General features: G+C 41.8%; 1 long non-coding RNA gene across 3 annotated transcripts; it reads right to left on the reverse strand.

The window, feature by feature from the left end:
- Positions 1 to 8,902: 8,902 nt before the first annotated feature.
- On the reverse strand, positions 8,903 to 57,826 carry LOC129560305 (uncharacterized). Of its 3 annotated transcripts, XR_016039367.1 has the most exons (5): positions 52,959 to 54,163; positions 48,289 to 48,410; positions 20,630 to 20,788; positions 20,321 to 20,410; positions 8,903 to 16,888 (listed from the first exon to the last, which is right to left on the reverse strand). It is a non-coding gene; the product is annotated as an uncharacterized LOC129560305 (long non-coding RNA). The 3 variants fall into 3 exon arrangements; XR_008686734.2 differs by lacking the exons at positions 20,321 to 20,410; positions 52,959 to 54,163 and adding an exon at positions 57,618 to 57,826; XR_016039366.1 differs by lacking the exon at positions 20,321 to 20,410.
- Between the last annotated feature and the right edge of the window lie 86,353 nt (positions 57,827 to 144,179).

Here is a 144,179-nt window from a genome sequence, read left to right on the forward strand (position 1 = left end):
TTTAGATCATTGGGGCTTAATTTTGCAGAGGAAGTCTAGGATCCTCAGAATTATCTAACCTAAGGGGAAAGGTTTCTGGGGTATTTATTCATCAGATTGCACAACTGCTGGTTATATTAATATCTGCTATGGAGAGGAGTTAATTCCCAAAGTGTAAGTGAGAGGTCAGAATTGCAGAACAATCTTTAGTCTTTAGCAAAGGAGCAGAGGAGCAGCAATTGGCTGGGCTGGTATGTACAGACATTGTAAGAGCCAGGGAGATACGAACAGGTCTCCAGCGAAGTATATTATGAGATGTCAAAATCTATTCTTCACTGTAGATGGCCTCTGACATTTTTGTCTTCTGAGGATCTCTCACTCTCTGTTGATCTCTCATTTGGAAAATCTTCCCTCCCCTTGTCTCAGCCCACATACTTTGGAAGGAGTTTCCAGCGCCTCCGAGCTGACCTCCTAGATCCAAAGTCAACATGTTACCCAGTCTTGGACCATAACTGTAAGCCATCTCGAAGTGATCAGTTCTGAGGAGTGTATCTGATGAAAGTCAGCTTATTCAGAACCAATCTCAGGATCTTTATAGCACAATTAGGAAAGGCAAACATTCTTTCTGGTAGAGCTGCTAAAGTGAGAGTCTGTGAGCCTCAATGCTCTGTGGCCGTCTGTGTCTAACCCTGAGAATGAAGCCAATAGAGGAAACCTGTTCTTGCCCAAGAGTTGTTTGAGTGTCTATATTCAGCTGTGTCTGACTGTCCCCTAGAGTTTGGACTTTGATCTGTTTGAAAGGGAAAGATTGAAGACAAAAGGAGAAGAGGGCAACAGAGGATGAAATGGTTGGAGGGCATCATTGATTCGATGGACATGAACTTGGGCAAACTCCAGGAGATAGTGAGGGATAGGAAGGCATGGCATGCTGCAGTCCTTGGGGTTGCAAAGAGTCGGACATGAATTAGTGACTGAACAACAGTTTGAACTGTGTCATCTGATACACTTATTTTAAGTCTCTGTCTGCTTTGTAATTTCTTCTAATTTGTCTTACTACTACTCAATAGGACCATATGGATTGACTACTCTCTCTTCCAAATGCCATTCCATCAGAGAGATTCGTTATTTAGGCAGAATGTACATGTGCGTTGCATTGATTAAAACCAAGGGTTTGGATTCTGCAGACCTGGATTTGAAACTTGGCTTAGGCCCACAGTAAGATATTTAAACATTGTAAGCTTTATTGTTATCACCCATAAAATGGAAGAGGGAGGGGGTGCCTATTCTGCAGAGCTTTTGAGAGATAAAGCATGGGATCTGTTTAGCGATATGATTCCAGAGTAGTAAACACCCAATGAATTAGGTTGTATTTGAAGAAAAAAAAAATTGCTGAATGATAACAGTAGTTGTTTTATAACAATAGCAATCTAACAGTATACGTATTTGTCTGGGCTAGAGTAAGAATGCCATAAAGGTAGCTATGATGATCGTATGTCACATAGAGCCTTCTCTAGGGTGAAACTCTCTGCCATTTCTAGGCATATACTGTTCATATTTTCCCAATATAATCTCATGAAAGCTATGACAATGAGGCAAGATGTTTTAAACTGTGAGTGTTGATTCTAACTAACAAGTAATGTGTGATGGCTGAATGGGTATATAGCATGATTTTGGGCTCCCAGTTACATCATTTACTACTTTTATCTGAGCACTATCCAAGTTAAAAATACATCTACGTAAAACCTTGCCTGGCAAGCATAGCAGTGACTGGCTGCACTGAAAAAGTGGTCCTCATTTTTCTGAAAGCAGAAATTGCCACTACCATCTCAGTGACAGGACTAGTTTGATTGTGTTGAGCTGCTGGTGCTCATGGGCTCTGTCTCCCTAACCACAGGGCACACCAGAAAGGCAAGCCTAATGCTATGGTGGTAGAGAGGCATGCAAAAGAGACTTGGGAATTTTACAACATCTGGATCAAGTGATAACATTCAGGGGATATGTTTTACCCCAAAATAGTGAATGGGGTGCTTTTCCAATTTTATGCTCTATGAGCCAGAGACTCTGCTCTGAAAGACTTGCACCCTTTCTGAACGGTGCATTGTGTCCCTAAATCACTGCTAGAAGGTTGTTTGAAAGTCTTACCCTGATTAGTAATTTGTAATCAGGGACTTTCTATCATCTCCTCTGTGGTTGAGTTTCCTAAGAGACAGAGATGGGGGTGGAGATGTGTCTGCAGGAAGTTTACTAGGTAGTGTCCTCTGGAGCAACATTTGTAAGAGACTGAGGGAAGCAGGAAGGGGCAGAGGGAGAGACTGAACTGCAACACAAGTGCAGCTGAAGCCTCAGCAAATCCCAGGGGCTCTGGAGCTGGCACGACCCTGCAGTTTTCCTGAATTGAAACAGAGACCTTGCCTACGATACAGACCATACCTCTGTATTGTCCAGTCACTGGATTAGGTTGAACCCAGGAGGGAGCATTAAAAAAGTTGTCAGGGACTTCCCTGGTGGTCCAGTGGTTAAGAATCTGCCTGCCAATGGAGGAGACATGGGTTCGATCCCTGGTATGGGAAGATGCCCCACGCCACAGGGCAACAAAACCTGTGTGCTGCAACTACTAAACCCACATGCTGCAACTACTGATGGCTGTTCTCCTAGAGCCTGTGCTCCACAAGAGAAGCCAGTGCAATGAGAAGCCTGTTCACTGGGACTAGGCAAGGTCTATGGGCAGCAATGAAGATCCAGTGCAGCCGTAAATAAATAAATAAATAAAATAAATCATCAAAGGAGGAAAGGAGCTGCCTTCAGAAAGGGCAGTCCCCATCAGCAACCAGCATTCCCAGAAGCTGGAGAAACGAGCACCTTGATTCTAGGTGATACAACATAGTACCCACAGATCACCATATGAGGAAATTTGAAAGTACATTTGGCATTTGGCTAGATTCAAACCAAAAATATAAATCCTGAGGAGTAAAGGGAGCAGCACAGTGACACAGAACTGGTTTGAGGTCTGGATACAGCCAGCTCTGAATAGCCTGCTCTTGGTGTGACCTTGGGACAGTTTCTCTAAAATTACATAGCTTCTCTGAGAGGAAGCTTTTTTACTTGTAAAATGATGAGATTGGTAATAATATCAGTTTCAGGGTATATTTGGGGTGATATGATGAGATAAGTCACCTGGAGTACCAAACAAGGCTTATTGAAAGTGTGCAATAATCAGCAGTTTTCTTCCACCTTAAAGATGCCATGATTTGTCTGCATGTCATCCTTTTATATTTTTTAAAAATAAAGGTTTAGTATGTATTTATTTATTTATTTTTGGCTGCACTGGGTGTTCATTGCTATGTGTGGCCTTTCTCTACTTGTGCTGAGTAGGGGCTATTCTCTAGTTGTAAGCCCTTGGGCTTCTCCTTGCAGTGGCTTCTCCTGTCATGAAGCACAGGCTCTAGGGCACATGGGCTCAGTAGTTGTGGCTCATAAGCTTAGTTGCTCATGTGCAACTGTGGTGTGTGGAATCTTCCTGGACCAGGGATTGAATCCATGCCCTCTGCATTGGCGGGTAGATTTTTAACACACAATGGAAGTCCTGCATGTCATTCTTTATCCCAAGTTTGTGGAGAAGAATATATTAAAATGTTAGAAGCTTTCACAGTGGGTTGAGTACAAGGGAACCAAGGCAAGAAATGGAAAGATAAAACACTTAGATGGAAACGAACACAGAGAACACTGGGAGTAGAGGCCAGGAGCCCCCACGTACTGTCTGAGGAATCAAGGAGAACTTTCTGGAAGAAGAAAAATCTGACCCACATTCAGAATCATAAAGAGGGGTGAAGGCAGTGATGAAGCCTTGGGGATGAGAATTCAGGTAGCAGCTATCAGGTCCAAAAGCATGGAAGCAACCAGACCAGGGTCCTCTTGGACACGTGCAGGTGTCACAGTATGGCTTCCCAGGTGGCTCAATGGTAAAGAATCTGCCTGCCAATGCAGGAGATGCAGGTTCGATCCCTGGGTTGGGAAGACCTCCTTGGAGGAGGAAATGACAACCCACTCCAGTATCCTTGCCTGGGACAACCCATGGACAGAGAAGCTTGGTGAGCTACAGTTCATGGGGTTGCAAAGAGTCAGATGTCACTGAGCATGAGCAGGTTTCACAGTATATTTGACCTTTGGGCATAATCTGGGATGGGATGGGCAACAGAAAGGGAAGGCTTCATTTCTCTTATTTCACCTTAATACGTATTTTATTTCATCCAAATCATCATTCTTCAGCTCTGAAGACCCTGGTGTCCTGTGTGATGTGGGGCCCAGCTTGCATAACAATGGGGCACAGTAACTTTAGAAAGTTCTTACTAAAGCAGGTGAGAACTGGGTGCAGGTGACCCAGGGCTGAGGCCTCCATTCTTGCATCTCGAGGCTCTGCCCTTCTCCATGTGTATCATCTGGTTTTAGGGACAGCAAGCTCACCCGAAGACTGGGTGGGGGATGGTGATCCTCTTACACTCCTGACCCTCTTCCATCCTTTGTCCATCCTCGGTGCATCACCACTGGGTTATAGCTGTCGTGTGGCTGGATAACCTTCTCTAGCCCATCTCAGGGGAAGGCTTTATTTCTGTAAGCTCGGTAATAGCAGCTCTTAATTCATCACTTGTTTCAAATTCACTATGAAGCATTAAAGAAAGGAGGTAGCTGAAAGAGTTCGTGGCCTTGTTTAAGTAAAGTCTACCCGAGGCTGAAAACCCATTGGCATGGGGCCCACTTGCCCTACCTCGTTAACAGCCTTGGATTTCAGGTTTAATGATCCAGCCGGTTTAGACCAATCCTGATCCGTAGCCTGTGTTTCTTTTGGATGATTGGAGAAGTTACTCTCCCAAACTATACGGTTCGTGGAAGCAAGCTCCAGCATCGTTAAGTTCATTGCAAGCCCAGGACATTCACAAAGTTCTTCACAGGAGGAGCTGGGTGAAATGACGTTGAATCTGACCACTGAAGCCAGACTCCCTCCTCCACTCACTCAGCTCTGGATGACTGGCTGGGCCTGTCGACAACATCATTTCCACTGTAAACCTTATTTTTATTCTCTGTGAAAGAGGACTTTATACTCTGAACTGTATTGAAGTTGAAAAAATTTTTTTTCAGATGAAATTGTTTCAAGTTTGGACTCAGCCCAAGTGGGATTAACAAAAATTGGCAAGTGAAAGTAAAATATTCCAGGAGGCTTTTAGAAATGCAGAGTGTTAACTAAAAAATAATGAAAACTTCAGGGTGCCTCATTCATAGACTTCAGTGAGGGTGGTGGGTTTATTGACACACTTTCCTTGTTCTGGTTCACTTCCACACTTCTTGAACCATCCTAATAATATTCTAGGCTTGTACAGGGCTTTGTACTTTCAAAGCTCTTTTCCATCATTAACTCATATTTTTATCATGTTATCACTGTGAAGTAAGTAGGGCCAAGATATGAAGAAATTGAGGCACAGACAGTAAAGTAACTGCCTGATATTGATTATGGCTGACTTTTAGTGGGAAGAGTAAAGTCTTTGGAAATGAGATGCAGCTGGGGTGCATAGTTGGTGCCACTGTGGACTAGCCTAGTATCTAAGACTTGACCACTTATAAACCCCAAGCCTCGACTTCCTCATTTGTGAAATAGGGATAGTTATATTACAAAGAAGGGTATAAGGATCAAATGAGATGGTAGTGGGATTCATTGTAAATTACAGTGTCACTTAAATGTTGAGTGATATTTAACACATCTAGTTAGGGATGTGAGTGGGACTTCAACCCATCTCTCCTAAGTCCTAGGTCAGCAAGTCTATTTCCAATGGATCATCATTATCAACCTCAAATCACCATCACCAGTTTATCTGGGAAATATCAGGTTTAAGACTTCATCCAAGTCCTAATTACAGGATTCATTTCGAATTTCTCTATTAACTCACTTATCACGTTGGCCCCTTGTCAAGCTGAACAAGATTCATGTGGAATGTGCTGGTTTTCTTTAGTTTTCTCACACTAAGTCACTCTGCTTCCTGAAGAATAGCCTGTTATGTAATCTGGAGAAGCATTTTTTAATGCTCAGGAACTACCTCACTGTTTGTTAGAAAATACAATCTATAGAAAGACATTGCTCCAGTCCTCAAGGACTCTGTGTTCTCAAAGACATCAAAAGTAAGGCACACCTATTACTCTAAACATCTGCCAAATCATGTCTGCTTTCAAAACTATAGTAAAATGAAACCAACCAAACGCCATGAACCAAAAACCAAAACAGTGACCAACCACAGAAACATCTGAAGCTCCCCAGATGTACCCTGTCAAGCAACAGAGCACATAAACATGATGAGCTTCCTATAAATAGATGCTGGCTTTTTCTCATTGTGTGTCTCTAATACACTGATTACAAGGAAGAAACAATAGTCACATGTATGTCTCTGTTTGCTGTCTTCTCAGGTAGACTGAAAACTGGGATGTGTATCTTATTAATTCTTGTACCCCCAAACCAATCAGGTGGCAAGGGGAAATATCACTTATTAAGCTCCTATTCAGCGCAAGGTGCAGTGCCAGATTCTTCACATCAATTAGTTCAGTTCAGTCATTCAGTCATGTCTGACTCTTTGCAACCCCATGAACTGCAGCACACCAGGCTTCCCTGTCTATCACCAACTCCCAGAATTTACTCAAACTCATGTCCATCGAGTCTGTGATGCCATCCAACCATCTCATCCTCTGTTGTCCCCTTCTCCTCCCACCTTCAATCTTTCCCAGTGTCAGGGTCTTTTCCAATGAGTCAGTTCTTTGCATCAGGTGGCCAAAATGTTGGAATTTCATCTTCAGCATCAGTCCTTCCAATGAATAATCAGGACTAATTCCCTTTAGGATTGACTGTTTGGATCTCCTTGCAATCTAAGGGACTCTCAAAAATCTTCTCCAACACCACAGTTCAAAAACATCAATTCTTCAGTGCTCAGCTTTCTTTACAGTCCAACTCTCAGATCCATACATGACTACTGGAAAAACCATAGCTTTGACTAGACAGATCTTTGTTGGCAAATTAATGTCTCTGCTTTTTAATATGCTGTCTGGGTTGGTCATAACTTTTCTTTCAAGGAGCAAGCATCTTTTAATTTCATGGCTGCAGTCACCATCTGTAGTGATTTTGGAACCAAAAAAAAAAATAAAGTCTTTTCACTGTTTTCATTGTTTCTCCCCATCTATTTGCCATGAAGTGATGGGACCACGATCTTAGTTTTCTGAATGTTGAGTTTTAAACCAACTTTTTCACTCTCCTCTTCCACTTTCATTAAGAGGCGCTTTAGCTCTTCTTTCTTTCTGCCATAAGGGAGGTGTCATCTGTGTATCTGAGGTTATTGATTTTTCTCCCAGCAATCTTGACTCCAGCTTGTGTTTCATGCAGCCTGGCATTTCGCATGATGTACTTTGCATATAAGTTAAATAAGCAGGGTGACAATATACAGCCTTGACGTATTCCTTTCCAGATTTGGAACCAGTCTGCTATTCCATGTCCGGTTCTAATTGTTGCTTCTTGACTTTCACATTGATAATCTCATTCATTCTTTGAAATAATCCTTAAGTGGGAGGTATTAGCATCATATCTTTGGACAGATAGGGAAATAAGCTAGAGATGGGTAAAGTAAGTTGCTAAAGGTCTTCATAGTCAAAGTCATGGTTTTTCCAGTAGTCATGTGCAGATGTGAGAGTTGGACCATAAAGAAGGCTGAGTGCCAAAGAACTGATGCTTTCAAATTGTTTCTGGAGAAGATTCTTGAGAGTTTCCTGGACTGCAAGGAGTTCACATCAATCAATCCTGAAGGAAATCAACCCTGAATATTCATTGGAAGGGCTGATGCTGAAGCTGAAGCTCCAGTACTTTGGTGACCTGAGGCAAAGAGCCAACTCATTGGAAAAGACCCTTTCCAATCCCCTTCTACCAAATAAAAATTTGCATTTCACAAGACCTCAAGGTGATTCCAGTTTGAGAAGCTCTGGTCTAGAGCCACGTCTTGAGCAAATTCCGTGTTATAATTGAACCAGGGATAAACAAGAAGGAGTCTTTGATAAAAATGCTGTGTCTTCCTGGGCAGAAGATGGATTGGTGCCATGTGAATCAGTCTTTGATATTTAAGCTTCACAAACCTACACAGAGAACACTAGAGAGACTATGTGATGGGTTTGTAGTTTAATTACTGGTTCCTTGCTCAAGAATTAATGATGGGTTTAAACAGCATTAGCTAAGAGGACCATCTCATTTTGGTCCTGGGAGCTTCTTTTGATTTACAGCATCTATAAGGGCTTCAAGCTTCCATCTCTCAAGTGTTGTGTCACTGATGATGAGACCCTCTGTCTTTGCTTGTTATAGGATCGCTGCAAGGTGCTGCAGTTGGGGAAGCCAGCCATCCTGGAAATGTTGGACTTTCAGTGTTAAAGCCTGTATAGTCCTGGGGAAGTGGAACAGTTGGTCATCTTAGCTTTAACTCTGTCTCTCTCATGCTCGTAGAGTCCGTGTTTTCTGTTTGGTGCAGGCATGCTAATTCTTCTGTTAGAGCCATCCTCTATTCTCTCCAGCAGCAGGCTATTATTTTCAGCTTGTTTTTCTTACTGAGAAACATTACTTTAAATGTATAGTCTATGCTAAAAATAAATACTCTGCATCTTAGAAAAATGAATGAACATTTCTGCACAGTACCACTAAATGTCCCTTCCACTCATCCCACTTCCCTCAACAATAAGCACACAGGAGTATTTGTTAATTGCTTCATTCCTAACATTATGTGGTTGAAGACTGCTTGTATAAGAACCTTATAATTCCACCTTGGTTTTTTTTTTTTTAATCTTTTTATGATCAGTATTAAGATCAAGCGCTTATTTTTTAGGCTGTATCCCATGGTCACCCAGTCTTCAAGTCCAAGTAATAAGATTTGGAATATCAGAAATTTATTTCTCTTTTTATATTATTTGATTTCCTTTGATTCTTTACTGTGGAGGCTTAGGATTACCTTTTGACATCTTTGTAACTGCCTGATCTTTATAAGAGGAAGTAGCAGATTAGAATTTCAGCCACAAAGGTAAAAGAATTGCCTTTAAAAAAGGTCTAAGGTTTTTTAAAATCAAATGATTTAAATTGTACATTCTAGATTACTGCCTTGGGCATTTTCATATTAACCCACCAAGCTTTTGGGATACTTGATTAAATAGATCATATTGAAAATAAGAAGACAGATTCTAAAAACATGTATATCTGACTTTCCTGTGTCTGGGAGAAATTGACAATGGCCAATTATAGATGTATTAATGTGTTGATTTAATTACACTAAATTATATGGAATGTGGTTCAGTAATGTTCAAGATGGAAAATAAACATGTTTTCTGTCCATTCTCTCACTCTGAGGGAACATTAAGATAACAATCTAATAGCTTGGGGGTGTGTGTGTCAGAAAAACTTTATTTATTATTTATCATTAACTGATGCTACTTATATTGGCCATTTGTCATATCTGCTATGGATATGGGAAGAATGAATGATAATTAAACTACACTTTCTAATAAACTCACACTGTACGGGGAGTTGACAGGGATATGAGTTGGATTCTAGAACTGCATGTAAGATGCTAGCATCTTCAAGATGAAAGGACCTCAGACACAATTTGCAGCCACTTCTCCTAGTTTCCAGATTAGGAAACTGACACGTACCAAGTCAAAGTGACTTGACCAGGCTCACACAAGATCAGCAGGTGACAGGACAATGTCTGCTGGCTCCTAATCCTGTGGATTCTCCCTGGCCACCATTTTGCATTGAACTTCAATACCTCCCACCTCTTTCTTTACACCGGGTTCTTACTGATGATCTCTCACCTCCAGTAACAAGAAAGTTTCAAGCAAGCACAAGCTGTGAAACTTTGCTTTGCTGCGTTTTCTACAACTGAACAGAAGCTTGTATGATTCTTGATTATCTTTACTTCTACCTCTGTCTGAAAAGCTAGAGACAGGGAACTCTCTCCAACTATTTGCCATTGTTTTATAACAAACTCACCTAAATGTGTGTGTGTGTACACACTTCACTTTTTTGTTATCACAAATGGTCATGTAATGATATGTTGTGGTGGTTTAGTTGCTAAGTCGTGTCTGACTCTGAGACCCCATGGACTGTAGACCACCAGGCTCCTCTGTCCATGGGATTCTCCAGGCAAGAATACTGGGTGGGTTGCCATTTCCTTCTCCAGGGGATCTTCCCTACCCAGGGATCAAACCCAGGTCTCCTGCATTGCAGGCGGATTCTTTACTAACTGAGCTAAGAGGGAAGCCCCAGTGATATGCTACTATTGTATAACTTCAACAGTTCCCAACTGCCAGGCATCCATGTTACCCAATCTTCTTTCCTTAGATTTTAATAAACTTGGATAACTATTTTACAGTGTTTTGAGCTTATGTTGATACATATAGGACTAACTCATTGTGGGAGATCTAGTTCGCAGCTCTCCACCTTTCAGTGAAAAAATATTTCTAATTTGGATTTATCTCCTCAGTACAAAGGATTCTAACCACTAATTGTATGCTGTCTATCACATATGATGGGTTTCCCTTGTGTCTCAGCTGGTAAAGAATCTGTCTGCAATGCGAGAGACCTGGGTTCAATCCCTGGGTTGGGAAGATCCCCTGGAGAAGGGAAAGGCTACCCACTCCAGTGTTCTGGCCTGGAGAATTCCATGGACTTTTTAGTCCACGGGGTCACAAAGAATCAGACACGACTGAGCGACTTTCACTTCATTTCACTATCACATATGATATCAAAGCAGGGAACAGGCATCTTAGGAATGTGGTGACTTTAACATTTCTAAAATTCTATGGATTCCATGAGGTCTGAATTGTTCTTTCTTCTCCTGATGCCTCAATTTATATATATATATATATATATAAACATATCACAACAGAAAGCATACGAAATTATCTCTGGGTTCAATAAATTTATTGAAAATTATTCAGAACTTCTGGTTAAATGAGGGATTTATACTTTGATACTATTTGTTCTTATTTAATCACTCAGTCATGTCTGATTCTTTTGCTACTGCCATGGACTGTAGCCTGCTAGGCTCCTCTGTCCCTGGGATTTCCCAGGCAAGAATACCGGAGTGGGTAGCCATTTCCTTCTCTAGGGTGTCTTCTCTACCCAGAGATCAAAACCACATCTCCTCCACTGGCAGGTGGATTCTTTATCAGCTGAGCCACCTGGGAAGCCCTTTGATAGTATAAAAGATCCTAAATATTTTTAATGATAGTTCTAATTATAATGCTGGACTCCTTGTAGGCAATGAATATTTGCCTATTTACTGAAGAATATCAACATGTTAATTTTCTGTAGACGTAAGTTTAGTGCTAAGTATATTGTATTCTATTACATAAAACCATATCTCTTTTAGGCAGACTCAGTTGTGCTAGGTATCCGATGTTGAGTTTCTTTGCTCTTGGTAGCCATGATCCTTGGTGACTCAGATGGTAGAGCATCTGCCTGCTATGTGGGAGACCTGGGGTCGATCCCTGAGTCAGGAAGATCCCCTGGAAAAGTAAATGGCAACCCACTCCAGTATGCTTGTCTGGAAAATTCCATGGACAGAGGAGCCTGGTAGGCCACAGTCCATGGGATAGCAAATAGTCAGACACGACTAAGCGACTTGCTCTTTGTGCTCCCTTCCATGGGGGATAAGTTGTCCTATACTAATATACCAGCTCTACCTCTCTCAGAGGGGCAACTGTCACTCCCCAGAGGAGGAATGCTCTGTATAATTCGTGCTTTGGGAGGAGAACCCAGGCACGTGTAATCCAGTTCCTTGAGTCCTACCCCCCACTGCCCAGAAAGCACTACTCAGAAAGCACACATATTTGCTATTGTTCTTGTCCATGCAAGGAATTTTATGAAACAGTTATTGTTGAAATCTGAGCTATTCCAGCATTCCCTATGCCTTGTAGGTAGGTCTGTCTCAGATGTATCAGGTAGGTACACCTATGCCTAGAAGCCAGATGCTTCTGGGGTTTAGATGAGGAAGTCCACTTGCCTGCAGGTATAAGACCATTTTCCAAAGTGACATTTTGTATAATAAAGGTAATATTTTCATGCTACATTCATTCAGAGGCAGAAAGACCTTGTGGGTGAGGGCATCGGTGATGGCCTTGAAGAGCTGAGGTTTAAATTCCTACTCTGTTACCTGCTCAGAGTTGTAAGGATTTAATGAGTTAAGATGCATTAAGCATTTAGAACAGTGTCTGGCACAAGGTCCGTCTCTACAGCTGTTTGATATGGATATTACCTTTTCCTTCATTGTTGATTTGGTTCAGAGAACAGACCTGGCAAAAGGGGTGATGTGTCGGTTCCCTGTTCCCACCACAGTAACAGAGTTTTAGAATAACTTGGAAACCCATTCCAGTGTCAAATCACTCAGTGATGAAGCTAATCCTACACCATCATGGATCTCATCCCTGGAATTATCTTTCCAATCTTAGAGCTAATATTGTCACTCTAAAATTCTTAATGAATGCAGACACCTCCAGTAGAGTTTCAAACCCTCCAAAATCCAACCTTAAGTCTACATTTCCAGCCTCATCTTTCTAATGCACTCACTGAATTGTTGTTTAGTCAATAAATTGTGTCGGGCCCTTTCCCAACCCCATGCACTGTAGCCTGCCAGGCTCCTCTGTCCATGGGATTTCCCAGGCAAGAATATTGGATTGCCATTTCCTTATCCAGGGGTTGTTCTTGACCTAGGGATAGAACCTAGGTCCCCTACACTGGCAAGCGGATTCTTTACCACTGAGCCACCAGGCCAACTTACTCCTAGAATTGGCCCCAGTCTAACACCACGCACTGTTCCTGTGTTTTCACGCCACACTGGCTCTGCTCTTGTGCTTTCTAGTGCTTTTTTCCTCCCTTCTCTGCTTGATAGACCAGAGCCTGTCATTCATGGCCCAGCTCACAGGCCTACTCCTTTCTGAAACCTCTTCTTCCTCCTCTGTTACGGATGAACATGTTGATTGAAACTCTACTGTACAACATATTGCTATGGAAACTATTGTAACTCACCTGCTTCTGTGAGAGCTGCATGAACTGTGAGCTCCTAAAGGTCTGGACATAAGACCACATCCTCTTCATCTTGTATACTCACGGCACCTAGCCCTAATTCAGTGGCACTTCCATCCTGCAAATGATTATCCAAATACTAGTCCATCAAGAGGTCCTGTATTGACCATATACAAGAAGTCCCAATAAATATTCATCAAACTCATCTACCTCTCTCCACCTGAAGGTGGCCATGGTCATTCCTTCCCAGGCCTCCTTCAACGGCCTCCTGAGATAGCTCTCAGTTCCTGTATTGGCTCCAATTCAGGTTATTCCCCCAACAGCCATCAGAGTCAGAATGTAAACCAAGCTGTGCTGCCTTCTCGCTTAATGAACCCCCTCGCTGTGATACTGAAACCAATATTTTGACCTTTCCATGCCTGCCTCCCCTTCTCACTTCATTCTGTACAACCCCCTTCCGTTCCCTACTTCATGTCCAAAAGTCACAAGTGTCTTCTTTCAATTTCTCCAACAGGCCAAACTTTCTCCCCTCTTAGCCTCTTGTATATTCTGTTCTCTCTGCCTCGAAAGTTCCAGACTTAATTTTTTTTAATTGCTAGCTTTTTTTATTTTTGTCCTTTAAGTCTCAGCTTAGAAACCCCCTCCGAAGAGAAGACATTCCTGACGTAATCTAAATTAGATCATTAGACCTGACCCGATCTAAAATGAGTGCCACTGCCACCCCCATGTGATTCCTTATGTTCTGGAATTGAATACCTCAGGTCCTCACTATTTCTTTCATAATGATTGGTAACAACCTTTAATGCGTGTTTTCCAGTGCTTTATTGCCTGTCTCCACCTGGAGTTCCATGATGGCAGGAATGATTGGGTCTTGGTGTCATTCCCTTCTCAGGGCCAACCACAGAGCCCAACACACAAGAGGCAAGAGAGATGTGTTAAGTGAATGACCATTCATGAGTGGCCTCAGAGACCTGAAGGATTCCCAGAGCAGGTCAAAGCCCTTTGTTTCACAAGTTAGGAAATCAGGATCCAGGATTTGTCATGAGTTCTCCTGAGGCCCCCGCTTAGCACCTGTTGGACCTTTCCTGGTGTTTGGAAAGGTCCTGGTGTTCCCTTCATTCTCAGGTTCTCTTGCCCTAGGCTTCTGGAAGCTATGCAACAACTATGGATCATTCATGAAATAATCTGAAAAGAGGACCAAGTCCTTCATGCATTCCAACCTTTCTCTGAGAAATGAAAGCAAAGCCTAAGGAAATGCCATCTGACTAATTTCTAACCAAGGCAAATCATCTGTCTTAGTCACCCTCAACAAAAATGTCAGTGTTCCACAATCACAGTGAGAGGTGCCAAGGTCTATGTCGGTCTCCCAGGTTTGCTCTGCTTTACACGGGGATCTGGGATCCAGTGCAGAGCCGGGTGGCTCAGAGCTGTGCCTGAGTGTTTCTTAGGCAAGCACAGAAAAGCTAACTCTTTAAATAGACACCCCCTTTCATCTATTAGAGAATGTTTTCCACTGTAGTCCAGGGCACACTTGTGAATTTATTGTTTATATTCATGTTCCTATTTCTTTCCCTCTCTGGGTCTCATGAGTGTTCTCATCTCTACAAAAAAAGTGGTTGATATCAAGGTCTCTTCGGCCTTGGCATTCTATCATTTTGCTTTATGGCGTTAGTGCTCAAGCTTTAACAAGTACATGCAATTTGCAGAGCATTTTATTCAGCCTTATCATGTTCAGGAAAGTAGATGATGATTGCAGCACCTCTTAGCATCCCGTTAGCATCCTCTACTGTTCCGAGCAGGTGCGAGGTACTAGTGAAACCTGAAGCTGGTTCCTTCTGTTTCCTGCTCCCTGGGACTTTGCCATCTTTGCTAGACCAAGATATTCAGAGGCAGAGGAAGATGTTCTCAAAGTTGATGATAAGGCTTGTGGCAATGCAGGGGAGCCTGACTATTTGATCACATGGGGAGTTTTCGGGAATGCCAACATCATTATCATATGCCAAGTCACCCAAAGCACTTATCATTTATTCTACAAATAGCTACTAAGCAACTTTTACATGATATGCATTGTGCTAGGTGCTGTGGAATCTAAGAAATAGAAAGTGATCCTGCCTTCTAGAAATACACAGATTAATGGGGAGATAGGGAGACAGGCAGGTAAGCTACTTTAGAGGAATAGTGAGACATGTGGAGGAAGAACGCTGCTTTTTCGTGCTGTACTCACAGGGAAGGATATAACTGTCTCCATCTGGGGCTTCTCAGAGGGGGCTACAAGAACTAGCTCATGAAGAGTGAGAAGTTTTCTCAGTAGAGATAGAAGAGATGGCAACACCAGGTGGAGGAGCAGAAGTGCACAAAGCTATTGAATTTGGGATTGGTATCCTCTGGAAATGGTGAGAAATGAAAGATGATTTTTGTGGCAACATCAGGGAAGGGAGAGGAAGAAGAAGAGGATAGTGGAGATGAAGCTGGAGGAGCAGATTGGAGTTGGACTGAGAAGGGTCTTTTATTCCTTTTTAAAGAGCATGGACTCCATTCTAGGTGCAAAGGTGGAGATCCCGATTAAAGTAGAGTGGGTGCAGGTGTGCACGCAATATAATCGGATTTAATTTTTTAGGAAGATAATGGTATCCAGGGAAGGGCAGAGAAGGTAAATGAGGCAAGCCCGAGAGGATACAGCTTCTGGGGAACTGTGAACATTCTGACAGCTACTCTGCCAATGAGTAAAGGTGAAGCGACCTTTAGAAAAGTATTTTTGAGCCGATCAGTGGAAGGTCATATATTTATACTAAGTAGTTTGTGTCATTAGATACAAGCTTGGGAATAAAGTAACCAGATTTTTTTTTAACTTAATGTTCATGTTAATCCACTTTAAAGTGGGTGTTAATGGAACACCCACTGGGAACCTTGCTTGGCACTGAGTAGTAAGGATTGAAGTTGTCTATGCTGAAGATGTGACTTTTCTGGAAGAGGCAAATTTCCCACCTCCTGCACATGCTCATTTCATGTCTCATGTGCTGTTGGTTTTCTCAGATTCTGTGACTTGGACAAACTTCTGGCCTCTAGCTACAGAGAACAGGAGACCTGGCCTCATGTCTGGCTCCATCACTGCTGGAGACAAATTCAAGGCCATTTTCAAACTGCAGGCTCAATACAACTGTGCTCTTGAATGTAATAAGGATGAGAGGACCAAAATAAATCCAGATCTTCAGAGGGAAGAAGACATACATGAATAAATAAAGAAACAGAATTTTTCTATCTTCTTCCCACTGGCAATGTATTGGAAGGCCTTGACTCAGCATTAGTTGGTCTTAATACTCATGCTTATCTGTCCTTCTTGGCGATCTCATTGCTGGCTTGTTTTCAGGACATGAATGTAGAATCTTTGCAGTGCCTAATTCCTTGCAAGTTCCATTTGAGGGTGGAAGAGTTAGAACAAGCTCTAACCAGTAGACGGCCCAGTGACTCAGGAGCTTAAGCATTTAACTAACTAGTAAAGAAAAATGTGGCAAAGATTTGCAGTTAATAAGAGTGAATGAAGAATCACTGGAGCCTGAATTATGCAAGTTTCTATTTCCTTTTGGGACCATATCAGAACTTTGGGAGAAGAAAGGCTACCTTTTACCTTTGAGGAATTTTCAGAGCTTTTTTTTTTCATTGCTGACTAACAGAATACTTTCAGCATCTCAGAAAAATGCCTCATCATTTCCTCTTGTGAAATCTAGGTGCTTTTGAATAAATCCATGATAGGAATGTGGATCTCCGTCTGTGATGGTCCATGTCCATTCTCATTTTTGAACAAAAGGTGGTACCAGGTGGTAGTCCGGGCTAGAAATAACAAGGAAAAAAAAAGAATGAAGAAAATAAAAAAGAAAAGCAATAACAGAGCCCTTGCTTACCCCAGGCATCCTGGAACCTATATTTATCTTTGTAAATCAGGAAAATGTAATAATTGAGAGCCCATTCTTTTGTCAGAGGAGTTCAGATCCCAGCTTGATCTCTTTCTGGTCACAGGACTGTCCTCTCTGAGTCCCAGTTTTCTCATCTCTAAAATGGGGTCAGCTATATCCACTTTCCAGGGGATTCTTGGAATTGAACAGCAAAACATGAAAAATATTTAACTTAGTGTCAGGCACACAATAATCATTCCATGTCATGTCAATTGCTATTAACAAAAATAAAAGAAAGTTATAGAAAGTGCACATTTATGTTGTTTGTTAACATTTACAGCAGGGTCTACTTAGTCTGTAAATGGGACTTCTCTAAGTAAAGAGAAAAATGTGATTTCTATGTGTAGTAGGTGACAATGGGAGGTTAAAAAGGTTACCTTTAAGAATGATGTTTTCTAATTTTGTAGAAAGATGGTATTTCAACACTTGATTTTTAAACTTGTTTTATTTAGCTTGTTTATTTTTTCATTCCTTATTTCAGAAAAGAATTTCAAAATAACTTATAAGCGTATAAACAATATAAACTAAATTACAATTATTTTTTCACCTATAATCTTTTTTTCCTCATACAATCTTAGGAACATTTTAAAAAGCTGTATAATTCCCAGATTGATGTGTAGGAGTTGCTCAATAAGTGTTTATCGACTTTAATTGACATGACAGGGAGAGAGGGAAGAAAATTCAATATATGTTTCTCCTTAAGGCTTTTTTTCTTTGTCATCATCTATTTCTTAAATTTGACGATTATATGGATTTAAACCATAAGTAACCAGATTTTTTTTTAACTTAATGTTCATGTTAATCCACTTTAAAGTTAACTTTGACAATTTGTTTTGAATAGGTACTAAATTCATGTTTCAAAATTGGAAAGATACAAAAACATTGATGGAAACTCTCCCATTCCTGTTCTTAATTCTTCTACCAGAAGACAATCTGTGTTAATAATTTTTGTTAATAATTTTTAACCCACAGTTGAAGTTTGTAAAAGAAAATCAGGTCAAGATCAGCATGTAGAACAGGGACCACTGCTTGGCCTTTGAGGTTAGAGATGCATGAGTTCCATCATAAATTCTTCTCAGTAGCTCAACAGTTTTGGGGCAAGTTGCTTAGTTTATCAAAAATCCAGTTGCTAACTCTATGCTGCTGCTGATAAGTTGTTTCAGTCGTGTCCTACTCTGTGCAACGCCATAGACAGCGGCCCACCAAGCTCCCCCGTCCCTGGGATTCTCCAGGCAAGAACACTGGAGTGAGTTGCCATTTCCTTCTCCAGTGCGTGAAAGTGAAAAGTGAAAGTGAAGATGCTCAGTCGTGTCCGACTCTTAGCGACCCCATGGACTGCAGCCCACCAGGCTCCTCCCATGGGATTTTCCAGGCACGAGTACTGGAGAGGGTTGCCATTGCCTTCTCCATCTAACTCTATAAATGGATAGAATTCTTTGCAGACAGGCTTATGAGGTTTTTTGTTGCTGTTGTTTTAGTTGCTAAGTTGTATCTGACTCTTCTGCAACCTCATCAGCTGTATCCCAGGGTTTCCCAGGTGGCACAGTGGTAAAGAATCCACTTGCCAATGCAGAAGACGCAGGAAACATGGGTTCGATCCCTGGGTTGGGAAGACCTCCTGGAGTAGGAAATGGTAACCCACTCCAGTATTCTTGCCTGGGTAATCCTGTGGACAGAGGAGACTGGTGGGTTACAGTCCATGGGATTGCAAAGGGCTGGACATGACTGAGTGACTGCGCATGGACTATGGCCCACCAGTCTCCTCTGCCCATGGGATTTCCCAGGCAAGAATACTGGAGAAGGTTGCCATTTCTTTCTCCGGGGGATCTTTTCAATCCAGCGATCGAACCTGTGTCTTCTGCATTGCAGGCAGATTCTTCACTGCAGGAAGCAGGGAAACAGGTTCTGAGGTTTAGATGAGATGATGTGTGCCTCAATGTGGTACTAGCAGGTGTTCAGTAAGCACTGCCTTCTGTCATCTTATGCATATTTTGGGTCAAAATCTTTGATTTTTATGTGTATTACTGACTAGAATGAAGGTGTAAAATTTCAGACTGTTCATTTGAAAAACGAAGGACGATACTGAAACAGTTCTTCCTCCTCCATCTCCATGGCTGTTTCATGGATGCCGATGCAGCCATTCATGTAGGAACCAAGGACTGGGGGTCTTCTATGTGTTCCTCACTGCCGTGGCTTTCTTCCCCATCCCGTCATCCCACACTGCCTATACTCCCACACCATGTCTTTCTTATTCTTATCCAATGCTATTGACCTCAAAAAATAATTCACTTATCAAATGGAGCAGAGATTGTTCAAGCCCACCTTTTTCCTACAAATGTGATGGACTCCACAGTGTGGTGGAGTGTGTAAATGAGTGTTAGCTGTGCAGGTACATAGACCTCATTTGCAATCTGGATTTTGTCACTTCCTAAACTAACTAATCTCAGGCACCTAACTTATATTTCTCAACCTTAATATTCTCACCTGGAAACTTACACTAGAAATACCTCTATCACCGAGATGTTTTAGGATGAAAAAAATGTAATAAAAATACCTGATATGTGCCAAGTGACCAATAAACTATGACTTCTGTAATCAATATTTTGAGACAAGGAGGAGGCCTAGATAGTTTCCAAATGTTCTGCTTTCTCTACCCAGGAAAATGCAACCAGACTTATAGATAAGCAAATCAGCCAGCATATCATATTGGTGTTTGATCATCAATGGTATGTGTGTGTGTGCGTGCGTGTGTGTTCAATCGCTTAGTTGTGTCTGACTCTGTGACCCCATAGACTGTAGCCCGCCAGGCTCCTCTGTGCATCGGACTTCCCAGGCAAGAATGCTGGAGTAGGTTGCCATTCCCTTCTTCAGGGAGTCTTCCCAACTCAGGTCTCCTGCACTACAGGCAGATCCTTTACCATCTGAGCCATAAGGGAAGCCCAATAAATGGTGTATCTACTTGTTATCTGTATTCTATTTTACTTGATATTAAATGCATCATTGGGTAAGTGTTGACTATTTCCCTTCATGATGATTGGACTGGAAACTAGACATCGTGGACCTGTTCCTATGTTAAAGAAGAGTGGATCAAATCTACCTGCAAACTTAGTTTCTTGATCAGGCTATGCTTTTCTCTTCTTTTTTCAAATTTCCCTATCTCACTCCCTCTCTCTGTTTCTTTCATAATTTTGTGTCATTGTAAAGAATAAACAATAGACTGGGTCTGCTCTCAAGGAAGACACAAGGAAAAAAAAAATTCCTCATTCATCAGATGGCATCCACACCCCAGGGCCAGCTCTAGACTACATACTCTTGTTTAGTCTTCACAGCAGCTCCGGAGCTAGTAGTTGTCCAGACAGGGTGACCAAGTTGAACAAAGTCACACAGCTAACATGCAAACCTGGGAATCAAACATAAGACTGTGAGATTTCACATGTGCTTGGTAGGGGCAAGGGTAGCCTGTAAGTGTACGTGTCTGTGTGTATGGAAGCTTTCAAATGTCACACCTTTCCTTAGACACTAGACTCGCTCTGATTGTGGCTGTGTCCTTCATCCCAGCCGCCACTGTGCTGTCAGGTGTTGTGTCTAGAAAGGGAAGAAGCTTTGGGGGTCCGCTCACCTTCATTGCTCCTCCCTTCGTTCTGAGGGCTGGGAGATAATCTTCCAGTCCTTCCCACAGGACTTCTGATCTTGCCATCTGCTCAGACTCCTCATGTGTGCTCACCTCATCACCAGACATGGGGCTTGACAGCATCACCGATGTTCAGCAAATGTCTGTCTGATAAATAAATGGATGAGTGAATGAAGGTGAAAGAGCATAACTGGCATCAGGTCATCTATATCTCGGTCTTTGTTTCATCCTTCTGGATTTGTGATATTCCTTTCTAGCTGAAGCCCCGGACCTCCCTTTTGTTTTACTAATTTCCAAGCCCTCCTACCTCCCAGAACCAACCCTACTTCCACACACATCAGTTCAGTTCAGTCGCTCAGTTGTGTCTGACTCTTTGTGACCCCATGGACTGCAGCATGCCAGGCTTCCCTGTCCTTCACCAACTCCCAGAGCTTGCTCAAACTCATGTCCATCGAGTCGGTTATGCCATCCAACCGTCTCATCCTCTGTCATCCCCTTCTCCTCCTGCTTTCAATCTTTTCCAGCATCAGGGTCTTTTCCAATCAATCAGTTCTACGCATCAGGTGGCCAAAGTACTGGAGTTTCAGCTTCAGCATTAGTCCTTCCAATAAACATTCAGGACTGATTTCCCTTAGGATTTGACTGGTTTGACCTTCTTGCAGTCCAAGGGACTCTCAAGAGTCTTCTCCACTATCACAATTCACCCAGACGCATACACATACACAAAGATGTGGAGGAAGGCTGATCTGAGCACTCAGGTTTCAGGATGTTCATTGGGCAGTTTTTTGAGAAACAGAACTATAGATCTTTCTCGGTAGGTGTGGATATGACCTTTAAATGGAAAAGTTCAAAGTACAGGGGAATAGAGGAGTAGGACGTTGAGGGTAGTTGGCAATACTTTGTCCAGAAATGAAAGCAATTTTCCAGTAGTCCTATATATGTTTTATTGGAGTTTGTGGCTAACAATCCAGCTAATAAACACCACTTTTCTTTGCTCTCAGAGATATAATGGTCAGGGAGAGGGTAGGATTCAGACATTTACATGCTCCTGGCTGAATATCATGTCTACACTAGCATCCCAGTCTCACCAAGACCCTCAAAATAGATTTGTCTAATGGCATTTCTCAAGGTTCTATTTGATGGTTCAGAAGTCATGAGACAATCATATTCTCTGTATCTAGGTCTTCATCTCACTTCTCATGAGATGGTGTTAGCACAACCTGCAGGAATTTGGGAGAGGAAAGGAGGAGTTAAGGCATTCACCCCACTGACCAGATGAGTTGGGTAGCAAAGTGATTTACTAATAAATGGTACTCATTTTGACCACTTTCTTGGAAGGCCACTTCTTGGGCTTGGCCCCATCTCCCCAGAGATATCCAGGCTTGAGAAACTGTACTAATAAGGAAGTCAATCAGTCCTCTTATGACGCTCATGATGTGTTCCTGATTCACAAAATTCATCTTGGTCAGGTATATACTTAGCACTTAATGTGTCAATTCTCCTAAAACTCCCTGGGCTTCAGAATCATTAGTACCAACACATACACTAAGGTAAAGCCTGTGCCCCTGCAGAGATGCTGTGGACCTGCTCTAGGGAACACAGAAAAGCCCTTAATTGCAGCCCACATCTACCACTTACATAGTAGCTTCTCTACAAACATTGTCTTGCTCAGGTCAATGATTTTAGTCCCTCATCTCTGAATGATTGAACATGTCTAATCCCCACTTTAATCATATTACCTGGATGAGCAAAAGTAGCTCTAGACTGTTTTACACATTCTAGCTGCCAAGGGAAGAAACCAGTGAACGTGGTGCTTAACTTATTTTGAGGGTAGCTACAAGCCATAGGCATTGGTGTTATTGCAGACTATGAGATATTTTATGTTCTGATAAGGGGTAAAAATTCCTATCTCAAATGGCTCCCCATCACCACTGAGATCCTGCAACAATAACACTGCTGATTCAGACATTAATCTTAAGTATCCAGGGAGCCCTAAAACATTGTAACCCACCAGCAAGGACCATGGTAATTGCTGTGTAAATCCCCTCCATAACATGGCTCTTATTATGACCAGCCAGCTAAAGCTTGCCCTTAAATCATCTCTATTGAACAAAGCCTTGTAGAAACACCATAATCTACACATTACTCTGCTTCTTTTCACTAATCTGTTACCCTTTTTGCAAATCAGGTTCTTTACCTACTCCCTCACTCCAGATTAATAATGCCCTGTTTAGTAAAGGAACATGGAATTTCAAAGGGAAACAGAAGCAACAATCATTACCAGTTGCTGTGCTAAGCATTGCAAAAACGCTCACACTTCCGTAGAGAAACATCCATGCTGCTCTTTGCAGGCATTCAGGTCTTTAGGGCCAGATACATGTATAACTTCTAGGCCAGACTCCATTCTGTTCCAACAGTAAGCTCTGCACTTTGGAAAAGGTACTGAGAAATGAACTTTAGTCCTAATGATCCATTGGGAACATTCAGGGATGACAGTGACTTTGAAGTTACACTGACATGGCCACCCCTGCCACTTACTGGCTTGGGTAAGTTATTCTTTTTTTTTTTTTTTAATCCATTCATTCAGACCACCAATACTTTGTGTCATATACTTGCTAGGCACTACCTATTATCCACCCTCTCCCCAGGCCCTCCCACACCAAAAACAAAAAAGATCAGAAAGACAATGGAAATTCAGAGAAAGAATGATTTAATTAGACTTCGAAGGTCAAGGAGGGCTTCTTAGAATAATAGCTAAGATTAGATATGGAGAATGAAGAGTGTCAGGCCTAGTTTTCTCATCTGTGAAATGGGCATGATGGTACCCTTAAAAATAGTTGCAACATTAAATAAGATTATATTCCTTAAATTCATAACTGCATTGGACTCAGATTTGGCATTTTCTAAATCTTACCAGTGTTTTTATATGATTTTAACAATTACATTTCCCATATAACATAATTTGAAAAAGGCAAAAACATATTAAAAAAGAACAAAATAAAAGCCACTCATATCTCATACCCCAAAAATGTTTATCTTCTGTTAACATTTTAAGATACTTTCTGCCAAACATTTTTGGGCCTTTGTATACTTGTATATTCGGCTGGCCCCAAAATTCATTCGGTTTTAAGTAAAAATAGAAGACATTTTTCATTTTCATGAAGAACTTTATTGAATAACATATTCACTAACCAAATGAACTTTTTGGCAAACCCAACATTTGGGGTTACCATTTTTATGTATTTTGGACCCTTATTATTTCCAATGATTATGTAATACATCATATGGTTTTATTATAATTTAGCTAGGCATTCACCTATTTCTGTTCTTTTAAGCTGTTTTCAATTTGTAGCCATTATAAATTGAATTTCTGACTAGTGTAAATTGTGCTTAAATGAACATCTTTGTGGATAAATCTTTGTGACTATTTTTGATTATTTCCTTAGGCTAGCTTCCCAGGGTTAGAATGACTGGGTCATAGGCTACAAATATTTTTAAGGCTATGCAATCATATTGCCAGATTGTCTTCCAAAGGGGTTATAACAGTTTACATTCTAACGGAGAGTGAATGAGCTGGCCTGTCTCCACATAAGCTTGCCTCTAATTTGAAGTTACTATTACTGTTACTCTTATTACCATGTGCTGTTAGATCCTTGGGGCTGTATCAGGTTTTCAAAGTTCAACCTAGATTTTTTTCTCTTTTTTTGTGTCTAAATTTAAAAGCGGTAGCTGTACTTTATAATTACTGGTAAACAGAGAAAAACAACTAAACAAACAAAAGAGAACAAAAGCATGAATAATCCCACTAATCAGAGACAACTACTCTCAAGGCAATACCTTCTTTTTTTATTTCCAGTGTAGAAATGTGTTCTTTTCATTAATTTAGTGCTGGATGTTCCTTTTTTTCACTTACATTTCTGCATGTTTAAGCATTCTTTTTAAAAAATGGGGATATTAGGAAGCAAATATCTTTATCAACCTGGTGGGTCAGATGGTAAAGAATCTTCCTGCAATGCAGGAGACCTGGGTTTGATCACTGGGTCAAGAAGAGCCTCTGGAGAAGGGAATGCCTACCCACTCCAGTGTTCTTGTTTGGAGAACTCCACGGACAGAGGAGCCTAGTGGGCTGCAGTCCATGGTGTCCCAAAGAATCGGACACAACTGAGGGACTAACTCTTTTGCTTTTTATTATCTTTATTAAAATCTTTACCCTAGGGATTCTCAATCTTTGCACATTTTGGACCAGATAGGTCTTTCCTGGTGGAGGGCTGTCCTGTGGATTATAGGAGGTTTAATAGCATGCCCACTAGTTTATATCCACTAGAGGCCATCAGTACCCTCCTACCCATCCTCAGACTTGTGACAAACAAAAGTATCTCCCAATCTTGTCAAATGTTTCCTGGATGGCAAACTTACCCCAGATGAGAGCCACTGAACTGTATCCACTATTCTGTGCCCCTAAAATCCCCAAGGATAACCTGGACTTAAATATTCCTGGCAAAGGCACATTCACAAGAAACTGACATGTGCATTCAAACTCTGGACAGCTCTGTCCCCAAAGTTCTTCCTTACAGGAGTCTAAGTTTTTCCAAACTACATAGTCACGACCTCAACTTTTCCTTCAGAAAAAATGTTTGCAGACATATTTTGTCTTTTGCACTTATCTTTCAAGTATTAGAAGACTTACATCTCTAAGGAATGCATTTGTTTTCTTCTCTATTAACTGAATATCCTTTTAGTCCCCTCCCAATATCACCGCCGTTCACTGAATGTGTTTCCATATTTGCCCATTACTCTCTTTTTTGTATGGCATCAAATATGAGCTATGAACTTTAGGAAACTGCCTTTATTCAACCATTTTTTGCTCTACCAAAATGGAAGCTTAATATTCTAAAACTTAATATATCTCTGTGTATTCAAACATCAAATTTACCTTTTTTGGAGAATGTATCACATCAATGACTCATATTTCACTTACTGTCATCTAAAGACTAAAACTTGGTTCACAAATCCCTCAACTTGGCTTGTCTGATGAAGCTGAAGAGAGTCACCTGGTATATTACTAATGGCCATGTGCCTCACAGAAACTAGATACAAAATTATAGAAATACAGAGTGATAGAGTATGAAAGGACCAAAGAAACCATTTAATTTCACATCCTCTTTTCACAGACGAGGGAACTGAGACTCAGAGACATAATGCTTGCCTGGGTTTCACAGCTACTAACTCCTAGCAGGACTTCCCTGGTGGCTCAATGGTAAAGACTTCACTGCCAATGCAGGAGATGCCCGTTCGATCCCCAGGTTGGGAAGATCCCCTGGAGAAGGAAATGGCAACCCACTCCAGTATTCTCGCCTGGGAAATACCATGGACAGAGGAGCCTAGCGGGCTACAGTCCATGGGGTCCCAAAAGAGTTGGACATGACTTAACGAATAAATAGCTCCTAGTCAGATTTCATCAAGGAGCCAATTCCCAGAATGCTGATCTGTCCGAGGACACCAAGGAGAACAATGCAATGGCTTAAGAAAAACTATCTATGCATATAATCTGCTAGTGTAGATGGAGAAGTAGACCAGGCAAATAAAAATGGAATGACAGGCACAACCTATAACAGTGATGTCTGCAAGGACAAGGACTTGATGAAAAGTTCAGGAAGTAAGTTATATTTGACTGGGGAAGGGAAAGGGTCAATTGCATACTGCAGCTTCTAAGTGTGAATTCTCCCTTTCAATATGGCCACTTCAAATTAATCTTATTAATTGACCACATGGGTTTTACACAGACAACAGTTATTGCTACCCTAGATCTCTGAGTAAATTATTCCCAGTTACATGAGCCTCCTTTATTGTTCCATCTTTTTCCTATGTCTCTCTTCATCTTTAACTAGTCAAGCCTCTGTTCCATTAGAAAGAGAAAATTTCTAAAATGGGTACTTGATGAATTTCATCAAAAAGTTACCACCACCACCAAGTTGAAAGCAATAATAATAATAACCCCCTCACTAATTTGTTTGTTACTAGTTTCAGTTTCCCAAGTGCCTTTTGAGTTCAATAAATGAACAGTATAAATAAACAATGCGGATATTTCGTAAGACACTTGTGATCAGTCGAGCCGCTTATCTCCCTGCCTCCCTGCAGGCTTTTCCCTGTCAACTCATAAACTTCATATGTGTTGTGTGACTCAGCGTACCCGCGGCAATAACTGAACGGCTCCTTACGATATCAACAGGATGTTTGATTTAGGCTAGCCATGAACAAATACTGATATTCCTAATCCTGAGAATCGCAAGTACGATGAAAATAAATATGCCGATCTTGTGGCAAGTGAGTAATTGGATGTGAATTACATTAGTCTTTTTGATAATGATGCAAAGCAGAGTGGCCAAGTGAGGGGACCTCCTGTATTTATGTGCTTCCACCACAATGGGTAATTAAGTGAAGTTGAATAGTTTAAGGTCAAACTGTGGTCCTGCCCTTGATTTGCTGCTTTCAATAGCACAGCTGAAACCAAAGGGTAAAGAGCCATGCCCTCCAATGGTGAGGATGTTTAGGTTCATGTGTTTTAGAGCCAGTGGAGAAAAGTCTTTGCTCTGTCTGCCTAGCCCAGTGGGTTGTCCAGGGCTTGTGTGTGTGCCAAGTTGCTTCAGTCGTGCCTGACTCTTTGCAACACTATGGACTGTATCCCACCAGGGTTATCTGTCCATGGGATTCTCCAGGTAAAAACACTGGAATGGGTTGCCATGCCCTCCTCCAGGGGATCTTCTTGATCCAGGGATCGAATCCACATCTCTTATGTCTCCTGTAATGTCAGGTGGGCTCTTTACCACTAATGCCACCTGGAAAGCTCTGTCCAGTTCTTAAATGAGGTGAAATATGAACATGTCATACCGTGAGAAAGATGCACACATTGCAGATCTTAATATTATTGCTTCCTTATAAGTAGGTGAAATCTCTGAGTCCATTTCTTTGAGTAAAGAAGGCGATGGCACCCCACTCCAGTACTCTTGCCTGGAAAATCCCATGGGCAGAGGAGCCTGGTAGGCTGCAGTCCATGGGGTCGCTAAGAGTCGGACACAGCTGAGCTACTTCACTTTCACGCATCGGAGAAGGAATGGCAACCCACTCCAGTGTTCTTGCCTGGAGAATCCCAGGGAGGGGGGAGCCTGGTGGGTCTGGGGTTGCACAGAGTCGGACACGACTGAAGTGACTTAGCAGCAGCAACACTTTTAAGGGGACATGCACCTCTTTGACAATATGGTGAGGATGATGTGCCTGCTTATCAACAGACACACACATACAACCCCCCTCTCATATATACATCACTTGTGTGCATGCTAAGTCACTTCAGTTGTGTCTGACTCTTTGCAATCCTACAGGCTGTAGCCCACCAGGCTCCTCTGACTAGAGGATTCTCCAGGCAAGAATACTGGAGTGGGTTGCCATGCCCTTCTCCAGGGGGATCTTCCTGGCCGACCCAGGCATCGAACCCACGTCTCTTACATCGCCCGCATTGGAAGCAGGTTCTTTACCAACTGAGCTATCAGGGAAGCCCAACAAAATAAAGTCTGTTACTCTTTCCACTGTTTCCCCATCTATTTGCCATGAAGTGATGGGACTGGATGTCATGATCTTAGTTTTTTGAACGTTGAGTTCTAAGCCAGCTTTTTCAATCTCCTCTTTTACTTTCACAAATATGTAAATAATATTTGAAATGGAGGAAGAATAAAGTATAACAGCTTTCCCAAAGGTCAGGGCCAGCTTGTGGGTATGTGACTTGTATAATTGCTAGGGCCCCACACTTAGAAGGACGTACACTTAGTTTAACACTCTACTTGAAATTTTGCACTGACTTGAAATTTTGAGCAGCAGGCCCTGCATGTTCAGTATGTACTGGGCCTCACAATTGTGAGGTTGCTCCTGTCCTGGTGACCACCACTCATTGAGTGGGAAGCAAAGCAGAGAATCAATCTCTCCTGGCCTCCCCCTCCGCTCCCCACCAGCCTTCTCCAGTGCAGACTTTCCTGTTATCTTCTGTATTTCTCCATCACACTCACCCTCATTTCTCACAAACATTTCATAGATTTATTATTTGATTCTCTGTCTTCCCCCTTGGTAGAATGTCCACTCCCTGAGGGCAGAGATTTCGTCTCTGCTGTACCCCATGCCTCGCACAGCACCTGGCACTTGGCCAGAACATCATAACTATGCGTTGAATGAACTCAACCCAGGTGCTCTAAGAGCAGAACACACCTCACACTCACCCAGAGAGCACCCTTAGCTACCATCCTCTAGTTCCTTACAATGGCTCCACCCTGTATACTGAGCAACGTTATAGCTTTCTTGGGATCAACCAATAGCCAGGACTTTCTTGAAATCAGAATCCGTGTGTTTAACTGGAGGAAAAATAAGGAAGCATTTTTATTTTTTTAAAAAGGCTTAAATTTTGCTGTCACACTAGATTATTGGAATGATAAGGAGGAAAAAAAAAATTCCTAACACTTCTTGAAGCCTACTCTGTGCTAGGAGATAGATACTAAAATATATTTTCCTTTATTTAATTGAATTATCCCTCCACACACGTGGGTTTGCTTTATTATCCCCACCTTACATAATTGAGGCTCAGAGGCAATCACTTTCTCATCCCAGCTTCCTCAGCCAACCATCAGCAATGATGATTATTGGGCTTCCCAGGTGGCTTTAAGGGTAAAGAACCTGCCTGACAATGAAGGAGACATAAGAGATGTGGATTCAATCCCTGGGTCAGGAAGACCCCCCTGGAAGAGGAAATGGCAACCTACTCCAGTATTCCTGCCTGGAAAATTCATGGACAGAGGAGCCTGGCAGGTTACAGTCCATAGGGTAGCAGAGTTGGATACGACTGAAGAGACCTAGCATTCAATGATGATTATTATTGTTAAAATAGATCAGTTTTTATAATTTGTGAAGCATACATCTTCCAGGAAATAAAATAGAGAACTCCTTATTCATGAGGATATTCAGGCTTGGGAGCCAGTTTTCCTCCCATCTGCTTGTTGCTCTTTTGCTGGGTTTTGTTTTCTTTGGTGAGAGTTGAGGAAAGGGGGTCAGGAGGCAGTATGCCTTCGCTTATTCATTTCCTCCCATATTCATTTACTTAGGATTTATGGTGCCAGTCTCTGTGCTTGCTGCTTGTGGGGGCTGCAGAGGTGAATCAGACACTCTCCTGTTCCCAAGGAGGCCACTGCTTCCTGTTGGCAACAAAACATCAGTCATTCCATAAATATCCCCTTAGCGCCTGCCCTGTGCCTGGAGCAAGGCTAAGTGACACATGGACCATCACCCTTTTCCTCAGGAGCTTCCAGTGTGGGAGGAGGGCCCCTGGCTTCTAATTAATGTAATGGTCAAAATGCAAAAGGTATTATAAGTGTTGTGAGAAGCAGGACAGGTCTATCTTGTCCTGGCTGTGTTCCCAGTGCCTCAAAGAGTTCTGGGCCCACATTTGTCAACTAAAAAAAAAAAAAAAAAAAGCACAACCTAGAAGAGTTGACTCACTGGAAAAGACTCTGATGCTGGGAGGGATTGGGGGCAGGAGGAGAAGGGGACGACAGAGAATGAGATGGCTGGATGGCATCACCGACTCGATGGACATGAGTTTGAGTGAACTCCGGGAGTTGGTTATGGACAGGGAGGCCTGGCGTGCTGTGATTCATGGAGTTGCAGAGTCGGACACGACTGAGCGACTGAACTGAACTGAAAAATTAAGAACTATCTCCTATTTGGTGGATTTTCTGAGGACTCAAGCCCAGAAGAAAGTTTCTCAGATCTCTCAGTGGGACTCCTCAAAGAGGTAAGGAAGACAGTAGAATATCTAGGAGCTTTGCAACAACCAGGTAGTCAGAACAATGTTAATTAGAGATAATGGATGTGAATGTAGTGCTTTTGTATGTCTGGGCAGATGCACGAGTCTGGGCTCTGTGGAGTCATTCCTTTGACATGCATTGGCACTATCTAGGGCCAGGATCCTGCTCTTCTCTATCCTGCTCTTCTCTAGTCCTCTCAGGTGCCCAGCTGGGGGTGGCTGCAGCAGCTGCTGGCTGGCTGGTCACATCTTTTGTTCACTCGTATAACAGGAGACATTTTTCATCCACACACTAGATGTTCAATGTGTGAGAAGATTGAAATGCTGCAGTGCAGTCCTATTACAGTCAGTCAGCTATGGGAGGAGGTGTGATATCAAGGAGAGAGATATGATATCAGAAAGGTGATATACAAGCTTTCCTTTAAAAAAAAAAAGCTAACAAGGAAAGAACATTAAACAAAGAAAAAAGTGTCATCATAAGCAAAAGATTAGTGGTGTGGAGACAGTTGAGATTAGCAGCACTATGGGATCATGGATTGAAGGCAGGGGGAGGAGGGGATAACAGAGCATGAGATGGTTAGATGGCATCACTGACTCAATGGACATGAGTTTGAGCAAGCTCTGGGAGTTGGTGATGGATAGACAGACTCTTGGAGGGCACAAACAAAACCTTGTGTGCACCAGAACCCAGGAGAAATAAGCAGTGACCCCACAAGAGACTGACCCAGATTTGCCTGTGAGGGTCCAGGAGTCTCTGGCAGAGGTATGGGTTAGTGGTGGCCCGCTGCAGATTTGGGGGCACTGCATGCAACAGTGCCTTCTTGGGACCTTTGGAAGGAGATCGGCATTATCTTCATTACCTCTACCATAGTTTGGCCTCACATCAAATAACAGGAAAGGAACACAACCCTGCCCATCAACAGAAAGCTGGATTAAAGATTTACCGAGCATGGCCCATCAGAACAAGACCCAGTTTCCCCCATAGTCAGTCTCTCCCATCAGGAAGCTTCCATAAGCCTCTTATCCTTCTCCATGAGAGGGCAGACAGAATGAAAACCACAATTACAGAAAACTAACCAATCTGATCACATGGACCACAGCCTTGTCTACCTCAATGAAACTATGAGCCATGTTGTAGGGCCACCCAAGATGGACAGGTCATGATGGAGAGGTCTGACAGAATGTGGTCCACTGGAGAAGGGAATGGCAAACCACTTCAGTATTCTTGCCTTGAGAACCCCATGAACAGTATGAAAAGGCAAAAAGACAGGACACTGAAAGATGAACTCCCCAGGTCGGTAGGTGCCCAATATGCTACTGGAGATCAATGGAGAAATAACTCCAGAAAGAATGAAGGGATGGAGCCAAAGCAAAAACAACGTTCAGTTGTGGCTGTGACTGATGATGGAAGTAAAGTCGAATGTTATAAAGAGCAATATTGCATAGAAACCTGGAATGTTAGGTCCAGGCAGTTAGGTTAGGTTAGAATCAAGGCAAACTGGAAGTGGCCACACAGAAGACGGCAAGAGTGAACATCATCATTTTAGGAATCAGCAAACTAAAATGGACTGGAATGGGTGAATATAACTCAGATGACCATTAGATCTACTACTATGGGCAAGAAATCCTTAGAAGAAATGGAGTAGCCATCATAGTCAACAAAAGAGGCCAAAATGCAGTACTTGGATGCAATCTCCAAAATGACAGAATGATCTCTATTAATTTCCAAGGCAAACCATTCAATATCGCAGTAATCTAAGTCTATGCCCAAGTAACACTGAAGAAATTGAATGGTTTTATGAAGACCTACAAGACCTTCTAGAACTAACACCCAAAAAAGGTGTTTTTTTCATTATAGGGGACTGGAATGCAAAAGTAGGAAATCAAGGAAAACCGGGAGTAATAGGCAAATTTGGCCTTGGGGCACAGAATGAAGCAGCTCAAAGGCTAATAGAGTTTTGCCAAGAGAACACACAGGTCATAGCAAACACCCTCTTCCAACAACACAAGAGAAGACTCTACACGTGGACATCACCAGATGATCAATACCCAAATCATATTGATTATATTCTTTTCAGCCAAAGATAGAGAAACTCTATATGGTCAGCAAAGACCAGGTGCTGACTGTGGCTCAGATCATGAACTCCTTATTGCCAAATTCAGACTTAAATTGAAGAAAGTGGGGAAAACCACTAGACGATTCAGGTATGACCTAAATCAAATCCTTTATGATTATACAGTGGAAGTGAGAAACAGATTCAAGGGATTAGATCTGATAGACAGAGTGCCTGAAGAATTATGGACAGAGGTTTGTGACATTGTACAGGAGGCAGTGATCAAAACCATTCCCAATAAAAAGAAATGCAAAAAGGCAAAATGGTTGTCTGAGGAGGTCTTACAAACAGCTATGAAAAGAAGAGAAGTGAAAGGCAAAGGAGAAAAGGAAAGATGTACCCAACTGAATGCAGAATTCCAAAGAATAGCAAGGAGAGATTAAGAGCCTTCCTCAATGATTAATACAAAGAAATAGAGGAAAACAAAAGAATGGGAAAGACTGGAGATCTCTACAAGAAAATTAGAGATACCAAGGGAATATTTCATGCAAAGATGGGCACAATAAAGGACAGAAATGGTTTGAACCTAACAGAAGCAGAAGATATTAAGAAGAGGTGGCAAGAATACACAGAAGAACTATACAAAAATCTTCATGACCCAGATAACCACGATGGAGTGTTCACTCATCTAGAGCCTGACATCCTGGAATGTGAAATCAAGTGGGCCTTAGAAGCATCACTACAAACAAAGCTAGTGGAGGTGATGGAATTCCTGTTGAGCTATTTCAAATCCTAAAAGATGATGCTGTGAAAGTGTTGTAGTCAGTATGCCAGCAAATTTGGAGAACTCATCAGTGGCCACAGGACTGGAAAAGGTCAGTTTTCATTCCAATCCCAAAGAAAGACAATGCAAAAGAATGCTCAAACTACTGCACAATTGCACTCATCTCACACACTAGCAAAGTAATGCTCAAAATTCTCCAAGCCATACTTCAACAGTACGTGAACCATGAACTTCCAGATGCTCAAGCTGGATTTAGAAAAGGCAGAGGAGCCAGAGATCAAATTGCCAACATCATATGGATCATCAAAAAAGCAAGAGAGTTTCAAAGAAAATCTACTTCCCCTTTATAGACAATGCCAAAGCCTTTCACCATGTGGATCACAACAAACTATGGATAATTCTTCAAGAGTTGGGCATACCAGACCACCTGACCTGCCTCTTGAGAAATCTGTATGCAAGTCAAGAGGCAACAGTTAGAACTGGACATCAGAAAAAGAGTACATCAAGGCTGTATTTTGTCACCCTACTTATTTAACTTATATGCAGAGTACATTATGAAAAATGCTGAACTGGATGAAATACAACCTGGAATCAAGATTCCTGGGAGAAATATCAACAACCTCAGATTGAAGAAGTACTAAAGAGCCTCTTGATGAAAGTGAAAGAGTAGAGTTAAAAAGTTGGCTTAAAATTCAGCATTCAGAAAACTTAGATCATGGCATCTGGTCCCATCACTTTATGGCAAATGAACAGGGAAAGAATGGGAACAGTGACAGACTTTATTTTTTGGGTTGCTCCAAAATCATTGCAGATGTGACTGCAGCCATGAAATTAAAAGATGCTTGCTCGTGAAAAGTCGTGACAAACCTAGACAGCATATTAAAAAGCAGAGACATTATTTTGCCACCAAAGGTCCGTCTAGTCAAAGCTTTGGTTTTTCCAGTAGTCACGTATGGATGTGAGAGTTGGACTATAAAGAAGGCTGAGCACCAAAGAACTGATGCTTTTGAACTGTGGTGTTGGAGAAGACTCTTGAGAGTCTCTAGGACTGCAATGAGATCCAACCAATCCATCCTAAAGGAAATCAGTCCTGAATATTCATTGGAAGGACTGATGTTGAAGCTGAAACTCCAATACTTTGGCCACCTGATGAGAAAAACTGGCTCATTTGAAAAGACCCTGGTGCTGGGGAAGATTGAGAGCGGGAGGAAAAGGGTATGACAGAGGATGAGATGGTTAGATGGCATCACCGACTCAAAGGACACGAGTTTGAGTAAGCTCTGGTAGTTGGTGATTGACAGGAAGCCTGGCGTGCTGCAGTCCACGGGGTCACAAAGAGCTGGACATGACTGAGTCACTGAACTGACTGACTGACTGATGGGATGCTGCGACAGCTGGAGGCAGAAGGAAGCGGTGAAAGGCTGGTGGGGCAGCTGTGAAGACCTGTGTCCCTGGCTAACATGGAAAGGCACTGTCAGACTTGTGCTGCAATAGTTCTGACCCAAACTGAGGCCGTGGCAGTGAGGATAAAGGAGAGTGAACAGGCACAGTTATAAGAACATGGGATTATCTTTACTTCTCACAGTAAGTGACTATGGTATTATTACATTACTTGTACTCAAGCATGGGCTCAGTTGTGCCTGATTCCTTGTAACCCCTTGGACTGTAGCCTGCCAGGCTCCTCTGTCCATGGGATTTTCCAGGCAAAAGTAGTGGAGAGGGTTGCCATTTCCTACTTCAGGGGATCTTCCCAACTCAGGGATAGAACCCATGTCTCTTGCATCTCCTGTACTGGCAGGTGGATTTTTTTTTTACCACTGTATCACCTGGGTTAAGATATTAATATTTCAACTCCAGGAGAAAGGTGTTATCACCGCCCCCCCCCACCCCCACTTTACACAGTTGAAGGAGAGGCTTAGGGAGGTTAAATCTTTTCCCTAGGTCACAGACCTAATTGGTTTCATAGTCAAAACTTGAGTTTATCTAATCCTAGCTCAGTATCTGGGAAAATGCAAAAGGTATAATAGGTAGAAGAAGCTAATGGGTAGAAACAGGATTGCACATGTGAGACCCTATGGATTTGATCTAGTCAATACACAGGATTTCTTGGCCTGGTACTGCTTGACAGGTTTTGAATTCAAAGAAACCGTGCTACAGACCCCACTAATCCCTACTGTCCACAAAGCGTCTTCATACATCCCAGTGAACCTGTAAATGGTCTGTCCCCTTGAAGGCAGACAAGAGCAGCCAAACAGTCTTAAAGATGCACAACTCATTCAAACCCATTTGATGCAAAAAGAATGTCAATAAAGAGCTTGGAATTGAAGTGAGATAGAGAAGCAAAAAAAAAAAAAGGTTAATTTGGAATTGACGTTGGGAGCTTTTGCGAGGAGAGAAACAGGAACCCAGGGAATTTGTATTCAGTCCAGATGTGAAATGGGCAGGCAGAGGGAAGGGTCATTCGGAAAGACAATGGGCTTGCCCATTCTGTGCCCGGTGCCTGGAGCAGGGGCAGGGTGGTTTCGGAGGGTGCTGCAGAGGAGGAAGTGCGAGGCCAGCATTCCCCTCTGCTGAAGTCATCCGTGTTAATGAGGGATGAGAAGGCTTAGGGACCGAGTGTCATGTTTCCGTAAGTAAACAGAAGCCTAAGATGTTGCGTTTCTTATCAAATGAACAATGGTTCATAGAGTGGTAATAGTCAGTGTTGGTGTGGTGATGGATAAAAGAGCAATTTAATTCTGAGTTCTGGAGTAAACTGGAGAAACTATACGAGACAAAAAAAAATGATAACAATTTTTTCCAAAGGAATGAAAAGAATTCCACTTTCAGAAATCTACCTTATGGAAATAATGTGAAATGTGGATAGAAAACCAATGTATGGAGATGTTCATCATACTGTGTAAAATTGTAAGAAAACTGCAAAACATGTAAATGTTCAATGGTCATACAAATTTTGGTATATTCATAAAATGAATAACAAGCAAGAGTTTAATGCAGAATACTGTATAGAGAAAGTTCATTAACTTGAGGAAGTATTTATAGTATTACATACAGTGAAAAGAGCAGGACATACACCTGTGTGCATGTGTGTGTGAGTGCTCAGTCGTGTCTGACTCCTTGCGATCCCATGGACTGCAGCCTGCCACGCTCTCTGTCCATGGAATTTCCCAGGCAATAATACTGGAGTGGGTTGCAACTTCCCTCCCCAGGGAGTCTTACTGGCCCAGGGATCAGAGCCCTGGGCCTCCTGCGTCTCCTGCACCAGCAGGCGGACTCTACCGGTAGTGCCATCTGGAAAGCCCCGCCCATTTGCATACATGATGTGACAGGCATCATAAAATTCTAAAGTCTGTATGCCAACGGGTGGCAAACTATGGCTCCTGTACCAAACCTGTCCTCCCCGTTCTCTTTGGAAATAATTGATACACAGCCACACTGGCTTTTATGGATCTTCTATGGCTGCTTCCACGATACAATGGCTTGTGCTTGTGCTTGAGTTCTTGTGCTTGAGCTCATAGATCCTCAAAGCCTAAAATATTTCCAATCTGTTTCTTTAGAGAAAAAGTTTGCTGAGTCTTGCTGCTTGATAAAACATTAATGGTGATTTTTGTAATTGCAGAATTATATTTTTGAAAAAAGCATTGTTATATTTATCTCTTATTTTCACAATAGGCCTGCATTATTTTTATAATGTGTAAAAAAAGAATACTTAAAAATATCTGGCTACAAGTGAGAACAGAGCAAGCACCCAGAAAGATTCTGCTCAGTTTTGTGTTTAGGTATGCAAAGTGAAGCAGTTTTGCTTACATTGCTCTGAGTATTCCGTTCCGTCGCTCAGTTGTGTCTGACTCTTTGTGACCCCGTGGACTGTAGCCTACCAGGCTTCTCCGTTCATGGGATTCTCCAGGCAAGAATACTGGAGTGGGTTACCATTTCCTTCTCCAGGGGATCTTCCCGACCCAGGGATCGAACCCGGGTCTCCCGCTTTGGAGGCAAATGCTTTAACCTCTGAGCCACCAGGGAAGCCCATCCCAAAGCTAACCCCCAGGGGCGACCTATTCCACATTTGTATTACACACTTCAAAGGTGCTGTGTGTGCAGAGGAGGAACCTTGTGTTTTCCATAGCTCTGGAAATGACCACAATGCACATTTTATGTCTTTTGATAATTAGTTGAGGAGGTGCATATGATAACGGAAAGATGATCATACTGCATTGTTACAGGCTGCAGTCTGGTCCCTGGATCTGCCCTCTGAAGCAGAGGGGAAATCCTGAATACCTATGGGTCTGGTTGTGTGGTCTCAAAACCAGTATAGTAACTCATCACCTGCCACTCACCACATAGTAACCCATCATCTGACTGGCTCAGATGTCCCCTTGATCTTCTGTCCAGCACTTAGTGCTATGATTTCAGGGTTCATCAGAAATATCTGATCACCATTTACCACTGAGGATCTTGCTTCTTGACCTTCTGAATAAGTGGGATGCAAAGATGGCAGTTAACATGCAGGAGAGAAAAGCCTTTCCCTCCTCCATGAAACTCTCACACATCACTTGACACTACCTGGTGACCTCCGGGAAATAGATTCCCTAAGGGGAACGGCACCTGCTGCCTCCTCCCCCTCCCCCAAACTGTGGTCCCTCTAGTGATAAACCATAATGGTAAAAAAGATTCTTTAAACAAGTAATGTGTATATTTATATATATATACACATGTATATGTATAACTGAATCACTTTGCTGTACAGGAGAAATTAACACCCTACTGTAAATCAACCACACTCTAATAAATAAAGAAATAAATGCCTTGTCATATGTGCCATTCCATGCACGGTTCAAAGAAATAGCACGTTTGTGAGAAAGAAACACACGTCTCTTTGCTATGCTTCAGCCACCAAGAAAAAATATACTAAAATAGCTTAAAAGGCAGTTCACCGGAAGAAAAATTCAAATAGATATTTTTCTTTGGGTTCATAGTTCTGGTTTCTGTTTGCAATGGGGATTTCATGGGGGAAAATATTTAACCCCAGAGCTGGACATTTTGAGATGGCAGAGGTGAGGACACCCACATAGCTCTTCATTGTTATTACAGTCTCCCAGCCCAGTTCAGGCACCATGCCTTGTATGCAGAGAGTCTTTCCTACAAGTCATATGGCACCCCACATGATATAGGACAAAAGGCACACATTCTCACTGACAGGAAGAAGAAGTTCTGAGGATATGGTATTGTGTACTTGGAAGCTGATTAGAATAGATCTTGAGCATTCTCACCGCAAAAGAGAGAGCACTGTCTCTGTCAACTAGTGAAGTGGTGGATTTGTATTTATCTTGAGTTTGGTCATTACTCTACAAAGCATATGCATATCAAATCATCATATCATATACTTTATTTCATGCAAAGTGTCATATGCGGATTATTCCTTTGTAAGTACAGAATGTACCAATAAGAAAGCTAATGATTGCATAACCTTCATGGTGAAAAGGAAAAAGAAAGATATCATGAATATCCCTCCTGTTGGATCATTTAAGTCTTCCTCCAAAAATACGTTCTATGGGGACTTTTTGGTTCAAAGCTCTGAAAGCCTGGAATGTGACTTCTGATATCCCTGGGACGCTGGAATAGGAAAACCATATCTCCAACCCCATTTCACAGCTCATGACAAGCTGGTGAAGGCAATCACATTTCTAGATAAATGTAGATAGTTGGAAAGACCCCTGTATTACCCTACCCTCTAACTATTATCCTGGAATTTACATATTCTTATCCATGGTTCCATGGGCTTCCCAGGTGGCACAGTGGTAAAGAATCTGCCTGCCAATTCAGGAGACACAGAAGATGTAGGTTTGATCCCTGGGTTGGGAAGATCCCCTGGGTAGGAAATGGTAATGCACTTCAGGATTCTTGCCTGGAGAACCCCATGGACAGAGGAGCCTGGCAGGCTACAGTCTGTAGGGTTGTACAGAGTCAGACACAATTGAGTGCAAACAAAATATCCATGGTTCCACAAGGAAAACCTGATGCTTTCGCTGAAACACATTGGACTGGCTTTTGACACCATTTTCTAAGGTCACACCTGAGCCACATAGGAAAAATCTGCCTTATAACTATGGAGGCATTGCTCTGATAATGATCCAACTCAATCACATTTTTAACTCTCAGTAACTGAATTGTCTCAAATCCAGAGCACACAAACATTGAGGTGCTCATGGCATTGAAAAGATGGCCATTCGAGTCTTGATTTAAAAATTTTAGACCCTTTCCAGTCTCATTTCCACTCACACTCCTGACTACCATCCAACCCCGCTGGAAGGAGGGTGGATGTTTGCCAATGAACTTGGCATCACACTCAGGATATCATAGAAGCTTTTATAATTCTGAGCTGGTTTGTAAATGCTGTCTCAACTGCAACGTACTTTCACTTCTCTTTAATTGCATGCTTCTATATGTCATTCAAGACCCAGCTAAAATTCTACTGCACCAGAGAATTTTCCCTAAACTTTTGTAGTCATTGAGGTAGTTCTATGAAATTTCATCTGTTTCTCTTTCCTAGTACAGAAATGACTTGCAATTTGGGAGTCGGGCTGTTTACATTTGAATTTTTAACCTCTCAGCAGTAACTTGAATGTTTTAGGCAAGTTATATAACTTTCTTACCTTAGTTCCTCATCTTTAAAATGAGTCTGATGAAAATACGTACCGTACTGAGCTGTGGTGGGAACTCAGTGAGAAAAAGAACCTTAAAGCCTTTGCCTGGTGTTTGGAAGAAACACTGGGAACAGAGGAAGAAAGTGATGAAGCTGGTTCTTACAGTTAATAAATCACTGCATCGATGAGCTTCATAAGTAAAAGAGTTCAGTCCCATTTATCCCTGAGCCTAGAGCTCCTGACCAAGCCTGACATACACTTATGTGGAAAGACCGTTCAAAGCATAACTGAAATTAGGTCACTTAAGGAAATTATAAGCTGACCGTTAAGCAAGGAGAACACTGTACTGTGATGCTTGCAAATTGTTGGGCAGGACACAGATGGCTGTTGGAATCCAAGAGGTGTAGGACCTGGCATGGGAGAAAAGATGTATTTGTGGCTTGTTCTCCTACATTTGGCTCGTTGCCTGGAAGAGTGCTGAGTATTTGGGCGCTCACTTGGGTAGTGGCCGCACTTGCGGCCTTCCACAGAAAGCCTCGCTGGAGCGCTTGTGATGCCGGGTCACTAACTCTGGGCTCCACTCTGGTTGCTCTCACTGAAATTGTGTCTCACGCTGTGCTTTTTTCTGCATAAATACAGTCCTGTCAACACCAGGGCCTGGCTGTGTATACACTGCAGTGGGAACACAAGCCTGGGAGCGCCTGATCAGCATGCTTGCCCCCCTGCTGGGCAGGCGGCATCAGTGTCAGCGTCAAGCTCAGAAGAGCAGCAGCTCCTGTTGGTCAAGTGAATGATATGTGTTTATGAGTGATGCAAAGGCACAGATGGGTGAGGGCCTCAGGGCAGGGAAGGCAGAGATGAAGGAGGAGGCAGGCTTTCCAAGCATGAAAGAAGGAAAGTGAAAGTGAAGTCGCTCAGTCGTGTCCAACTCTGCATCCCCATGGACCATAACCTACCAGGCTCCTCTGTCCATGGGATTTTCCAGGCATGAGTACTGGAGCGGGTTGCCATTTTCTTCTCCAGGGGATCTTCCTAACCCAGCAATCGAACCTGGGTCTCCTGCACTGCAGGCAGACGCTTTACCATCTGAGCCACCAGGGAATCCATGAGCGAGCTTCAATTTGTCTTACCGATTCTAGCCTCTAGCTCCCAACCAGCCTTTTTCCTTCCTCCTTCCTAAATTCTCTTAAAAAACCTGTAGGATACAAGTTAGAGGATTCCTATATTTTCTCCTTCACCATTATCACCAAATGATTTTATAGTAGCACCTAATGGATACTAAAGCTGAAACTCCAATACTTTGGCCACCTCATGCGACGAGCTGACTCACTGGAAAAGAGTCTGATGCTGGGAAGGATTGGGGGTGGGAGGAGAAGCGGACGACAGAGAATGAGATGGCTGGATGGCTGGATGGCATCACCAACTCGATGAGGGTGAGGGTTGAGTGAACTCTGGGAGTTGGTGATGGACAGGGAGGCCTGGCGTGCTGTGATTCATGGGGTCGCAAAGAGTCAGACATGATTGAGCGACTGAACTGAACTGAATGGTTTATTTAAAGATTGTCCATTTTAATATATTCATTTATTCATTCAACAAATATCTGGGAGATATCTATCATGTGAGAAGAGCTGTGCTAAACACTAAATAAAAATGAACAAGCCAAGAGGATTCCCCACTCCCGTTGAGTTTACAGCCTGTAAGCTATTAGCTTATGTTCATCTGATGCTCAGAGCAACTATTTTTGAGATAAGAATCCATTTGATAGATGAGGAAGCGGAGAGCATTTAGGGAAAGGGTTAGACAGGAAATTCATGGTCACTGGTCTCTCCTGTACTATGTGTTGGGCCACGCTAGAAGAAAGGACATGAAAACAGAACACAAGCAAAATGGTAAGAGACAAGATATTGAGTATAGATCCGTTAGCTTTCCCTTGAAATTATTTATGGAAGAGGAATTTGCTCTCCTGACTCCAGGCACCCTCACTCCATTCTCTTCTCTTTTAAAAGAGAAGACTTTTTGCCCACCTTTCAAACTCTAGGAAACACTCTGGAATTCCAAGCTAGGAGGGGTTTCCTTTGTAGGCCTGGCTATTGTAACTTTACGAGAAACTGTTCAGTACTTCCTTTTACCAGTTACAAAGCACAGTTTTCTGAATGAATTTCATATTCATTAAACAGTTAACCCTTCATCTTTCTGACTCACACTTTTTCTGTTATTACTCAGCCTTCAGAGAGAGATAAAGCCTCAGACAGCTATTACGTATACCAACTACCCTCTCCCCCATCACACACACATGTACAAAAACACATATCACAACCTTCTAGACAACCACTAAGAAACATGCACACACACACACACACACACACACACTACTCATACACAAAATAAAATAAGAGCTATGCTCATTCATTATAAATATCCTTACCCATCAAGGTGTGCGCACAAACACTCACAGGGCGTGGCCTTGACTTTGTACTCTTTGTGAGAGGAAGGAAATGGAAAGACCCAGATACTCAGACTCCCAGCTAAATACATAAGAATCCTGTCGGTTCAGGGTGTTTGGGGCTTTTTTCTCTTTTAAGAGAAACAGGACATCAGTACTGCTGTTGCCTGTTGAACCCTCACTTCCCATCCCTCCCCATTGCTAGATCCTTCATCTGTGCATCAAATGAATGATATTTTTTTTTTCTTTTACTGGAGGTAAAATCATAAGTATTACTGAATAAAGTAGACATGAACTCCTGAATTCCAACCTCTGATATAAAACATACCTGGTTTGTAGCAAGCACTAATACTAGCTGCATGACAGAATGGATAGAGACTATTTGTATTTCATTAGAATAAGAAAGGTATTGATCAGCCCTTTCATATTTCAATTGAGGATTCAGAGGCCTGGAGAGTCACATGGTCATCCCAGAGTTACACTGTTAATTGTGAGAAAAATGGGGCTGGAGCCACAATCTCCAGTATCCAGTAAACCTGGTGAGTGAAAGTCACTATTATTGGAAAGTTATTCTCTTTTGCTGTATCTCTTCTCAAATGTTCAAACCAGAAGTCAATACAGGTACATGACACAAAGTGAAGTGAAATTTGGGGTGATTATCCAGTGAGACTTTGGTACAGGTATTCAAAGTGGGCAATTCCAGTTTCACCTTGATTTTTCCATCTTTATTTTGAAGGCCTACTTGAAGCTAAATTTGTCCATGTGGATTTCCCTTGCTTCTCTGAGGTTGGACTTATCTTTCAAGGAAAAAGAGATAAAGATAGAGAAGTGCGAACAGAGGTTTAGGAAATGTGAAGTATAATAATTTTTAAAAATATTTTTTAAAATTTAATTGAAACATAAAATACATCAGTAAGGCACATAACGGAGAAGGCAATGGCAAGCCACTCCAGTACTATTGCCTGGAAAATCCCATGGATGGAGGAGCCTGGTAGGCTGCAGTCCGTGGGGTCGCTAAGGGTCGGACACAACTGAGCGACTTCACTTTCACTTTTCACTTTCACACATTGCAGAAGGAAATGGCAACCCACTCCAGTGTTCTTGCCTGGAGAATCCCAGGGACGGGGGAGCCTGGTGGGCTTCCGTCTATGGGGTCACACAGAGTCGGACACGACTGAAGTGACTTAGCAGCAGCAGCAGCAAGGCACATAAAGGGCTAGATCTTGTATCCAACTCATGGATTGCCTACGTATGAGCAGACCTGTATACATCTGGTAACCGCCATTCAAATATAAGGCAGAGAATATTTCCATCACCTTAAAAGTTTCCCTTGGGACTTCCCTGCTGGTTCAGTGGCTAAGTCTCTCTGCTCCCAATGCAGGGGGTCCAGGTTCAATCCCTGGTCAGGGAACTAGATCCCACATGCTGTAAATGCCACAGGTAAAGATCTTTATTGTTGCAACTAAGATCTGGTGAAATCAACAAATAAATATTTTTTTTAAAAAACCTTCTCTGTGTCCCTTTCCACTTACACCTATGGATACAACCACTATCACTATAGATTCATTTTACCTATCCTTGAACTTTATATAAATCATATGGTGGCATTCTTTTATGTCTGATTTCTCTCACTCAGCATACTAGTTGTGAGTTTAATCTGTGTTGTTGCATATATCAGCATTTTGTTTTTATTGCTGAGTTGTGTTTCATTGTATGATTAGATCAGCAGCAGCAGGTTGATGGATATCTGAATTTTTCCCAGTTTTTGGTTGTTATGAATATTTTTGTGCAAGGTTTTGCATATATTTTATTTCTCTGGAGTATGTATCTATAATAGGGCTTCTGGGTTGCAGGGTAGGTGAATGTTTTACTCTAGTAGACAGTTTCAATAGTTTTTCAAAAGGAGCGCCCCTAGTCACACTCCAGCTAGTAATATATAGAGTTCCATCTACTCTTCTTACTTAACAATGCTTGGTATTGTTATTTTTTTTTAATTAGTTATCCTGGGGAGGGGCGTTTGGAAAGGAATGGATATATGTGTATGTATGACTGAGTCCCTTTGCTGTCCACCTGAAACTATCACAACATTGCTAATTGGCTATACTCCAATACAAAATAAAAAGTTAGAAACAGTTTTTAGCCATCCTGATGAGGATGTAGTGGTACTGATAACTCATTGTAGTATTAATTTGCATTTTTCTAAGTGATCTGTCTGAAGCATCTATTAGGTTTTTTTCTTTCTTTCTTTTTATTTATTTATTTTTTGCTTGTTTGCCATTTTAAAGTAGGTATTTATTCTTTTGTTATTAATTTTTAAGAGTTACTATTGTATTCTAGGTATGAGTTCTTTGTCAGATATAAACATATATGTACAATATTATAAAAATCTTATCCCAGATTTTTCTTGCCTTTTTACTTCCTTATGTTCTGTTTAAGAAATATCTGCTAATTCAAAGCATGTAAATACTTTCCTTTTCTTTCTCCCCTAGAAGTTTATCTTCACATTTGGTGTGCATTCCATCTATAATTAATGTTGGAGTGTGGCATGAATATAGTCAAGGTTTACTTGTTCACATCCAGATATCTAATGGTTTATTTAGAACGTCTTTCTCTCTCTTCTGAATTCCCTTGGCACTTTTGGCATAAATCAGGTGACTGGGCAGAGTTCTATTTGGATTCTTTCTTCTGTTGCATTAGTCTGTCTTTTTTTGAAGCAATATATACTCTTTTAATAATTGTAGCTTTGTTGTAGTCATCAAAATCTGACAGTTTAAGTCTTCCAATTTTCTTCTTTTGCAAAATTTCTTTGGGTATTTTAGGTTCTTTGCACTTCTATAGGAAACTTAGAAATCAGCTTATTTATTCCAACAACCACAAAGAAGACATTTTCAGAGACTTTAATTAGGATCACACTGAATTGGTATATGAGTTTGGAGAGAATTTACATCTTACAGGTATTGAGTCATCCATAACATAAACATAGTAAGTCTTTCCACTTATCTGTCTTCTTTAATTTCTCTTAGCAATAGCTTCCAATTTTCAGTGTAGAGATCTTGGAAACTCTGACTAGACTTGGTCTTAAGGATTTGATACTTTTTGATATTATTGTAAATGCTATTGTTTTAAACATTGTTTCTAATTTTCAGTTATTAGTGCATAAAAATACATTTAACATTTGAATATAAACTCTGTGACCAATATCCTTCCAAAACTGACTTATTAACTCTGATAGTTTGTACATTCTTTTGGATTTTCTCTCTATACAATCATATTGTCTCTGAATATGATACTTACTTCTTCCTTTATCTGTATGTCTTTTATTTAATTTTCTTGCTTTATTATGCTGGCCAAGACTTATTTAATAACAACCACAGGTGGTGATAAGGAGAGGGAAATGAGAGCTATAGTTTGAATGTGAAGAAAATATAGCGTGAAATATAGGAAAGGTGGGGACTAAACCCAGTTTCTCTGATCCTATAACTGGCTTAAGATGAAAGAATCCTGGCTCTTGAGCAATTTCTGTGAGATCAGTTTTTAAAAATACGTTTCTGTATTCGTCCATTTATTTGGTTGTGCTGGGTGGTCTTTGGTGCGGCTCAGGCTTTCCCCTGGTTGCGGCGAGCCAAGGCTACTCTCTAGTGTGTTGCCTGGGCTTCTTGTTGCAGGGGCTGCTCTTGTTGCAGAGCATGGATTCTTGAGTGCATGGGCTTCAGTAATTCCAGCACAGGGGCTCAGTAGTTGCTGCTCAAGGATCTAAAGCACAGGCTTGATAGTTGTGGCCCACGGGCTTAGCTGCTCCACAGCATGTGGGATCTTCCTGGATCAGGGATGGAACCCGTATCTCCTGCATTGGCAGGCAGATTCTTTACCAATGAGCCACCAGGGAAGCCCTGGTAAGATTTTGTGTATTAAGATCTTGCTAATCTTGTGTATTTTGGGGGGCTCCAAAATCACTGTGGATGCTGATTGCAGCCATGAAATTGAAAGACACTTACTCCTTGGAAGGAAAGTTATGACCAACCTTGATAGTATATTAAAAAGCAGAGACATTACTTTGCCAACAAAGGTCCATCTAGTCAAGGCTATGGTTTTTCCAGTGGTCATATATGGATGTGAGAGTTGGACTGTGAAGAAAGCTGATCGCCGGAGAATTGATGCTTCTGAACTGTGATGCTGGAGAAGACTCTTGAGAGTCCCTTGGACTGCAAGGAGATCCAACCAGTCCATTCTAAAGGAGATCAGTCATGGGTGTTCATTGGAAGGACTGAAGCTAAAGCTGAAACTCCAATACTTTGGCCACCTCACTGGAAAAGACTCTGATGCTGGGAGGGATTGGGGGTGGGAGGAGAAGGGGACGACAGAGAATGAGATGGCTGGATGGCATCACCGACTCGATGGACATGAGTTTTGAGTGAACTCTGGGAGTTGGTGATGGACAGGGAGGCCTAGCGTGCTGTGATTCATGGGGTCGTGAAGAGTTGGACATGACTGAGTGACTGAACTGAACTGAATCTTGTGTATGAACAAACTTCTATCATTTAGGACTGAGTCAATTATTCTGGTGGGGTTATGTCTTACGTCTTACGTGACTCCCTGGTCCAGCCCTGAGAAGGACTGATTGCTTGAGGTTAGACTATCTCAAAATTGCTTTTCCCAAAACCCTCTCCTGCTTATGCAATTAATGCATTAATCCCATCCATCCTTTATTCACTCATTAAACAGGTGTTAAGTGGCTCTTATGCACTAGACACTTTGGTAGAAACTGAGAAATCGATCTTTAACAAAATAGACATAACCTTGTCTCTTCTGAGCCTACAATTTGTGACTTTTAGCTGCAAGTGATAGAAAACCTACATTCTCAGATTTAAAAAGCTATCTAATTTTCTAAAGCAACTGGACATCTGAAGGCATTAGATTTCAGGATTAGTGCAGAAGACTGTCATGGGAGAACAAAGGTTTTCCATTCATCTCTCTGAACATCCTCAGGCTGTTGTTGTTGTTGTTTTAATCAGCTTAAGACCACCATGACTGCTGCAACTCCAAACATCACAACTTCCCAACAAAGTCTTCAAAGAACAAAAAGTGGTAAGCAGTCTCTAGTATTAGTCTCTTTTATTAAGATATCTAATCTTTTCAAGAGTCTCCCCTGAATACTTTCTTTACATATCACGGCAAGAACCATACCACAGGTCACTTTTAGCTCTAAGAGAGGCTAGAAAATGAATATCTGGGAAAGAAGAATGGATTTGCCATGGAAAATGTTGATTAGCCCTGGTGATTCCACTCGAGCTGTTTGTATGGTCACCCCAAACTAAGCTGGGATCCAATTAGCAATGAAAAAAAGGAAATGGCCAATAGATGGACAATGAGCAGTGTCTGCTACAGACAGAGGCAATCTTTCCCATATTCCATAAACAGTTACTTTCGAGTAGGCCATCCACTTCCACCATTATCTCTCCGTGCACATTGTTCTTTTCTTTCCTAATACTCACCTCCGTTTGATATACATTTATATACATTTGATACACAGACTTGAATGTATAAGCTCCATAATTGAACAAAGCATCATTGCTTTGTTTACCACTATACACCCAGGTCCAAGCCCAGGTTGCAATAAGTGCTTAATGATCTTTAGTTGAATTAATAAATGCATACTTTGGATACATTTGTATTTAATAGGTTAATGAATGACATAAACGAATATGTTAATCAAAAATTGTAGCACTTAACTACAATATTTCTGCTTGATTTGTTATAGTCATATCAAGTCGTCAACTTCCCAATGAAACTATTGTTCATAATTCAAGTATAGGGCATATCAAAAAGTATAAAGAGCACTGTGGGATTTAAATAAGATCTTGAGTCATCTGCTAGACAAACTTACGTTAGAGAAACAATTCTTGGGAATTCCCTGGAGGTTCAGTGGTTAGCACTCAGCACTTTCACTGCTGAGGGCCTGGGTCAATCCCTGGTCGGGGAACTAGGATCCCACAAGCCAAGCAACATCTGTGTAGCCAAAAAAAAAAAAAAAAGAAAGAAAAGAAAACACAATTATATCAAAACTACCCATTCTGAGTGTTTAAATTCACCCCAGCTTTCCCACAGTTTATATGCCCCTGCTGTCTTCTCTAAATCTTACTCAATACGTCCAGGAACAATGAGCTTTTTAACGCTTCTCCAAACATTCATTCATTCCTTCATAGGTACATTTATTCATTCATGAAACAAATATTTAACGCGGCTACTCTGTGCTAGGTATGTGCTACTTCATGACTCACTGCCTCAGGACAATCTCTGCCTTGAACACATTTATTTACCTACTTTATCTGATAAATTCTAACATATTTTAAAGCTCACTCATATATATTTACTTCAGTGAAAACTTCTAGTAACCTAGAGAGTAAGACATTCTCTCTTTTCTCTGTGATCATATTGCACTTTTCATACGTCTCAGTAAGAATTCTTGAACTTTTTGCTATATTCACTATTTGTTTTCATGCTTTTCTTCTTCACTAGACGGTGACTCCTTCATTACAGGAATTTGTAATAATCAAATCTTTGTATTTAAGTGTTTTGCATAATTGGTGACATAGTTTTACTGCAGATTTGTTTAGTGAATGACTAAATGAATATGTGGATGTTTAGTGATCCATTTGTCAGGCAATGGAACAGGCTTACAAAAGATATTGTTGTTATTGCTGTTTAGTTGCTAAGTCGTGTCTGACTATTTGTGACCTCATGGAATGTAGCCCGCCAGGCTCCTCCGTCCATGGGATTTCCCATGCAAGAATACTGGAGTGGGTTGCCATTTCCTTCTCCAGGGGATCTTCCCAACCCAGGGATCGAACCCATGTCTCCTGCATTGGCAGGTGGATTCTTTATCGCTGAGCCATCAGGGAAGCCCACAAAGGATATTAGCAAGCAATAAATCTTTGGCTACAGTTTGGATCTTCTGACTCTTGCTCTGGACAAAACGCACAGAACACAGCTGCCCTTAGTATTCCTCTTGCCTATGTTCCATCACTGTCACTTTTGAGAGAGATGTGGTCATTCTTAAATGGGATCGTATCTCATTGGCAGACGCAGCCCCACAGTGTCTGCTACCTCATCTAGAGGAGCATGTGCCTGTAGCAATCTGCGGATTCATCTTTTCCGTCTTCTGTGGGTGTTCACAGGCAGCACCTGAACATCAGTGGGGCCGACCAAGGGAGCGGAAGAGGGCATTTGCTAGTTCTCAACACAGATAAGCATCACCAGCTTTTTCCTTCTAAGAGCAGTGGCCTCAAAAGTTCCAAATCAGAAGAAAAAGGCAACAGGCTCACTAAAATGTGTGAAAAGTTAGAGCAAATCTTGCCTTTGTCTATTTCCCTCCTCTGGAAATTCTTTTTGAATTTTGAACCTTTGAACTTTTGAATATTAAATGTGTATCATCCTATCACACACACTGGCACATCACACACACTCAGTAATTTTTAGCTTATTCATTTCTTCCTCTAAGCTTTAAATTAGAGACAAGCCCTACTGGAATCTGAGGTTTGCTCTTTAACTAGTTTATTTCAGGTTGCAATCATACTATCTAATATTGTGAGGGTGTTATGCTATTTTTGAAGAATTTTGACTTGATTTTGCTGCTTAAGAGTCCAGTCCTCTTCTTTACCCATCTCATAGGACTGACTGCAGATACTGAGAAAGACTATTTAGTATCGAAGTACTTATTAAGTACCCACTATATATGGTTAAATATGATAAGATCTATCATGGGGTAACATCCATGTTCTGAGCTAACCCGACTTGGGAGACCCTGTGAGGCCTCTCTGTGAAAGTACCTCTTACACTGCAGCTTGGTTATGGCCACAAGCCCAGAAAGTGGTTGAGTTGGGATATGAACTCATGCCTGTTTGACTCAAAAGACAATGCTTTTGGCTTTGTACCCTACTCTCTCTCAAACTCTGGCCCCAAATAATAAAAGCCAACTTTAATCTCTGCCCAAGTTCAGTTGGCATGGTATGACAAGTAGCCTGGAGGTCTCAGATGCCCAGTGGACTTGTTATTGGAATTCTATGGGCTAGACCTAGGCAGAATGCCAGAGCCTTATAGATCTGTCAGGGTGGGGCTGGTAAATGTCTTCAGCAAAGGGAAGTGGTTATAACAGTTAAGAGCAACAGGTCTGGCTGGCATCAACATAAGGACAAAATTTGTTTCTTTAAAATATAAGGAACTATTTAATGACCAAGATCCTATAAAATCAACGATTGGAAGAGATGGAAGAGGCTTTAGCATTCTGCATGTCTGTGTGCGAAGTCGCTTCAGTCGTGCTCGACTCTTTGATCTTGTGGACCATAGCACCCTAGTCTCCTCTGTCTGTGGAATTCTCCAGGCAAGAATACTGGAGTGGGTTGCCATGCCCTCCTCCAGGGGATCTTCCCAACCCAGAGATCAAACCTGCATCTCTTACCTCTCCTGCATTGGCATGCGGGTTCTTTACCACTAGTGCCACCTGGGAAGCCCCTAAGAATCCTGCTGCTGCTGCTAAGTCACTTCAGTCGTGTCCGACTCTGTGTGACCCCATAGACGGCAGCCCACCAGGCTCCCCCATCCCTGGGATTCTCCAGGCAAGAACACTGGAGTGGGTTGCCATTAGATACTAAGCCTCAGAGAAGTCACATAACCTTATTGGGGTCACTCAGTGAGATGACAGGAGGATCAGGGTTAGAAACCAGTTCTTTTGACTCCCAATGCAGGAGAGAACATGATGCAAAACATTAAGCCGTGAGCTGCAGACTCAGATCATCACTGAGTCTAGACTCTGCGCTTTACCAGTTGCGCGACCTTAACCATTCAGAGCCCCCGAGAGGGCCTGTCTCAGAGCAGGTTCTCAAGCCGCCCTAAACATTTTCACCCCACCCTCTTTGACCTGATGCCTCGTGTTTATTCAAAAATACCCCAAAGACGTTACATTGATTGGTTTTGCATGCAGAGTACACATTACTTCACGATATATTGCAACTATCATCAAGTTCTGGTCAGTGTTCTATTTACAGAGTAATATTTAGTAGTATATTTAGTATCCCCCAAAACAAATGTAATGGGATTTGACTCTTAGAGCCAGCTCAGGGTAGTGGCAATTCAGGATACAAAGAGAAGAAATAGGAAATGTGAAGGAATTCACAAAACTCATTGAGACCAAACATCGAGTCTTTTATGTGGCCAAACATTTGACTTAAGAGGTGGAAATGGGCAAGATGAATGAAGAGGCAGCTTCACAGTTGGCATTTCTTAAGGGGAGGAGAGCTCTTGACCTTTTGGGAAGGACATTTCCTCCTGATCTGATGGTTCGACTGTCTAAAAGATGATATCCCTCCCTACCCCTCCCTGACAACAGTGGTGCTCTTCCATCACTGGAATGAGCCCAAAGCATCCCCCTCCTTCATTTACAAATGCTTCCTGGGGTTATAGCACTCCTATTGTAAATCGTAAGACTTGGTTAAGAGAATCCAGTGATGCCAGGAATGTAATTTTCTGGATTCAAATCCTGGCTTAGACAGCACATACATTTGAGATCTTAGACCAGCCACTCAAACTTTCTGGGCTCCAACCTCCTTATCTTTAAAATGGAGGCACTAATAGTACCTACCTCATAGGGTTGTTGTGAGAATCACATAAAATATTTATATGAGCTTTAGGATTCAAACCATGTGAAATAAAAATACATATTTTCCTTTTATTATTTTTTTTCTATCTTTGACTACAAACTCCAAGAAGGCAAGCAGAGATGTTTTATTTATCACCCACTCTAGAAAGAGTGATTAGGATTAGGAGCTTTTCACTGGCCTGAGAACCAATAAAAACAATGTATTGTTCTGAAATGTGAAAAGAAAATTGAAGAATCAAAAATTAGGTTTCCCCGGTGGTTCAGGTAGTAAAGGATCTGTCTGCAGGGCAAGAGATCCGGGTTCGATCCCTGGGATGGGAAGACCTTTTGGAGAAGGGGATGGCGACCCACGCCAGTATTCTTGCCTGGAGAATTCCACGGAAAGAGGAGCCTAGTGGCTACAGTCCATGGGGTCACAAAAAGTCGGACATGATGGAGGGACTAACACTTTATAGATGTTAATGGATTGTCTACAAAATATAATACCAAGCTCAACTCGCCTTTTAATTGTTTACACTAAAATGTAGTAAGTTTAAATCACAGGGCTTCCCTGGTAGCTCAGCTGGTAAAGAATCTGCCTGGAATGCAGGAGACCCAGTTCGATTCCTGAGTTGGGAAGATCCCCTGGAGGAGGGAAAGGCTACCCACTCCAGTATTCTGGCCTAGAGAAAAATCACAAGAAAGGGAAAATTTATTAATAGAACTCAGAAGTATAATTCTTTCAAATATCTTAAAAATGAAGCAAACCTGCAAGCAGAACTGCGCTGTCTTCCCTCCACCTCCTCAGGTCAAAATCTTGGATCAGCCTGGACACTGTCCTCGCTGAGCCACCCTTTCCTACACCCAGAGATGAGTCACTTTCACCACCTCTGCCGTTCTGTCCCCAGTCCAATCCTCCATACCTCTCGTCAGGATTATTGCAGCCGTCTCCTCACTGACCTCCTTGCTCCCTCTCTTGACCCAGTTAAAACCTGAGTCAGAGCAAACCATCCTCTGCTCAAAGCACTCCAGGGACTACTCTTCCCTCTCAGGGAAAACCCAAATCCCTGATGACTTAAAAAGCGCTTCTCTTCTTACTGTTTCTCTGACCTCATTTCCTACCATCTTTCCTCTTGATCAGTCTGCTTCAGCCACACCTGTCCCCTTGTCACTCTTCACATATGCCAAGTGCACGCTGCCTCAGGGCTTTCGTGTTGGTGGGGCCCTTTTCCTGGAAAGTTCTTCTCCCAGTTCAGCTTGACCAACCCTCCCATCTTCTTCAAGTGTCTTCTCGAACAAGACCTTCCAACTGAGCTCTTCATGAGCATTCTATTAATACCATAATTTCTCTCTTGCTACTTCTTACTCCCTTCCCTGAGGTGTCTTTCTGCATGGCATGTAACACCTCTTGAGATAACAGATAATTCACTCATTTTCTTCACTGTCTGCTCACACTAGAAGGTCATTCCAAGCAAGGACGTGCTTTTGTGTGTGTGTGAGTTTTAGGGGATGTTAGATGACTTCCTGGCACGGCACTTAGTCAGTGCTCAATAAATATTTTGTGAATTTATGTGTCTGTGTGTAATGTTGGTACATTGAGTTACATTTGACGGGATGTGAGATTCTGCCTTCACAGATAGGAGTGCTTAATGTAATGACCACCAAAGTTCTTAAACTAGTCTACCAAGGTCTTGAAATATTTCATGCAAATGTTCTTACTTGTATATTTATGGTAGCACCTAGAGTTTAGCCTGAAAAGGACCCTTATCTGTTTAGATTCATTTCTCCCCTCTCTCGACCTCATATGAGTGAGTGAGTGAAAGTCGCTTAGTCGTGTCCGACTCTTTACGACCCCATGGATCGTCCATGGAATTCTCCAGGCCAGAATACTGGAGTGGGGAGCCTTTCCCTTCTCCAGGGGATCTTCCCAACCCAGGGATCAAACCCAGGTCTCCCACATTGCAGGCAGATTCTTTACCAAATGTGCTATCAGGGTTATTCTCCAGAACTGCCAGATTGCTTGCAATTTGCCCAAAGAGTTCAGGCTGTTTCATGTCTCTTTGCTTCTGTTACATGTGACTTCTTTCTGGAATTCCCTTCCCACCTTTCTTTTTTCAGTCCAATCTGACATATACTTTAGGATTTAGGGGTTTGTCCTCAAGAGGCTTTCATGAACCTCTAAGTTAAGTTAGGGGTCCTCAGTCCTCTGTCCATAGTCACTAACATATTCTTCTAATTTTGCATTTACTATATTAAGTCAAAATGATTTCTTCATGTATCCATCTCTCCTCCTAGATTGAAAACTTCTCTAGAAGTGACCAACTAAGTGCTGACTGCACAGAGGAAAAAGGCAGAGTGTTGATGGAGGTCGTCCTAAGGGGATATGTTCAAAGAACCAGCCATAAGGGACCCATGCTTTTAAATCTAAACTATCTGGAGAAACACCTGATGCAGCTATAGAAAGAATGGGGACTTGGGTACCCAGCTGACATGACTTTACACCCTAGCTTGCTGAAAAACTAGATGGGTGTCTTAAGTAAGTGGCTGAGCTTCCGTGTCTTCATCTGTCTGGTGGGGATAGTAACACTGCCCATTGTATGTAATGCAACCAACACGCATTAGATGTTCAATTTATGCTGATTCTTCCACCTCCATCTTGTCTCTGGGAAGGAAGTGAAATAATTTCCTCTTGGTGTCCATTTATCTCCCTGTGTCCCCAGGTGGAAAGCAGGAGAGCTAGGTGTAGAGCTGCCTGATTGGGGGAAAGGCTGCCAGCAGTAGGTGTTGTTAGATGTGGTGGAGCTTGTTGACTTCCTCCTGGGGGCCCCATTACCAACTGGTGTGTTCCTTGATAGTCAAGTTCAAACTTTCATTTCTTAGCTCCTAAGAAAAAGTTGATTGAAAATTAACTAAGTCTTTTTCAGACAGAAGACTTCTTTGCCAGATCCCCAACCTTTCCATCTTCATCCCAACTCTTCCCAGGGAGCATCTGGGTAACCGCAGGCTGGCCTTGCTCCTTCTCCAGCAACTCTGATGGGCAGGGGCAGCCATATCTACCATATCCTGAGCCCTGCTGTACCTAGGAGCTGAACGCACAGTGAGTTCTCGCTGATGTTTCAGAGCAGCCTCATAAAGAAAAGAAGCTATGATCGTTTTGATTTTGCTTGTGATTAGGCTCAGTGAACCAAGGCACCTGCCTTCCCAGTCCCTGGCAGTAGAGATTGTGTGTTGACACTATTGGTCATTCTATTACTGGCACTCACAGTGCATAATCATGGGGCTTCGTTTGTACACACAAGTTTATCTCGTTTACTAAGTGTTCATTCTAGCAATGATGGGGGAAGATGAAAGGGAGAAAAGGTGAGGGAGAAATAAAAGTTTATTTTATGTTCTTTGCTCTCCTAACTCTTCACTTCAGTTTCCCTGATAAGGCTAGAAGGATGAAAATAGAGACCATAGTGGGACAGAATGGATTTGATGAATCTGATTCTGGGGGCATGAGAGGGATTGGTGGTTTATTTGTTTATTTGTTTTTACTAGAAAGGAACTATAATAGAAAGGTTAAGTTCATGGACTCTGAAGCCAAAGTCCTGAGATCATTCTCCTTCTTTTCACTTGTGTTGATTTACAATAAACATCTTACATCCAACTCCATCTCGGTATCTACCTACAGAGAACCCAACTTATGAAAACTAGCTATTGGCACTTGTTATTCTTCTTCCTTTTTATTCCTTAAAAGCCATTGCAGTCTTTTCCACCTATGCACTTTCTACTGAAACCATCTTTAACATGGGTTCAATGGCCTTATTGCGACACTAATATTTAATTTTCAGATTTCACTTTCTTGGCTTCCTCCCTGAATGTAATGTACGTGACCACTTACTCTTTAAAACTCTATTTCTCTGGCTGCTCCTTTAGTTTCTGTCTGTTCTACAGTCTTCTCTTTCTGCTGTACCCCTTTAAATACTAATGATTCCCAGGGATATTTTCTCAGCTCAGTCCTCTTCTGACTCTACCTTCTTTTCCCAATCCAGTTCCTCCAATTTCATCTATTTTGAAAATTCCACAAATTGTGTTTTCTGTCTTGATCTATTCTGTCCCCAGACCTGAATATCCAAGTGCTTGATGGACAGTGCTTTCTGGTACCTGCCCTGTTCAGAGGTGACACGTTCTAAGGGAATTCATCACCAGGCAAACTATACGTAAGTTCCCTCCTCCTGTTCAAGCTAGAAATTGAAGAGCAGTCCTTGGCTCCATCCCCCTCCTCGTGTCTCCACTCTCCATTACCAAGTCCCATGGGTTTCATTTGTAAATAGATTCACACCTCTCCTCTCCTTCCCTGGCTCTATTGTGTGCACTTTCCTCAGACCATCAGCATCTCTCCTTAACTTAGCAATCATCTTCTGATCAGTCAACCTGATCCGCAGGTCACCTGTGCTCCATGTAAATGTAAATCTGGAAAATGAAAGACCACAGAAACTCTCACATTGACCATACATATACACCAATTAGTACAGCATCTGTGGGAATTGAAGATTGCGTGGCCTTTGACCCGGGAATATATTTTAGAATACATTAGAGAAACTCCAGCACATGTGCACAGTGAGATGTCATTAAAAATAATGCTGCTCTGAACATCTCTGTGGGGAGGGGGCAGATATCTATCTCTCTTCCTCTTCTTAAAAGTCCACCAGTCCTCTCAGATTAGGACCCCACCCTTATGACTTCATTTAACCCTAATTACCTCCTAAAAGCTCTATCTCCAGGTATAATTATATTTGGGATTAAAACTTCAATATCTGAGTTTCACTGGAGGTGAGGGGGCTACAGTTCAGTCCATTTCAAGGGTCTAGCTTTCTAGAGGACCATTTTAGAAAGTGTTTTGCAGGGATTCTTCTACTCAAGTTTAGTTCAAATCTACAAATTGGAACAGTTAGGAGCTTGCGAAAAATGCAAGTTCTCAGACTGTACCCAAGTCCTCCTGAATCAGAATTTCTGGTGAGGCAAGAAATGTATTTTCACCACTTTTCCAAGTAACTTTTATGTATTCTCAAGTTTGAGAATCACTTATTTCAAGGACACTCATTCCTCAATAAGATTTTGTGAGTAAACTTGTTTCATGATGAAATGTTTAGGAGATGCTGGCTCAAAAAGCTAAAGAAGTTTTCATTATTTTTGTGGGACTTTAGGAACTTGACATGGGCAACTTGTGCACTGCCAGTCTCTAATACCAGGATCCCTATATTCCCACAGAAGGTCTTCCTACCATGAAGCTCACCCCCTACAATTTTCCAAAGTTTTTAAAGGGAGAAAATTATTAACACCTGGAAAAACCAGCAGGAAGACAACTTATAGCTTAGGAAAAATTGGTCTAAAGTAATGACCAATTTTCATACACCATTATTTTGTTAACGGACTTGTATTTCTCTCCATAATTGTATGTTTCATCCCTGTGAGCAGACACTGGGTCTGATATTTCACATTTACCCCTAGACTAATGTTTGTTTCTCAACAAATATGTACCCAGTAAATATTACCAAATGATTGACATTCAATTTATTTCATAAATAGGTGATCCCAACCTTTAAAAGTTTAACTTCATATGAGGACATTTATTTATTGTTATTGAGATGTTACTGATCTTGATCATTCTTTCAGTTCGGTTCAGTTCAGTTCAGTCGCTCAGTCGTGTCCGACTCTCCGCGACCCCATGAATCACAGCACGCCAGGCCTCCTTGTCCATCACCAACTCCCGGAGTTCACTCAAACTCATGTCCACAGAGTCGGTGATGCCATCCAGCCATCTCATTCTCCGTCGTCCCCTTCTCCTCCCGCCCCCAACCTTTCCCAGCATCAGAGTCTTTTCCAGTGAGTCAACTCGTCGCATGAGGTGGCCAAAGTATTGCAGTTTCAGCTTTAGCATCAGTCCTTCCAATGAACACCCAGGATTGACCTCCTTTAGGATGGACTGGTTGGATCTCCTTGCAGTCCAAGGGACTCTCAAGAGTCTTCTCCAGCACCACAGTTCAAAAGCATCAATTCTCCGGTGATCAGCTTTCTTCACAGTCCAACTCTCACATCCATACATGACCACTGGAAAAACCATAGCCTTGACTAGAGGGACCTTTGTTGGCAAAGTAATGTCTCTGCTTTTTAATATACTATCAAGGTTGGTCATAACTTTCCTTCCAAGGAGTAAGCGTCTTTTAATTTCATGGCTGCAATCAGCATCTGCAGTGATTTTGGAGCCCAAAAAAATAAAGTCTGACACTGTTTCCACTGTTTTTCCATCTATTTCCCATGAAGTGATGGGACCAGATGCCATGATCTTTGTTTTCTGAATGTTGAGCTTCAAGCCAACCTTTTCACTCTCCTCTTTCACTTTCATCACGAGGCTTTTTAGTTCCTCTTCACTTTCTGCCATAAGGGTAGTGTCATCTGTATATCTGAGATTATTGATATTTCTCCCAGCAATCTTGATTCCAGCTTTTAGGTACTTCTAATAGTGTGAAGAACAGGAAATATGGAGAAGGAAGATGGTGTCATTCCTGGTTCTTAATATTACTGAGCTGACCTTGAGTAGATAACCTCTTTGTGACTCAGTTTTCCCTTCTGTAAAATGGAAACATAATACCATTCACTTTGCAGGATTAGTGTAAAGCCGGGATGAGGTAATGCTGGTGAAAATGTTTTTCAAAGTGATATAGAATGGTTAACTGTAAACTTCAGGAAGGTGGGATGATTTGGGAGAATGGCATTGTAGCATGTATATTATCATATGTGAAATGAATCACCAGTCCAGGTTCGACGCATGATACAGGATGCTTGGGGCTGGTGCACGGGGATGAACTGGAGAGAGGATATGGAGAAGAGGGAGGTGGGAGGGGGGGTTCAAGAAAGGGAACACATGTACACCGGGGCAGATTCATGTCAATGTATGGCAAAACAAACAAATATATTAATGTAAGGTAATTTGCCTCCAATAAAAAAAATTAAAAAATAAAATAAAATCACACTTAATCCTGAAAAATAAATAAATAAATAAAATTGGTGATCCTATCTATACACTATTAAGCACAGAAGTTGTCAAGGTTAAGTGATTCTTTCTAAAGAACTTTTTTTTTTCCCAAGAGAGCTGCTAGAGTGGGCTCATCCCACTTGTTCACTCCACTTTTCCCTTGGTATCACCATTCATTGGGATACAAAGCTGCAAAGCTTCATGGCATTTAATATTGTGGGAGAAATGAATCTGAATAAAGAATCACAGTTGAATCTTTGCTAACTTTGATGAATTAGTACCAAGGAGCTCTTCAAGATGTCATTTTTTAAGCTTTTTGAATGATTGGGTTTCAATGGTTCCCTCTAAAGAATTTTAATTTTGAGAGCTGCATAGACAAATGTGCACACACAAATCATTTAGTGTCCACCTCCCAAAGAAAAGAAAAGTGCTTATGAAGGGAAATTTCACCTTTCTACTTCATCACCTTCCTGCTAGAGTTTTTCTTTGTTTAAAGTTTAACATTGAACAAGTTCTTCTAAGTAGATAGTTTTAAAGTATGGAGCATTTAAGAATAATAATAATAAAAAACCTAGCTGAGGGATTATCCATTGTGTTTTTCTAATAATGTGAAAAAGAAAACCAACCCTAGTAATAATGGAGATGATTTTACTAATGATAATAGCAAATATTTATTGCAGACTTGCTATATGTCATGAACTGTGTTAAATATTTACACATAGAACCTCATTTGATGTACCAACAAATCCACTGAGCAGAAACTATTATTATTTGCATTCTATGTATTAGGAAATTGGTTTAAATAGGTTTAGAGAGGTGAAGCAACTCTCTCAATAACACAAACTGTTAAGTGGTAAAGTTTGCACAGTAAGTATGGAGTTCTTGGTTCTAACTCACACTCACCAACTGATATCAGTCAAGACTTAAGCTTCCAGTCTCAGTTTTCCCAACTGTGAAATGGGAATAATTAGGACCCATCTCAGGCTTCTCAGGTGGCACTAGCAGTAAACAACCAGCCTGCCAATGCAGGCAAATGTAAGAGACATAGGTTTGATCCCTGGGTTGGGAAGATCCCCTGGAGGAGGGCATGGCAGCCCACTCCAGTATTCTTGCCTGGAGAATCCCGCGGACAGAGGAGCCTGGAGGGCTACAGTTTTTAGGGTCACGAAGAGTCAGACACGACTGAAGCAACTTAGCACACACACACGAACACACACAGGACGCACCTAGGAATGAGACACTACATGTGTAAAACAACACCTACTGTAAAGAGTGTGAAATGTTTAGGATGTTTTCTTTTTGGCAATTCACTATTGCGAGCGTGCTTAGTCACTTTAGTCATGTCCAACTCTTTGAGCCCCTGTGGATTGTAGCCCACCAGGCTCCTCTGACCATGGGATTCTCCATGGGCACAGGTTGTTATGTTTATAGCTTTCTTAATTGTATTTTTAATTTTTTATTCCATTTTATTAACATATGTGTTATGTCATATATGTCTAGGTTGTTATGTTTATATTTTGATCAATCAATTACTTAATGCTGTGTGTATGTATCTGTCTCTCTGAGAACAGGACTGACACATATGTGCTTCATGCCTTTGATCTCTTTATTGCCATCACTGACACTTGTCCCTGGAAGCACACAGCTGACGTGACCTTGGAAGACACTGGCAAAGAAAGCACAGAATAGGAGAACACTCTAGGTTCTAGGCTCTGAGAATGATTGCAGACTTGCTGAGTCCTTGCCATGTTTGTTATTTAAGGTCTGAAGTGCAGATAGTCAAATACCCAGGAGCGTTGAATCTCACAATCATAAAAAGCTGGTCCATAGAAACGGCATGGCGCTTAGAGCTCTGCGTTTACTTTGGCATTCCCTCTTGATAAATCGCTGCCCTGCTGTACTCCCTGAACATTTCATGACAAGGTGAAATCCCGTATTGTTTCTGATTTACATTTTTCCTGAGCTTGCATATTTCCATCTCATATCCTTTGTTGCCAATGTACCAAGTCCTTATACCTTCCCACTGCATTTACTGCTATTTGAAATGGTTTCTCAGAAATGGGACATTAAAAATCCTTTGAAAGCTGTTCAGGCATGCTTAGTATTAATCTAATCTTTTTGTTTTTTTTTTTCTCTCAAGGTCTTCAGGTAGAGACTCTATATGCTGCTGCTGCTGCTGCTAAGTCACTTCAGTCGTGTCTGACTCTGTGTGACCCCATAGACGGAAGCCCACCAGGCTCCCCCGTCCCTGGGATTCTCCAGGCAAGAACACTGGAGTGGGTTGCCATTTCCTTCTCCAATGTGTGAAAGTGGAAAGTGAAAGTGAAGTCGCTCAGTCGTGTCCAACCCTTAACGACCCCATGGACTGCAGCCTACCAGGCTCCTCCATCCATGGGATTTTCTAGGCAAGAGTACTGGAGTGGCTTGCCATTGCCTTCTCTGAGAGACTCTATATAGGGGTTGATAATTAAGTATAAGTATCCATTAAAAAGAAACCATCTTGATCACTAGAAACCCAGGCTGGTAGTGAGGAGAACTGTAGTGATTTATTCCGGAAGAAGGAAGGTGTAATTGTTTACTAAATAGTTTCTAAGTACTGGGCACTGAATCAGACACTTTCATATCCCTTCTAACATGTGATTTAGTCTAAAGTAATAATTTAATGTAATTTTCACCACAATTTGGTGAAATGGGTATTATCTATATTTCACAAAAGAAGAACCAGAGGCTGAAAGAAACTTAGGCATGGAGAGGTTAAATAAATTAGACAGAACCATTCATTACCTTATCTATCACTATATGACAAATTAGCCTAAACTTTGGTGGCTTAAAACAACAAAGATTTATTATCTCACAGTTCTGGGCATGTTGAAAGCTCTGTTCAAGCAATCACTCTCTTGGTTAATGCTGGTGCTGGTCTTGAAGCTGTATGTAGCAGAACTGGGGCTTCCCAGGTGGCTCAAGTGGCAAAAAACCCACCTGCCAATGTAGGAGACATAATAGATACAGGCTCGATCCCAGGTCAGGAAAATCCCCTAGAAGAGGGCATGGTAACCCACTCTAGTATTCCTGCCTGGAAAACCCCAATGACAGAGGACTCAGATGGGCTATGGTCCATAGGGTCACAAACAGCTGGACATGACTGAAGCGACTTAGTACCCACACAGGCATAGCTGAACTGGCTTGTGCATTTATAAAATGATGGAAGGTAAGGCTCCAGAACAGCAACAATTCAGCCAAGAGTTTGCTATCCTAAGTGCTGTACATATATAAAGTCAAATCACTTCAAAATAACTCAGTGAGGTAGATATCCGTATCATCCTCATTTTGGAGATAAGATTCTGTGTTTTTCCGAGCTGGGTGTCTTTGGCTCAGGGTTGCTCGGGAGATTCAGGTCAAGGTGTTGGTTGGGGTTGTAGCCGTCGGGAGGCTTGTCCAAGGCTGCGTGGCCCTCTTTTGAGGTGACTCACTCACAGGACAGCCAGCTGGGGCTCTCAGTTCCTGTCCACGTGGTCCTCTCCACAGGGCTGCTTGAGCATCCTTACGACATGGCTGCTGACTTTTCTCAGGGTAAGTGTTGCAAGAGACAAAGCAAAGATTACGCCACAGTGTTTTGTAAACAATCTCAGAAGTCAAACACATCATTTCCACTGTGTTCTATTCATTATCTGTGACCCACTGTGTTTAGCCCATGCTCAAGTGTGTTAGTCAGTCAGTCTTGTCTGACTCTTTGCAACGCTATGGACTGTAGCCCGCCAGATTCCTCTGTCCATGGAATTTTCCAGGCAAGAATACTGGAAGCCATTCCTTTCTCCAGGGGATCTTCCTGACCCAGGGATTGAACCCAAGTCTCCTGCATTGCAGACTGATTCTTCACCATCTGAGCCACCAGGGAAGCCCATGTTCAAGGGGGAGTAATTAAGTTCCACTTCTTGATGGGAAAAATATCACAAAATGGTAACAGCTCTACTGTTCCTAGCCTGTATATCTCTACTGTTTCTTGTCATTCCCTTATGCTCCCCACACATATTTCTAAGACTAAATATAAACCCTCCTGAAATTATCCCAGTTTGAATCTGTTGTCTGTTTCCTGATTGGGACCTGACTGCTATAAGTAAGATTAATGTAAAAGGGAGAATGTTGGGAATTTTTGCCTAAGTAAGTACTGGGACTGAGGGAAATAAGTATTCATCTCGGAACTGAAGTTGCAAGATGAATGATTTTTAAAAATACAAGGCTTGTGGCAGAGACAGATATATAAGTTGATATCCCAGAGTAAATTATGAACCAAAATAAGTCAGCAGAGTAAAGCCAAGAGTGATTAACTGAGTCTGAGGGAATCAGGGAGGGCTTCAAATAAGAGGTGACATTGGAGCAGGTCTTGATGGGTAAATCTGGATTAGCCATGAAGATGAGAACTCATAGAGAAAATAGTACGTACAATAGAGCAAAGTCACAACAAAGTAACTAGAAATCAGATTGTTTGGATTCAAACTCTGCCTGTCACCAGCAAGCTATTTGAGCTTAAGAAACTTATGTAACTTTCCATGCCTCAATTTCCTCATTTGTTAAATGAGGGTAAGAAGAAAATCAATGCAAGATGTTTAGAATAGTTTCTGGCACACAGGGAAGCACTGTATGAAGGATTATTATCATTGTTGGTGATGTTACTCTTCTTGATGCTGTGCATGGAGAAAAGCAATAGAATGGGAAAGACTAGAGAGCTCTTTAAGAGAATTAGAGATATCAGGGGACATTTCATGCAAAGATGGGCACAATAAAGGACAGAAACGGTATGGACCTAACAGAAGCAGAAGATATTAAGACGAGGTGGCAAGAATACACAGAAGAACTATACAAAAAAGATTTTCACGACCAAGATAATCACGATGGTGTGATCACTCACCTAGAGCCAAACACCCTGGGATGTGAAGTCAAGTGGGCCTTAGGAAGCATCACTATGAACAAAGCCAGTGGAGGTGATGGAATTCCAGTTGAGCTACTTGAAATCCTAAAAGATAATGCTGTGGAAGTGCTGCACTCAACATACCAGCAAATTTGGAGAACTCATCAGTGGCCACAGGACTGGAAAAGTCAGTTTTCATTCCAACCCCAAAGAAAGGCAATGCCAAAGAAAGTTAAAACTACCACACAATTGCACTCATCTTACACTATAGCAAAGTAATGCTCAAAATTCTCCAAGTGAGCCTTCAACAGTAGGTGAACCAAAAACTTCTAGATGTTCAAGCTGGATTCAGAAAAGACAAAGAAATAAGAAATCAAATTGCCAACATTGACTGGATCATAGAAAAAGCAAAAGAATTCTAGTAAAAACATCTAATTCTGCTTCAATGATTACACTAAAGCCTTTGACTGTGTAGATCACAACAGACTGTGGAAAATTCTTAAACAGATGGGAATAACAGAGCACCTTATCTGCCTCGTGTGAAACCTGTGGCTGGTCAAGAAGCAACAGTTAGAACTGGACATGGAACAACGGACTACTTTCAAATTGGGAAAGGAGTACATCAAGGCTGCATATCGTCACTGTGCTTATTTAACTTATATGCAGAGTACATCATGCAAAATGCCGGACTGGATGATGCACAAGCTGGAATCAAGTTTGCCAGGAGAAATATCAATAACCTCAGATATGCAGATAACACCACCCTTATGGCAGAAAGCAAAGAGGAACTAAAGAGCCTCCTGATAAAGGTGAAAGAGGATAGTGAAACAGCTGGCTTAAAACTCAACATTTAGAAAACTAAGGCCATGGCATCTGGCCCCAGCACTTCATGGCAAATAGATGGGGAAACAACGGAAGCAGAGACAGGCTTTATTTTCTTGGGCTCCAAAATCACTGCAGATGGTGACTGCAGCCATGAAATTAAAAGACCCTTCCTCCTTGGAAGAAATAGACAGCATATTAAAAAGCAGAGACATTACTTTGCCAACAAAGGTCTGTCAGTCAAAGCTACGGTGTTTCTAGTAGTCATGTATGGATGTGAGAGTTAGACCATAAAGAAGGCTGACTACCAAAGAATTGATGCTTTTGAAGTGTGATGTTAGAGAAGACTCTTGAGAGTCCCTTAGACTGCAAGGAGATCAAACCTCTCAGTCCCAAAGGAAATCAATTCTGAATATTCACTGGAAGGACTGATGCTGAAAGTGAAGCTCCAATACTTTGGCCATCTGATGCGAAGAGCCGACTCATGTGAAAAGACCCAGATACTGGGAAAGATTGAAGGCAGGAGGAGAAAGGGACGATAGAGGCTGAGATGTCTGGATGGCATCATGACTCCATGGACATGAGTTTGAGCAAGCTCCAGGAGATAGTGAAGGACAGGGAAGCCTGGCGTGCTGCAGTCCATGGGATCACAGAGTCAGACATGACTAAGCAACTGAACAACAACATAGTTGTACTGGGGTATCAGTTCAGTTCAGTTCAGTCGCTCAGTCGTGTCCGACTCTCCGTGACCCCATGAATCACAGCACGCCAGGCCTCCCTGTCCATCACCAACTCCCGGAGTTCACTCAAACTCATGTCCATCGAGTCGGTGATGCCATCCAGCCATCTCATTCTCTGTTGTCCCCGTCTCCTCCCACCCCCAATCCCTCCCGGCATCAGACTCTTTTCCAGTGAGTCAACTCGTCACATGAGGTGGCCAAAGTATAACTGAATAGAATTATGGAAGGGAATAATTTATAATAATTCAGACAGTATTTGTTTTTTGGAGTGCTTTACACATGAACGTGTGCTCAATTACTCAGTTGTATCCACCTCTTTGCGACCCCATGGATTATAGCCTGCCATGCTCCTCTGTTTCCTGGGCAAGAATACTGGAGTAGGTTGCCATTTCCTGCTCCAGGGGATCTTCCTGACCCAGGGATCAAACCTGCATTTCCTACATTGGCAGATGGATTATTTACCAGTGAGCAACCAGGGAAGCCCAGTGAATCAGTTAAAATTCACAGTAACTTAGTGAGATAGACATTAATATCATCCCCATTTTAGAGATAAGGAATGAACTCTGAGATCCATTTAGTCTTGCTCGAGGTTAACAGAACCAGTAAGTAGCACAGAAAAAGTCAAACAAAGGCAGTCTGTTGCAGAATTTGTGTTCCCAACCTACATCATAGAGCCTAAGGGCTAGATTAAGGAGTTTGTATACCGTGACTGTATCATTATGAGACTAAATGAAGAACAAGAGTAACAAGAGGATTCCATTTATGTATTACAGGAGTGACTCTGACCAGTGTGCATGGTATAAGTTCAGTTCAGTTCAGTTCAGTGGCTCAGTCATGTCTGACTCTTTGTGACCCCAGTGACTGCAGCACACCAGACTTCCCTGTCTATCACCAACTCCTGGAGCCTGTTCAGACTAATGGCCATCGAGTCAGTGATGCCATCCAACCATCTCATCCTCTGTCGTCCCCTTCTCCTCCTGCCTTCAATCTTTCAGAGCATCAGGGTCTTTTCCAATGAGTCAGTTCTTCACATCAGGTGGCCAAAGTATTGGAGCTTCAGCTTCAGCATCAGTCCTTCCAATGAATATTCAGGACTGCATTGATTGGAGAGATAGAACAACTGGAGATGGGAATACTGAAATACCCTATTGTAGAGGACAGTTAGAGTGAAAGCTGATCTGTGGGTGAGACAAGGTCACTTTGAGGAGTAATGGGAAATAATATTGAAGAAAACATTCTCACACTGAAAGCTTTGATTTTTGTGTGTGTGTCAACATCGTATGTCAGACACTGTTTTCCAAAGTCCATCTTCCTCTTGTTTCTTCATATACAGACATGCCATCACCCAGCTTCTCTTACAGTTAGCTGTGGGTATGAGGCTGAGCTTTGGCCAACGGAATGTGAATGGACGGGATTTGTGCAACCCCCATGGATTCTTCTTTGCTTCTTTTCCTCTTCTGGCTGGTTGTGATGGCAACCTCAAGAATGGCTTTGGAAGCCACATATTCAAGATGGCAGACTCTCTATCAGCTTGGATTCCTGAATGACGGGTATAGTAGAGTAGAACCCTCCACCCCAACATATACGTTATCTGCCACTTCCCCGGGCTGTTACATAACGATACAATAATTTTTGTTGAACCATTACAAATTTGTAGCTCCTTGTTATCAAAGTGTAGCCTCAACTATTAATAATGCACATCAGACCCTGATAATGCTGAAATTATGGTAGTTTATTGCCCAGAGATATTTTAAACCTCTAGTGTGAACGATTTCTCTCTGGTGTAATTCTCACGCTTGTTGAAACCTCTTTCTGTTACAGTACCTTTGAGGAAGTTCTTCTGTACTCATCTTGGGTTAGGGGAAACTGAAATGAGAGCACAGGAGAGGGGAAAAACTACCTCATGTTTCAGGATTCACAAGAGACGTCATCTGCCCTGGTGGAAACAGCATGTTGGTCCGTCTTTAGTAACCCACGGAGCACTGAATGTCTGAAATTCGAGTATTTTTAACTTACAAAGGTCAATTTCATCGAAGAGGTGACTGGGGTGATAACCCCAAATATGTAAAATCCGTATGCTGAACACGATGGCAGGAAACCAGAAATGGGTAGGTACACTTCTGTTCTCAGAGAGAACAAAGTTAGCAGGGGCCCCTTACGACTGACACCACTGGAAAAACAGAAGAGACAGGTTTGTTTCTTTTTTTAAAAGAACAGGCAACCTCAGACTTACTACTAACGACTGTGTTTCATTGCAGTCAACCCCCGTGGTTTTGTTTCTTATGCTCTGTAAAGTGTGAGTCTTTTTGGTCATTTTGACAGAGTTTCCAGCACTAAAAATATCAAGGGCTTAACTGACAAATCATGTGTATTTTTGACAAGACTGTCGATTAGTCCTGGGAAATTCTTTCTACCTGCTTAAAGAAGAATAAGAAAAAAAAGACACCTGAGAGTTACAAACGCTCTTTCAGTGGTTGACCTAAGGTTTCTGTCTTTTTTTAACCATCTACCTTTGCCCTTATTTATATAGACAGAAAGTGGCATCCGATTCATTACAGCATTATTTTTAAATGTGCTGATATTAATTAATCAATATAGGAGTTAATAATTCCCTGTTTTTATGTGATTTTTCACACACTAAAAAAGTATCTGAGGATGAAATGTGTACCTGATTTTCACTGAAAATTAAGTCACTAATCTCCTATTGCTTTTAAGGGCATTTATTGGCCCCAGTTATGCATAAGCTCAGCTCGCTGATGTGAAAACTGAGTGCAACGTGGTTATGTAACTTGATGATGTTCTCACAGCTAGGAAGTGGTAATCTTTCTTCTAAACCACTTCACTCTCAATTTACTTTCTCGGGCTCATGTTCAGTCAACAAGCACTTGCCGAGTGGTAACCTTGGGCCTGGTGTTGTGGTCAACACTGAGGACCCAGATCCTGTCTCTGCCCTCATGGAGGGCACAACTCAGGAGAGAATCCACACAAATATTTGCTTATAAGATGAGATAAATGCTAAAATGAGATAAATCCTACGTGAGAAAAACAGGGTGGTTTGACTGCATATAATGGAGAATTTGATTATATTCAGTGATTCAGATTGGTCTTCCCTGGTGACTCAGATGGTAAAGAATCTGCCTGCTTCGCAGGAAACCTGGGTTCAATTCCTGGGTTGGGAAGATCTCCTGGAGGAGGGCATGGCAACCCACTCCAGTATTCTTGCCTGGAGAATCCCATGGACAGAGAATCCCGGTGGGCTACTCTCCATGGAGTCACAAAGAATCGGACATGACTGAGCAACTAAGCACAGCACAAGGATTCAGAGTAACGCTTTCCTACAGAAGGAAAATGAGAACTGACATCTGAAGGAAGGGTGAGCCTTCATCAGTCAGCTGTGGTAGATAAAAAATGGTCAGCTTCTCCCATCAAGACGCAGAATGGGTTTCCCCACTCATTGAATCCCGGCTGGCCTCCTGTACCCAGCAGAAAGCACAAGAAGTAAAGGCTTCCACTTTGCTTTCTTGGCGTGCACTCCTGAGACTGCCAACTGAAGAGGCCCAATCTTACCTACTGAAGGACAAGAGGCCAGTGAAGAAGAACTGTCTTTGCCATGTCCCCACAGCCCCACCAGCTGACATCTTGTGCTAACTGTCAACAAAGAGGTCTTAGATCTTCCAGCCCTGGTCCAGACACCAGAGACTTATAGCAACAAAAGTAACCCAGAGTGACACCAGCGGAAGATCCCAGTTCAAACTCTTGACCATAGAATCGTGACCTAGTCAAATGGCTGTGATTCTAAGACACTGATTTTGAGGATGGTTTGTCCCATGGCAATAGGTTAATAGAACACCAGCTGTAGTATGTGGACTGGAATGGAATTCTAGGCAGAGGGAGAGAGTGCATAAGGGAAAGTCTTACATGGGGAATAAAGCACTTGTAGGCAAGAAAAACAAGAAGACAAGATTTTGGAGGGATAGACAAGGTTCAAATCAAGCAGTCTTATAGAACCCATCAAAGATCTCCATGTTTATCTTAAAAGCAAAAGAATGTCACTAGAGGGATTTTAAGCAACGAAGTGAAATGGTTAGACTTACACACGTGTGTAGTTTCTGTGTTTTACTAGACTGCAAACACTTTGAGGGAGAGATCTATATTGAATGTCCATAGCAGAACAACAGAGAGTCTTACTTTACTGTTGACTGGCTTCATCATCGTGCTACCCAGTAGGAGAAAGTAAAAGAGCCAGCTGTCTGGGCAAGTTCAGAAGGTTGTGGTGAGTCTTGAAAATAGAGGGTGCAGTAGATCAGACACTGCAGTTTGGGTGGGGAAAGGGTCTATCTATAGCTTAAAGTTATTATTTCTACAAAGTTTCCCAATGAAAAAATATGTCTTTGATTCATCTCTTAACCAGCTGGCAGCCAGTGCCTTTGCATTTGAACTAGAGTTTCCTTAACTCAGTTGGTACACAGGGAGAAGAGACACAGAGAAGCTCAGATGAATTACTGAGTTATTTTGAAATGAATTGACTGTCCGACTCTTTGCCACCCCATGGACTGTAGCCTACCAGGCTCCTCCATCCATAGGATTCTCCAGGCAAGAGCAGTGGAGTGGGTTGCCATTTCCTTCTCCAGGGATCTTCCTAACCCAGGGATCGAACCAGGGTCTCCCGCATTGGATGCAGACGCTTTAACCTCTGAGCCACCAGGAAAGCCATATATATATATATATATATATATAAATGCTATATATATATATATAGCATTTAGGAAAGCAAACACTTGGCTGAATTGTTGCTGTTCTGGAGCCTTACCTTCCATCATTTTATCAGAGCACATGCCAGTTCATCTATGCCTGTGTGGGTGCTAAGTTGCTTCAGTCGTGTCTTTTTGGGACCCTATGAACCATGGTCCACCTGGTTCCTCTGTCCATGGGAATCTCCAGGCAGGAATACTGGAGTGGGGTGCCATTCCCTTCTCCAGGGGATCTTCCTGACCCAAGAATCGAACCTTCAGCTCTTATGTCTCCTGCACTGGCAGGTGGGTTCTTTACCAGTAGTGCCACCTGGGAAGCCCACCAAAGTATCCCACTGAAAAAATCTGTCTTTGATTCATCTCCCAATCAGCTGGCATCCACTGCCTTCTTTGCATTTGAACTAGAGTTCCTTTCAGTTCAGTTCAGTTCAGTTCAGTCGCTCAGTCGTGTCCGACTCTTTGCGACCCCATGAATCACAGCACGCCAGGCCTCCCTGTCCATCACCAACTCCCGGAGTTCACTCAAAGTCATGTCCATCGAGTCGGTGATGCCATCCAGCCATCTCATTCTCTGTCGTCCCCATCTCCTCCCACCCCCAGTCCTTCCCAGCATCAGACTCTTTTCCAATGAGTTATTTGGTAAGGAGGGGGAAGCAATCCAGGGGAGCTCAGATGAATTACTGAGCCAAGTCTCTATCTCTAAACCTGTTAAAACTTTGACTCTAGCAGTGTGAGGCTCAGGAAGAAGCTGTTAATGAATCAAAGGAGACCCTTGGAAGTCTGCTGGCTATTCTGTTTCTTAATTCAAAATCAACAAGGTAGAATGGAATCACCCATGGGATTTGGAGTGAGTCTTAAATTCAAATCCACACTATGTTATTTACAACATGCATGATCTTGTGTTAATAAATCTACTTCTGCTTCAGTTTTTGAAACTGTAAGTAGCACGTGTGTGTGTGTGTGTCTGTCTGTCTGTGTGTGTCTGTGTGTGTGTGTGTGCTCAGTTGTGTCGGATTCTTTGCAACCTCTTGGACTATAGCCCACCAGGCTCCTCTGTCCACGGAATTTTCCAGGCAAGAATACAGAAGTGGGTTGCCATTTCCTTCTCCAGAGGATCTTCTTGACCCAGGAGTAAAATCTGTGTCTCCTACGTTGGCAGGCAGAGTTTTTACCATTGTGCTGCCTGATAAGGAACAAAAGGATAATAAAGTATACCTCCTGTTTGGGTGAAGTATATAGAAAACACCTGTACAGGAAGTTGTCTATTAGTGATAGTTTACTTTCCATTACTCTTCAGAGTTTTGGAAGGATTTTGGAGGGCAGTTACCAATGACATTGTGGATTTTCGTTGCATATTTTTTCACATACTCTTGAATGTTATATTTAGCTTTGCCGCAGATTTGCTTAATTTTGAACAGCAGCTTCATTTTTCCATGGCCCATGTTTCAATCTTCCCATTATTACAGCCCAGTGATTCTCAACATTGGCTGCACATTGGAACCACTGGGAAGCTTTAACAAAAATATGGATGCCGGTTTTTATCTCAAGAGATAACGATGTGATTGGTCTGAATTGTGGCATGGATAATGGGATTAGTTTAATAAAATGACCTTTTTAAAATAAGTTAATCCATAGAACTACAGGAATCCATAGAACTACAGAAATTTTCGAAGGGTCAAGAGGAGTTATCCCTAGAAAACACTGCTGGTATAACAGTTATTTTCTCTACACGAGGCCCATAGAAAGGACATAATATAACTGTTTAGTCAGTAGGGCAGCTGAATAGGCCTGGGCCACCTTATAGGTAAAATGGTTCTGTGGCTTATTAGATGAACACTCTTAATATAGCTTAAGGAAAACTAGCCTTGGATCCTAGACCAGAGAGTTGCATTTCTTCTGCTCACTTGAGATAGAAAATGAAAAATAAGTTTTAATTTAAATCACATAGGTTTCTGATCAATATTTCACTTGTGTTATCTCATGGGATGTGACAGGATTCTGTCTCTGTGACATTTAGGCTTCTTGATTTCACTCAAAAACTAATTCTTCAATTAGAGTATGCTGCCACCAGGTGGCAACAGGGGTCTCATTTGTGATCACCAGTTTTGGGCAGCAATTGTTAATGCATGCCTTCATTTTTTCACGGCTGTTTGCAAAAGTTGATATACTTTTTCCCTTACTAGTTTTTAAAATTCACAATGTAAATTTAATAGCACAACTAAACTCATATAATTAATTTTAGTTTTAATAAAGATGATATGTATGGGTATCCATAAATATCAATCAGTTCAGTTCAGTAGCTCAGTTGTGTCCAACTCATTGCGACCCCATGAACTGCAGCAAGCCAGGCCTCCCTGTCCATCACCAATTCATGAAGCCTCCTCAAACTCATGTCCATCAAGTCGGTGGTGCCATCCAACCATCTCATCCTCTGTCATCCTGTATCCTCTTGTCTTTAATTTTTCCCAGGATCAGGGTCTTTTCCAAAGAGTCAGCTCTTCACATCAGATGGCCAAAGTACTGGAGCTTCAGCATCAGTTCTTCCAATGAATATTCAGGACTGATTTCCTTTAGGATTGACTGGTTTGATCTTCTTGTAGTCCAAGGGACTCTCAAGATCTTCTCTAACACCATATTTCAAAATCATCAATTCTTTAGCACTCAGTTTTCTTTATGGTCCAACTCTCACATACATACATGACTACTGGAAAAACCATAGCTTTGACTAGATGGACCTTTGTTGGCAAAGTAATGTCTCTGCTTTTTAATATGCTGTCTAGGTTGGTTATAAACTTTTCTTTCAAGGAGCAAGTATCTTTTAATTTCATGGCTGCAGTCACCATCTGCAATGATTTTGGAGCCCCAAAACATAAAGTCTGTCACTGTTCCCATAGTTTCCCCATCTATTTGCCATGAAGTGATGGGACTGGATGCCATTTTAGTTTTCTAAATGTTGAGTTTTAAGCCAGCTTTTTCACTCTCTTCTTCCACTTTCATTAAGAGGCTCTTTAGTTCCTCTTTTTGCTTTCTGCCATAAGGGTGGTGTCATCTGCATATCTGAGGTTATCGATATTTCTCCAGGCAATCTTGATTCCAGCTTGTGCTTCATCCAGTCCAGCATTTTGCATGATGTATTCTGCATATAAGCTAAATAAGCAGGGTGATAGTATACAGCCTTGACGTACTCCTTTCCCAATTTGGAACCAGTCCATTGTTCCATGTCCAGTTCTAACTGTTGCTTCTTGACCTGTAAACAGATTTCTCAGGAGGCAGATAAGGTGGTCTGGTATTCCCATCTCTTGAAGAATTTTCCAGTTTGTTGTGATCCACACAGTTTAAGGCTTTGGTGTAGTCAATAAAGCAGAAGTAGATGTTTTTTTGGAATTCTCTTCCTTTTTCTATGATCCAACAGATGTTGGCAGTTTGATCTCTGGTTTCTCTGCCTTTCCTAAATCCAGCTTGAACATCTGGAAGTTCTCAGTTCACGTGCTGTTGAAGCCTCACTTGGGGAATTTTGAGCATTAGTTTGCTAGCATGTGAGATGAGTGCAATTGTGTGATAGTTTGAACATTCTTTGGCACTGCGTTTCTTGGGGATCGAAATGAAAACTGAACTTTTCCAGTCCTGTGGCCACCGCTGAGTTTTCCTAATTTATTGATATATTATTTCCAAATCTATATCGATATATACATATCAATAATTATACATGAATGTGGAAATCTACAGGTCTATATGTATGAATGCTTTTAGAAAAATTAAAGGCAAAAGTCAGTACTTTGTTCACTATCCCCCATTCCTTACTAGTCATAGCATAACCATGCATGCTCATTTCTGTGTTCTGTAGCCAAATTTTGCTGTAGTTTTATGAGGTGGAGCACTGCTATGGAACACCAGATGGACCTGATATTATTAAAATTCATTCACATAGATTCTCAGTGACTATTTCCAATTAAGAAACTATTAGTATAACTATTTCCCTACAGCCTGCTAATGAAATTATTTCTATCAGTGTTACTTTCTGATGAGTCATCTTTCATTTTTCCTACACAGAGCAGTAGAGAGGACAGTAACATCGTTTTGTGTGTTTTTTTTTCTGGAGATACTGAGTCCTCGTGACTGATTCTTTCTAATCATAAGAAAGATTCTTCTGCTGTGGAAGAGAAAAACATTGTGATGATGTAGCTGTTAGCTCCTGTGTGACTGGAAAGCTATGTACAGCGATTCTCTTCTGTCTGATGAGCTTGACTTTAACATTACCTTGAGCTTCTGACAGCTTATCTTTGACTTAATGACTTTACAAAGAAGAAACTTAGGAATTATTTTTAAAACATCATGTTGTCCACAGAGAGAAATTGATAATACCTTCCTATCTCCCTCGATGCAGACACCTTCTGGAGAGAGGAATCCCAGTGATTTTCTCTCCCCAGAGTTTATATGACCCATGCCAGGACTCTTGTAAGGGGTCACAGCAAACTGCAACAGAGCATTTATATGCGGTAGAACATCCCCTATATCTGTGCTAAACATGGGACACGTTCACTGCCTCTGAGGTGACTGACTATTCTGACCAACAAAGCCTCTTCATGCTAATTCCTGCTGGTGAGAGCTAATCACACCCTCTTTCATAAACTTAGAAAAACATGGGAGGGCCACTTAGCCCAAGCTATCCACATGGAGCAAAGTTGAGCAACTTTATAGGTAACTTCTGAAGCCTATGCAATCAAAATTAAGGAGAACTGGGCTCAGGGAGATTGAGCTGCTAGCAATACTATTTCTCTTTCTATCTTGAGCTCCCCTGTTTCTTGAAATTGTTTCCAACTCCTTTAGAGAATCTGTGAACCTCGAGAATCTATTCAGCCTAAACTGACTCAGTCATAGAACTTTTAATATAGCCTTTTAAATGTCATTTTCATGCAAGCTTGAGAATGAGATTGATAGCATCATCAGATAATACAGATTTGTGGGTTTGATCTTGATTTTGACTCTTTGGAAAAGATCCCAAAGATCCACAAATTAAATAAACATATCAAACCCCTTTTCTAAAAATTCTGCAGTGGTGACTCTACACAACTCTTTGCTTTCATTTTCTACATTCATTCCTCAATTAAATAGCCTGATTTAAAAATGCCAAAACTATGGATCATTTTCCAAACTGTTACTCTGTTACTTGATCCTTGTATCTTCATGCAACCCTTCCTGTGTGTCTGCCATCTTTCCTTAGTTGGTTTGATGCGGTCCGTGCCAGAACCCCATCACGGCAGTCTATTTGGGTCAGTTTGCGATGTGGAGTTAAATGCTCTGATCCTCCACTGAAGCCTCTGTCTATCCAGTTCACTCAAGCATTCATTTGTTACCTGATACCACATTTATCCTCTCAACCACTGCACATTCGTGTGATAAATATTTATCGAGTACTTATTCTGTTACAGGCACCCTTCTTGGTGCTCAGTATCTAACTGATAAGAGACCTTGATCTCCTGGAGCGCACGTTCCACTGGTTGGAGGAAATGAAATGTATAGGAAGCTAGGTGGTGATGGGGAACAAAACAGTTCCTGAGGCCATCTTGACAAGGTCAGACTGTCTACATGAATCCTTAGCCTGGCTACAACTGAGGTCAAGAATGGCTTTCCTGCCTGTGGTCAGCTCCCGGTATACCCAGTGGGGACCCTAAACAGTGGAAAGTTTCAAGCTTCCTTTAACCCCTCTCCATATGCCCCGCTAGTATAACTGGGCTCATTCCCTCTTACTTCCTGCACTGATGTTAGTTCACCAAGCCTAGATTTCTTCCCTAAATGTCCAAGCCCGGAACTGAAAGTTTCTTTCTGATCAATTCTTTCAGACCCCACTTACAGAGATTCTACCTTGTCTTTCCTCCCCCAATCTGGGCTAACATACTGCTCCAAAGTGGAACCATCATCTGGTACTATGGAGTTTTCATTTCTTTGTTTTTTTTTTTAATAATTTATTCATATGTTAAAATGTAAATCTACCACCTACTACATATGACATGTTTTACTGGGAATTCGGGATACAGAAGTAAATAGAGATGAAAGAGAGATCATTTTTATCAGACAAGTGATAATTTTTATCAATAGTTTATCGTGTTCCATCTATTTTTACACAACAGGTATGCTATCCTTTTTTGTTGCTATGAAGCTGTTTTACAAAATTTACTTTTCTTATCTATTTTCCAAGGGCGTTCTTTAGCTGTAGAGAATTACAATGTGTGTGTATATATTATCTCCTTCTACGATGCCAAGTATAGCATTTTGTGAAAATAAGCTATTTTGAATAAGAAAATATACCTGTAACAGAAACTAATCCATTTTAATAATATATACCTTTGTACTTCAAGTTAACTATCATTTTTGAAAGTAACAGTTTACTTTTAGTTACTCTATTTTTCATAAGTTACCAGGGATTATGCAGAGGTGATGTGTGTGCAAAATTGTCTAAATGGTTCAATTGAGGTAATTAGTCTGAGACAATTACTATGAAGCAATTAGAGCCTTCTTAAGGACAGGATGGTTGGACCTGGAAGGAAGCAGTTTGGAAAGGCAATTGGCTGAAACAAACACAAATTTATGGGTTTAATCAGACCTTGCTTGAGAATCTGAATCTTACATCCTCATCTCATTTCTCCAGCTATCCACAGACCTATGATTTTTTTTACTCCTTTAGGCTCTTGAGTTCCTGCTTCCAACCCATGAAGTTGTTCTGTTCTCCCTATTTTGTGCTGACTCAGTTGTAGAACTGAGATAACTAGTGTGGGTTATCACTTGGGCTTGAGAACCATCTCTTCCAGGCCTTGATGCTCAGACAGTAGTAAACGGACTAACACAAATAAACAGCTCCTGGAGCTTGTGAGAGTTTCAGAGTCTTAGACCCTACCCAATCCCAGATCTGCTGAATCAGAATATGATTTAATAAGAGCCCCAGGTAACTCATGCGTATTCAAATTTGAGAAGGAAGTTAATCCTCATTAGAGGCTGGAGAAGGTTCATGGGCTCCAACATCTTTGGACAGGACATCAAGTGCCCCATTGTGCCCTATTTTTTAACTCCAGATTGCTCCCTCAGCTCTGCCCCAGTCTTCTGCCCAGAATCTAACCATAGGCCTTTGAAACTGGGATGTTTACTTCTTCTTCTCCAGTGATCTTCTTAGGTGACAATAAACCAGGCAGAACTCCCTGCTTCACAATTTCCAAACCCTTGCACCACACATCCTATGATCCTCATCCCACAATCAGTGAACTACCCTAATCACCCACTCACTCCTTATTCCATTCATTCATGAATCAACGATGATTACTGAGCACTTCTATGAGTCAGACACTGCTTTGTCTTGGGGGCACACTGATCCACAGCACTAGTCTTGTGAAGCCACAGATTCTTGCAGTGGACAGATACTTGTTTACTTATTTATTACACAGTGCAGTGAGATGATCATATTAAAAGCTTTGGAAAGCTCATGTTGACTACAGGGTCGAGAACAGACCTGAGGAGGACTAGTGTCAATGCAGGGAGACCTGTTAGGAAATAATTGCAGAAATCAGGAGAAGGTGTTGTCTTGGACCAGATCTGTATCACAGTCGATAAAGCCTGGTATTGCAAGCTCACACTGAAAGCACTAAGTTCTAGGGTCTTCCTAAGTAACCTAGTTGCTATCTTGGCATTGTTAGGCTAGAAAAGACTTAATTAGCATGCGGTCGGAGAAAGGTAGGAGGCAACCAGCAGGTGTAGATGAAGTACAGGAGGAGGTTAAATGTGGTCTTTGGGTGGAGCCCTCAGGAAGGTGTGAGCTATTTCCAGGAAGAGATGGCATATCTCTTTGATGCTCTGGTGGTTTTAAACTTTTTCTGCGTGAAGTTCACCACTTTCCACACATGTACTCCTCTCCCCTTTCCACACCACACCCCCTTCTCAGACTGATTGAAACTCTTTATTTCTGCCCAAGTGCTGGGGTCCTCAACTATGCTATGATGGCCTCCTAACAGCTTGAAAAGGAGGCAAGAATGCATAATGGTTAAAAGCACTGGCTTTTGAGTTCAACTAACTTGAAGGGGACGACGGAGAATGAGATGGCTGGATGGCATCACCGACTCTGTGGACATGAGTTTGAGTGAACTCCGGGAGTTGGTGATGGACAGGGAGGCCTGGCGTGCTGTGATTCATGGGGTCGCGGAGAGTCGGACACGACTGAGCGACTGAACTGAACTGAACTGAACTGAACTTGAACTTGAACCTCAGCTGCGCTACTTACTAACCACATGGGTTTGGGTAAATTACTTAAATTGCCTAATGTTGCTTGGTCACACTGGAGGCACTAAGTTCAGTTCTAGGGGTTTTTCATGAGAAAGGTGAATGTTCATTTCTCTGAAACAGTGAAACTTACAACACCTACCACATGTGGTAGTTATGGTTATGCGGATTAAAAAAGATAATGCCTGTGAACACGTAACGTAAAGCTTGCCCAGTTAAAATAGCTGATACCAGGAAGTTCTTCATTTGAGAAGAACACATACACTAATTCACGTCGTTCTTCAAAGCCCCCTCTTCTCCCCACTTAGTAGGTGAGGAAATCGAGGAACAGAGAGGCGTGGTGGCTCCACAAGGGCACAAAGCTATGTAGTGGCAGAGCCAGTGCCAGAATTTGAACCCAAGCAGCCCCTTTCAATTTAGATTATACAGTTTAAGCAGTAAATACTCAACAAAGGCAGTTAACAGTATTCTCATTGGACATTTTTAGGAACTAAATTTGAGTTCTGGGATCTCAGTAGGGAGTAGATTTCAATCACTCCAAACCTCTAGGTGCTTTGCTTTCTTTCCTTATGGTTGAGGATCTTTCTCCAGGAATTGAATCTACTTTCTTAGAAACCTAAGGGGAAAGAATAAGTGCTCAAATGTTAAATGAATGAATGATTAAGCTGTCCACAGGAAGCCCTTTGGGAATGTCTGATGGAAAAATGCGTGTTGGGATTAGGAAGGGTTAAGAGGTGAGGTGGGCTTCTCAGGTGGTCCAGTGGTTAAGAGTCTGTCTTGCAATGAAGGGGACGCTGGTTCGATCCCTGGTCTGGAAAGATCCCACATGCCACTGGGCAACTGAGACCTCGAGCCATAGTACTGAAACCCATGTGCCTGGAACCCGCACTCCGCAACAAGAGAAACCACCGCACCGAGAAGCCTGCACACAGCAGCTCGAGTGCAGCCCTTGCTCGAGGCAACTCGAGCAAGCCTGAGCACAGCAACAAAGATCCAGCACAGCCAAAAATAAAACGTAAACAAATGATTTTAGTAAAAGAAGTGAGGGAGCCCCCAGTGAGACCTGGTCTAAAGCGGGAAAGGATAACTGAGGTTCTGGTTGAGTATGGTGGCAATGCTAAATGGTTTGGGGACCGTGCCTCATTTCATCATATTTGTGTCAGAGATCAGAAGATGCCTAACAGATTTTCCCACCTTTTTGTAAGTGACATTCTGTGGGTAAACCGTAGTTCGCATGTCCTCAGTCATTCAGTCGTAAGCACTCAACCCACGGACTATAGCCCACCAGGCTCCTCTGTCTCTGGGATTTTTCAGGCAAGAACACTGGAGTGGGTAGCCATTTCCAACTCCGGGGAATCTTCCTGACCCAAGGATTGAACCTGGGTCTCCTGCATTGCAGGTGGATCCTTTACCGCTCAGCCCCTGATCCTGACATTTCTACTTGCAGTGTCATGGGTTACGGGTCTCTTGCATGGTGAGCAGCAGGGTGTACAGGGACTGTATGCAGGAGTTCACACCAAAACTGCCTGATGCTCGAATTCAGACCCCACTGCTTCCTAGCTGTGTGGTCCAGAAAGTTGCTGAAAGTTTTGTTGCCTCCATTTCCCTATCTATGAAATGAAGATCAAAATACTACTTACTCCATTTGGCTGATACAAAAATTAAACAAAATGTAACACACAAAGTGTTTAGCAGAATGCCAATAATGGTTGTTGCTACTAGAGTGTCATCTGAACGCTGTATTCATAAAGCAGGTGACCACTTGAGGAATAATTCAATGAAAGCATCGAGCATTTAGGTCCCTAAGTATCTAATCATCTGCACCAGAATTCTGATGGCAATTTCCTGAGCCTGCTAATCACTTTCACGCCAGTTAAACACAGCTCTTCACTACATGTCTCAAAGCATTTAGTGAAAAGGTCCACCCCATTCTATTGCCTTCTGCATCCCATTTCAGAAGTCTAACACAACAGTGTGTTTCATATTCTAGCCTATTCCAGCTCATTTATTTGTTTGCATCATCTGTATAGTATATTTCACACCATTTTATTTTTCATTCCATTTTCCTAGTTCATCTTATTTCATTTCATTCCATTCTATCCCATTCCACATGTCTCTCAGACCATGTCAACCTAAGGGTAAGAAAGCGGTCACAATTTTTATGCTTCTCTTGCCTGTTTTCTACGAGTATATTCCCCTCTCAACTTTTTCCTGAATGGCTCTGGGAGTTTCTTTGAGATCTGTGGTCTAAATTAGCTATCTGGTGTTTCTGATAATTTGCAACATTTGTCCTCTCCTATTCTAGCTTGATACAGTGGCACCTCTGGCTTGAGGCAATTACACTAGTGGAAACTTTTAAGGGTTATAGTACAGTCACTTAAAAATCAGACTTCCTCACTCTATCAATCAGACGCCTCCCATGACACAACCCTATCTCCGACAAATGGAAATCGTTATAGTTTCTTCCTCCTATCTGCCCTATCTGCCTCCTATCTGCTCCTATCTCCTATCTTCCTCCTAATCTGCCCCTATCTGTCTATGGTTATATTCAGTAACTAGATCTTTAAGAAAAAATACATTGGTGTTCTGGGAGGTCTGCAATGGTTACTGGCACAGGCACCACAGAGATAACTTATTTGGTTATATATCGAGTATTCCCAGCTGGCTCAGTGGGAAAGAATCCATCTGCCAAACAGGAGACACAAGAGACCTGGGTTTGATCTCTGGGAAGGGGAAATCCCCTGGAGAAGGAAATGGCAACTCATTCCAATCTTCTTGCTTGGAGAATCCCAGCAGTCTACAGTGAGACATGCAAAGAGTTGGACACGACTAAGGGATTAACTATCACCAAGGCTGAGCAGAAAGGGAGCTTTGTAACCAACTAGGACATTCAGCACCAAAAAGATGGGGGTGGGGGTGATATTAATACTGCTCTAGAGTGACACCCGTTGACCCAGATGGAAACATTTGTGTTCTAAATGGAGTTGGGGCAGGCTTTAGGATTAAAGATAAATATCATATATTAAAAAGCAGAGACATTACTTTGCTAACAAAGGTCTGTCTAGTCAAGGCTATGGTTTTTCCCGTGGTCATGTATGGATGTGACAGTTGGACTGTGAAGAAGGCTGATCGCCGAAGAATTGATGCTTTTGAACTGTGGTGTTGGAGAAGACTCTTGAGAGTCCCTTGTACCGCAAGGAGATCCAACCAGTCCATTCTAAGGGAGATCGATCCGGGGTGTTCATTGGAAGGACTGATGCTGAAGCTGAAACTGCAATACTTTGGCCACCTCATGCGACGAGTTGACTCACTGGAAAAGACTCTGATGCTGGGAAAGGTTGGGGGCGGGAGGAGAAGGGGACGACCGAGAATTAGATGGCTGGATGGTATCACCGACTCTGTGGACATGAGTGTGAGTGAACTCAGGGAGTTGGTGATGGATAGGGAGGCCTGGCGTGCTGTGATTCATGGGGTCATGGAGAGTCGGACTCGACTGAGCGACTAAACTGAACTGAACTGATCATGAACACAAATGGACAACAAAGCAAAAAACATAAGGGGAAGCAATTTGTTCCCATATGAGTTGGTTTCTCTGCTGCCAGAATTGAGTTAATGTTAACCAGGATAAAACAAAAATTTTAATAATTTGATGAGTGAAAACCTCTGCAGAGTATTTAGTCAATGTTCAGAGACAAACAAGGCACTCTGGTCAGTTTATGGGACACTGAGGTTTGTATACACATTTTTATGCCATATGGGTTATCACACAGTGAAGGAGGCTGGATGAGGAATCAATCTGCTGTATCAAAGACAGGAAGAGTTTTAACTACAGAGCAGTAATTCTTATTTAAATTTTTTCTGCTTATAAGAATCGTCTATCTAGGAGTTTCTTCTCTCCCTCCCTCCCTTCCTATTTCTTTCTATACAAAATCGCTTCATTGACACCATGAGTCAGATCCTAGGCATGGCACTAGTATAAGCCTAGGCTTGGCATGAGGAGAATGTAGTCTAGATGTGATAAAGTTTATCAACTATCAGAGAGCCATTTTTGCTCATTATTCATAATGATCACTCTCTCAACTGAGCTGCCTAGAACATGCAGTGACATCACGGAAGTGGGAAAGATGATATCTGGCTAGATAATGTGGGTGGACACTGCTAAGTCAGTGAACTCCTACTGAGGACAGAGTTTTTGCATTCGGCCTTGGAAAGTCAGTAGAAGTTGTTCAGAAGAAGTAAACAGACTCAATGGCATGAAGATGAGCGGTGTTTGTGATCCCGGCTGCACTGTAGGGAGAAGATGAGATTAGAGAGGCAGGCTGGCAACAGGCTGAGAAGGGTCTTGCTAAGATATTTTACATTTACCTTGTGGGCAATGAGGAACTACAGAAGGGTCTTTTGAACAGCCCAAGCTTTAACAGCAAATATATGTTAGAAGGAGAAGGAGGACATTTTGGCTGCAGTGGAGGATGGACTGGAGGGGAGACATTGCATGTAAGAAGCCAGTTGCGTAGTAGATGCCCTTGTTTGGAGTTATTGACCTGAAATAGATTTCCGGTGTTTCTCAAGCAAAGATGGCTTTATTAGGGATCAGTGGAGAACTGCAGTTTGGGTTTCACAATCATGGCAAGTCACATGCAACTCCCTTCACACAATAAGGAAAGGAGAGCACTTTTATACAGAAGAGAAGAAAGTCCAGAGGGCTTTTCATTGGCGGCTGCTGCTGCTAAGTCACTTCAGTTGTCTTCGACTCTTTGCGACCGCATGGACTGTAGCCCACCAGGCTCCTCTGTCCATGAGATTCCCCAGGCAAGAATACTGGAGTGGGTTGTCATTTCCTTCTCCATTCATTGGCTGAGCTGGGTTGTCATTTCCTTCTCCATTCATTGGCTGAGCTCTTGCCAAAAAAGAAGAGTCTCCTTTCTTCCTGTTGAGTTCTATAGTCATAGGGTGTGAGAGCTCCCCCTTCTGGCATCCTATTTAATTGAGGTTTTTGTTTATTAATTTTTCTTTTTTACAGAGTCTAGAGTGCAAACCTTCTTGATGATGCACATCTTATTTTCCTTTCTGGAAGTAAATGGGGCAATGAAAAGAGCATAGGTTTGTAAAGAAATCAGACTTAACTTAAACGCCACTCAGTAGCTATGTGGCCAAGTGAAATTAGTAGACATATCTGGATTAGCCTCTGCATCTAAAATGTGAAATTCATTAACACCCACATCAGAGGATTGGCTTGAAGGTAAATAGGTAAAGTACTAAATGCATTAATACCGCACCTGGCACATGGAAAGCACTAGAGAAATGGGATGGCCTCCCAACTCTACAGACCTGGGTCCTTACTTGATTTGTCAAGATGTAAAGGTTTTCAGAAGCCTGTGGTAGGCATTTAATAGGCTGCCTTAAGTTTGTGTAGAGCTTCCCTGGTGGCTCAGATGATAAAGAATCTGCTGGCAATGCAGGACACCCAGGTTCAATCCCTGGGTTGGGAAGATCCCCTGGAGAAGGAAATGGCAACCCACTCCAGTATTCTTGCCCGGAGAATTTCATGGATAGAGAAGCCTGGCAGACTACAGTCCATGGGGTCACAAAGAGTCAGATATGACTGAGTGATTATCACTAGGCTTATGTAATTTCACAAATATATATCACAGATGCACGCACGCATACACGTGTGCACACACACACACTACACAAAGTAGCTTGAGAGCAAAAAATCTCCCTGTAGAATATCAGAGAGAAATAGGTCTATAGACAAGAGAACCTTTCATGAAAAATTCTAGATATACCACTTGCTATATTCTGTAACACCGAGCATCAGACCAAATTTCCGTCACTCTTTTGGCCTCCAGTTTTCAGCCATGGAGGCAGACATTTTGCCGCCTCTATTTTAAATTTAGATTTTGACGTCATCTCCCGGCCTGACCGTGGGTCACAGTGGACGGCCAAGTTCACAGGGTTGTTTTCTCCCGCTTCAGCTTTCCTCTAATCTACACTCTCCTGACAGATTTCACTCATTCCTTCACAGACCGCCTACCACCCACCCACTTTTTTTTTTCTTTTCCTTCAATACATGGAAATGAATCAGGTCTGTGATGGCGTCATTCAAAAGAGAAAGCTAATTAAAAAGGTCCTCTTTCCTTCCTCTTAGAGACCTTGCAATAGTTTCCTCTTTTTGGAGACACAAGCCAGGAAGGAAGCTTTTCAGTGCAGCTGTGAATAGAGACGCCTGACTTAGGTTTGGGGGAAACTGGGTGATCTTTCCCAGTTAAACAGTGAGTTCCCTGAGGATGTTTTCAGCCCCTTTGTCTTTTCCAGGGTCAGGATGAACAGAAGAACCTCAGGCCACTCTAAGCAGAAGGAATGTATGATACTGTGACAAAACACTGACTACTAAGTTGCTATCTGGGGAAAGATATTTTTCTAGGAGTTGTTCATGTGGGCTGGGAACTCTAATAAGCACCAATGCTTACATAGCTCTTACTAAGTGTCAGCAATTGTTTCAAGGGTCTTATATATGTCAGGTCATTTGATACTGACAGCCATCAAAGGAGGTAAGTATTGTCAAAACTCCCATTATATAGATGGGAAAACAGAAGGTAAATAAAATGATTTGCCCAAGGTCATTCACCTAGCTAATGTCAGAGCTAGGAACTGAGTTTAGACAATTTGGTTCCAGAGTACATGCTTATAATCACTGCACCACAGTGTTTTTTCAGAGTCCACTTAAGTGGCCATAACTTGGTTTGAAACAGTTTGTGGAAACAAGAAGCATACTGTGTCCAGAACCTGTGGACCAGAGATGCATTTTATTTGGAATGTACAATGCTGAGTCAAAAATCTTACACTTGACTTAATTGCCCATATTTTCAAATTGAGATAATTCTGCATAAAAACAGATCTATGGCTTCCACTGAAGAAAACTGGACATTCTGTAAACTCCGAACCTATGTTTCATGGCAACAGTTGGCTGGAATTGAGTTGCTCTTGCTCTCTCTTAACTGAGTCACACTTTCTCTAGTTTTCTACAAGCCCCACCCCCAATACTAAACCATGTGCTGTCTTATTGCTGTCCACTTTATTCATTTATGTTCCCCATCTGGTGACATAAAACGCTAAGGATATTCAAGTTAATGGTCCTCCTCTAGAGATAGAAGATTTTGCTCTAACTTCAAGGTTAATCTAGATCATATTGACTTTGGATGAAATCCCTTAACATATCGAAGCTCATTTTTTTTTAACTTTAAGGAATGAGGAGGAAAAAAGAATATTACAATACCCTACATCCCCCAGAAAATGAAAAGTAAAAGTAACACTTCATAGTTGCCTCATCTGTGGATGAAGCTCCAATACTTTGGCCACCTCATGCGACGAATTGACTCACTGGAAAAGACTCTGATGCTGGGAGGGATTGGGGGCGGGAGGAGACGGGGACAACAGAGAATGAGATGGATGGATGGCATCACCAACTCGATGGACATGAGTTTGAGTGAACTCCGGGAGTTGGTGATGGACAGGGAGGCCTGGCGTGCTGTGATTCATGGGGTCGCAGAGAGTAGGACACGACTGAGCGACTGAAGTGAAGTGAACTGAACTGAATGTCTGTTCTGTCTAGGGCTCTTGTGAGGGTCATCTGGGATACATGCCTATGACTATTCTCAATCAGTCATCAAGTGCTGTCAATGTTTAAGACCATACTGGGGTTCACGAAGCACTTAACACTTTGAAGTCACTTTTATCTAAAAACTTTCATTGACTCTCTGGAAAACTGTCGAGAAAAGTTGGCAATGTAGACTATATACTCTCTCTAACTGCACCTTCCATTCTGTAGATTTGGAAGCTGAGACCAAAATGGGTTAAATTACCTTTTTGCTAAGAGGAGATGGAATGTACTCTGGACTGAATGTTTGTATCCTTCCAAAACTCATACATTGAAGCCTTATTGCTAACATAATGGTATTTGGAGGTGGAACCTTTGGTAGGAGAATAGATCATGAGGGTGGAGTCCTCTAGGAATGAGATTAGTGTCCTTATGAGAAGAGTCAAGAGAGATGATCTCTTTCTGCCATGTGAGGACACAGCAAGAAGATGGACATCTGAACGCTAGAAGGAGAATTCTTACCAGGAACAGAATTGATCTCTGATCTGGCTCCTTGATCCTAGAATTTCCAGCCTCCAGCACTGTGATAAACATAGTTCTGTCCCTTAAGCTACTTAGTTAATGGTATTTTGCTATAGCAACCCAATCTGACTAACACAGGATAAGACCCCAAATCTGACTCGCAGAGAGAGGCTCTTCCAAGATCCTACGATACCTCCTCCCAAGTAGGTCCATATTCAGACTCGAAAGCCTCAACTTGAGTTGTATTTTGACGTAAGACTTTCACAATCTTAGAAAGTAACCTTGACAAGGATTACTTTGTAGACTGTTTAAAACATGAGACTAGGAGCCAAGTACATCGGGATTTATACAAGTTCTGCAATTTGCCATCTTTGTGACCGACTCAACCCTTGAAGCTCCATTTGTAAAATGGGATAATGCTATCCCCCTAATATGCATCATAAATTTTCTATGAAACTCAACTGAGGTGATATCAATGACAATAAGATTCCAAAGTAAATTAACAGGAGGATGTAAATATTTCTTAGCCTTGTGACTAAATACTAAACTTATTGAGGTTCCTCTATATTCTGTTTGCTTTTGTAGTTATCAAGTGGCTCCAGCCAGAATGATAGAAGATGCCATGGAGTGATGCTTTTGGGGAAATGTTCCAAAATGAAGGAGGATGTTCAAGATGAGGGCTGTTTGCTTCTCATCTATGTGAGCATCAGTCTGTGAGGTTCCAAGACCTGCCTGACCTTCTTTGATCTGCAGTCCACCCTGTTCAAAGCCAAGACTTAGCGTTGGGATATAGGAATACTAGAGTTGAAGTCTAAAGACATGGCTTTAAATCTTGGCTCAGTTCTTTAGAAGCTGTGTTCTCAGGCAAATTATCTCTCGGTTTCAGCTAGGTTGTCATGATCAAAGGATACTTTTAAGTACTGAACATTTATATTAGCTCCATTCCTTCTCAGGAGCTTTATTACAGCACAGACATTTTACTATTTCACTGGGAGCTTTTTCTAGATTTATATTGTACTTTTTTCCTTTTCTCTCCTTTCTCCTCTTTTCTCCCCCACTCATGGCAAGACAAGTTGATTTCCCTTTTGTTTCACCCCAAGTCATCTGGCTTCAGGGCATTTCTTCCCCTCAGGGTGAAAATATCCAGTGAGTAAACCTAGGTCCTTAACAGCAGAAAAGTCAGATTCATCTAATGTAATCTGGTTTCTGCCTCTGAGTTAATGCCTCAGGAAGAATTTGAATAAGCTCTGCCAGCTCCCTTTTTTTTCTGAGTGTCTCAAGTTGGATCTTAGAAAAATTCTGGTCAAGCTAAACAAATGATTCACTGAAGAACAGGAAAAAAAATGAGCTGTTTGTTTTCTCTTTCTAGTTAATGAATTGAATTGATACAGGAACTTCATCGTGTTCTCAGGGAAATCCTGTTGGCTGGGGCTCCCTCCTCAGCATCACTAAATTTAGGTCACAGCTCAGTGAAGAACAATTACAGATCCTTAATAAAAGATAATTTACCCAGCGACATCAAGAGGGCAACTGGACAGGCATTCTTATTTTCTTGTTAATGCTGTGGGGGAAGGGGATGCAGAATTGGGATGAATGTTGACAGAAAGTCATTTTCTGACCTTGCACATCCGTTGGCTGACCTGCTTTGTGGTATATGCCAGTCCATGCTTTTATAGCAAGTGAAAGCTGAACCTTATGGAATCCCCACAGAACAGTTTCCTAAATTGGACCAGGACAAAAAAGAAGCTGAGAGGGAGACATGGTGGGAAGAGATAACTCTGAAGTCCTGCACTTGAATCCTTGTTGGTCATGCTTTCTGCCCTCTACCCACTGCATTCTCTACTCTTCATCTTTGCTGAAAGATTTTACATCTTTTCATAGACTATGCTTTCTTGGTGCTTTGTGTCTTTGCCCACACTATTTTTTCAGGATGAAATGTTTTTTCCTCTACTTTGAATGGCTGGTTCTTGTTCATCTTTTGAAACCTAGTTCGGTTATCACCTCTTCTTGGAAGCTTTCTGTGAGCTTCCAAGGGTTGCCTCCCTTTGAATCTTCGTCTGACTTCTTGAGCTCCATGAAGGAGGTGCCACATGGTTCTTGGTGTCCCATTGATAACACACACCATTGAAACTAATTATCCTAAAGACCTAATGACCTCCTTGTTGCTGAATCCAACAAACATCTCTCAGTTCTTTTATCTTTGCCGTTTCAATAGAATCTTACACTGTTTACAAGTTCTTTCTTCTTGACACCTTCTATATGTCTAACATCAGTCATATCACATTATGTGCAAGCATTTTCACATTAGAGTCTGTTGAGAGTTAGGAATCCAGTCTTACTTATTACTACATAACCAGGATCTCAAGCATAACAATTGCTAAGTAAATGCCTCTCAATAAAAGATCATATAAATGAATTAACTAAGTCCTATGGAAGCAGAAAGAAGATAATAATCACAATTTAAAAAATTAAAGTCTCCCAAATCCAAATGTAAGGCTTGTTCAGAGATTAAGCTGATCTCCCTATGTTGGTATGTATAGTATGCAGTGTTGTGCTCAGACACACAGCTTAAAGAGGAAAGAGCCAGATTTTTGTATGCATGTGTGAATGAACTAGCTAACAAATAATAAAACTTTATGGAGGTTAGCCATGGGGAGGTGAAATTCTACCTAATTCCTTTGTAATTGTCTCTTAGTAAACTGAGAAGTACATTTGGAATCCAAATACTTGGATCCATTGCTCACCGGATTTATGATCTTGGGAAGGTGTTTTTGCACCTTAAGATTTAGTTTCCACCTATCAAATGGGAACTAAAAATGGTAGAGTTGTTTTGAGGATCAAATCGTACAAAATTTATGAAAGAGACTATGGAGAAGACTCTTGAGAGTCCCTTGGACTGCAACGAACTCAAACCAGTCAATCCTAAAGGAAATCATTCCTGAATATTCATTGGAAGGACTGATGCTGAAGCTGAAACTCCAATATTTTGGCCACCTGATGCGAAGAACTGACTCACTGGAAAAGACCCTGATGCTGGGAAAGATTGAAGGCAGGAGGAGAAGGGGACGACAGAGGATGAGATGGTTGGATGGCATCACTGACTGAATGGACATGAGTTTGAGCAAGCTCCAGGAGTTGGTGATGGACAGGGAAGCCTGGCATACTGCAGTCTATGGGGTTGGAAAGAGTTGGACATGACTGAGAGACTGAACTGGACTAACTGATAGTGTCTGATCAGTAGCAGTAAATTTCAACTCTCTTTCTTTTCAGGATAGAATAGGATAGAGTGAAAAGGGGAAAAAAGAGAAAAATTTAAATAAATTATGGACATAAATACGTTTATTAATTCAGAGGGACAAACGTGTCAAAAGCAAATTTCAACAGTTCTTTGAAAGGAAGTTGCTGTTTAATCACTAAGTTGTGTCTGACTCTTTTTTGGGATCCCATGGACTCTAGCCTGCCAGGCTTCTCTGTCCATGGGATTTCCCAGGCAAGAATACAGGAGTGGGTTGCCATTTCCTTCTGTCATTTTCTTCTCCAGGGGATCCTTCCCAGGGATCAAACCCATGTTTCCTGCATTGGCATGAGGATTCTTTACCTCTGAGCCACCAGGGAAGTCTTTGTAAGGAGGAGGGAATTAATAAAATTTTAAGAAGCTGTTGTGAACAATTAAGGAATATATTGGGTCAAATTTTTTTCAAACTGAGAAAAAGAAAAACAATCAATTACATTAAAGATCAGTAACTGGAGAACAAGATATCGGAGGAGTAGGTGGATGTGGAGTACATCTCTCTCCACTGGTACATCGGGAATACACCTTCAGACACAGAAGTGCATGCAGAACACCAGCTGAGAGCAGACAGGAGTACCTGACCAGAGGGAAAGAATATATAGAACCACACAAAACTCGATAGGAAGAAGGAACTAGGGGGAAAACTGGAGTGTTAGCAGGACTGGACCTGCCCTCGGTGGGTGGGGGAACTGAAGCAGGGGCCCGACCCCCACATAGGGGCAGTTGGGCAGTTGTCTGAGTCAGAGGAGAAACATTTAAGGCCGAGAGTGAAACAGCTGATCTGTGGCAGCCTAAATGGAATGAGAATCAGACAGTCCTTGCTGCAGCCATACATACCCCGGACAGGGACGTAGATCCCCTGGAAGGTGCAGTGGCTGGAGTTTAGGGATTGTGGAGCAATCCCAGGGAGAGGGCTGCTGTTGACTGCAGAGAGATGGATTGAGGGGATGTGAGGGAGGAGATTGTGGTGGGAAATGCCTGTGGAGGAAAGCCGGGAAGCAAGGCGATACTGCTGAGTCACGTGTAGGGGGTGGAGCCATCACCATAGCCTCTCTCCCCGGACAAGCCAGCATGGGCAGATGAACAATAGAGAGGTTGGCCCATCAAATGCCTGATACACTGAACTACAGAGCAGGACCCCCCAGGGTGCCCCTTTAAGTGACTGATGGGCTGAACTGCAGAGCAGGACCCCACCCAGGGGCGCTCCTCTATGTGCCTGATGCACCAAATAACACAGAAGGACCCCAGGCAAGGGAGCCCTTGAAGTGCCTGAACAGGCGGAGCTCTGGAGAAAGACTGGCCGAAGAGGCTTTCTAATCGCCAGCTACAACAGACTTGAAAAAAGACGCTGACAGGGCCATAACTCCTTCAGCAGAAGCAGTCTGTGTCCCTGCACACTTGGCACCACCAGGGTCCCCGCAAGCCAAGCAGCTGTGCTACCTTCACGCTCCACTCTCACTGGGGCAGAGCTGCCACAGGCAAAAAAAGTCTTGCAGGAAAGCACGCAGGGTTGCTTCCATAGTGTCCGACTCTTTGCGGCCCTGTGGGCTGTGGCCTGCCAGGCTTCTCTGTCAGGGACGGGAGTTCTCCAGGCAAGAAACCTGGAGTGTATTGGCAATACTGGTTGCCATACCCTTCTAGAGAACTGTATTTCCTGCTGCCCTAGCTGCCAACTCCCCTGAGTACCTGGTGCTGCCAGAACCCCTGTGACCCAAGTAACTGCACACCTGGCCCTCATAGGGGCAAACCCAAGCCCTCCAGGGCAGCTTCAGGAACAGACCCTAAGGGACGACTCACATGCAGAGGTGGAAATAAAGCCACAGATGAAACCCAGGGGCAGTATGGCTAAGGAAGAAGACCCAAAACCTTCCCACCAGCTGTACAAACTGCAGATTAAATCCACACGATCAACTAGGGAGACTCTGTGTCTATGGAATATATAAAAGGTCATTGAGAGCTCCCACAAAAGAAGATGCACTAGTTCTGATAGCTGTGGACATTGGAGGCAAGAATACAGAGGAGTAGGACCAGATTAGAATATGAGCTGCCCCCACAGCAGGTCCAGAGATCAGCACAGTGTTGGAGGGCATCCTAGGGAGGTGAGGTGGACTGTGACTCCCAGTGAGGGAAAGGACTCTGACAGTAGAGACTCAAGGAAAACATTTACTATTCTTATGTTTTGACTTGTTCAGTAGATTCTTTTGGATTTTTTTCTTTTTGTTCATTTCCCCCCACCCCCCTGTTGTTGTCAGTTTTATTGGCACTATGAAATCTAACTAAGCTTTTGAGCTATTTTTTCTTTCCTCAGTCACATATTTTTATTGTTGATATAAACCCCTGCCTCTATGTTGGGCTTTTACAGTTCTGGGGAGTTTCCCTTTTTGTTTTTCTCTTTTTTTAATTTTCAATTTTTTAAACCTATTATTATTTTTTCTACATTTATTCCTTTGTTTGCCTGTCCTACTGTTCTTTTCCCCTGCAGCAAATCTTTAATGTATATAAATCTTCTTCATCTACCTCTGTTTAACTTTGCATATCTTTTCTTTCCTCTCAACATACTTGTTACTTTTAATTGATTTATTCCCCAATTAGCACCTTGCCTTAGTTTTGTTTTCCAATTTGTGCTTTAGTCAGTTTTGTTCTGATAGACATAGTTTTTGGTTTCCTTTGTTCGCTGGATCAATCTATTGTACTTTATTTTTGTTGGACTGTTTTGATTTTACTTATGAGTGTATATGTGTATATTCAGTCACACTTGTTATTGTTGTTATAAGCTTCTGCCTCTACATTGGGCTTTAGCAGTTCTGTGGAGTTTTCCTTTTTTTTTTTTTTTCTTTTTTCTTTCCTCTTCTATTTGTTTCTCTTTTCTGGTTTTTTTTATAATTTTAATTTTTTTAAACCTATTATATTTTTTCTACAATTACTCCTTTGTTTGCCTTTCCTACTGTTCTTTTTCCCTTGCAGTTAATCTGTAATGTATATAAACCTTCTTCATCTACCTCTGTTTTACTTTGCTTATCTATTCTTTCCTTTCCTCTGAACGTATTTGTTAGTTTTATTTTTATTGCTTTATTCCCCAATTAGCACCTTGCTTTAGTTTTGTTTCCCAGTTTGTGCTTTAGTCAGTTTTGTTCTGGAAGACATAATTTTTGGTGTCCATTGTTTGCCAATCTATTGTCCTTTATTTTTGTTGGACTGCTTTGAATTTGCTTATGGGTGTATATGTATATGTTTATATTCCATTATTTTAATCAGTATTTGCCTTATTTTGTAACTGCCATGGGGTTTATCTTTGCAGCAGCAGTATCTTTGGTTTCTTATTTTTGGATATTTATTTTAATCTTACTTAATGCCATAACAAACCACTTGTGGAATCTTCATTCCTGACCAGAGATCAAGCCCTAAGCCTTTGGAGTGGGAGCACTGACTCCAAGACCCTAGACTACCAGAGAACTAGCCCTCAGTTCAGTTCAGTTTAGTTCAGTCGCTCAGTCATGTCCGACTCTCCGCGACCCCATGAATCACAGCACGCCAGGCCTCTCTATCCATCACCAACTCCCAGAGTTCACTCAAACTCATGTCCATCGAGTTAGTGATGCCATCCAGCCACCTCATTCTCTGTCGTCCCCATCTCCTCCTGCCCTCAATCCCTCCCAGCATCAGAGTCTTTTCCAGTGAGTCAACTCTTCGCATGAGGTGGCCAAAGTATTGGAGTTTCAGCGTTAGCATCAGTCCTTCCAATGAACACATTGTGCAAAAGAGCAAGTAACCTGCTATATGAATGCAGTGAACTTGCCTGGTTAGTATTTGGTAAGCAAATTCTTCTGTTATCAAAGGAAATTAGCACTAACCTTTCCTCCACAAAACTGTGCATTTAAGCCTTCAAGACACCCTGCTAAGGCAAACCGGTGATGTACAAGCTGGAATGTTGTAATGTGCTCGGCATGAAAAGACCCAGAAATTAAAATAAGATTGAAGCCAAGTGGGAGAAAAAGGTTATTAGAGTATGTTCTAGAGAAAAAGAATGTTCCATGATCTCTTCCTGAGAGAAAAGGAAAACCTAAATTTCAATTAACTCCCTGAAACCTTAGCAGTCAGGCTTCCTCGGTTGCTCAGTGATACAGAACCCACCTGCCAATGCAGGAGACGTGGGTTCGATCCCTGGGTTAGGAAGATCCCCTGCGGAAGGAAATGGCAATGCACTCCAGTAATTTTGCCTGGGAAATTCCATGGACAGAGGAGCCTGATGGGCTACAGTCCCTGGACTCACAAAAGGGTGGGACATGACAGCGATTAAACAACTACCATCACCTTAATTGCCCCTTCTCCCACAGTCTCCTTCTCACAAAAGAAAATCTGCCAGTGGATTGTCTTCTGACAATAGAAAATCTATTGTCATTCCAAGCCTTTGTCAGAATCCTAGGTTATACAGTAGCTCTTTCTGGACACTTAGTGAACATAGGCTGAGCTTTGGACTCATCATTTTGGGTGTGATGGGTCTTCCCCAGACAGACTGGGACATTGTAGACAAATCCTAGCCACTTTCAAAGTCCTGGTTTTGTTATCAATATGATGGAAACAGTGCTCACTTTGAGAATTCTTGTGAGGATGAAACCATCAAATGTTGAGTGCTCAAAGCGAAGGTTACCCTTGCCGCATGTTATTTGAAAGAAGGGTAAATAAAACCCAGTTTTGAAAGGCATGTGAAAGGCAGGTATCATTTTCTTGGTCTTCCTCTTTATATTTATTTGGAATCACTGTCCAAGAGTCTTTTTTTTCTTGTCAAAGAATGGAGAAGACTCCCTTGTACACCTTTTTGCACCAAGGGAGGAATGGCTTACCCTCTGGCTTTTTGTGGCTGCTGTCACATGGGCTTCTCTTAGGGACTCACCACAAAACCTCCCTCAGACCTTTCTGAGGTCAAATCAGCCTGTGGTCAGTGTCCCTAGATACTCTTCTCTGTCTTTTCCTTTAGGTTACTGATAGCCACTCTGCAAGGGAGTATCATGAATCAGAGTGACTCTGAAATTCCAATGTAAAGGTCATCAGATTCTTTTGGGGTGAATAATTGAGCTTTTGGCCTCCAGAAGCCCCCAAGGGGTAAGGAGTATGCTCTTTCATAATTCCATGCCATATGCTATTCCTTTGTCTGAATTTTATGCTTTCTTCCTCTCCAGGTTCCCAGAACAACTTGGCAAAATCTTACTCTTTTTTTAAAGCTTTAGCATGTTATTGCCTCCACGAAAACTTCTCTTTCTACATTACATTAACATTTAATGAGATCGCTTTACTGTAGCTGGAGTTGGTGCCTGTAAAGTTTGTGGCACAATGAATGTACCCCTTTCTCTACCAAAAATTCATAGCCTTAGCGTCCCCATTTCTCCCTGACCTATCTAATAGCTGGAGAACCTCTCTAAGATCCTTTTCTTATGTTTTCTACACATTTTTGGGTCTCTAGGTGAATCTAAGTACCTTTGGATGGGAGATGGTCCACTTGGCTTGGTCTCACTTCAGTGTACTTTCTATGGCAGAGGCTGTATCCATACCTCAGCTAGAGGGAATTCCATGGCTCCAGCGATGGCCACAGTATAATAACTTCGTGTCCTGCAGAAGAGCGCCAGCTGAATTTGGAATTCAGGCCTTTGGAACCAAAGACTTTTCCTTTTTCTTTAGTGGCATAAGGCAGAGGGGATTGGGACTGGGCAGAACAATACTCAGGGAGACTGCGTTGCTGCTTGATGGTTTAAAGTCACATCAGAAACACACATATTCAAGTCTCATCTCAGAATATACAGAGGGCTCGAACAACATAACAAAAGATTGGAAAAAATTCTTGGGGGGAAGCATGGAGTACGTTTTCCCCACAAGGCTTTCTCTCCTTGAGAACCAGCAAGAGGTTCCCAAAGTGTGCACTCAGTCGCTCAGTCACGTCCGGCTCTTTGTGACCCCATGGATTGCAGCCCACCAGGCTGCTCTGTCCACGGAATTCTCCAGCCAAGAATATTGGAGCAGGTTGCCATTTCCCTCTCCAGGGGATCTTCCCGACCCAGGGATAGAACATGCATCTCTTGTGTCTCCTGCACTGGTAGATGGATTCTTAACTACTGCGCCACGTGGGAAGCCCTACCAAGCAAATAGGGTTGGGGTCATGTGACTGAATTTTGGACAAAGTAGTGTGCACAGAAATGATGTAAGACACTCGAGACATAGTCTTTCAAGACCTGACCCCCTGGCTCTAGTTTCCTTTTCAAGGCAATGTAGAGTGAGTTCCAGAGGCAGAGTTTCAGGATGAAGATGAGCAACCCAGCTCTCACTGGACTGTGAAAGGGTGAGAAACCTGTTAAGTCACTGCTATGTTAGTATATTTTGTTACCCTAGCATAGACTGGAGAAGGAAATGGCAACCCACTCCAGTGTTCTTGCCTGGAGAATCCCAGGGACAGAGGAGCCTGGTGGGCTTCCGTCTATGGGGTCACACAGAGTCGGACACGACTGAAGTGACTTAGCAGCAGCAGCAGCAGCATAGACTAGGGCTTCCCAGGTGACACTAGTGGTAAAGAACCTGTCTGCCAATGCAGGAGACATAATACCATGTATTATAGTAATAAAGTTGATTTGGTTACTGGTACACCTGCCCTAATAAACCATGATCTCCTTAAAATCAGGGACCAGAGTTTTGCATCCTTGCCCTCTCTGTATGTCCAGCACCCAGCAACCATACTTGGCATAAAGTGATTTGTGGTACCCCCCCCAAAAAAAAAAATGACCAAGGTACTTGCCTTCCAAAATATAGCTGGACGCTTTTTTCTGCTTTTTCACTTTGTTTGTGGTGGTGGTTTGCATGGAGTTGGAAGCTACAGTTCTGTCATAGCTACCAATATTTCTCCTTAGAAAGCCTTTACCTAGGATAACCTCTTTAGGGAGGGCACAAGGACATGCCATGGGGACATGCCTCTCCCCTCTTGTCCATGATTTATAGTGAAGCAGTTGCCTCAAGGCTGGAATTATCCTCCATTCTTGCTGGCAGCAGCCACTGGCTTGGTGGGGCCAGCAGGCTGAAGTCACACTTGGAGCATACTTTGCTCGTGGAGGTTCGTCTCAGATGCCAAGTGCAAGGGTGACTGGCCATTACACCCAAAATAAACCTGGTGAGTGGCCCTCCTCCTAACTTGTTTCTCAACTGAAGAAAATAGCTCAGGAAATGAAAATCTGAGGACTCTGATAGTGAGAGAACATAACATCATAAGAGTTTAGAGATGAAAGGACACTTTAAGATCTTTTCCTAATCCTCCTACTCAGAAAACGAGAACCACAGGGCAAAGTGATTCACCCAAAATCAAAACAGTTGAGAGCAGAAAAGCCAGGGATACAATTAAGTTGCTGAAGAACATGCAGGTACTCTTTTCATCTCACCTTGAATTGATCAAACATCTTTTTTCTGATAATGTATGGGGATACCTTTAATTGTAGTTGCTATTGTTTAGTCACTAAGTCATGCCTGACTCTTTGTGACCGCGGACTATGGTCCGCCAGGCTCCTCTATCCTTGGGATTCTCCAGGCAAGAATGCTGGAGCAGGTTGCCATTTCCTTCTCCAGGGCATCTTCTCAGCCCAGGGAAGGTCAAACCCACATGTCCTGTTTGGCAGGGTTCTTTATCACTGAGCCACCTGGGAAACCCCAATACCTATGATACCCAATACCTATGATACCCATCAAATGTGTTCAAAGTTTCACAGTATATGAATTATCTAATCTTACCTCAAAAACTCTATTCTCTATTCTGCAGAGGAAGCAATTCAATGTCTGAATAGACTGAAATACCTATCTGCCTAAGACCCAGGATCATAACCTCATTTTATGGCAATTTCATGCCACTGAGAAATGAGTGAGCATGCTGTAACCTCAGAACTCATGACTTTCCTAAATGCCAGAGCACGCCCTTAGCCAAACTGAGACACACCTCCTGTCATCAGGCCACAGGACCACATCCACTTGCCCTAACGACATCAAGCCTTTTGAGTCGTTCTTTTTGCTATGGAACCTCTGACTGATTCCCTCAATTTTGGCTTTATCTCTACTGCCAACTTCTTGTGTGATCTTTATAAAGTTACTTCACCTCTTTCCCTCATTCTCCTTGTAGCTGAAAAAAAGGATCTGAAGTGGGCCAAAGATGACAAATAGAGTCACCTCAAAGCTGACTCCAATGTTATGAGTCAAAGCCTGAGTCTCTGTGTTGAAAATCATTTTGAAGCCACTGACAGGCATGGTGGAAGAGTATGAATGATTAGTGATGCTTGCCATAGATGTTAAGGCATTGTGTGATATACCATGTGACTTGCCATCCATAGACCAGAGGCTATTTAGGGTCCCTCCACGTTCTAATGAAGTCCCCCTTGAACTGGAAATGAAAGATTTAGTTACTTACTCCTTTCCTCTGTCCCAGAAACCTGAAGTCTTGGAAAAGATCTTTGATGGTGAAGCAGGATATAGAAAATCCAATATTTTTCCCAGTGGAGAAGCACCCTCTTACCACCCACCAGAAGGGAACATGATGCTTCCTCCTGAGCTGTAACCTGGGGTGAACCACAAGTGCTTAAAGTAGAGAGGCAGATGCCATAGGACGTGACCGATGATATTTCTAGGTTTAAAAAGGTTCATTATAAAGTTATTTGAGACCTATACAATCTCCCCATATCTGGGTGATCAGAAATAGGGCAAGCAGAACCAGAGGAGTAAAATAGTATTTTATTTCATACACATTTACTGAGAATCTCCTCTGTGTTATGCACTGTGTTAGTTAAATAAACAACAAACAAAACATAGTCCCTGGCTTGGAAGAATTGATCAGCTGTAGTAGAGGTGACCAGCTATACATCAGAAACAAACGCTTCCCCTTCAGAGATGAGAGTTGTCACTGGAAAGAGGCTATCCAGGGAGAGATTACCTTTCTCGGCCTCTTTCAAAATCATGCAAGGCCTTACAGTAAATTCTTACCAACAGAATGAATAGAAGGGATGTGCTTCACTTTCAGGGCAAACAGCCTAAGGAGCTGATGTGCCTACTACACTTTCTTTTTCCCCCTTTCCTGTATAAACACTGTGTTTATCTGATCTGGCCATGATGACCCAGACCACTTTCGGAAAACTACCTGCTGGCCATTAACGCCTGCGTCCAACTGCTGGAGATGAGCACAAAATACACTTTGACTGCATGTGAAAATATAAGCCACTGAAGTTTTGGGGTTCATTTGTTAAATCAGCCAGGGTTTCTTCAACAGATACACCCTATGGTGTTTGGGGCAGATGAATAAACCAGAAGTTACAATGTCACTTAATTTTTTGACCTGATAATCCTATGTGCTGTGGGAATATGGATCAGGAGGTCAGGAAAAACTTTCTGCTGAAAACTAAACATAGCTATGGGAAAGGGTATGTGTAGTGTGGAGTTGGAGGGGTCAGAGGAAATAGCAGGTGCAAGAGGCCAGAGGAAAGAAGGAACATGGCCCCTTTCTCTAAAAAGCAGTCGAGAGCTTGGGAGTTAAGGTTCAAGCAGGAAATGGGTAGCAGACAGGATAAAGGGATGAACAGAGCCAGATCATGACATGGTGGAACTTTTGACTTTGGAGTGAAGACATTATTGTTTTCCACTCTCGAGCACAATGTCAGCTCCAAAGAAGGAGTAAATATATATTTGTTGCCTGATAGATTAACAAATGAGTGGACCATCTAAGAGCCTATTGTACTAGCTCAGATGGAAGACTATGAGACATAAACAAAGGTGTGAGCCTGCCAAGTAACTTCAGTTGCGTCTGACTCTGCAACCCAATGGACCATAGCCCGCCAGGTTCCTCTGTCCACAGGATTCTCAAGGCAAGAATACTGGAGTGGGTTGTCATGCCCTCCTCCAGAGAATCTTCCCAACTCGGGGATCAAACCCAGGTTTCTTTAGTCTCATGCATTGGCAGGCGGGTTCTTTACCATTAGGGCTACCTGGAAAGCCCATAAACAAAGGTAATGGAAGGTAATTGATGTGGAGATAGTTGAGAAACTTAGTTAACAAGTGGTCATTTGGGTGTAGGTATAGGAGGATGGTGTACAGGTTCCTTCTACTTGGTGAGTTGTTACTTGTATATACAAAAATTGCCATGTGTCAGGGACTGTTGCAAGCCTTTTATGTATGGCCTTTAATGTAATCTGGGTTGTGAAGATCTTTTTTGTACAATGTCACAAACCTCTGTCCATAGTTCATCAGACACTTTGTCTATCAGATCTAGTCCCTTAAATCTATTTCTCCCTTCCAATGTATAATCATAAGGGAAGAGACTGGTTCCAAATAGGAAAAGGAGTGCATCAAGGCTGTATATTGTCACCGTGCTAATTTAACTTATATGCAGAGTACATCATGAGAAACCTTGGGCTGGATGAAACACAAGCTGGAATCAAGATTGCCAGGAGAAATATCAATAACCTCAGATATGCAGATTACACCATCTTTATGGCAGAAAGTGAAGAACTAAAGAGCCTCTTGATGAAAGTGAAAGAGGAGAGTGAAAAAGTTGGCTTAAAGCTCAACATTCAGAAAACTAAGATCATGGCATTCAGTCCCACCATTTCAGGGTAAATAGATGGGGAAACAGTGGCAGACTTTACTTTTAGGGGCTCAAAAATCACTGCAGATGGTGATTGCAGCCATGAAATTAAAAGACACTTACTCCTTGGAAGGAAAGTTATGACCAACCTAGACAGCGTATTAAAAAGCAGAGACATCACTTTGCCAGCAAAGGTCTGTCTAGCCAAGGCTATGGTTTTTTCAGTAGTTATGTATGGATGTGAGAGTTGGTCTATAAAGAAAGCTGAGCACCGAAGAATTGATGCTTTTGAACTGTGGTGTTGGAGAAAACTCTTGAGAGTCCCTTGGACTGCAAGGAGGTATAACCTGTCCATCTTAAAGGAGATCAGTCCTGGGTGTTCATTGGAAAGGCTGATGTTGAAGCTGAAACTCCAATCCTTTGGCCACCTGATGCAAAGAGCTGACTCATTTGGAAAGACTCTGATTCTGAGAAAGATTGAAGGCAGGAGGAGATGAGGATGAGATGGTTGGATGGCATCACCAACTCAATGGACATAAGTTTGGGTAAACTCTGGGAGTTGGTGATGGACAGGGAGGCCAGGTGTGCTGTAGTTCATGGGGTCGCAAAGAGTCAGACACGACTGAGGACTGAACTGACTGAACTGAATTTATGTAATTATTATAAAACCCTATGAGTTAAAGTTAAGGTAAATATCAGATGAGAAAAATGTGGCACAGAGAGATTAAAAATTTATCCCATGGACACACAGTACCACTGGAGCCAGGAGTTAAACTCATCTGGCTTTGGAGTCTGTGCTATCAATGATGCAAGGTTTTTATCTGCTATTACATGACACAGGAGAGGAATCTGCATTGTGAGGGAGAAAGTGAGTTCAAATTTAGATTTGTGAAATGTAAGCTGTCTGGGGAACACGGAAGTGGAAAGATCAAGTAGGCAGTGGGATACTTGTAATACAACAGATGAAGACCGTACCGAGAGTTCAAACTCTGAGAAAATCATCACAGGAATACTGAGAGTTTATTGCAGTTAGTATAAAATTGCTAATAAAGAAAGCAGCCATATGAGTGCATACAATATGAGATGAAAATATTGGGTGGCATAAAAAATATCAATGGGCACTACAGGTTGTGCATAAAGAAAGAACAGGAAGATTGAAAAGGAGTCAGACAAAGACAGTTGCCTTAGTTAAACCTGATGAAGGGTCTCATTGATTTCCCAAGGAGAGAGGGTCCAGGAATTACTAGCAGAACTAGAGTGTATTATGCATGTGGGCTGTTCCCAAATTTTTGGCAAGTAATGCTATAGGAGCTATTTAATTTTACAGTAACTATTTAAATGGTTCCCACTCCACATGGTGTATTTGTTCACTTAAAATTAATCTCTGTAATAAAATCTTAATGAAAGAAATCCTACCACATACTGTAAGAGAAGAACAGAGATGCCTGAAGAGATAATAATAACTGTAGTCACAACTGTAGATGCCAGCACCTCTTACAGAAGAACTGGAAGAGCGACGAGTCCTGTTTGAATGTTTTGTAAGTTACGTTAATGTTCTGTGTGTCTGTTAGACTAAAACAAGGACAATAGAGCCAACTGAAAGGTATATTTTTTGAGAGAAATTACTACACTAGTAAATACATTAATAAAAAGCCCACAAGGCCCATGTGTGCTAAGTCGCTTTAGTCGTATGTGACTCTGTGCAACCCTATGGGCTGTAGCCTGCCAGGCTCCTTTGACCATGGGGTAGGTGACTCAGTTCCCTTAGAGTATGTGACACAAATAAGGTCATGTGATATAAAGAGTTTTCCTGGAATGCAGGAGATGCAGGAGACATGAGTTCAATCCTTGGCTCGAGAAGATCCCCTGGAGGAGGGCATGGCAACCCCTCCAGTATTCTTGCCTGGAGAATCCCATGGATAAAGGAGCCTGGCAGGCTATGGTCCATGGGGTTTCAAAGAGTTGGACATAGCTGAAGCAACTGAGCATACACAGTAAGAAGTGTTACAGGGGAGGAATACAGAGTTTAGGGAATCTGGATCTTTTTTATATAGAGCAGCAAGCATTGCCAAATCTTTGCCCCAACATTTAACTGCATCATATTAGACAGAAAATAAGCCTGCCTTCTATCTTCTATGTCTAGCTTCCATGGGTGTCTGCTATACAAACATTCAGGAAAAAGCCTAGAACAAAGCAAAGCAGAGTTTCTGCTTGTAAGATGTGCAAAAATGCAAAAGACCCATGGAAAATTGTCTCTGAACGATGATATGGCATAGACTATGAAGTTCCTATTTAATATTCATTTTCTTCCACTTAGTAAGAGAACCTAAATATATACCAGACAGAAATGTGCCTAATTGAAGAGTGTGTGAGAGCTGGAGCTCCAGCAGCCCTTTTGTGACTGAAAGCTCACACCAAAAAGGGTAGAATAGAGGGACAGAAAGAGTCTCGGTCCCTGATAGCACTATGGACTGCTTATCTCTAGGTTATACATGAGTGGATCACTCTTTATGTGTTTATGTCTTTATATTGGGTTTTGCAGTATAACGGTATACTAGCAATCATATACTAATAGTTCCTATTATTAATAGTCAGTCAGTTCACTCACTCAGTCGTGTCTGCCTAATACTGATGAGGAAAGAATTCTAGACCCAAGTATGCTAAGTCACTTCAGTCATGTGTGACTCTGTGCAACCCTATGGACTGTAACCTGCCAGTCTCCTCTGTCCATGGGATTCTCCAGGCAAGAATATTGGAATGGGTTGCCTTGCCCTCCTCCAGGGGATCTTCCCAAACCAGGTATCGAACCCAGGTCTCCTGCATCTCCTGCATTGGCAGGCCAGTTCTTTACCACTAGCACCACCTGGGAAGCCCCACAAGCCCCATAGAACATGCTTAAATGAAAGCCAGAGTACTTATTCTTCCCATGTGTATTTTTTTCAAGCTGCTCGTACATAAAGACACTACTCTTTTTGTCCTGAGCTAAACTAGCAAATATATTTTGGCTTCTTTTAGCTACATTTTGACCCTTAATTTTTCATAATAATAGCATGTAGTTTCTCAATTGAATGATGATTTAAATTTTGGAACTGCTTTTGTATCTAATCCTTACTTAATCTTCACACAACTCAGGGAGAGAAATCAGCTCCATTTCATAAATGAGGGATCTAGAGTTTAGAGGAAATTGTCTTATTCACACTGCTTGTACTATATATGTGTGTTCAGTAGCTCAGTCCTGTCCGACTCTTTGCGAACCCGTGGACTATAGCCCAACAGGTGCCTCTGCCAATGGAATTTCCCAGGCAAGAATACTGGAGTGGGTTGCCACTTCCTACTCCAGGAGACCTTTCAGGTAAATTGTGGCCTTTCTTCCTTTCATTCAACTTCAGTGAGCGCCTTTTTGCCCTACTCTCCAACTTCCTCACCGTTTAAAGCGCTTTCGTTGAAACTCCTCTGCGCACCTGGGTCTCTGCTCCATGCAGTGCATATAAAGATAAATAAGACATGTTTTACTGTAAATACAGGAATGTAAACAAGCAAGAGTGTGATATGACAAATGCTATAAAAAGGTCCTTCAAGATAGAAGCACAAAGCAGGAGTAATAAACCATCTAAGAGTGAGAGTTTGATACTTCCAGTTACACTCCCCAAAGCTAGAGTAAATTGAGCTGATTTTCAGAAGATAAAAGATTTCCTGGGCTGGTTTTGGATGTCATGTTGAATAACAGACAGAAGAATCAGTCAATCTTGAGGTGCAGGGGTCTGATCTAGCAGGGGGCATGCTGGTAACAGTGAGTGGTTCCTTATGATTGGAGCAGAGCCTATAAGCTGAAGAAAAATAGGACATAAAGCTGAAGAGGCAGGCCAGAGATAGATTTAGAGATGCCCTGGATATCATGTAAAGAGTTTAGACTTCCTCTTGATCTGACCAAGAAAAGACAACCAAGAGTTTTAATCAGGGCAGCAGCATTATGAGACTTTTAAGTTCATTCTGCTAGCTTGTTGGAAACTGTTATCCAATAGATTTTAGAGACACAGTTTGAGAGTGGGGTAAAATTTAGAGATAATGAGGGCCTAAGTTAATGTTGATGCAGTGGAAAAGGAAGACAAAGGTTCTAAGAGTTATTTATGAGAGAGTTAGGAGAACCTGAATGGAATGTTGACCAGGGTCATTAAGGTTACTGAGATGAAAAAATATGGATAGTGATACCATTCAGCAAGAGAATTCCAAGTCCCACAGGTTCCCAAAAGGGGTGAAAATAACTAAGTTTGACTTTGAATGTGTTTTAATTTAAAGTCCATTTGGACATGCAGGTAGAGACAGTGAATGAGCAATTAAAAATACAGGTCTGTCTTTCTCTTTCTGACTTACTTCACTCTATATAATAGGCTCTAGGTTCATCCACTTCATTATATATGGAATCTATAAAGACAGTGCTGATGATCATACTTGCAGGGCAGCAAAGGAGACAGACATTTTGGACCCAGTGGGGGAAGGAGAGGGTGGGATGATATGAGAGAATAACATTGAAACATATACACTACCATGTGTGAAACAGATAGCCTCTGAGAGTTTGATGTATATGACCCAGGGAAGCCAAAACCAGTGCTCTGTGACAACTTAGAGGAGGTGGAATAAGAGGGAGGCGGGCTGAGAGGGAGTGGGAGGGGGATTCAGGCAGACAGATGTATGCCTAATGCTGATTCATGTTGATATATGGCAAAAATCCATCACAATATTGTGAATTATCTTCTAATTAAAACAAAAATATATTAAAAAAAATAGGTCTAGAGTTTAGAAGAACAGTTTGGGCTAGAGACAGAGATTTGAAAATTATCAGCACATAAATGGTAAATAGAGGTGTTTTGTTTTTCTTTTGTTTAAAGTAGACTTTATTCTAAAGTGTTTAAAGTAGACTTTATTCTAAAGTGTGAGAACAGAGGTAAGCAGAGCATGGAAACTCATGGCACGCCAACATTTAAGGGTGAAGAAGGGAAGAAAAGACAGAGTTCAGTTACTGGATGATTAAAGGAAATCAGAAAGAATTCACGGAGACAAAGAACAAAAGAACTTGAAAGAGTTAAATGTCAACCAAGCAACAAGGAACAAGATAGGGAGTGAAAAGGGTCAGTTGGCTGTGGCAGTTAGTAGGTCACCAGAGACCTTGGAAGGGAAGTTTTGTGGCGTGATGAGGCCCAAAGCCAAGCAGCAGTAGTAGGTTAGGGAGTAAACAGAGCTTAAGCAAGAGAGGGCAGTAAATGCAGATGACTGGTTTAAGAAGCTGAGGTTAGACAGGGTAAGTGACATTGCTGAAAGTCACGAGGCTCATAAGGGTTGGAGCCAGGACATCAGACCAAGTGCCCTGATGTATTAAAATGTCCTTTGAGCATTTTCACTTAGTCATTTATTTATTTATCCAAGTATGTATTGGTCACCTACTCTATTCTAGATGCCTGGGAGTTAGACCCTTTAGATATTGCATCATACAAAGCAAGGTTTGGATAACTGTCAAGAACAGTCTAAGATTTCACTCTGCTTGCAAGCTAATAAGCTAGTTTTCCACAGTTTCATGGAGGCTGGCTTAAGACAGGAGACTCCGGGGTCAGAGAAGGAGGACAGTTGATTATTTACAGGGAGAACAGTAACCAGGGTAACACCATTTTCTTAAACCAGGTTCTTCAGCCTCAGTTCCCATAGGGTAGGCGACACAAATAAGGTCATGTGATATAAAGAGTTTTCCTGGAATGCAGGAGATGCAGGAGACATGAGTTCAATCCTTGGCTCGGGAAGATCCCCTGGAGGAGGGCATGGCAACCCCTCCAGTATTCTTGCCTGGAGAATCCCATGGATAAAGGAGCCTGGCAGGCTATGGTCCATGGGGTTTCAAAGAGTTGGACATAGCTGAAGCAACTGAGCATACACAGTAAGAAGTGTTACAGGGGAGGAATACAGAGTTTAGGGAATCTGGATCTTTTTTATAATGAGCAGCAAGCATTGCCAAATCTTTGCCCCAACATTTAACTGTATCATATTAGACAGTAAATAAGCCTGCCTTCTATCTTCCATCTCCAGCTTCCATGGTTGTCTGCTATACAAACATTCAGGAAAAAGCCTAGAACAAAGCAAAGCAGAGTTTCTGCTTGTAAGATGTGCAAAAATTCCAAAGACCTATGGAAAATCATCTCTGAACGATGATATGGTATGGACTACAAAGGTCCTACTTAATGTTCATTGTCTTCCACTTAGTAAGAGAACCTAAATATATACCAGACAGAAATGTGCCTAATTGAAGAGTGTGTGAGAGCTGGAGCTCCAGCAGCCCTTTTGTGACTGAAAGCTCACACCAAAAAGGGTAGAATAGAGGGAAAGGAAGAGTCTGGGTCCCTGCTAGCAATATGGACTGCTTATCTCTAGGTAATACATGAGTGGATCACTCTTTATGTGTTCATGTCATTATATTGGGTTCTGTAGTATAACGGTACACTAGCAGTCATATACTAATAGTTCCTATTATTAATAGTCAGTCAGTTCACTCACTCAGTTGTGTCTGCCTAATACTGATGAGGAAAGAATTCTAGACAGAAGTCAAGATAACTTGGAGACTAGAATTATAGCTTTCAATTTGCTACTAACTTACTGTGTTACCATGAGTATACAACTTAACCTCTGTCAACTTCATATTTCTCAGCTAACTCTTAGGTACCAATGTTATTGGTACTATTTTTTTTTTAATTTTCAGCTCTTAAAATGTCTATTCTTTTTTGTTTTTCAGTACTCTTTTGTTCTGTATCCTATTTTCTTTTGGGCAGGTTCTCATCCAAAAGGCAACTGGGTGAAAGGAAATCATATAATATCTTAATTTGTTGTCTCCCTTCTCCCAAAGCTGAAATATTTGTACTTTGGAGATGTCTCAACCTAGGAGTATGGCTTTCTAATGGATTTCCAGGCACCTCTAAGCTTAGTATGGGAGGGGCTTAGATGAAAATAGCTCACAATAATGAAAATCATCTGTTACATAACTTCTCTTTTCCTAGTGCTTGGCACAGAATCTGGCATGCAGTTGCTCCTCAATAAATGATTATTGAATAAATGAACCAATACCCTCATTTTAATTTTTAAAATGAGAAAATTAAGTGCTACAAATGGGTGGAGGGTGATTTCTTTTGATTATATTTGATAAACTGATACCTGCACTACCATGAAGAATGTAGCCCAGAAGTTTTCAAATAAAATAAATCCCTGATAATCTAAAATAGAAGAGGTCAAAAATAAAAAAATGATATTTGAATTAATAGTTTCTTGTGATCATTTTTTTCTTTTTTTTTTTAAAGAAGAGTAGGTCATTTGTTCATTGGAAACATAGCTGTCAGTTTAAATTATGCCCTCGTTTGAGTAAATTGATATTAGATAATGAGATTTCACTGAATGGCTACATATTTTTTTCCCCTGGGCTAAATAATTCCAGTTCCTCTAACCTTTTCTCATGAATTCTATTTTCTAGGCTCTTAATCACTCTCTTTGTTCTCCCATGAGATTCAATAAAATGTTAAATAGCAACAAATATCATAGGATGATTTTTACATGAACATTAGCTCTACTTCACTTTTCAGTACATCACATCCCAGGTGGCCACAGTGTCAGACCTAGCTTTTTATTATACACTAGAATACTATTCTACCTAAGTAATGTATGGGATTGCCTCTAAGTTTGTATTAGTCTGAAGATCCATGATGCTGCCTCTATGTATATTACTAAACATCTAAATAATTAATATTAAGCAAACAGAAGGACAAGTTAGTGGATGGGATTTTCTCATTTTCAATCTGAGTATTTCATTTGTTCACCTGTGAATCCATCCTTAGATTCTTTCAAATGGCATGTATCATTCCCTTACTCTGAGAAAGGGTCTGTGCTAAATGCTGCTATAGACACAAAAAAGAACCCAGAGGCTCAAGGACTGATACCTACTACAAACCAGCAATTAGGATAGAGTGCGGTTAAGCAAAAGATATAAAAACAGGATGCTATCTATAAAAACAGGAATGCCCCCTAATCCACTTGGGTTCAGATATCTTGAAGGACAAGTAATTAACTGGGCAAAAAGACAGTTGGAAAATTTCTGCACTATGTAAAGTAAACATATGTTATCAATTAGTTATTACACCTAAAGGACTGTAGATTGGGAGAGATGACTTTACCATGCATTTGCCATGATACAGGACCATGATTGAAGTAGAATGTCTTTTCTGTGTCAGGTACTATGTGAGGCTCTGGAGTTGTTGAGCAGAGAATAAGCTAAATGTGCCGGGGAGCTTAATATCTAGAGGTGGAAACAGAAAAATAAACCAATAGTTAAAATTAGAGTGACCTATTTTTTTCTCAGGACAGACTCAGTTTATTCCCATTGCCCTGGCTTAATTATTAACCACAGTCCCTCTCAAACTGTCCTGATTTGAATGATAAAACTATATGGTCATCCTTGTCATGGGACAATGTGATAATTGCTACCCAAGAGGTAATAGAGGGTGTGATGGGAGCCTTAATGAGAGAAGACCAAGAAGCAGCTTCTAACTCAGTCAGTGAATCAGTACACTGTTGGAGTGGACTGCTCAGGCATGTCCAACTTGTGATCCTATGTACTGCAGTCCACTAGGATCCTATGTCCTTGGGATTTTTCAGGCAAGAATACTAGAGTGGTTTGCCATTTAGTCCTCCAAGCAATCTTTCCCAGGGATTGAACCCGCATCCACTACATTGCCTGTTTTGGCAAGTGGATTCTTTACCATGAGCCACTGATGTTACCTATGACTTATTTTTAGAAGTTTACAAATGATAGTGATGAAATAAATTCCTTATCTGAGAAGAAATACTAAAAAAAAAAAAAAAAAAAATCTACCCAAGTAACTGTTTTAATAGCCTGACCCAAGCAAGTGTTGAGAACTCTGTTACATTGGTATGAAGATAAAGGTGTCTAATGAAGCATCAAGCTGTGTACATGAGAAGTTAGTTTTTCTCAAATGGAATTAAGAGAGCTGGCAAGCTACAGTCCTTGGGGTCACAAAAGAGTTGGATGTGACTTAGCAACTAAACAACAACAATCAATAGCGTGCTTCTTTGGAGGGGTAACAACATCGATCACTTTTAGAAGATTAAGCAAGTCTGGATGGCTGGGGGTTCTGTTAGAAGCACATTTGAGCTACTATCAAAATGAATCCTGAAGTTACCCAAATGAAACCATATCTCAGAATTTCTTAAAGGTAAGAGTGAAATGCTTGTGTATGTTTGGAAACACATGGATACACACGTAATGATTCAAGGCATTATTGTAATTTTTTTTCCCATTAAACAAATTCCATGCCTGGGGGGAAGAATCAAGAATACTTAAGTTCAAAAGGCCAAACATGCTTTGAGAATGGGTTGAATTCATCAACAACATATGGTATAAAAATGACCCCTTTTACTGTATGTGTGAGGTTGAGAGAGGGATTCCTTAGTGGCATGTCATCTAGTCAGAAGCCCCAGAAAGCTAAGAAGAGAAGAGAAGAGCTGAAGAGATGCCTACTGTCATACATCCGTTTATCATTCTCAACTGTCTATAACTACTGGTCCTGGTGAAGAGAAAAAGGTCAAACTCTGAGAAGGTAGTTAGCATGACTTTTGAAGAGCCAGCATTGGAAGAAAGAAGTAGGAAAGGGGGGGAAACAAAATTTTAGCATCTCTACATGCCTGGCAATGGCCTGAGTGCTTCACTTATGATGCTTCTTTGACTCCAACAGTGACCCAGTGGTAAACATGATTATAGGAAACATGAGACTTAGGAAGTTTCTATGCCTGGTCCAAATATCAGTTCAGTTCAGTTCAGTTGCTCAGATGTGTCTGACTCTTTGCAACGCCATGGACTGCAGCATGCCAGGCCTCCCTGTCCATCACCAACTGCCAGAGTTTACTCAAACTCATGTCCATTGAGTCAGTAATGCCATCCAACCATCTCATCCTCTGTTGTCCCCTTCTCCCCCCACCTTCAATCTTTCCCAGCATCAAGTTCTTCTCAAATGAGTCAGTTCTTCACACCAGGTGGGCAAAGTATTGGAGTTTCAGCATCAACATCAGTCCTTCCAATGAACACCCAAGACTGATCTCCTTTAAGATGGACTGGTTGGATTTCCTTGCAGTCCAAGGGACTCTCAAGAGTCTTCTCCAACACCACAGTTCAAAAGCATCAATTCTTCAGTGCTCAGCCTTCTTTATAGTCCAACTCTCACATCCATACATTAATACTGGAAAAACCACAGTCTTGACTAGATGGACGTCTGTTGACAAAGTAATGTCTCCACTTTCTAATATGCTGTCTAGGTTGGTCATAACTTTCCTTCCAAGGAGCAAGCATCTTTTAATTTCATGGCTGCAGTCACCATCTGCAGTGATTTTCGAGCCCCCCAAAATAAAGTCTGCCACTGTTTCCACTGTTTCCCCATCTATTTCCCATGAAGTGATGGGACCAGATGCCATGATCTTAGTTTTCTGAACGTTGAGCTTTAAGCCAACTTTTTCACTCTCCCCTTTCACTTTCGTCAAGAGGCTCTTTAGTTCTTCTTCACTTTCTGCCAGATTGGTGGTGTCATCTTCATATCTGAGGTATTGATATTTCTCCTGGCAATCTTGATTCCAGCTTGAGCTTCATCCAGTCCAGTGTTTCTCATGATATACTCTGCATATAAGTTAAATAAGCAGGGTGACAATATACAGCCTTGATATACTCCTTTTCCTATTTTGAACCAGTTTGCTGTTCCATGTCCAGTTCTAACTGTTGCTTATTGACCTGCACACAGATCTCTCAGGACGCAGGTCAGGTAGTCTGGTATCCCCATCTCTTTCAGAATTTTCCATAGTTTATTGTGATCCACAGAATCAAAGGCTTTGGCATAGTCAATAAAGCAGAAATAGATGTTTTTCTGGAACTCTATTGCTTTTTCAATGATCCAGCAGATGTTGGCAATTTGATCTCTGCTTCCTCTGCCTTTTCTAAAACCTGCTTGAACATCTGGAAGTTCACGGTTCATGTACTGCTGAAGCCTAACTTGGAGAATTTGGTCCAAATATAGGCTACATTAATTGATGGTGTCTCAGCTAAAGCCCAGTTTAGTTAAATACCAAAGACTGTGTTCTTTCTTCTATTTATTTTTCTATTTTGAGTCTTAAAAATGGATATTTTTAATACGTGAAGTTGGTGAAAGTAGAGGAGATTCCAAATGGAGAGCTTGGCATGAATTGAGATATTATTTTAGCCAGGAGTGGAACAAAGTGTATACCACAGACTCTTCTTTCATCATGGCCACAGGTAGCCAAAAATACAGCACAAAATTTCTAGCAGCAGAATAAAATAATAACATGAAGTTAAACAGAGATTATTATATTATTGGTAAAGAATAACCAGAAAATTCAACATGGCCCTGAAGGAGAGTTCTCGGTTGCAAGCAATGATTACCACTTTTGGCTAACTAAAGCAAATTAAGAGGGAAAACGCAAAGAACTGAGATTCAGGAAGCTTAAGAACCAGGACAGCTCCTGGGATCAAAGTAGCAAAACCTAACAATTTCTTCTAGAAGCTGATACCACTATAAGATCCAAACTTCAGTATGACTAGGGGCCTACTCTTTGATGTGTGGAGCAAGGCTTCTTGACTGAGGACAAAGGACATAGTTCCACAAAGCAAAACCCAAGTTGAAAACTACATGACGTCATAAAAAAGAACGAAACAATCCCATTTGCAGCAACATGGATGAATCCAGAGACTGTCACACTGAGTGAAGTAAGTCAGCTGGAGAAAGAAATATCTTGATATCACTCATATGTAGAATTAAAAAAAAATTGGTACAAATGAAATTATTTACAAAACAGAAATAGAGTAACAGATGTAGAAAACAAATTAATGATTACCAGTGGGTGCTAAAGCTGAAACTGCAATACTTTGGCCACCTCATGCGACGAGTTGACTCACTGGAAAAGACTCTGATGCTAGGAAAGCTTGGGGGCGGGAGAAGAAGGGGACGACAAAGAATGAGATGGCTGGATGGCGTCACCGACTCTGTGGACATGAGTTTGAGTGAACTCCGGGAGTTGGTGATGGACAGGGAGGCCTGGCGTGCTGTGATTCATGGAGTCGCGGAGAGTCGGACACAACTGAGAGACTGAACTGAACTGAACTGAAGGGAATAAAGGGATAAATTGGGAGAGTGGGATGGACATACTAGCATTACTATATATAAAACAGGTAACTGATAAGGACCTACTGTATAGTACAGGGACGTCTACTCAGTTCTCTATAATGACCTACATGGGAAAAGAATCTAATAAAGAATAGACATATGTATAACAGATTCAATTTGCTGTACACCTGAAACTAACACAACATTGTTAATCAAATAAACTCCAATGAAAATTATTTTTTAAAAAACTACATGATGTCAGAAAAAAAAATAATTGATTGTATTGAATTCTCAGCACTATGGCTTTAATGCCCTTTTGCTATATATTCATTTCTTATGAAGTGTTGTGTTAGTCACTAAGTTTCACCTGACTCTTTGCGACCCCATGGACTGTAGCCTGCCAGGCTCCTCTGTCCATGGGATTCTCCAAGCAAGAATACTGGAGTCAGTAGACATTCCCTTCTCCAGGAGATCTTCCTGACCCAGGGACTGAACCCAGGTCTCCTGCATTGCAGTTGGATTCTTTATCATCTGAGCCACCAGGGAAGAAATATACTCATTTCTTAGAGGTGTGTGTGTGTGTGTGTGTGTGTACTCAGTCGTGTCCAACTCTTTGCAGTCCCATACATTGCAGCTTGCAAGGCTCCTCTGTCCATGGAATTCTCCAGGCAATAATACTGGATTGGGTTGCCATTCCCTTCTCCAGGGATCTTCCTGACACAGGGATTGAACTTGTGTCTCTTGCATTTTCTGCATTGGCAGGCAGGTTCTTTACCAGCTGCAAATCAAATTGCTATAAACTGGAGGTTTAAAGCAACAGGCTTATTCTCTCAAATTTTGGACGTTAGACGTCTTCTTACAAAAAAGTGTCCTTTGGGTTTAGTGTCCACCCGAACTCTATATGATCTCATTGAAACTCAATTATTTACATCAGCAAAGATTCTCTTTTCAAATAAGGTCACATAATGGGTTCCCAGGTAGCCATTAATTTGAGCTGAAAGCTCTTTAATCCACTGCACTGTCTTCCTTTGAAACATTTGCTTCTTTCTTTTAGAAAATGACTAAACTGACTTTTAATTGCTGACTTACGTGTCTTTATAAGGGGCTATGAGCCTTTAAGATGTCATGTTTATGTTTGTTTATTCAGAATCTAGTGCTGCACCTGATGTATTGCAGGCACAAAAAGTTTACTGAACAAATGAACATATGAACGAACACATAAATGAATACACAAATAAATTACTAACAGAAGATATTTTTAAGAAGCTGTAAGAAACTCATGAATGATACTTGGCATGTGGCCCTACACAAGATTACAGAGTCCCATGGCTCTGTTATATACCAGAAAACGCTATTGCAGAAACAGCAAAGAAAAGCATGTTTCCTGTCCCCCAGGAGGATTTATAATGAATTGAATATTGAGAAAACTGACTCTGCTTCCACTTTGATTCTTACAAATTCTCAAGGAAAACAGACAATTTCCAACTTCCATGTATTTTCCTTAGATTTCTCATCTAATTGGCCATTTCACAGTGTGATTATATCATGCAGTCCTGTTTATCTCCTTGCCTTGGCCAGATTTCCTTACTTTCACACCCATTGCAGAAGACTTTGCTTTTCCTTAAGGATTTTCTTTTTTACCCTGATAGTCTGCACTTAATTTACATCTTCTCCTCCAGTTTCAAAGGCTTGTTGAGGCTGTGACTTCACCTCCTTAGCAGTGATCACTTTCTTCTTTGAAGCAGAGTTTTCATTGGAACAGAGATGCTGTGTCTTTTGGCTCTCTCTCCTCATCCTCACTGTCAGGAGATGAGGGCAAACCACAGTCACCCTAAGGATTTCATGGGATAAAGCTGATACTTTCTGGATATAAGAAGATAGTCCACTTCCCTGCTGTGACTTGGAACAAGAGAGAATGAGGCTTCTCAGTCTGGGCAAAAGCTTTAGAAAGCTTTTGAGGCTCTCATCCTTAAGAAGTGCTCTGTTGTGGGAATGTTTGGGGCGTAAGAGGGTACATGTACATTCCCACAAGTCACCTGCAAGAGGCTGGCAGCTGGCTGTCTTTTATTGTTGATCCCCTCAATCTCACAACATAACTTCCCTCCCTGGCTGGGCCTGCCCTGATCACATTTGGAGTTTACAGTACAGGATTTGTTTTGCATCCTGTTCCTTGTCCTTGGAGAGAACTCCCTTTGATGACAGTGCCAGCAACTAATTGTGAGTGGAACCAATTGTATGGGAGGATAAAGTCCATGGAGGCCAGAGGTCCACAGTGTCCTGAAGAGAAGGGAGGTGCCATGGGAGGATGTGATTCCAGGGAACATTCCCAACTTCCTTTCCTTGAGAATTCTTAGTGTAGGACGTCCAACTCTCCCACTGGAACTACTGAATCTTACGTTTGGAAAGGACCATAGAAACCTTCAAGCTCTTTCAGAATGTAAATTCCTTGCATAATTGCTACAGAAGAGTAGCCGCTTAGAATCAGATCATCAGGAGGCAGGATCGGAGCTCTACTTCTGACTGCATTCCTTTGGCTAATATAAACCATGCTGGAAAACATTTATTGAGCACATACTTTGGGCAAGGCACTGGGATGAGTGCTGCGTCCTCAACAGCTTCTTTTATCTTGGTAACAATTTTATGAGTGGGTGTTACTCTTATTATGTGCTTCCCAGGTGGCCCAGTGTAAAGGATCTGCCTGCAATGTGGGTGACTCGGGTTCAATCCTGGGTTGGGAAGATCCCCTGGAGAATTGAATGGCAACTCACTCCAGTATTCTTGCCTGGAGAATTCCATGGACAGAGGAGCCTGGCGGACGACAGTCCATGGGGCTGCAGAGTCAAACATGACTGAGGGACTGCACATGCACATGCTACTCTTATTACGGGCTTCCCAGGTAGAGCAGTGGTAAAGAATCTGCCTGCCAATGCAGGAGATAAAAGAGACTGGGGTTCTAATCCCTGGGTCAGGAAGATCCCCTGAAGGAGGAAATAGCAACCCACTCCAGTATTCTTGCCTGGAAAATTCCATGAATAGAGGAACTTGGTGGACTACAGTCCATGGGGTTGCTTAAGAGTCAGATGCAACTGAACACATACATACATACATATATCACAACATACATCATTCTTATGTTTTAAAAAATAGAATGAAAATACACCAGGTCAGGCATGTCTCCTAAGATTACAGAATTACTGAAGAAAAGAATCAAGTCTTAGGGCAAGGTGTTGTAAGTTCATGTGCTGAACAAATACAAAATACTCTAAATAACTACACCTCGCCAACCCTTGTTTCTTCATTTGGAAAATGAAGCTGATAATCCTGTTTATGGATTAGTAGGATTAAATAAAATTGTGACTGGATGGTGAAAGTGACCAGCTAGTAACTTAGAACATAGGTTTTCAACTCGATTGCTAATGATCTTCTTTCTCTTCCTTTGTCCAACACACCTTAAATCTCACCTTGGGAGACACTGGGTAAAAAGACATTGCTGTTCTGGGGCATGGCTTGGTGACTTGGCCCAGCAGTTCCACGGGGTTCACTAGCTCATTCCCAGCTGGCCCCACAAGAGCAAAGACACCGAGCGGACTCGGCGACTCCCTCCGTCCTCTCTCTCCCCTCGGCACATCCCTCTTAGCACAAGGCCTGATGCATGTTGGCCCAAGAAGCCTCCCTTTTGCTCCCTGTTTCACAATATCTTGATGAAATGTGGTTCAAAAGGGCACCAACAGAGAGTTACACAACCTCCCACTCCTGCAGCATTAAGAAACTAAAGCAGCCTTCTGGCTCTTTAGCAGCCCAACTGGGGGATCCAGTCAAGGTTTTAGCCCCTTAGAATTCCCAGTGCGGATAACCTAAACCTTAGCCTCACTTCTCTAGGGGGCTCTTATTAGGCCTGCTTCATGTATGTGATTTTCACAACAATCGTCCAGCATCAGAGCCTAACTTCACACAACCAATGCCCAGCAAGAATCAGTAACTCACTCAAAGTCATGCATGAAGAATTCAAACCAGATCTGTTTGATTTTAATGCTCTTTATATTTTTCCAGTTTTCATTACTGCACTGGACTGGCAGCCCAGGAGACAGTATTCAGAAAAAGCATCCATTCATCCTTCATTTACAAATATTAATTGAGAGTCTATGATATGCCAGATTTGGAAAAGTCGGGGTGATAGCAGTGAACTAAGAGAACTTTTGTGTTCTGGCACAGAGCTTGCAACTGAATTGAGTAGGAAACAAACCATGAGTAAGCATAAGAATGTGCAAATGTCAGGTAATAGGAAGTGTCAAGAGGAAAATAGAGCCAAGGCAGGCTCCTCTGTTAGGGTGACTTCTGAATGGAGCCTTGGGTGCAGTGAGGAAGCAATTGATGTGGGTATTAGGAAGGAGTATCCTAGGAAGAGCAGACAAAAGGTGCCAGGTCCCCAAGGCAGGAGTGTGCTCCACTAGCTGGAAAAAGAGTGGCGGCCCACTTGTCTGGCCAGAGTAGGATTGCATCACAAAGGATTCCTGCTGGGCCACTGTGTTTTGTTGTCAGAGGAAAGAGCTAGGGTTAAGGAGTGGAGTCTCACCACTGGAAAATGAAGGGGTTGGATTGCATAGGTAGTTCCCAAGCCTGGCTGCATGACAAATGCCATAAGCATCCAGTTAAAGATATAACTGACTGGGCTCCTGTCTAAATCCACAGACCAAGATTCTGTAGGTATGGGAGCCTGGCTTCATTGGAGGTTCTGCTGCTCAGATAGATTTGACGCCATTTTCCTAGACTCACTCCGGGATTTTCCTGATCGACCTCTATTCATCATCTTACCTTTCTGTAGGGGAGTGAGCAGTAAATACAATATCAGCAGGTGTGAAAAGGCTTCTATTATTGTTATCTGTGTAAGCAATTATAGTATGATCTCATTACTTCCCTCTCTCATGACTGTTTTCTTTCTTCCTCTGAACGCAAGGAAGAGATTAAATAGCTAAAGAGAGCAAATTACTACATTCTAATGCAGAAGGCTCTTGGATCAAACCCACTATTTCCCTGTATAATTTCTGATGGCCTGTAAATTGACGTGATCAGACTGGAAACTTGTGTGCTATCTAAATAATCTGCTTGATATTCTGTAACATTACTCCAATTACTCATCCTTTCAATAAATTTAATCTATTGATTTGGATGCCTTATTCTATTTCACACTCTCTTTCTTGCTCAAGAAAAGTGAAAAAAGACCCATAATGAAATAGACTTAAAATGCTCAAGGCAATTTTGCTTCCTTTACACCCCCTTATACCAAAACCCAGACATGATAATAAGCATGAAAAGCTGCTATATTTTCAGGTAAATGAATTTTGAATTTGAGAATGGACATAGATGGCTTTTACTGACTCATGTGCTGTGCATTTCACAATGTGCAATCATAAGTGGAGACTTTGATACTCAGTCTTTTACAGGATCAGTTTAGACCATCTATTTCTCTGTACTAGCTCAGCATTCATTTTCTGTGAAGCACCAGAAACAAACGTTGTGTGTTCAGTTGCTCAGTCGTGTCTGACTGCTGCCTTATGGACTGTAGCCTGCCAGGCTCCTCTGTCCATGGGAGTTCCCAGGCAAGAATACAGGAGTGGGTTGCCATTTCCTTCTCCAAGGGATTTTTCTGACCCGGGGACTGAAACTGCATCTCCTGCATTGGCAGACGGGTTCTTTACCATTGAGCCACCTGGCAAATCCCCAAAAGCAAATATTTTAGTTCTAATATTAGACCATGCTGTAACTACTCAGCTCTGTTACTGTAATACAAAAAGTACCCATAGTAGATAATATGTAAATGAATAAGCATGGCTATTTCAATAAAACTTTATTTACAAAAACAGAGTGCTGCTGCTGCTGCTGCTGCTGCTACTAAGTCGCTTCAGTCATGTCCAACTCTGTGTGACCCCATAGACGGCAGCCCACCAGGCTCCCCCATCCCTGGGATTCTCCAGGCAAGAACACTGAATTATGTCAATTCTCAAATTCAAAATTCATTCAGACTTATCTCAGAAAAAATGGACTGAGATGACATGTGTGGACACTTGGGCAATATTGTTGACAACATATTACAGTTAGTTGTCACTTTTGTTTTTATTTTCAGCATTTTTCTCAGGGTACTTTATATTTATGCTGAATATCTGCATACTGGAATTAAAAAAAAAAAAAACCTCAGTAGGTTCCCAGGATTTGGTTAAGCCTTTCTTATCTAAAGTTCTAGAAGCAAAATGCTTTACCCTCATTACTACTAAAACATATTTCTCTTTAGAGATTTAAAGATATTTGAAGGGAACTATATTCCTGCTTTTTTAAAAATCAAAAGCCATTTGTATCAGCGGAAAATAAGGTTGTAAAAAATCCCATAAGACAAAAGCTATAAGTTAAAATAATGATCTTAAATTATTCTATGCAAAATAAATTCTACCTAATGAAGTATTTCAAAGGAAGAAATGATGTAGACCTGTGACTTCCTATAGACCTTATGAAAACTGGAGAAAAAATTGGAAGAACTATTGCTAGGGAAAAAAAGAGAAAAATCAAGGATGGATCATGTCACTAGAAGCTGTTATTCCCTAATCACATCAATTTATGTAAAAACAAGCTGGGGCCTTGGGGAATATGACTAAGATAAAGTCAAACGTGTCCTCATTGTGTATTTCTCTTCGATGTTGTTGTTCTGGTAGTGTCCGACTCTTTGTGACCCCATGGAGCCCACCAGGCTCCTCAGTCCTCCACTATCTCCTGGAGTTTGCTCGTGTCCATTGAGTTGGTCATGCTATCTAACTGTCTCATCCTCTGCTATCCCCTTCTCCTCCTGCCTTCAATCTTTCCCAGCATCAGGGTCTTTTCCAATGAGTCAGCTCTTCACATTAAGTGGCCAAAGTATTGGAGCTTCAACCGACCTTCCAATGAAAATCCAGGATTGGGTCTTCAAAAAATACTCACCTTTTAGGGAAAGGGTGAATGACTAATAAGGTCTCCTTAGAGATCTTAAGGCATTTTGATTTCAATGTTTGTGCCAATTTCTGACCCAAGTTTTAGTATACTGATTGACTGACCCGTTGATTGATTGACTGCCTATTACATGCCAAATATTCTGCTAAGCACTATAATGGTAGTCTCTATAATGTGGGTCAATATCTCTGCTAATAGTGTTTGACTTTGCTGCAGGCACTCACATGATGTTATATTCCATCCCAAGGGCCTCATCACATCTCCCTAAACTGTTAACTTCTATGATCAAAACCCATTCTGCTAACAATACAGAATAGGAATATCACACTTCCACAAGAGTCACTCATTGTTACTCTTGGTGAGATTTCTTATTCTTCAAACCTCACATATCTATTGAGGGCCTACATGGGCCTGATGGCGGGTAGACACAAGGAACACAAAATGAATGAAACACAAAAATGAATGAAACACATGTGATCAAAATGTCTTATATGAGGACAAAGATTTCAGTAAAATACAAGAGCCGGTACGGACTCAGGGGAAGAATTTGGGAGCTTTGTCATGGATGGCAGTTTTCCCTGAAATGACACTTGATTTGAATCTTGCGGGTAAATGGGGCTATTACCACCCTTTTGGTAAGGCCAGCTCCATTATTTATAACAGATCCTTCTTTCAAAATGTCAGTGCTGATGTCCACCTCCTGTTGAAAACTCAAGAAGACATTCGAGTGGATCTTCTTACTCAAAATCCTTACTCAAAGAAAATTTAGTACTATTCCAAAACTAGACTGAATACAAAGCTCCTTTACTGCCAGCAAATATTTTTATCTATTTGTAATCCTATTCCTAAGATTGTAGGAACTGAGGCATTTGCTTGTGTTTATGTAAACCCCCCAATATACTTCTTTATCATTTCTCCACTTTGCAAATGGATCTCCTCCTTGTTTATCTGATTTGACAGGTACTATCCTTATATAGAAGGTTCTGTTTGCTGGGTTCCTTAATATCTTTCTGTGAGCTCCATTATTTTCCTCTTTCTATTCAGATGATAGAATTAAGGAGTTGGATGCTGCTAAACAGCAAAAAAAAAGAAAAAGAAGGGGAAAAAAGGAAGAGACATACAAGAGGGACCGACCAGAGAAGGATTTCTCTGATATAAATGGAAGTAGAAAGTGGCACACAGGAGTGGATACCCACTTAGGAGCTACCAGACCATAAGTTTGGAGGAAATAGGAGATAAAGCTAAGGGAACAGGCAAGAGGCAAATCATGAAGCTTTTTATATGCCGTGCTCAGGATTTTGAGCTTCATCCGTAATGTAATTTAAAAAAAACAAAAAATATGAAAGATTGTAAGTGCTTCAGTGAAACAAGGAGATAACTCTTTTTTTTTTTTTCTTAAAGTTACTTTGCTGACAATAGTGAGAATAAACTGAAGGAACTCAAAAAGAACAAGTTTGAAAGCTATTAGAAAAGCTCTAATGAGGAGGAACTAAATCGGGGCTGTACTACAAGGAATCAAGAACAAGCAGAAAATGAGGAACTATTTTTAAAGAGGTGAAAATTGAGAAAGACATTGCTGGATGAATGAGTCATTCATTCACGTTCTCGTTCATTCATCTGTTTGTTCGTTGATTTACTCAAAAAATATTTTTGATTGCTATGTGCCCAGCATGTATGTGCAAAGCTGTAAATAAAACAAATGCTTGGCTCACATCTGGTTTACAGCATAACAGGGGAAGAAGCAAATATCAGCAGCATTATTAGAAATAAAATGATTTAGGGTTACAGGAGGCTTTTTATTTTAATGGGGTTGTCAGAAAGAAGTTTCTGAGAAAGTGCTATTTGTGAAAGCACCTGAAAAAAGTGAGGGAATGAGGCTGAAATAGAGTTAGGGCCAGAGTTGACAGAGCCAATGGTATAACCACTGTCCCTAAAGATGTGCATGTCACAGGAGTGTTGTAAGAGGAGGAGCAGGCTGGGAGGAGCTGCATTTGCAGAAACTGTCCTTTCCCTCCAGTGTCCCTATTCCTTTGGGCCCCAATCATGAATCCTTCCTTGCTGACTGTTCTGAGGGTCTGGAATGGTCTATTGGCTTAATTTTACCTGTTAGAATCCTAAAGGCACAAGGTGTGCTTGTTGTGCTTAGCCTTTGGAAATAGCAGGCATGTGAAGGACCTCAATGCTTCATTTTTGTCTTCAGTGCTGTTTCTTGCTTTATTTCTTTAAAAAATTCCTACAGAAGCTGTTTATTACACAGCAGCAGCAGGCATGCACCAAGCAGAATTGCTTTTCATAATAAACCTATTCATCTTCTGGCATGTCAGAAATTTCTCAAATTGATACTTATAATAAATATGATTAATACCATATTGTATTTCAGTTGTTGCTGTAAAATAATTGGGAACTAATATCGTGTTGTGATGTTGACAGTGTTGGGTCGGTTAGCGCCAACTGGCAAGAGCAACCAACTGCATTTCATTAACAGCCGCGCTCCTACGGTGATATTGAGTTTTTCATAATCCCTGTACTCGAGGCTGATCATTCACTCTGTTAGACAAATTCTCGCAACAATCACCCTGGAAGTAAATCTGCTGGCAACAATCTCAGCAAGATGGGCTCCTCCAAGGACGTTAGGTTTCCTGCCTATGGAATATGCTGGGCAGGTATTGTGATGCGGGGTTTGATGATTAAGGACCAATCAAGGATATGGAAAGGGGGGTGATAAAGAATCTGCCTGCCAGTGCAGGAGATATGTGTTTGATCCCTAGGTTGGGAAGATACCCTGGGGAAGGAAATGGCAATTCACTCCAGTATTCTTGCCTGGGACATCCCATGGACAGAGGAGCCTGGTGGGTTACAGTCCACGGTTTCATAGAGAGTTGGACATGACGAAGCACATGAGCACAGCACAAAAGGTGAGCTTACATTTCTGGTGGCAGGAGGGGGAGGAAGATAAGAACCCCTTAAGCTTCTCCAACCTTACCGGCTTCCCCCTTGGTAACATATACTGCTTCTACCATATAATTACCGGATAGTTCTCCAAACACACTATTCTGTTTCCAGATTCCTGACTTTTGCAAAATGCAATGATCACTTCCTTATATGGCCTTTCTGCCTCCTTGAAAGTCTAACTCTTATTCATCCTCCCAAACCTGGTTCAAGGGTCATTTCCTTCTAAACCATCTTCGACACTTGCCCACTCTGTCACTGGGCTATGATGACACCGCATGATTTTGTCCATGACTATACATCTTAGAGTGTATTGTAATTATTTGGTTGCATGTGTATCTCACCGACTAAATGAACGTGAGTTTGAGCAAGCACCAGGAGTTGGTGACGGACAGGGAAGCTTGGTGTGCTGCAGTCCATCGGGTCTCAAAGAGTTGGACACAACTGAGTGACTGAATTGAACTGAACTGATGTGTGTCTCTCAAGTTCTCCCTGAAGACAGGACTTGGACCAGGTAGAAGGTGGCTTGGCTGAAAGAACGTGCTCAGTAATTGCTGAACTGAACTAGAATGAGGGGCACCTAGAAACAGTTTGGGTATAATGGGACCAAAGTTGCTGACCAGTCTAGTGGCACGCACAGAATATCCCTTTTGCATAAATTGCTGAAGGCTTTGCCAAGGGCTATAGAAAACTTTGAGACATTTTTCATAACTATACCTTAAAATATGCATACATGAAATATAAAGGAATAACACATTTTCTTAGAATCATGTATTCTCAGCTTGGTAAAAATTTTAGATAATTTTTCCCAAGTCTGTACTGAATCACTAAGATTTCTAATGGGAGAGATTCCTGGGCCCAGCGTTGACCTTACTCCATTTCATGTATCCATTCAACACTTAGGTTCTGAACACCATGATCTCTCAAGATCCTGGGCTGGGCATTGTGGATAGAATACTGGGTACAGCTAACAAGCATGTGTCTGTGTTCAGTTGTGTCTGACTCTTTGTGATCCTGTGAGCTGTAGTACACCAGGCTCCTCCGTCCATGGAATTCTCTAGGCAAGAATACTGGAGTGGGTTGCCACTTCCTTCTACAGGGATCTTCCCAATCCAGGGATTGAACCCCCGTCTCTTGTGTCTCTTGCATTGACAGGTAGGTTCTTTACCACTGAGCCACCTGGGAAGCCATAGGCCTACATTCAAAGTAGCTTATGGTCTTATGTACACATATGGGGAAAGAGGTTGCAGATAGCCACCAACCAAGTTATTATACAAATAAATATGTAATTATATGTATATGTGTATATGTATACACACACACACACACACACACACCATAAACTGCAATAAAAAATTTCAAGTTGATAGGAGTATGTCGATGGTCAATGGAAGGATCTGATTTTATCTGAACTGAATTCCCCCAAATAAGTAGAAGTCCACCTGGTAAAAGGAGGTTGGAAGGCAGAAAATGTTCAGGCAGAGGGAACTGCTTGCCAGATGCTAGGCTACCAGAAGGAGCGGGTGACATTTAGAGAACTGGAGGTTGCTTGGGAAGCTGGAACACAGGAAGCTGGAGAGATTGGCAGGGAGACCAATGAAGGACTTTGAGACTAGCCTATAGCTTTGGTCTTTGTTCTCAAGAGTGATGGGAGGTCTTCCAATAGATTTCAACTGGAAAGTAATATTTGGTCATGTTTTGTCTAGAAAGATCACTCAGTCTTCAATCGGCTGCAGGAGGAAGAGGAGCAAGTGCAGAAGAAGAGCAACAAGTCAGGAGGCCATATAACGACAGTAACGTCTGGGGATGGAGGAGAGCTGGTGCATGCAGGAGGCATTTATGAAGACACAGTGCCAGGAATTGGTGATGGATTGAATAAGGATGAAGAGGAAGAGAAACTACTGAGGATAACCAGATTTTCTGGGGCAAAGGGAAAGAAGAGATGAAATGAAGGTTTGTGGAAAATCAGACTCTTCAGATCCGAGGAGGCCCCCAGGATTTTCAACAAGAATTCCAAGTAACTCTTAGCCAGTCTCATACAGGTACAGCCAAATGGAATCTGATTATCTTTGAATTGATGCCCTAAAACAACCCAAGTTGCCAGTCCATCAGTTCAGTTCAGTTCAGTCGCTCAGTCATGTCCGACTCTTTGCGACCCCCATGAATCACAGCACGCCAGGCCTCCCTGTCCATCACCAACTCCCAGAGTTCACTCAAACTCATGTCCATTGAGTCGGTGATGCCATCCAGCCATCTCATTCTCTGTCGTCCCCGTCTCCTCCCACCCCCAATAACTCCATAGGGAGTGTTAAATTTTCCCATTTGTCATCTGCAGATTTTTGCATCTGAGTCTCAGTTCTTGCTGGCATATTTTTTTTTTTCCGAGTCTCACTTGACCTTCTAGTTCAGGGTTGTGTGAGAAAGAAATGAGGTTCTTTATTCACTTAAATATACTTATTAAGCGCCTACTAGAGCTTCCCAGGTGGCGCTAGTGGTAAAGAATCTGCCTACCAATGCAGCCTGCATGATAGTGGGTCTCGTTTCAAACGGAGTTCCCAGCACTGTCTCAGGGGCTGCATGGTTCACTTGCCATTTGGGATGTAACCTGTGGAAAAAGAAAATCACATGAGACAGATGCAGTTATTTTCAACTTCACTGTCATTTCTTGTTTTTATGTATAAGTACTATTTTTCCATTTATTAAGTCAGTCCATGACGATGTTTGAGTGCATCCTGCAGGGCCATATGTCAGGTTATTTCCGTATCACTCTCACTCCATTGATTTCTGTATTGGTCAGTACTCTCTTTACTGAGAATGCTATAACCTACCCGAAGTGGTTTAGTCAAAAGGCGGTATTCATGGGGAGAATACTGGGGGAATCTCACATAACCACAGGCTGGACAAGATGGCCCGGCCTCAGGGTATAAAGGACTTGTGTTCTGAGCCACTTACTCTTGTCTCTGTTCCTCTCTGAGGAATAGATTATTCCCTTCTATGCCAGGCCCCAACAGGGTGGGAAAGAGGATGCCAACACTTTCTGAGTTTCATATGCCATATATCTCCTGCTGTCATAGGAACTCTACATTTCTTCTCTGTATTCTAGTTTCTGTAATCCCTGGGAAGTTCTCTGATTGATCAGCCTTGGATCATCGACTCACTTATAGCCCAACGGATGGTGACCACAGGACGCAGGGTACCAGTGCAGAGACCTATCAATGCATTTCATCATGATGCTTTCTTGAGTAGGTGAGAAAGTGTTGGAGTTACTTAGATCAAACACACTCGAAATATAACATTTTAGATATAACTAGGGAGTGAACTACCTAACTAAACACAATTTTTGTATGATTTCCAGGGTTGTTACTTTGTTTAAAATAATTCAGGGGCCTTATTTGGGCCAGGACCACTCTAAGCACTGAAAATAAAGTGGTGACTAAGATAAAATCCTGTTATCAAGGAGCTTATATTAAGTAGGAAAGATTAAAAAATATTTAAATAAAGAATAAAAGTATAGAGAGTGATGAGTACTAAATAGAGTATTAAAATAATGAAAAAAGTGAGTGAGTGCTTTAACTGGAGTGGGAAGGAAAACATCTGTAAAGAGGTGATGTTAAGCTGAGACTTGAATAATTTGGTGGAAAAAAGAGTGTGCCAGACGGACAGAGTAGCCAATCAAAGCAAAAGCTCTGTGGTTGGAATGAGCCTGGCCTCTTCAAGGGATGAACGGAAGATCGTAGGGGCTAAAGTGTAATAGTGTTGGTACTAAACTTCAACCACAAACCTTTGGGGCTCTAAGTGTGTGCCCTTTCTGCTCGATCTCAGCTGTTCTGCTCAGAACTGAGGCAAGAATTAGCAAGGAAAAGCTTCTCTGACCCACGCCAGTCATGTACAGATGTGAGAACTGGACCATAAAGAAGGCTGGGTGCCAAAGAAGTGATGTTTTCAAACTGTGGTGCTGGATAAAACTCTTGAGAGTCCATTGGACAGCAAAGCGATCAAACCAGTCAATCCTAAAGAAAATCAACCCTGAATATTCATTGGAAGCACTGAAGCTGAAGCTCCAATACTTTGGGCACCTGATGTGAAGAGCCGACTCATTGGAAAAGACCCTGATGCTGGAAAAGATTGAGAGAGTGAGGAGAAGGGGATGGCAGAGGATGAGTGGATGGCATCATCAACTCAATGGACATGAGTTTGAGCAAACTCTTGGAGGTACCGAAGGACAGGAATGCCTGGTGTGCTTCAGTCCATGGGGTTGCAAAGACACGACCGAGTAACTGAACAACAACAATCTTCTCTGACTCTCTTTTTGTGCTTCAAAGAAATGTCGATGAGAGTCGTTCATCCAGACACATATTCCTTCAGCCCTACTCTACCTTACATACTTTCAGTGACAGAAAACTCATGACCATTTAATTTTTAGATAGGTCTGGTTGTTAAAAAATCCTTTCCTCTTTTGAAAATGTAAATCCTATTTCTACTTATCATATTTCCTGCACACTGGAGCTCATGTTGCTTTTCCTAACAGGTAGGGTGAAGCTAGTCCTTCTTCCCAACTGTGTGTTGAGTATTTGAATTTAATGCCTGCCTCCTTCTCTTCTTTGTGAGAAGCACCAGCAGATTCTTTTATTATTTCTCATAAGTTGTAAAGACTCTGACTACCCTTGATAACCCCACACCATCCACTGAACCCCTTAAGAGTCTTGCCTTATGAATCTAATCCATGCATGCTGGATTTTGTCATCAGGAAACTCTCTGGCATCTGAGTTGGGGAAATCAGCCCAAATATTCTGCAGCTGTGATGCATGCTCCACTGCATTATTCCCACATAGTTAGAACCACTGGAGCAGTGGGCTCCTCAATGATGTGGGCTCCGAGTCTCTTGTCCCCAAGTGTAGGGGTTCTTGACAAGGAAAAAAGTTGGCAGGGAAGGTGTAGAATATGTATTTTCATATATATATTATATATTCTGATAGAAAATATATATTCCAAATAGAACATATACATAACATATAAAACATAAAAATACATATGTATACATATAACATATATATGCACATAGTATGTAGATGTATCTATATACCCACATGTACTTATGTATACATACTTACATGGTTCAATCAATATAAGTTTAGCTTATTTTATCATGTGTCTCAGATGGTAAAGAATCTTCCAGGAAACTTGGGTTCAATGCCTGGGTTAGGAAGATCACCTAGAGAAGAAAATGGCAACCCACTCCAGTATTCCTGCCTGGAGAATTTCATGAACAGAGAAGCCTGGAGAGCTACAGTCCATGGGGTTTCAGAGGCAGACATGACTGAACAGCTAAAACTTTCTTTCAAGAGACAGAGTGACTAAATAAATTACACCCTTGAAAATTTTCAAGGGACACAATCATCAAGAGGAAATGAACTATCAACAATATTGTGTTTAATGAAGTTGGGAAGTAGACTCATTTATAGGAACATGTATAACAGTTGCAGGCAATGGAATAAAAAGGAATAGAAAGAGACTTTGGATTTCTGGTGAAAGCTCAAATATTCAGGTCAGTAATGTTGCTTTGCTTCTGTATGGAGGAGGAATAGTTGCCTGACTGGCTTCTGTGACTGTGAATCTGGGTGAGACTGGGAGGGAAATAGAAGGAAAGTGATGCTCACTGAGCTAGCTTTGGCGCGTTCATATGCATGCTCTCACTTCACCTTACCGTTGCCCTGTAGGGAGATTTTACTGTTCCCATTGTCCAGATGAGGAAAGTGAAAAGTAAAGGGCCCCAGACATGACAGTATTTGGGTGAAAGCTGAGTCCAGTGACCTCTGCCTGGCTCAAAGGGTCTTTTAAGCATCTCATTTGTCAGTCTATGGAATCCTCTGTCAAGTCCTGCTTGCTCAGTTCCAAAGAGCAGAGGTTATTAGAGAGAGGGACTGGAATGACTTCACTTCCAATTTCTAATTTTTCTTTTCCTTTGTCTCTTTTCTCCTTCATTTCACCTTTCAAAATAATTTCTCCAATCACATTTCCTTTCCAAATTTCCTCTTGGCCCATGTACTGTTTCCTCTTGTATGGTTGTTACAAATAGCTCTCATCCTAAATCGCAAATTGAAAGAAATACATTACTCCCTGAGAATAATTCAGTTCAGTTCAGTTCAGTCGCTCAGTCGTGTCCGACTCTCTGTGACCCCATGAATCACAGCACGCTAGGCCTCCCTGTCCATCACCAACTCCCGGAGTTAACTCAAACTCATGTCCACAGAGTCGGTGATGCCATCCAGCCATCTCATTCTCTGTCGTCCCCCTCTCCTCCCACCCCCAACCTTTCCCAGCATCAGAGTCTTTTCCAGTGAGTCAACTTGTCGCATGAGGTGGCCAAAGTATTGCAGTTTCAGCTTTAGCATCAGTCCTTCCAATGAACACCCAGGATTGATCTCCTCTAGAATGGACTGGTTGGATCTCCTTGCAGTACAAGGGACTTTCAAGAGTCTTCTCCAGCACCACAGTTCAAAAGCATCAATTCTTCGGCGATCAGCCTTCTTCACAGTCCAACTCTCACATCCATACATGACCACGGGAAAAACCATAGCCTTGACTAGACGGACCTTTGTTGGCAAAGTAATGTCTCTGCTTTTTAATATACTATCTAGGTTGGTCATCACTTCCTTCCAAGGAGTAAGCGTCTTTTAATTTAACTCTTTGTTAATTGTATGTTTGGAAAGGGATAGAAGCAATTTTTAAAGCCTAGCCAGGAATTGCAATATGGCACTTAATTTATCAATACAAATGGCTTTGGTTTAGTGGGTATTTGAAGAATGATGTTAAAAGTGTCAAGAAGACCTTGATTTCATTCTCTTTTTTAATTTTTATTTTATATTGAAGTAGAGTTGATTAATGATGTGCTGGTTTCAGGTGTATAGCAAAGTGATTCAGTTATCCATATACATGTATCTATTATTTTTCAAATTCTTAACACTCAAAAATGCGTTATTAAAAATGTTTCTAAGGAATCAATATAGTGGAAGTTCTTTGAAATACAGTCCATGAAATTTCTAAATTTCCACGTATTATATTAAACATTTATCAGTTGCCATGACTTTATCTTCATGTCTGTTAACATTATTTTTGAAAGTCTTAATAAATAGATATATCTTCAGTGACAAAGGACATTTTGCTAAATTCCCATTCCTTTCACATGCCATCTGCACCATCTGGTACACTCACTCACTGATTTAGTTATTTCCACGATTATTATTTTTGGGATACCTATTATAGACCAGGCATGTGCTACATACCAGTGATAGGGTCATGAGAAGAGAAATGCATTTCTAATGTCATCAAGTTTCAGCCTCTGGGAAGAGAAACCATAAAACGTGTAATAATCATTATAATAACAACAACTAGTCTAATAATAACAAACGAAACCATTATAGGGAAAAGAGCTATGCAGGAAATGAGAGAGTAATGGGGCTGGGGATGTGCTATTCTAGTTAAGTGGTCAGGATCAGGATGTGGCATTAAGAATGAGACTGTATTCACTCATCTGTAGGTGGACATGATGGTTGCTTCCATGTCCTGGCTACTGTAAATAGAGCTGCAGTGAACACTGGGGTACGTGCATGCTAACTCATTTCAGGGGTGTGCAACTTTGCAACCCTATGGACTGTAGCCCATCAGGCTGCTCTGTCCATGGGGATTCTCCGGGCAAGAATACTGGAGCCAGTTGTCACACCCTCCTCCAGGGGATCTTCCCAACCCAGGGATCGAACATGTATCTCTTGCATCTCCTGCATTGGCAGGTGGGCTCTTTACCACAACCGCCACTGGCAAGCCGAAACATTAGGGTACATGTGTCTTTTTGAATTATGGTTTTCTCAATTATGTGCCCAGTGGTGGAATCGCTGGGTCAGATAGCAGTTTTTTTCTGCTCAACCTGGAGCGCTGCGACAACCTGGAGACAGGCGGGTGGGGTGGGAGGGGAGGCTCCAGAGGGAGGGGATATATGTACACTTACGGCTGATTCACGTTGCTGAGCCCAACACACCACTGTAAAGCAGTTATCCAACAATTAAATATAAATTAAAAAATAAAACCAGGAAAAGCAAAGCTTGAGACCTTAGGAATGAAGAGGACTCAGTCATGTAACAGAAAGAGCAGGTAAACAGCCTTCTTTCCTACAAGGCAATGGCAGGAATGCAGAGACCACCACTGAATTTGTACAAACCGTATAGCAAAGCAGCTGCACCGTGGAGATTAGAGGCTGCAGAGATCCTGCTTCCTGACTCTGAGCACTGTGACTCTTCTCACCAGCCTGTTTCCTGTTTTCCCCATTTTGCCTTTCTTTTTTTGCTTATCCCTCCCTCCCATGTTGTCATTTCCACAGCTAGATCTCCCTTCTTTCTACCCTGGACAATATAGTTCGAATAAACAAACTGTACAGAACGGCCTTAGACATGTTTATAGGGTGGGCTGGAAAATCTCAAAAGCAAAGAGCGGCGGCAGCCTGGGACCCTCAGCCAGGCAGGTTTTACATTGTTTCTAGGAGAGAAGGCGGGTCCCCTGCCTCAGCTGCTCTGTGCCTGGTTCTCTAATAATGGAGTGTTAGCTAATTTGTGCTTCCTTTACATCAATGAAAGTAGGAGCACAAGACACAGAAACAAAGCAACGTGCCAGCAGTCAAGTCTAAGTGAGGGCTCAGAGCCATCATTCCAAAGGCTGTGCAGTAACATTCAGAACACGTCCTAATGACTAGGGCCTATATCCTTGGGCGGGTTGGCTTCATATAAGACATCTGGCATGTGTTTTCTGGTCTAAAATTGTAGCACTCCCTCCTCAAGCAATTTATATTTCTAAGAAGATGGGAGAGAACTTGATAAAGCAACATCCGAACATTTCTTTGTCACTTAAATATAAAATAAAAATTAAAAGTCCAGAACTGTGATTACATTGGGGTTTTAAAAAAATACACAGGAGTAAAGGAAGTTTGCCAAAATAGTAAGTGCAGACTTGTTTCATTTTCTCACCATTCTGATGAATATTATGCACTGAGAGGGCACCACTGAAGTCATTTATTTTTTAAATTAAAGTCATTCTAGACTCTAGGGATATTATCTGCTACATGAAAAGCTTGACACCTTCGTCCCCCATTTTTCATCACCTAAAACAATCAAGTCAGATGGTTGTTCTTGGTTTCTCCCCGAATCCTATGGGAAACATCACAAAGCAGAAGGCAAAGAAGACGAACCAAACACAGGGCTCACCCAGAGAACTTCTTGAGGCGCACACAGAAGTTTCCAGTCAATCTGGGTCTGTCATGAGCACTGCCACATGGCAGTTTCACTCTGTGAGTGTCAGAAACGGGAGAAAGGGCAGAACCTTGCCTACACGTTAGTCCATCAGTCGTGCCCGACTCTTTGCAACCCATGGACTGCAATCCACCAGGCTCCTCTGTCCATGGGCTTTTCCAGACAAGAATACTGGAGTGGTTTGCCATTTCCTTCTCCAGGGGATCTTCCGCACCCAGGAATCAAACCCGGGTCCTCCTGCACTGCAGGCAGATTCTTACCAACTTGGCTACAGCTCAAATGGTAAGGAATCTGCTTGCGATGAAGGAGACCAGGGTTCAGTCTCTGGGTTGAGAAGTTCCTCTGGAGAAGGGAATGGCAATCCACTCCAGTATTCTTGCCTGGAGAATTCCATGGAGAGAGAAGCCTGGCAGGCTACAGTCCATGGGGTCGCAGAGTCAGACATAACTGAGCAACTAACCCACACTATGTACAAGTGGGGAAAATGATGGCAAGGATTCCTCGTCTACCTGAGAGCAGATGCCACTTCCTGTGGGGGCCCCAGCTTCTCTTGAGATCCATACCGACTGACTGGGTGACCAAGGTGATTACTGCTCAGAGGACACTGCCCTTCCTGGAGACATCGGTCATCTATATTTAGGTTACACCTGAAGCATCTCCCCAAGAATCCTGTCTTGCTTTTTTGATAAGCTCTCAAACATCTTAGCTTGAATTGGTTAACAAGGGGGAAAATGGATGTGTTCTTTCCTTCCTTAAGTGAATGGCTTCCAAATACTGTTTCCACTGGATTCCTACTTCCAATTCTTCCATGGTGTGTGACTCCGAGAAGAGCAGAGCTGATGGGATTTGGTTGAAGAGGTGTTCAGTGTTATGCCCTGGGTCCCTCTGGGGACCTCTGCGGTACCTGTGGGTTTCTTGGGATCTAATTTGAAACCTTAGTGAAGTGCTGGCTCTCTGCTTGTGAGTTTTAGTTAGTTTGTTTTTTTTTAAACCAGTTCACTTCACATCAATGAATATTTGAGCACTGTCCACCTGAAAAGAGCTTCCCTGGTGGCTCAGAGGGTAAAGAAACTGCCCACAATGCAGAGGACTTGGGTTCAATCCCTGGGTCAGGAAGATTCCTTAGAGAAAGGAATGACTACCCACACCAGTATTCTTGCCTGGAGAATCCCATGGACAGAGGAGCCTGGTGGACTGCAGTCCATGGAGTTGCAAAGAGTTGGACACAACTTAGTGGCTAACACTATCTGTGAAACAGTGGATGAAGACCTTGAGGGCATGCAGACATGAAAACTAGCCTAGACCTGCTCTTTATTCCCTCCTTTGCTGTGTAAGGGAATTGTGGACTTTTGTGCATGCTCAGTCACTAAGTTCACTGTCCGTCTCTCTGGAGTGTTCTACTGACGACTGGGCTCTTTTCCTTCACATAATTTCAAATCCTTTGTCACCTCTTCAGAAAAGTCTTTTCAGATCACACCGCCTAAAGTAGACAGCCCATGCACAAATTTTTATAATCACAAAAATAATATGTATATGTAAAGTATCAGTTCAGTTCAGTCGCTCAGCGGTGTCTGACTCTTTATGACCCCATGAACTGCAGCATGCCAGGCCTCCCTGTCCATCACCAACTCCCAGAGTTTACTCAAACTCATGTCCATTGCGTTGGTGATGCCATCCAGCCATCTCATCCTCTGTCATCCTCTTCTCCTCCTGCCCTCAATCTTTCCCAGCATCAGGGTCTTTTCCAATGAGTCAGTTCTTTGCATCAGGGGGCGAAAGGATTGAAGCTTCAGCTTCAGCATCAGTCCTTCCAATGAATATTCAGGACTGATATCCTTTAGGATGGACTGGTTGGATCTCCTTGCAGTCCAAGGGACTCTCAAGCATCTTCTCCAACAAAAGCATCAATTCTTTGGTGCTCAGCTTTCTTTATAGTCCAACTCTCAGATCCATACATGACTACTGGAAAAACCATAGCTTTGACTAGATGGACTTTTGTTGGCAAAATAATGTCTCTGCTTTTTAATATGCTGTCTAGGTGGGTCATAGCTTTTCTTCCAAGGAGGAAGGGTCTTTTAATTTCATGGCTGCAGTTGCCATCTGCAGTGATTTTGGAGCCCAAGAAAATAAAGCCTGTCACTACTTCCATTGTTTCCCCATCTATTTGCCATGAAGTGATGGGACTGGATGCCATGATCTTCGTTTTCTGAATGTTGAGCTTTAAGTCAACTTTTTCACTCTCCTCCTCCCTTTCATCAAGAAGCTCTTTAGTTCTTCTTCACTTTCTGCCATAAAGGTGGTGTCATCTGCATGTCTGAGGTTATCGATGTTTCACCCGGCAATCTTGATTCCAGCTTGTGCTTCATCCAGTTCAGCATTTCTCATGATGTACTCTGCATATAAGTTAAATGAGCAGGATGACAATATACAGCACTGACGTACTCCTTTCCCAGTTTGGAACCAGTCTGTTGTTCCATGTCCAGTTCTAACTGTTGCTTCCTGTGTAAGGTATATACGCATATGTATGTAGATATAGATGTCTATACACACATACACATGCATATAAGTAAACCTGTGTGTCTGTATGCATATAGTAAACCTGTGTGTCTGTATGCATATAGTAGACAACTTGGGAAATATATAAAGAGAAAGCTGTGTATCCAAATACTTTGCTACTATTTTGGTATATATCCTTCCTTCTACGTATATTGCTATACAGAGATGTTGTTGTTTAGTAGCTAAGTTGTGTCCAAATCTTTTGGGACCCCATGACTGTAGCTCACCAGGATCTTCTGTCCATGGGTTTTCCCAGGCAAGAATACTGGAGTGGGTTGCTATTTTCTTCTCCAGGGGATCTTCTCCACCGAGGGATCAAACCTGGGTCTCCTACATTGCAGGCAGATTCTTTACCACCACGCCGCCACTGAATTCAATTATAGTTATGACCTTTTTTTCCACTTAACTTTTAATCACAGTTTCTTTGTACTTAGCAAGAACCTCTTTGCATTTATAATTTTAAAAGCATGTAATGTTCTGTCTTATGGAATTATTGTAATTTGCCCAACCCTCTCATTTGACATTTAAGCTATTTTAACATCTTTTAAAAACAAATATATGACACTTCAAGAAACAGCTTTGCACATAACAAAAAGATTAAAGGCAGAGCCTAGTATCCCTATTTGCTGATATTCAAATAAGATTGAATTTTCTGAATGACCCACAAGAGGTAGTGCTGAGAACACTCTCAGAGCTTAAAGATGCATGCACATGTGTACGTACGTGTGTGTGTGTGTGTGTGTGTGTGTGTGTGTGTGTGTGTGTGTGTAATAATAGTAGTAAGAGGAAGAGTAACACATCTATAATTTAGAACCAGAAATGTTAGATCTGGTTAGAGAATCTGCTAAGCTGAACAATAACAACTACACATGCAAATATACTGAAAGTAGCTAATTTTTAATGTAATTTAAACAAACAGGCAAATTTATTAAGAAATACTCTAACCACTGAGCCCAACTAAATATTTATCTCTTACTAGAATGGACCAAAACAGAGGGAGACGTCATCTATCCTGGTGCTAACACATTTGTGCATAGTTACACGTACACACACTCACCTGCACAGTGAGCGAAACCACCACAAAAGAGACATACGTATCATCTTTCACTTTATGGATAATATTTAAATGAAATATAATTATGGCATAATGATCAGGCAAACTTACTCTGGAGTCAGACTATTTGAATTCAAATTCCAGCTTCACTTTTGCTAACTTTATAAATTTCAGCTGATTCTTTGACTTCTTTACAATTCAGTTATCTCATCTATAAAATGAGATTTAAAGTTATATAGATCATAGTTAATTCTCTGATATAGATACAATAAGATAATACATGTGAAGGCCTTAGTCCTGGCTCATGAGAACTCCTCTGCTGATGGTAGCTATGATTGTTATTTTGTTAGACTCACTTTCATTTATTTTCACTTCGGTATGTACTTTTATTTTGGTAAGTCAAAATTCTCCAAGCATTATACCTAGCAGCTTCTGATAGAGAGAGAGAGCTGATCTGACTTTATCCTCTTGAGTTTCACTTTACTCTTAAGCCATTAATTCATTCATCAAGCAACTACTGGATACCTACTATGTTCCAGGCACTGAGCTCAGTGTAAGGGGTTCAGAGAACAATAAAGATGTGATCCCTGGTCTTAAGCATGTTTCATCCTATCAACATTTAAAACATTTCTCAGTACATATCAGCACGTCTCTTTCTTGGAGTCATGCCATACTCCCTTTAAAAGCTTGGCTAAGCTTGTGCAAAATTTCTCTGTGTTCCCAGGGCAAACATGAGGTGCAATGAACTTAAGAAAAATATTTACTAAGGAAGAACACAGCAGAATAGAATGTACAAGCAGTGTCTAGTTAGATATCTTTTCCAGAAGCAGACTACTGTATTGAAAGAAATCCTCTCAAGTTCTAGTCTGGGAATCGGCACTTTGTCCAAATCTTGGCCTCATTTCTTGGAGATCTCTAATCCCTGGCTCCCTCTCACTTCTCTGGCTTCCATGAAGCTAACCATTGTCTCTTTTGCCTTGTCTCTAGCAAGATGCAAAAGACTTTTCCTCCCATGAATGTAAAACCTTTTCCTAACTTGTTTTCCCCAGCCTGGGTCCTCTAGAGTCAGGGAGCAATTCTGTCAGACAATTGTTGAGTCCCAGTGACCCTCCCCACCTATGCTGCCAGCCCCAATCACTCTCAAACCAACAACTGTGCTAGACGTTTCCATCCCAACAGAGATGTGTCCAGGCCACTGAAAGGCTACAGGAGGTGCTCCCCAACAGAAATTATAATGTGAGTCACATTTAAAATTTAAATTTTTTAGACATCACCTTAAAAAAGATAAGATGATGAGGACTTCCCTGGTGATCCAGCGGTTAAGAAGTCGCCTGCTAATGCAGGAACACAAGTTTGATTCCTGTTCTCAGATGATTCCACACGCCACAGGGCAAGTAGGCTCATGTACCACAACTATCAAGCCTGTGCTCTAGTGTCCAGGAGCCACAACTCCCACAACAAGAGAAGCCACTGAGATGAGAATCCTTCACACAGCAACTGGAGAGTAGTCCCCGCTCACCTCAACTAGAGAAAGCCTGCACACAGCTATGAGGACCCAGCACAGCCAAAGAGAAATACGTGAAAAATTTTAAAAAGCAAAATAATCTAGGTAAAAATTAATTTTAATGAGGTTCAGTTCAGTTCAGTTCAGTTCAGTCGCTCAGTCGTGTCCGACTCTCCGGTGACTCCATGAATCACAGCACGCCAGGCCTCCCTGTCCATCACCAACTCCCGGAGTTCACTCAAACTCATGTCCACAGAGTTGGTGAGGTAGTTTATTTAAGTCAGTATTAAAACTTTTCAGTTCAGTTCAGTTCAGTCGCTCAGTCGTGTCCGACTCTCCGGTGACTCCATGAATCACAGCACGCCAGGCCTCCCTGTCCATCACCAACTCCCAGAGTTCACTCAAACTCATGTCCACAGAGTCGGTGATGCCATCCAGCCATCTCATTCTCCGTCGTCCCCTTCTCCTCCCGCCCCCAACCTTTCCCAGCATCAGAGTCTTTTCCAGTGAGTCAACTCGTCGCATGAGGTGGCCAAAGTATTGCAATTTCAGCTTTAGCAAACTTTTACTATCCCAATATTCAATTAAATATAAATTGTTTATCAGGTATTTTATGTTTATATACTAATTCTGAAATCCAGTTTGTATTTTATACTAACAGCATATCTCAATTCAGACTGGCCACATTTCAAGTATTCAATAGCCACATGTGACCAATGGCTACCATGTTGGACAGTGCAGACCCAGGAAGTACAAAGACCTTCCCTACACAGCAATGCTAACATATACACTGTAAGCATTCTCCCACCCACCATTACAGGAGGGTCATTCTCTCATAACCTCTTACTTCCTCTCTCTCATGCACCCTTCCAGTACTAATAAATCAACTCCTCGTCCAAGTATCATATCCAGATGATGTTTCCCACAATGCTTTCAGGAAACTTCCATCCATATAACTGTCTCAATCCAACTCTCCCTATTGTAAGTCACCGTTTCACATTTCTACAGCAAACGCCTCAATACATCATCTTTAGTAAACATCGTTAAGAATCTTATTGTACATAATTCCGGGTTGAATATGGATTAAAATGAAACTGAAATATTCTCCATCTACCTTAGACCTAATTATGTCTGCAAACACAACCAGCTTTGCTTGAGTCTTTGCTGATTGTTTCCTTGTGTTAAATGCACTTTGTGTGCAGTTAGGAAACTAATTTGAAGGATGAAAAGAACAAACATACACGGCTGTTGTCTTACATGGTTGAACTGATTGGTCCATAATCAACCAGCCCTATAAACAAATAAAAATAAAACAAATAAAAATTAATACTACCAAGACAATCTCCTGGGACCTGACCTCTATCACAAGCTTTTACAGAATTAGTTCTCATTTCCCTTCTCTCCCATCTTATTTTTCCATGAGAAAATATGCAATAGTCAAGTTCACACAAAAATATGTGAAAAATAGTTTGTGTACTTTCTCTTTCAAGCTTCACCTCTTCTGAGAAGCCTTCCCTAACTTACCCAGGAGTATGGCAGGTGCTCCTAACTTGTGTGCCTGTGGATTTCTGTGAAGATCTTCCAAATCTCCCTGTACCAGACTGTGGTGTTTAAAAATGTGGACTTTGGAGCTAGACTCCTGGGTACAGTTCTTGGTTCTTCCATTTACTGATGGTTTGGCCTCAGATCACTTATTTTAATCTCTGTGCCTCAGTTTCCCCATTAGTAGTGCTGATTCTTAGAGTTGCTATGAATACTAAATGAGTTAATATACGAAAAGCACTTATGACAATTGCCTGGTAAGTATTGAATGTTGACTGTTACTACTTCATAATTGTTTTTGGATTCTATTCTGACCAATGACCACAGTCATCTTTAAATATAATTAACCCCAATATTAACTATTTGCAGACAAAACAAGTTCCTTCACTACCTTTCCTATTTAAATCAATATTGTCTTGATTCTCCCTTTTAAATCTACTCAGAATTTTGGAGGTGGGGGTCTTTGGTCCCTCTTGATGTTGTCTTGAGAGGTGGCAAGAATACACAGAAGAACTGTACAAAAAAGATCTTCACGACGAAGATAATCACAATGGCGTGATCACTCACATGGAACCAGACATCTTGGAATGTGAAGTCAAGTGGGCCTTAGAGAGCATCATGACGAACAAAGCTAGGGGAGGTGACGGAATTCCAATTGAGCTATTTCAAATCCTGATAGACGATGCTGTGAAAGTGCTGCACTCAATATGCCAGCAAATTTGGAAAACTCAGCAATGGCCACAGGACTGGAAAAGGTCAGTCTTCATTCCAATCCCAAAGAAAGGCAATGCCAAAGTATGCTCAAACTACCATACAATTGCACTCATCTCACACGCTAGTAAAGTCATGCTCAAAATTCTCCAAGCTAGGCTTCAGCAATATGTGAATCGTGAAATTCCAGATGTTCAAGCAGGTTTTAGAAAAGGCAGAGGCACCAGAGATCAAATTGCCAACATCCACTGGATTATGGAGAAAGCAAGAGAGTTCCAGAAAAACATCTATTTCTGCTTCATTGATTATGCCAAGGCCTTTGACTGTGTGGATCACAATAAACTGTGGAACATTCTGAAAGAGATGGGAATACCAGACCACCTGACCTGCCTCTTGAGAAACCTGTATGCAGGTCAGGAAGCAACAGTTAGAACTGGACATGGAACAACAGACTGATTCCAAATAGGAAAAGGAGTATGTCAAGGTTGTATATTGTCACCCTGCTTATTTAACTTCTATGCGGCGTACATCATGAGGAACGCTGGGCTGGAAGAAGCACAAGCTGGAATCAAGATTGCTGGGAGGAATATCAATAACCTCAGATATGCAGATGACACCACCCTTATGGCAGAAAGTGAAGAGGAACTCAAAGGCCTCTTGATGAAAGTGAAAGAGGAGAGTGAAAAGGTTGGCTTGAAGCTCAACATTCAGAAAACAAAGATCATGGCATCTGGTCCCATCACTTCATGGGAAATAGATGGGGAAACAGTGGAAACCGTGTCAGACTTTATTTTTGGGGGCTCCAGAATCACTGCAGATGATGATTGCAGCCATGAAATTAAAAGACGCTTACTCCTTGGAAGGAATGTTATGAATAGCTTAGATAGCATATTAAAAAGCAGAGACATTACTTTGCCAACCAAGGTCCGTCTAGTCAAGGCTATGGTTTTTCCCATGGTCATGTATGGATGTGAGAGTTGGACTGTGAAGAAGGCTGATCGCCGAAGAATGGGTGCTTTTGAACTGTGGTGTTGAAGAAGACTCTTGAGAGTCCCTTGGACTGCAAGGAGATCCAACCAGTCCATTCTAGAGGAGATCAATCTTGGGTGTTCATTGGAAGGACTTATGCTAAAGCTGAAACTCCAATACTTTGACCACCTCATGCGATGAGTTGACTCACTGGAAAAGACTCTGATGCTGGGAGCGATTGGGGGTAGGAGGAGACGGGGACGACAGAGAATGAGGTGGCTGGATGGTATCACCGACTCAATGGACATGAGTTTGAGTGAACTCCGGGAGTTGGTGATGGACAGGGAGGCCTTTCGTGTTGTGGTTCATGGGGTCGCTAAGAGTCGGACACGACTGAGCGACTGAACTGAACTGAATTGATGTTGTCTTGTGTCCAGTCTGTCATAGGTCTGTTGATGTTTTGCCTTCCTATTTGCCCCAGGAAAAATCAATAGGAAGATTCCAGGATTTGGAGTCCAATGAGCTATCCTAACTTTGAAATTCATGAGCTGAGTGGTTTGAAATTATTATTCAGCCCTTGATCCTCAACCTCCTCTGATACAGATTAATTTATTTCCTACTTCATATTTTAACTGTACCACATCCTTAAGTACATGCCAAAGATATTTCTTAAGCACATGCACTGTATTCAAAGTAGAGACTGCTCTTTGTAACTATCACTTTAGGGCTGGGAACAACTCACACTGCAAAATATTTTCTTTCTTTCTTCCCCATAGAATTCTACAGTCTCAGTACTTAAAATGTCCTTATTGTTATTTAGTCTCTAAGTCGTATCCGACTCTTTTGCAACCTTCATGGACTGTAGCCTCCCAGGTTCTTCTGTCCATGGGATTTCCCAGGCAAGAATACTACAGTGGGTTGCCATTTTCTTCTCCACGGGATCTTCCTGACCCAGGGATAGAACCCGAGTCTCCTGCTAGGCAAGGGGATTCTTTACCACTGAGCCACCTGGGAAGCCCAAATTATCCTTAGAAGTTATTTATTACAATTTATTTCTTCAGTGTCTTCTTTTTTCTAAAAGTCACCTGCAAATTGATGTATCCAGTCTCTCATTAGGAACTCTTTCTACTTTAGCATCATTGTTGTCAAGAAGTCCTCTCCCTACACGCTAATCCATCAATGAATTGATCCACACTTCTTCAGGTATCTTTGAATATGACTTACTACAATCACCACTCTACAAGCCACCAGTTGTCATGCTAATGCACCTTAAAGCCAACATGATGTGGGAAGAAAGCGTCTAAAATTGAGTAATGCCAGGCATGGGGTACAGCACTTAGTGTTTTTATAATTGGATATATAATCTAGGTGCCCAGATGCTGAGATAAGGGATTGGAGGTGAGAGGACTGATCTGCAACTCTTTTAGAGCCCAGCTTCCGTCTATGGGGTCACACAGAGTCGGACATGACTGAAGTGACTTAGCAGCAGCAGCAGCAATATTTGTTCTTCAAAATTTATGAAGACATTTTAAGAAATGAAGCAGAGTGAATCTTAAGAAATTTGATGAATTATTTCTACTGCTGGAAAAACATTAAAATACATGTTTTTATTTTCCCTAATCTCATTAGATGCTCAGACATTTTCCCACATTTCCTAATAACTTATTAAGGTGTGTGTGTGTGTGATAATCAGGTATAATAGGAGAGGAAATGCTGGAAAAGTGTTTGACAATTTAATGAGAATTTGCGATATTTGTTTTCCAAGGCTCCACCTTGTGTTAAATTCTGGTGGCAATGCAAATTAAAATCTTCTGTCTTAGACCATCCTGCGTAGAGTTCTGAGATGGTTAATTTATCTATGCTGTGCTTCTGTGTTTTGAGTATGTAAATTCTGTGACCCAACCTTCTCAAATTTTCAAGTCTTTACAGCATTACCATGTCCCTTGGCCAAATCTTACCCTCTAGGAAAAGCTGAAGTTCTTGATGTTTCAACCACGCATAAAATCATCATGTTCTAGGCATTCTGAACTTTGAAATAAAAGAGAGGAGCTGCCATGGTAAAGTTTCAAATATAGCTATGTTTTATCCTTTCTTGGGCTTCTGTGATGACCCTATTAAATTATGCACTGACTGTCTAGGAAGTTTTCCTATTCCCATTTAACCTCTCTATTTTCTGGGAAGTGTATAGAGACCCCAACAGTGTATATAGTGTTAAGGCTCCAAATGATAACTTCAGGTGAGGATTTCCTCTGCTGTTTGGTATTGAAGGTGAGGCGAGGGAGTGAGGTGGATGTTGATGAAAGAGGTGATAAGAGAAAACCCCAATGAGCAGAGGCAAGCAGAAAGAGGGCTGACTTCATCGGGGTCCCTGATAGACATCACAACAATGCTTAATTACACATCATGTCCTTCAATTCCTCTGCATCCCTGACAAATGAACATTACTGTCCCCATTTTATTAATGAATGAAATGAATTGAAAGAGGTTAAATGACCTGCCTAAGAGATAGGATTGTGATTAGGAAACAGGTCCAAGGAACTCCATCCATCCTGGTGAACGCTGGTACTAACCTCTCTCTCCTCTGCAAAAGCTTAACGTTACCTGGGGGGCTATACCAGCACCCACCTGGCTTTTAACTCAACATTTAAAAAACTAAGATCATGATATCCACTCCCATCACTCCATGGCAAATAGAACAGGAAAAAGTGGAAGCAGTGACAGATTTTATTTTCTTGGGCTCAAAATCATGGTGGATGGTGACTGCAGCCTTGAAATTAAAAGATGCTGCTCCTTGAAAGAAAAACTAATGACAAACCTAGACAGTGTATTAAAAAGCAGAGATATCACTTTGCCAATGAATGTCTATATAGTCAAAGCTATGGTTTTTCCAGTAGTCATGTATGGATGTGAGAGTTGGATCATAAAGAAGGTTGAGTGTTGAAGAACTGATGCTTTTGATCTTAGGTGTTGGAGAAGACACTTGAAAGCCCCTTGGACTGCAAGGAGATCAAACCAGTCAATCCTAAAGGAAATGAACCCTGAGATATTCATTGGAAGGACAGATACTAAACCTGAAACTCCAATACTTTGCCTACCTGATGCAAAGAGGTGACTCATTGGAAATGACTGATGCTGGCAACGATTGAAGGCAAAAAGAGATGGGAGCAGCAGAGGATAAGATGAATAGAGAAAGTGGGTGATAGTGGAAGACGGGAGCCTGGTGTGCTGCAGTCCCTGGGGTCACAAGGATTTGGACACAACTTAGCCACTGAACAATGACAACCATTAGTAGTAGTAGCATTATAGTAAAAATCTTATGCTTACTTTGTATTAGGGAGCATTCTCAGTACACAGATTTCTAGTCATTGAATCTACCATGAGGAAAGTACTATTATTATCATCATTTCACAGTTGAGCAAACAACATTAACAGTGATGATTTGGAATAAAAAGTAAAAAAAAATAGTAATAATCTGCCATTATTAATTATTAGTTACATATAATTAATTATGATGTCATTCTATAGATGATAAAGTACCCTTCCTTGGTCTTACATGATCGAATTTAATCATATAAAATCTATGAAACAGAAAGTAGGCAAGTTCCACCAACCACCTTGTGTAGGAACTGCCCTTGGCAACGGGTCATTTGAACCTTCCAAGACGATCTTTCCCGCTAGAGCGTGTCTCCAAATACCAGGAAGTTCTTTCCTCAGTCTGAAACCTAGACGTCTCCCTTTCACTTCCTCGCAGCACTCCTGGAGTCACCCTCCTGGGCTACATTATCTCGGTCTAATCCCTTTTCCGCTTGCTGCCATTTAAATACTTCAAGGTTGTGATTCCGTCTCCCTGAGTCTCCTTCACTCCAGGCCAGATGCTCTCAGTCCCTTCA

Source organism: Moschus berezovskii, chromosome 16, assembly GCF_049115385.1.
Source record: "Moschus berezovskii isolate FMDL1 chromosome 16, NW_MosBer_1.0, whole genome shotgun sequence".
Taxonomy (NCBI): Eukaryota; Metazoa; Chordata; class Mammalia; order Artiodactyla; family Moschidae; genus Moschus; species Moschus berezovskii.